At 41.4% G+C, this 126,974-nt stretch overlaps 3 protein-coding genes across 4 annotated transcripts in view; 1 reads left to right on the forward strand and 2 right to left on the reverse strand.

Moving 5' to 3' along the window:
• Positions 1 to 1,665, reverse strand: part of TMEM97 (transmembrane protein 97) — a 3,638-nt gene extending 1,973 nt beyond the window's left edge. The window contains exon 1 of the mRNA XM_075719890.1: positions 1,546 to 1,665. Coding sequence (XP_075576005.1) covers positions 1,546 to 1,665 — 120 coding nt within the window. The remainder of the gene's footprint in view (positions 1 to 1,545) is intronic.
• Positions 1,666 to 5,141: 3,476 nt separating this feature from the next.
• NLK (nemo like kinase) lies at positions 5,142 to 70,587 on the reverse strand. Of its 2 annotated transcripts, none has more exons than XM_075719886.1 (11): positions 69,588 to 70,587; positions 36,136 to 36,265; positions 34,491 to 34,546; positions 24,382 to 24,488; positions 22,441 to 22,526; positions 21,293 to 21,502; positions 16,442 to 16,543; positions 11,452 to 11,538; positions 9,482 to 9,680; positions 7,245 to 7,338; positions 5,142 to 6,707 (listed from the first exon to the last, which is right to left on the reverse strand). In XM_075719886.1, the coding sequence occupies exons 1-11, from the start codon at positions 70,043 to 70,045 to the stop codon at positions 6,653 to 6,655; spliced, it is 1,584 nt and encodes a 527-aa protein (XP_075576001.1). In that variant the 5' UTR covers positions 70,046 to 70,587; the 3' UTR covers positions 5,142 to 6,652. The 2 variants fall into 2 exon arrangements, with proteins under 2 accessions (XP_075576001.1, XP_075576002.1); XM_075719887.1 differs by having other exon boundaries at positions 6,683 to 6,707; positions 7,239 to 7,338.
• A 5,285-nt stretch (positions 70,588 to 75,872) lies between these two features.
• LYRM9 (LYR motif containing 9) lies at positions 75,873 to 114,201 on the forward strand. Its single transcript, XM_009488898.2, has 4 exons — positions 75,873 to 75,998; positions 110,993 to 111,133; positions 111,852 to 111,944; positions 113,142 to 114,201. Exons 1-4 carry the CDS (start codon positions 75,957 to 75,959, stop codon positions 113,196 to 113,198), a joined length of 333 nt encoding a protein of 110 aa, XP_009487173.2. The 5' UTR covers positions 75,873 to 75,956; the 3' UTR covers positions 113,199 to 114,201.
• The last annotated feature ends 12,773 nt before the right edge of the window (positions 114,202 to 126,974 follow it).

Genomic DNA, 126,974 nt, shown 5'->3' on the forward strand with positions numbered 1-126,974 from the left:
ATTACTACAGCATTAAGTGCAGCTGCTTTCCAAAAACTGTTTCCGAGATGTCATTTCTTACCAGAAGAAACCCAAACGACAGAAGATCTGCACCTTGACGTTAGTAGATATTGAGGAACTCTTGTATTTTCCTCTTTCTGACCCTCCTACTGCCAGCTGAGGCGGGCTCAAGCCTGCGAGAGCCTTTCGGCCCTTGCGGTGTCTGAGCAGGAGGCGCGACCCCGGCCAGGTCCCACCAAGGCTCGAGGAGTGCAGGAGCGCGCCCCGGGCTCCCCGGGGCCCTGGCTGGCTACTGCTGCGCCGGCAGCTTGACCCAGGAACTCTGGCTTAGCGAGCTGCAATTGGTTTCCGTGACAGAGATGTAAATTCCCGCACGGCTTTAAGGTGGACTTTGAACGGAGAGATAGGTATGAGATTTGCTAGTTAACTATTAATTAAAAATGGCTTCTATAATGGAGTAATTCTACAGGCAATTCTAATGGCAAAAATCAAATTCACTAATTGTCAAGCTCGGTGAGGAAGTTATGGCTGATCTCATCCCCCTGACAAGAACTGAATCGATTGTCTTCTCTCCAACTATTGTTTTAATTGACTTTGTTACGTTTATTTTCTTCTGTAAGTTTATTCAAAACCCAGCAAACCAGAGATTTTTACTAATAAACGTGGTCGCTAGTACGCCTGCATCCGCAGCGGTAACAAACTGCTTTGATGGTTTTGGCAGGAGTACGAGCGAAAAGCGGGATCACGGAGCAGCCAAGGCAGCACCAGCCCCAGCGGGGCTGCAGCGGCCGGCTCGGCACCGCCGTCGACTCGGGACGCGGCAGGCAGGGCAGCGGGCACGGCCCTGCGCAGGCTGCTTTTACAGAACCATCGAATCGGTGAGGTTGGAAAAGCCCTTTAAGATCACCCAGTCCAACCATTAACCTCACACCGCCAAGTCCACCACTAACAGGGGAGAGTCAATTAATTTCATGTTTCCTGGCTTGGTGGCTGGATTATTTTTTAATAAAAGTAAAACTAGGGAACTTTCGCTGCACGGGTTCGCTTTACCTGCGAAACACAGAGCGTGCCACCCCAGGGACATGGCCACCCGCGCCCCCAGCTCGGCGGGGACGCTTCTCGCGTGCCCCTGGCACCGTGGCTGGGAACCGAAGGCAGCAGCCCACCTGCGTCTGAGCTGCAGGTGTGAAAGAAGAAAAGCCAGCCCCAGCTGCTAACCGTGCTGAAACACAGTCGCAGTCGTTGTCCTTCGATATGAATGACTCGACTGAAAATGCAGGCCCTCGTGGGTAGCAAGCACCGAAATACTGTCAAATACTATTTCATTTCAGGAAATCTGCCGCGGTATTTTTTTTCTCCCCCCTTATGCCTCTACATACTAGGTTATCTAAAAAATGCCACAGGCTCCATTCGAGCAAGCGGAAGGCTCCGCACACATTCGCTTCTCGACAAAAGCCTCGCACGGCGGAAGGCCCCGGCCCCGCCATGGCCCCGGCCCCCCCCGGTCACGGCCCCCCCGCGGGTCCCGGCCCCCTGGGCACTCACGGCGGGCGGGTGGAGGCCGGCGGGCAGCAGCGGCTGCAGGTCGAGCAGCAGCGTCAGGGGAAGGTGCGAGAGGAAGTAGAGCGCGAAGAGCCGCTCCCGCCAGCGTGGGGCCGCCGCCATCGCCGCGCCGCGCCGCGCTGCGCCCACCGCCCCCGGGCCCGCCCCGGGCCCCGCCCACCGCCCCCGGACCGCCCCGTGCCCCGCCCACCGCCTCAGGCCCCGCCCACCGCCTCAGGCCTGCGCCGGACTCGCCCATCACCTCCAGGCCCCGCCCACCACCTCCCAGCCCCGCTCTGGGCCCCGCCTACCGCCCCGGGCCCCGCCCACTGCCCCGGCCCAGCCCCCAGCCCGCGGCACCGCCCCGGGCCCCTTCCATTACCTCCAGGCCCCGCCCACCGCCTCCCGGTCCCGCCCCAGGCCCCGCCCACCGCCCCAGGCCCCGCCCACTGCCTCAGGCCCCGCCCACCGCCCCGGGCCTGCCGCGGGCCCGCCCACCGTATCCAGGCCCCGCCCACCGCCTCCGAGCCTGCTCCGGGCCCGCCCATTACCTCCAGGCCCCGCCCACCATCTCCAGGCCCCGCCCAGCGTCTCTAGGCCCCGCCCAACGCCTCCCGGTCCCGCCCCAGGCCCCGCCCCAGGACCAGCCCACTGCCCAAGGCCCCGCCCACCGCCCCAGGCCTGCCCCGGGGCCCGCCCACCGTCTCCAGGCCCCGCCCACCGCCTCCCGGGGCCCGCCCACACCTCCAGAACCCACCCACCGCCTCCCGGGCCCGCCAGGGGCCCCGCCCGCCACCTCCTGGACCCGCCCATTTCCTCCAGACCCCGCCCATCGCCTCCCGGGCCCCGCCCACCGCCTCAGGCCCCGCCCACCGCCTCCTCGGCCTGCCCCGGGCCCGCCCACCACCTCAGGCCCCGCCCACCGCCCCCCCGGGTCCAGCCAGAGGCCACGCCCACGTCCTCCAGTCTCCGCCCACCGCCTCCAGACCCCGCCCACCGGGTCCCGCCAGAGCCCCGCCCACCGCCCCAGGCCCCGCCCCGGCGCCCCCGAGGAGGGGCGGGGGGGGGGGAACGGGCCGGGCCCCTCCCCAGCGGTGCCGGCCCCAGGCCCCCAGGGCCCCGCTCTGCGGCCCAGCCGCTGCCCGCCCGGGCTGCACCGAGCCTGCCCGGCGCTTCCCCCCTTGCACGGGGGATGCGCTGCGCATCGCCCAGCGGCTGCAAAGCTGCGAGATTCAAGGGCGTCTTCTCCTCTCAGTTTTGCATCTAGGATCGAGCCAGGGAAAACCCCATTTCCTCCCTCGCGCTACAGCGCCGTCCCTTGACCTCGCTCTTGAGCCGGAGAGCCGGACCAGTCACCGCAGCGCGTACAGCACGACCAAGCAACTCAGCGGGTCCGATTCCATCCTTTATTGAGCACAGAAGCTGTCCAAGGCGTACACGCAGATTATGTATCCATTATCTGCTTGGATTCCAGTTTCCCCCGTTTTTTGATGTCGCAAACAGTTGTAAAGTAACCATACCTGAGCAGGATTACAGAAGTACAGCGAACAGAATTTTCTCTCAAGTTATACTTGACAGAAGAATTTTAAAAAGTTACAAAGAACAAACAGTTCAAGGATCTCAAGATACTCCGTTACTAGAACAAACAGAGGGTAAAAAAGATGATTAGAAAAATTGCTACCCGGTAAATATTAAAACCATCTCTTGGGTCTGGTGAGCATTCATACACTCCCAGCAGGTCAAACAGCAGCGCCCCAAAGACGCCACCACTACGTTGGCTGAAGGAGAAAAGCACTTCGAAACTTTCAGAAATCAGTCGATTTGAATCAGTCAGCGGCATTTCACCATACGTCAGGAAACGCATTTTAGCAACTTACTTCTCCGTAGCTGATCTTGTTTAGCTCCTTTGCATCGCCTTCGAGATGCACACACAAGATTAGGCCTTCTGCTATCTGGATGTTCCTTTGACAATTTCTGAATAATTCTGAAGTTATTCTTTGTACTCACTACTTCTGTACTCTTCTCAAGGCACAATTAATAAAAGGAGATGCCAAAGCTATATTTAGAGAGCTTAAAACTTACGATTACAGTCTGTCATTCAATCGACATTGATAGCAACAAAGCTTAAAACTTTGCAAGTCTGAAAACTGCAAGACAGATGTTAACCTCGCTGGGAACGCGAGCAGCTCTCCCGCTGAGCTCGCCTGCAGGTCGCTGTGCACGCACGCCTGCTTTCACGGCAGAAACAGAGCTCTGTCAGCTCTTGAGAGGTCTCGCTCCCATCGTAATTGATTTACATTAAACATGTAAAATGCAGTTGAGGCTACAGAAAACATTACCGTAGTTGTTTCATATATATATATATCTGCACACACAATTGTAGTTACGCATTTGTGCCAATTCCAGTTCCTCATTCTGCACAGCGCCTTGCCCACATTCGTATGAAGACACGCCGAAAGGTCAATGTCCAAAAGCCATTTTATTCTTTTCACGTTTACGAACGAGATTAACCCGCGGACCTCGAGCGATAGGCTCCAAAAAAAAATACACCGATGCGCAAAGCGGTCTTTGCCAGTCGCGCCGTTACGTGCTCACACCCTGACAAAACCGCGCGCCAACACGAGAAGACCCGACACGCGACCTGCCCGTTTGTACTGCAGTCTCACGCTGAAGGAGAAGCTAATGAGCAGACTCAGTAAAAAAGGCGGTGAATTCATGGCAACTACTTCAGCAACAGCCAGCCATGAAGGCAGTGACGCCACTGCCAGTTCTGCAAGACGTTAAAGCTAGCTCAGAGCAGCACGGAGGCTTAGAGGAGGCGTGAAGAGGCACGCGCGAGTCGCAAACGGCATCTGCGCCAGCCCTGGGAGGAGAGCACGTGCTGCGGCGGCTTAGCAGCTTATTTCTTGTGAGGTCCGGAGGCTTGAACGATGTAGTTCAATCTGATCTTTGAAAAGGTCACACTCATAAAACACGAGCATTTTCAGTCACGTTCTGCAACACCACTGCACGCTGGAGTCTTTGCGTTAGGACCGTCGAAAACAATGAAAGCGTTTGTGCTGAAAAAAACGACGTGAGCTCCGCAAATTAGGTAAAACCCATCCTTGACTGGATGCCTTTCAACCTCCCAATAAAGTGCAAGTCAATTGCTCGTTTTGATTGCATCAGCAAGTTTTGCCTTTATCCAGGATCAAGCTTAAAGAGCAAATGAGTATTTTGTTTAAGAATTCATATATACGTGCATACATATGCATATATATATGGGTACAGGCGTGTGTGTATGCATGTGGGTGTGAAAGTCAAAACCACGCCCAAACCAGGGCGTTACAAGCTCTTTTTACCTGTGTTCTTTCAGACAGTATTGAACCAAGACTGTAACAACTTACTCTTAAATAAAGGTGGGAGATCAGACAGGAAATAAAGATTACACCGCTTCTTTTTCAAATGTCACATTTAATGTTTTCACCACTGTACTTCAAATCTACATTTTACAAAGTGACCAGCAAGTGTGCCACATTAACTGACCAACCTCTGAGATTTTACCTTTCATACCAGTGTCTTCTCGGGCTCTGTTAATTAAAACACGTTTCTCATTCAAGTGAGTTGAAATGCTTCAGTTGGTTTTATTCTCAGGAGCCTCATAAAAAACAAAGATATTGCACCATCTTTGTTCAGTTATTCAACGTTTGTCTCTTTCACAGCAAATAATTACTTCATTGAAGTTAAAACTTCCAAACATAACTTACTAATAGTCTCCAATTTCAGCTCAGATCACTCTTGTTGAAAATACTCTGCTAAATACAGATAACTTACAATAACTTTAACAGTTAATTGTCCATAACAAACACCACGGTTTTTCTCCAGACCAATGCTCAAATTTTAAGACCACCCTTTAGTATTTCTTTGTACAGGTGAAAAACAGTCTTCAATTTTCTAGTCTTGTTTTAAATATAAAAGTTGGAAGGGACATTCAAGTTTCAAGTCTCCACACTGAACTTAAAAAAAAAAAAAAAAAAAAAAAAATCATGTGGAGGTAAACAAACCAAGTTGTATACTCCAGGAGGTAGAGGCCTTCAATTTGTGTTCATATATACATATGCACAGAATTCAGTGTTCCAACAGAAAAAGAATTAGCCAAAAAGTAATAAAAGTTATTTACTACTGTGACATTTCAAGACTTCCACAGCTTTGCCTAAAGACACGAACACAATTAACATAATTCCCTATGTGCTTTTTTTTTTCCTTTTCTTTTTTTTTTTTTTTTTTTTCTCTCAACTGTCCAGTGCAGGAAAAAGTTCTCACAAAATTTCACAGACCTAAAATGTGCAAGCTAGTTTCTCTCTATACAGCAATGATGTCAGGGATCTCTGAAATTAGCCCATAAATGGAATTATTTACACACATAGAAGATGCATGCTGGGGGGTTTTATGTAAGAAAGAGCAGAAAAACTTCTAATAAAAATAGATTAAATATATATATATATTTATACTGGGTAAGGAAACAGAAATTTAGTCTCTCCTAGTCACAAACTCATTCTCTCTACTCACAACATTTGATTTTAGAACAGCACACATCACCATCACAGCTCTAGTGAGAAGCTATTTATAGGGTTTGATCATCAGGTGACGCGCCCGCTTGCCGTGGCCGCTGTCATCTGACATGACTTCATGATTGGTCGCAGTCAAGTTTTCTGTATTCCTTAGTTTTAGAAAACCCAAAATCTTCAGGAATGGCTCAATATCAAAATGTATGTCTATCTTTTTGTACAATCTCACTTCAATAAAAAAAAAAAAGGAAAAGAAAAAGAAAAAAACCTCCCCAAATTTGGTTCAATTCTGTTTGTTCTGAGCTGAGCCATCACAGCTGCACTAGAATTCATAAAACACGTGCAACTCTGGGTAAAATATTTTCTTCTAAAAGCACAACCACTTTACAAGATTAAAAGTCTAGTACATTTCTAAATATTATTCATATTGTACAAGTAGTGGTTGTTAATTTAAAACTTCATTAGTAAAATTACAGTACAAGCATGATTAAGCTCCAGAATTGCAAATCCCAGACTCCAGTGGAAAGCTACATTACATCTTCAGTAGTATATTATCTTCCACTTTACTCCCAAACCAGTGGAGATGGCGGCATCTCAGATGGCTGAGCAACCGTGGAACTAGAAGCAGGCGATACAGAAAATCAGTGTTCATTTGCAATAGCTAACAGACAAGACAGCTAATGCTCAACCGGCGAGCAAACATTCCAAGGAAAACAAAAAAACCCCGCCAAAACCAAGCCAAACCCACCCAAACACCCCAGGAGCAACAGGTAACACCACTGACAACAAATAATTCGCTATACTCTATCTGCTTGTCGGCTTAACTGTTCTTCATCTACCAGGCGCTAATTTTAATGTTTTCACAGTGCAGTTCTACAATCAGAAGTCAACTTGTCAATCTTTCGGTTCTAATTTTTAGTCTGACTTCTGTACTTTTACGCAAAAATATTACTTGAAACTTTTGCACATTTTACTTCAATTCCAGAAGTCATAAAAGTATTTTTAAAATGTAACCATACGTGCCCTTAAGGTATTTTTTTGCAGAAGTTATCTGTGGGCCTATTCTACTCTTAAACCATAAAAACGTTTTGGATGTGTGAATTCTGTACTACTAATAAATGCGAATGAGTATCAGATGTGATTACATACAGTTACCTAATAAAGCTCTTAAAAGCAGCAGACTGAGGGTTGATGCAGAGAGGCACTCTGTTTCCTTTCTGCTGTTCCAAAATGAACTGATGAATTATTTCTGCACATAGGAGAAAATAAAAAACACCACAGCATTACCACTTCTTGCTTCAGTAACACGCGATGGAGACTGGAGGAGAATACAGCTGCCTCTACTGAAAATAGATTTTAGTAAGGATAAAAGAACTCCAGCTTGCTTAAATCTAATCTGATGTCGGACCTCACAGCATACATTCACAAAGAACTCTTATATGCACGCTGAAATAAAGGGATATAAAATAAAACCCTAATCACCTCTATAATACTGAACCGATGGTAATCAGTTATAGATTAAACCCCAATTTTAGGGCGCGACTTTTTGAAAAACAAAGAATTCTCAACTTGAACCTGGTGTGCAAATACCAAGAACACCGTGCTATTACTCAGTCCAGTCTGATCCGTGAATTCCGTCACTCCCACCAAGCGCAAAACTGCCACTTGAGATGATCAAAACAAAAAAGTCAATTTTCATAAGGAAAGAGAAACTCTGTGCACAGTTGCCGGACAAAACGTCTTCTCGCACCCAGGTGTGCGCACCCCCCAAAAAACCAGAGCCTGGGAGGTTTGGCAAGGGGCTGCCCCTCCCTAAGCGGCGGCGGGGGCGGGGGCTGCCAGCACGGAGCTCCATACGCCCGGCCGGGACGTTAGCGGCCACGTGCTGGAATCCGCATCGCTGCCGGCAAACGCTAACGGCAGCTTTTCGAACAACAGATTTCAGAGAAGACAGCAGATCCATGTGCAGCTCTGAAAAGTGATGGCCAAAGAGGAGGGAGATGGAAAACCTGAAAGGAGGGGGCAGGGAGGGGGTGTTGGGCTCTTCTCCCAAGCAGTCAGCGATAGGACAAGAGGAAACGGGCTCAAGCTGCGCCAGGGGAGGTTTAGGTTGGAAATTAGGAAAAATTTCTTTACAGAAAGGGTGGTCAAGAATTGGAACAGGCTGCCCAGAGAGGTGGTGGAGTCACCATCCCTGGAAGCGTTCAAAAAACGGGCAGAGGTGGCACTGGGGGACATGGTTCAGTCTGGTCTACCCTTGACTGGCTTAGTGTGGACTTGGCAGTGTAGGTTAATGGTTGGACTGGATGATCTTGAAGGGCTTTTCCAACCTAAACGATTCGATGATTCTATGATTCTATGAAAGAGTAACAGGATAAAAAGAAAACAACGTTACGCGAACTTGTAGGAACTATACATGTGAGTTTCAGAATTACAAGATCAGGACATATCCGAAACAAGTGAAGTTACCGTGGCAAGATCATGAAGTATTTTTGTCCCAAATGACTGAATTGTTGGCTAGAAACTGCTGAGGTAACACATTTCTTCTCCCTCTCTTCCTTCAAGTTATTTGAGCTGCCACCAAAGAGAACCTGAATCCCTACTACTATTTCTCATACTGTGCTGCTCTCCTAAAAGGACAGCTTTCCTGACTGGATCCGATTTCAAGAGAAACAAAGCCTATTTTATGGCTTGTTTGCTATGGTGGCATCAGACCTCACATCTGGAGTGCCACAAAGCAACTGCTGGCATTTAGTAGCCACCAGCAGCAGTAGTCTCCTCTCCCAGGCATGGGGGTTGGTTTTCCTCGTGACTGCATGTCACGACCCAGAGCGCATCCTCTGCACGACTGCCAGAACCATGGCACGGCACCAGCGACGGAGCGTACGGCAGCAGCGGCTCTAACGGCACCTGACGTGGGCGTTTCGGCGCCAGCAGACCCGGACAGATCAGAAGAAACGGAGCGGGAGAACTATGAGACTACTCTGCGCCAGTTACCGATGACGCTGACCCTCTCCGCAGGACAGCTATCAAGATAACGCCTCGCGCCCCGAAAAGGCAGCAGCAGTGATTTTCCTTTCCCCCGGCGCAATCCTTCCACTGAAGAGTGGCGCGGGGAGCACTGGCATCAAAGAATGCTATTAAGGTTTGAGACCAATAGACTTCTGCGTGTCGACTAACACGTGCGATATTATAACATGTCACGACATTTACAAGCAATTCTGTTCTTTTAGTGAAAAGAAATTCCTTCCAGTACCTACTGTGGAAAATTATCTACAAGAAAAAAAACCACCTGGGTTATTATCTGCATCCAGATTGCACACCCCAACTACATACGACTAAAGGACGGGGCGGGAAGATAAATGCGGACGCAAAGGTTAATCACTACTCACCTTTAACCTGCCGAACAGAACTGAGGTTCTTTTCAAAAGTGTCATCAAATTTGGGATTAGTGATGGGTTCAAAATCACTAGTATAAACTCTTCCAGTAGATGTGGAAAAACAACATTTACACATACAAGTGTGGTATCGCAACCGCCCTTCATCAAGATACGGGTGAGCTAAGGCATCCTTAGCAGATATTCTCTTGGACTGAAATATTGCATTTAAAGAAAATAACACACACACACACACAAAAAAAAAAAAAAAAAAGAAAAGAGTTAGGATATTTTCAGAGTTATTGAAACAGTCTAAAGAATACTTAGGCATCAATTAGGTCTAAACTGTTTTATAAACGCCTATGTTAAGGATCCGGTCAGGTCAGAAAATGCTTCGGATCCGCGGATGCTGCCGCTAGGGGGAAGGTTTTACTTAAAAACGAGCGGCATTGCCGGGACGACATTGACCTTCCCGCACTACAGCTCATGACTGAACATGCTGCTAGTACGATTTTTAGAAATGTATTTTTTCAATAATTACTTTCTCCGGATAACCTTAAAATAATGGACTCCTCCAATAAATCAAAATAAGCCCGAAGAATTTAATGCGAGCAAATACGGCATTTTGTAGGTAAAACATTTTAACGTGTCCTTAAGTACATATTTAAGGTGAACCACAAACTTAAGCATCCCTGGTAAGAGAATAATTCAGGATATGGCATCTGGAGTTCTGAGAAATACTTTACACATCAAGTTTCGGAAAACAAGCGGTGAAGGAAGTGCAGGGAGGAAGGCGGTCAGAGCACTGCTTTAGGTTATGAAGTCTTACTTCCACATTACTAAGACTTTTTTTGTGCTTAGCTCGGGTAAAGCACTCAGTCTCTAGGTGTCCAACCCCATCCTGTCAAAAATGGAGAACACCAGCTGCTTCTAAAGAACTGCAGGCAGAAGTGCCACTGCAAATTCAAGGTGTAATGAAATCCATTGTTACAGGCGAATTAAAAAAATCAAAACAGAACACGAACAAACAGAACAAAAGTTACTTGCTCAAAGTTACAGAGCAAAAGCAGTGGCAAAGCCTGCAGTGCAACCAGAGGGTCCCAGTTCCAGGATGGTTTTTTGATTAAATCAGAATCACCTCTTCTAAAGGATTTTCCTGTTCTTTAAAAAAAACCAAACCCACATTTATTTACATGTGATTTGGGAATAATAGTATTCTGAGTGTTGAGGGAGTTAAAAAGGAAAAAAAAATTAAGTTTGTTTACGTGGAAGTTATGATTTAGCACTTCTATGTTTTTGTTTAGTAAAGCGATCTTAAGGTTTAAAAAAACAAAATCAAAAGGTACTGCCTACTGAATACTTTATCAATTACAAGCTTCCTCCTTTGCAGTTCAGTCAATTTGTCTATTTTTCGTTTGAAACGTTAGGGATTTTCCTGTAAAGATGAAGTAACTAAGATCATCGATTCGGGTACCAGATTTTCTAGTGACAGTTTTGTATAGTGAGCCCAAGGGCTGAAATCCAAAATCCACAGCAGCAAATTTTTATTAGAAAAACAGATGCTCAGTGGAAAAAAGATCCTGTTATGTGACTGTGTGGATGTAGAAGGAATTTTTTGTGTGTTGCAAGACCATGAACACCCACGTGTCTCTAATTAGAACTGCATCAAAGGATCTGATGCCCTGCTACCTACACCTAGCTAGGAAAAGACAGCGTGATTCATGAACGCCCTCATCTTTCTCACTCTATCGTGGCTTTCTTCAAAAGACCACTAGATTTTAAATCAGAACCCCTGTTCCAGAGGGAAGTTAATTGACCAATTAGAAGATGATACTTCTATGTCTTTTGCAGACCCAACAGTACGGAAATGCAATGCAGGAGAAAATCAGTTAAAGCAGTCCTGTACTTAAAATACTCATCTAAGTAGCAGACAACAGAAAGCGTTAAACCAAAAAGTATTAGAAATAATTTTAAATCATACTTACTGGATCAAAGACCAACATTCTGCAAAGGAGATGAACTGCTTCATGCGTAGCTTGACTGGAAAGCGTATACAGGACAGGAAGGGATGGCTGCAGGGGAAACGGGGAGAGAAGCACAGGCAGTTGTCCTGTCAGATCCATCAGCCAGAAAACACTCTTACAGCACGCGTTATTTTACAGTTACCAAGGACAAACTTCTTCTTAAAAAGGACACGCGCTACCTAACGCTTTCCAGCAAGGCAACAATCGCTATTACAAAACTCAGCAATTTGTAATAGAGATCTGATTTTTTTTTTTAATTCCTTAGTTTGGGTGCAAGCCCTGGCCAAACCTATATTTTATTTTTTTATTTTTCTATATAGACACCACTTTAAGCTGTAGCCACTCAGGGGTTCGATTAACCACGTCACTTCCAGTATTTCATTTTTCTGACCTCGATCGCTGCCAAGTAAGGGCTGATTTTGCTTTCCCTTGCCCAGATCCGTATGTGACCGGCAGTGACAGCGAGCACAACTGAAAGGACCTTCGGGCGCACAGCATTTTGCGTGGAGATAAACAGGCCGACCACCACGGCCGGGAGGAGGGAGGGGGCTCACTGAACTCCCCCGTTCCGTCGCGCGGCGCTACGTTCTAAAACCCCGGAGCAAGCCAGCGGCTGGCGGCAGCAGCGCGATTCTCGCTCTGGTCAGCCCCGCAAAAGCCGGCCCCGCCGATCGCCCTCCTCCCGCGTTTCCTCGCTTTGCTCGCGCTCGCGCCGCGCGCGGCGCCCTGCCGATCCCGAAAGCGTCCCGCTGTAGCCGAGGCACGAGCACCCTGCAGAGGCAGGCGGTGAGGAGCGAGGCCGTGCAGCCTGTGCTGGGGACGGGCGCAGGGAGCGTCCCTCGCAGCTACGGGCCCTGCCACTGCAGCAAGATCATTATTTTAACAAGATTTTACTCAACATAGAAAGTTGCCGCTTGGCAGCTTTTAACTGCACGTACTCGCTAGCCCGGAATTCTCCTTTGACTCCGGAATGAAATGTTAGCACTAAGGTAGCAAAATGCGAAGACAACCCCCGTCCCCACGCTCCTATCACGTGGTGAGAAGTACTGCCTGAAGTTGTCCAAAATGAAAAAAAACCCGTCAGCAATAACGTTAATGTTATACGCCGTTCATTTTAAAGCATTAGCCATATCCCCGACTCTCTGGAATGAGCTTCAAAGATTTTTTTTTTTTTTTTGAAGCCACAACAATGTCAGTTTCCCAAATCAAGTAAAATATTTTCCTGCTTAATTGACATTATTCCTATTTCTATTTAGCTTAAAGGATGGCAGTAGAGTGCACTACAGTTAGTCTTCCAAATAAATAAAGTGCTGCAAAACAAGTGAACAGTTACTCCTCTAAAGTGAAGGGGTGGAAAGAAAAAAAGAAAAGAAAAGAAAAAAAAAGAGTAAGATGGGGGAAAGGAAGTCTCCATTTTCACACTTGGAAGAAAGCAAAACCACAAACCTATTGAAAAAAGAAACCAAAACCCCCAACCAAAGAAAAAAAGAATCCCATGGATATTAGGCCAAGCACTGCTACAAAGAAAATTCCTACTATGGAGTGTTACTTCCAAGTCCGATACTCCTAAAATTTCTGATTTTTTTTTTTTATTAAAGGAAAGAAACCATCGCATACACGCACAGCCACACACACCCCCCTTTGTATGCTTCCCTTGAAAATTCAAATAGCATTCGTATTAGCTAGTGAATGCAGGTGTTGGGAAGAGCCATTAAGGCAGGAAGAATTATACAGGGTGCTTCACCAGCACGTGTGATTAAATACTACTGAGATGTGGGAAGAGCATACTAGCCGGTGACAGAAATTACTAAAACCTTCTGCCTAAAATACAACAAATCAATTGAAAGCTAGCTAGCGTATTTATGGGACAATAGTCACTGACAAACTTTGCATGGATCCACAGGATTTCCAGAACTGCGTTAACTCTACGCAGACTTTTAACGGGTACGCAATGCTAGTATTTGGCAGGCATCTGTTGCTTCTACCTGTTTAGCAAAGCAAATAAATATAAATTAGTTAGCTGCTGCAAATGTGTCAGTATATACAAAAACTACACCTCCACAGTGCCACCATTCCACGTTAAACCTGAACCAGCAAACAGAGCGCTAAGCGCTTCTCAGCCTTAGCTCCTAAGCGCAGAATATAATGCCATATTACCTGGTACCTTCGTATCGTTTTGCTGATTAGCAAGGACCGTCTACACAAAAAAGCACTGTCATCCAAGCACTGCCATCAAGCAGGTTTCACCCATATACTGGGGCAGCAAAATGCCATTACATTCCCTACTCAGGGAAGCTGCTGCATCCCATACAAATGAAAGATGCACTTTTTGCTACGCTTATGCCCCTCGTCTGCAGCTGCTCTGCCGCTCCGGGAGCACCTGGCTACACACAGCTTTTGGGGCCAGCATTTTCTCGGCACACTGCAATCAAGTCCGCAGCTAGAGGTCAGAAAACAGTTCTGACGAGTGCCAGCACGGGCGGAAGGAATTGGTAAAAGCTGGATTGCTGTGAGATTGGATTATTGTGGAATCTTTGAGCAAGTGAGGTGCACCACAGCAGATCTCCCGTCCGTAACCGAGAACGCAAGGACCACGACAGGGAGGGAATGAACTCCGACACGTTGCACCTTTGGGGGTGGGTCAGCACACGGCTGCCCGCGAAGCCCAAACCTCTCCTCGTACGCCGCGAATGCGGGAGGAGACGCTCTTCCGAGGGCCGCCAGTTAAACAACTTTATCAATTCACTTAAATTCAGTTTGAAGTAAAATTTTTAAATACAGAACTGACAGAGAAGTCTGCATAGTATGTAAATTTTCATTATGCCAACACACAGTGGGGTGGGGTTTTTTTTAATCAGAAACTGCATGCATTAATCTATTTTTACATAAAGCAGCAAAATGCTTTACCCCTTAACTCCTACTATGCTCACCTACATCGATTAAAAATAGTTTCTGTGACAAAGTAATCACCAGTTTCTAACTTGGTTTTCTCTCCCTATTAATCTAATTAAGAAACTGCTAACATTTAGCTATTTATAACCAGCAAAATCTCAATTTTAAAAGGTGAAAAGCCATGAATTTGCATTCAAACACAAAGTGTGCTTGAAGTCATAAACAGGGAAATATCATTAAAGGAATCAACTAGATGCAGGTAACCCCCCCTTTCCAAGTCGCAAACGAGCACGCCAACTCCCGAGACTGTTCCACTTCTGTGGCACTCCGTGAAAAATGATTGTTGTTCTCCTCAACAGACACAGGACTAACTGCTTAGAGTTTATTTCTTACGACTTAGGGGTTATAGGACGTTAAATCTGTATCGGAAACATTTTATGCCATTTCACCTCACTTGCTTTTTAGTACTGCCATCATTGAACGGGCCAAGAGGCTCGTACAAGAACAGCCCCAGCACTGGGATTAGAAAACCAGGAGACATTCTTGCACCCATTTCAGTTCTTGAGAAGCGTCCTGGTTTAACAAACCGAACAAGGCTAACAAATTTGCGAATTCTTGCTTGCTACTACCAAGAGCACAACTACTGCGCTTTGGAAACGCCAAGCGATTATCAAATTATCAGAATTTAAAGCCAATGTATTCTATAAAGTATCTGGATGTATTTGTATGCCGTTATATATTTTTATACATAAAGTATAGCGGATGTATTTCTCCCAGCTTCCATTGCTATAAAACTTTTTTTTTTTTTAAACATCTCAAACCTTGAAAGTGCAGGACTACGTGCTTAAAAGTTACAACTCTTCTAGCATGTGATAGCAAAACAAGAAAAAAGACCTGATTTGTTTTAAAACTGGTAGATAAAGTCTTAAGGAAACCCCCCTATTATTAATGTTAAAAGCAAAAAAAACCTGTCATAAAATGGAATAGAGACATCTTGATGTAGTGAATCAAAAGTGCCAAGGAGGCAGAACTCCCACATGTTAATCATATAGCGGAATATATATTCAGTGCTCATTTCTATGGTAACTACTATTGTGGTGAGTAGACGTTTGAGAAGTTACTTCAACATGCAGAAAAGAAAGATGCAAACTTAACTATTGGAAAGATTTCATGCATTAACTTGTACAGGTTACTAATTTTGTTAATTTTTACTATCTACCAATCATAAAAATGACCATATTGGATGGACATATTGCTTTTTTACTGCACTGTGGATTCCTGCATAAGCATTTCTTTGTATCTATTAATAGTACATTTCATTTGCCCTTTTTATTGTCCAGTCAGCATAATGACATCATCCTGCCTTTTTTTCTCTCCAGGTTTTTTTTGTTTTGTTTTGTTTTTTTTAAATTCAGTTTTACTTCAGTTATGCTGAATGCTGTATCCCAGTTTTCAGTATCTTGTTAAGCCGCTGTCGAGCAGCTCGGGTCACTGCACAGATGTGTGAGGGGACCCTTTGGTGATGGGTTGTGGGCTGTTCTGCTTACGGGCCTGGATAACGGGTGATTTCCACTTCTAACACTCTCGATCCTGTCAGTACAGGAGTCCCTCCGGGGCTTTCTCAACTATACTGTCAATTTTAATTTACGTCTCTTGCTAATATTATCACTTAAATAGCTATCAAAACACTGTCGCTTCAAAGCCTTTCACCTGTAGCATCAAGTCAAACAATAATAGAAGAGAGAAGCCAGAAACGCCCTTCACTAGTGACAAAGCACCTCGTCTCAAGAGCAGTCTGAATAACTACAGAATTAACCCACGCCGCTGCAACACCGCAACCACCCGTGGGAAACTTAACCTGGTGCACAGGCAGAGACAGCTCTGAGATTAAATGCCCAGAGTATTTATGGACAAAGGTGCCGTGAGAGTTCAGTCAGGATGTGAAACACTGCGATGATGCAGCCGTAGCACCCTGCAAGGAGGAAACCCTAACTCCTGGGGGCCGACTGAAGGGTTATCTGGACCGAGCGTAAAGGCGGCCAGCAGTCTGCAGCGGTACCTGTTTGTGGGGACCCCTGAGTATGTGTGCCTTGGCGCCTTCGCAAGCCGTCCTCATTGCTTCCAGCGACGGGGTTCCCAACAGGTCTGTGATCAGATCCAACTGCAGGTACAGAACATGAACATTTGAGATCTTAGACAGACGTTAATACATTGCAGCATGACAGCAGATCCTTAAGCTAACGGAAATTACATTTAAGGCATGAGTCGGTTCAAAACCGCTATTTTGTGGATAGCAAATTACAAATATCAATGTGTACATTTAGTAGACAGCAAACACAAACATTTGTAATTTTGCTGAAAAAGCCCTAAGAGATTTCACATTTGGGAGCTTTTTTTGTTTACAGGTTTAGTAAAGTATTTTATTGCCATTTAAAAGTCCATTTTACATCATTAAGAAAATTCTGAAGTACTGGCGTGTTAAGAACTGTTTAGCGGTGTGTTACTCATTCTAAAGCCCAAATATTCTCAATTGAATGCCAGCATTACGTACCAAGATACCACACAAAATTATCCCAAAAAACAGATCAACTACTACTTTACACAAAATATTTTGCCGCCGACAGGAATAAAACTGTAGAAAATGGGGAAAAAAAAAACCACCCTCAGAACTACACTACAAACATACTATATGAAAAATTCCAATATATGAGAAAAATAAGTTTTTAAAAAAAAAACAAAAAAGAACTGTCTAGCACCAGAGGAAGGAGAAGGAGTGGTGCTGGTTATAAGGAATACAAAAGCTACCTAAAAAAGAGCAAGGATGATGCTGCGTTTAGAACTGGTCTCAGCTTTAAATGAAGTGACGTTTCATTCACCTTTTTCATTTTGGCAATCAGCAGAGAAGCTTTCACTGTATTTCTACAAAAGTGTGTGCACATACTCCTTTAGTGAATAAAAACGAACAAGAAAAAGCCCTGTATGAGTCAAACAAAATAAAATTAAAGTCTTGTCAGCGGTGAGGTCAGCACCCTGGTCCCAAGTGCTCCCTTGTGACCAGCATCCACCCGCGCTAACGAGCAAGTGCAGAGCTCTCCCCTGAGAATAAACCCATTATCATCATTACACAGGCCTTGCGTGCATGCAAATCACCCGCTGACTGCTGGGATAGCACTGCGAAACGCGACTGCTGCTCCCACACCGAACTGTGACTCCAGTTGGTGTGCTCTCTCCATCTTTCCCCCGCTCTCCAGCGGCCGCACTGGTCTGTCCAGCGCCCCGAGGCACACGCGGCGTCGTAACTCGGTACCGAACGCGTGTCCTCCCACTTGCCGTGGCGCCCTGCAGCCAGGGCGAGCGTGACTTCAGTGAGCAGTGACAGCAAAGCACCTACGTTTGTAAGGAGATGGAAAACTGGACAGGAAAAAAAAATCCTGAACCTTGAGGCTTTTAGATGTGGAAAATATATAATTGAGAAATAGACACATGGAGCTGATATAAGGAGCTGAGATAATAAAAGATCAATGTCTTTACAAAATAGAAAAAGTAATATAATAAATTATACCAGCATATCAGGGAGTGTAGACTGCATAAACACCTGTATTTTTCAGCCAACCACTCCACAGCAATGATATGTTAATATATTTTTATATCTACATATCTATATATGGATATAGACACTTTATTCTAATGGTTACAAGAAAAAACACTGAAAACAATTTTCATAAAGATCTCCCGAAAGTTCGGGCTTAAGAACTCTCAAGATATAAATTCTCTTGTCTTAGCCTGTACATTTCCAATACACTCACAGAAGAGTTTTGTTAAGAGGTCTGATTTCATTTATCTAGATGCATGTCATCAGTCATTACACATATTTTTCTGAAGTATTACAAATCTATTTTGAAATTTTAGTGTAAAAATAGAAAAAAATATTACTAAACGTTAATTTTTAATTCAACTGACCTCAGTTGCACGTAGTTCAAGTCTTTCGGGTACATACAACGGATCTACATGATTACATGATTATTTTGGGTCAGAAGAAGGGCGCTTCCAAAGCTGCCGCTGCCTGCGCTCTGGTCTGCGGTGCGCGTGCTGGGGCGCAGGCGCCGGGCTCGCTTTTGGTGAGCCTAGCTGGGGGATGCATTTCGTGGAACGTCTAACGGGACTTCACGGGCCAGCTGGCATCCAGCCTGCGGCACCAGCCCGGGCGCACTCCAAAGCCCATCTCCGCTCCGAAGCGTGGGAAACGGGGGCGTCGGGTGCTCGGCACCGACCACCTCGCCCTACAGCCCCCCTCCTGCTGGAACGCACTAATTGCTCAAGTAAGCGTTGCTGAAGTCAGAGACACGCAAACGGCATCCAGCAACAAGGTAGCCTTGGCGTACCGGTGTGCGGAGCAGCAAGCCTCTCCCCTGCGCGCGCGCGTGCCGACGCGCCAAACGCTGGCTGCGCAACACGCCAGAAACGCAACTTCACGCACGCGCTGCAGCTGACGGGAACGGCTGCGCTAGGCTGGCAGCGCCGCCCGCCCGACTCTCCTTTCTTCCCGACGCTCCGATCCTACCAAATGGATCCTGCTCACTGCCTCAGGCATGTGACCCGTTAGCTTTAAGGAGGATTAAATGATAACCAGCAAAATCAGACTAGAGGAACCGGCTAACCTGGGAAGGTGGGCAAGCCTCAGCACTCTATCACCGGCCTTTTACAAGACAGCGTGCAGGCTAAGTCTTTAAAGCAAGCAGAGAAAGGCATTTGCTCCCACAGATAGTCAGAAAGCCAGAGATCACCCTTCCTGCACCGCGGATGCACTAAAAGATAAAATTAGATGTATTAAATGTTTCTGGACATAGAGGTAAAAAGGACTTGCATTTGCACCTTTAAAAATGCATTTTTAAACAAAAATAGAAAGACTGTATCATACAAAAATGCTAACTATTCTAAATGGTATCCGTAAAAACCAAAAAAAGGTGGTGTTAGGAAATACTATATTTGACAGTGTTTCCGATTATCTAAGTCGCAGAAAAGATTATCTCATTTCTTACTTTTGTAAGAAACCCCACAAAATCCTTATCAAAAGTTAGCTATTGTAATTTGAGTAAGCAACTTAGATATATTCATCGCTTCCAGCACGATACTATCCAAAGTTTAAAATACCAAAAGCACCAGTTCCAGTCTGGTTTAGAACATAAAGCTTAATTCATTTTCTTCATCATAGATTTGACTTAAAAACTCCAGTACAGTCAGTTTTAAAATTATTTCTTCCCTGTTTTTTCTACCAGGAAGACTTTAGCCTGACGACAGCTATCTTGGCATCAGAGAGTTTCTGCTGGTTTCCCCCGGTGAACTCCCCCGGGCGCCCGGGGCACGCGTTTTTAACGTGCAGTCCACACGAAGGGGCAGGGCACCGGCTCGAGGGACGAGCGCAACATGGGCTAGCCCACGGCGCTTCTACGGACCCTGTCCGCCTCCGAGTACCGCCGCATTTCTCTGAACAGAACTGCAACGCGTATGGCGTTAAACGGTTCTACTGCACAGGGACTGTAAGAGATATAGGAACTCCTATGTAACTTTATACAACTTTTCAATCAAATAAAGTGAACACCACCCAAAAAACCCCACCCCATAATGCTATTCTGGAGTCATCCGACGAACGTCTTTGCACCTGAAATTTCAAGGATAGCCAAGGCTATTAAATCACACTTATGTTTAGCTTCAGCATAGGAAAAGATCAAAGCTTAGAAAAACAGGAGATCTTAACTATTTTTGAGACTGCAACAGAATAGCTGTCAATTTAACTAGTAGTTTTGGGGGCTGCTTTTCTCCTCCGCAGTCTCTTCACAAGGGCAAGAGAGGGGTATTTTCGGAGGACGTCTACTTTTTGTGATCATCCAAGGCATCAGTGCTGTCTAGAATGACTGCCTCCTTGGGAGAGCTACTGCGGTGACAGGATAGGTACCACTAGACAGGACACAGCATTGAAAAAATATATACACAACAACATTTTAAATATACCAATGTTGAAAACAGCATGCTAACGTGAACGTCTCTCAAACGTGAAAATGCTATGTGCATAAAGAAACAAGAAAAGTATAGAGTTGGGAATGTCACCTTTAACAAAAGTTTGGAATGTGTTTTTACTTCTTCCCAATCAATATACATAATCTCACAATTTTAGTGCTACGTGGTTTCTAATCTATAGATGAGTACTAGCAGCACTGAAGACAAACATTTTTATGTTAGCACATCTTGTTCCTTCTCTTAGAAGCATAAATGTATCCATCTCTAATATCTTGCTGCAGACATTATTTTTTATCTACTGTAAAAATAGCACTTAGAGATTATTATTATAATTATTATAACATATTACATTAGCTTGCTTACTGTTGGAATGGTGATGAAGCATTCTGGTGCATCTCATGTTTTTATACCTAGCCACAGCTATACAACATAAAAAAATATTCAATACCTTCTTACACACTGGAGTGTTACTAAAATGAAGCAGTCTGAGCAATACTACCTATCGGCAGTTTAAATAGTTCAAGTGACAATACTGTATCGCCAGTTATATCTTGACAGAAAACTTGCTACTTTCTCATATTAGTTGTTACAAAAAGCTTGATCCCAGTTGTATCACCTTTACCTTATCAATAAAATGCTACAGCAGGCTTTGGTACTGCAGCAGATTACAGGGGATTAAAAAAAAAAAAATACACATTTCAAAAGCTAACGTTAATAATCACTACTTTTAATACTGTCTGGAAGCTATCATTTCAGTGTTTCAAAGCAGCTTGGTTTGTTGCCTGTGTGTAAACCAAGCAAAACAAAAGCAAGTTTGAGGTTCAAAATGCATCAGCATAACTGATTCCATGAAATTATGCAGTAGAAAAAATTTTAAAGGGAAATTTAATTATACCTGCTGTATGGGACTCTGTGCCTGAAACAATATTCTTCGCCCAAGTAATTCTGCAAAGATGCAGCCTACAGACCAGATGTCAATAGCATTGCTGTAGTGACGGCTGCCCATCAGGATTTCTGGAGCTCGATAATACTGAGTGACAACTTCCTGAGTCATGTGACGAGATTCATCTAATTCTTCCACCCTGGCCAATCCAAAATCACAAATCTAAATTGAGAAGGTAAATAAAAAAATTAAAATAACCAAAACACTTAATGCATTTCAAATAGGTAACCTTCCGGTAATGAAGCAGGAAATTCCAAACCAGCATTTAAATAAATCAGATAATCTGCTGTAACTGCATAAGCAAAGGGAAAGGGGAATAGGAAGAAATTATGCTACTTTATTCCACATCCATTTAAACTTTCTACAATTTTATCTGAAATCACAGTACATTTTTAGTTGGCATTACAATATTTATAATATAAAAGATTAAAAAACTTTACACTAAAAAAAATACATACTGCCAACCTCTGGGTACACAGTATTTCATCCCAAACCCGATTTCATTTGTTCATGACACGCCTCAAAATGTTACAGAAAGATTCAGCCTTCTACTCACTTTGATTTTGAGAATTTTGAAAAATGTCTTGAACCAGAAGGGTTAAGAAAACAGACCAAAAACTTTCACAGTCAGGATGCTTAGCAAATCAGTGTAAACAAAATTTAATTTTTTTCTATTTGGCATAGCTACACAACGTGCCTAAGCCCTCCAAAACATCGTACGCCCGAGACGTTAATGCAAGAGCCTTGGGCATTCTGTGTCGCCTTTGCTTTGACTGGCACACTGAACGCTAACATTGCGATACCTGAAGAAACTGCCTGCTCTCTCAGCTGCCGAGGGCACAAGAGATCCCACACAAGCAAACAAAAGAATCACGGCTCTCTTGCTTTTAGGCATTTGGGGAGAGGTAAGGAGAAAAGGGGAAAGGAAGATGTCTGTTTCATGTATAATTTTTAAAGAATCTGTGAAATTCTTTTTTTTCTTTTAAAATTACTTTCAGGAAAAGTGTTCATATTAAATTTTTTTTGGTTAAAAAAAATAACAACTGATTTATAATGAACAGCATACACATATGTACATTTTCAATAAATTTAAGTAGCACCTTAAGAACACAGTTGCTGTTCACAAGTAGGTTCCCTGGTTTAATGTCTCGATGTAAAATGCCAGCAGAATGTAGATATTTCAGACCTGAAATATTAAACGAAATTAAAATAAATACCTTTTTTCCTTTTAAAAGAAGTTTAAGGCTGACAACATTTTCCTGGAAGGTCTTGCAACTCCTGATCAGCAAAGACTTTGCCATTGGCTCATTTTTTACACGATTCTAACTTCTGGTCTCTAGTATGCTCTCAGTCACTCAATGAAAGGATAAATCTTTTGGAGTATACAAACCAGACAGAGCAAGTAATTTAAGTAGTCTTTTTTTTTTTTTTTTTAAATTTAAAAAACCCCACGAAAAACCAAAACATCATCTCCCTGGTTATGACATGGATACTCTGCTAACCACAGCACTGGAATACTGACATATGCTTCTTACCGCTCCGTTTCCCAGTAACAATTTTAACTTCTGCAGCACTAAAATTTGACTGACAATTTCCTAGGTAACAGCTGCACTGAAATAAACTCAGATTAAACCCAAGCTAATTTGCATTTTTTTTTTTGAAAATCACTTTTTTCAAACTAAAACCTCATAAGCCAGCAGCAGATAATGTAAAACAAGGCTAAGAGAACACAGGCCCAAAGTACAGTAAAGCCCAGGCCCATTTCTTAACTTTATTATTGCAAAAATTCAAAGCTAGAGCTAATGAACTTAGGACATCTGATCACAGCCACTGGCGATGTTTCGCACATTTAGGCGGTTAGGAAAGAAAGAAAACCCCTGCTTCCTGCGTGCTTTTGCTGTCCCTGACCCTGTAATTCTGATCTTTTTAAGAAAATGAAAGTAATGCAGAAAGCACCTCACTGAAAAGCACAGTGGAAGAAAGTATACCAACGTGGTTGTTTATGCACATGAACTGCAGTAGTAGGCAAAGCATGGAAAATGGAAAAATGGCCATAATTCAAGTAGGGTCAGATAGAGCAAAAATAAATATTAGCATTAAACTGGGGAACACTAGGCTCTTCTGTCAAACGCTTGGGCAAATGGCATGAGAATTCAAGTGACTCTTGAACAAACTTTAGCTGACAGTTTTGCATTGCCATTTGGATAGAAATTAAGAGTTTTGAGCGTTGCCCCGGTCATCAAACTCAGTAATCACAGAGGCACAAATGCCTTTTGTCCTTTAGGAGCATAAATATTTTCTCTAGCACAACGGGTACCTGGAATAGCCCATACTAATTCTGGGTACAATTTAGATTTCTTTGCTCTGCTCTTTATGAATACAATCTACTACTTATTTAATACCAGCTAAAATCGACTGTTTACTTTCAGCTTATTCCAGAGAAAAACCTCCAATAAAGCCAATGGAAAAGCACCTGGACTAACACTGATCGGATGTTTACAAGACAAGCACAGTAATCTCATTTCTTGGTTAAAGTTTCCAAATGGACTAAAAAAAAAAAGTTTAAAATTACTGTTATGGTAAATTGTTTTAGCTAAAAATCAGACTTTAGTGGACTGTTGCATACCAATTGAAACTCGACTCTTCTCCAGAATACCTTCAGTGGGTATGGTTACATACATTTATCAATTTGGCTCACTCTCGGTGTACTTTCTGTACCTTGACTCAAAAAGCATTGGAGGACTGTTAAAACACACACGCCCATCTTAAGACTCTCACAGGCCATTGAAAAAGCCTTTGCAGCTGAAGCATAAGTCTTGCCATCTTTACCCATGACTGTGATGGAAGGCAGCAGGGCTGCCATATTCTGCTAATTAGAATAATTAATGCTTGCTATTCATTCATAATATGAAATAAAAGAACAAGTTTCCACGGGAAACTTATTCAAGATGAGGATGTCTTAAGAATAAACATTAAGAAACAGGAAAAAAAAAATACTACTACTACATAATTTTCATTAAATTTAAAAGAAGAAAAATTACCTCTTAAAATCTGGTAAAGAAAAACTTTGACATGATCCGAGCTGAGTGGCTGAGGAGAGACGATAATCTTATGGAGGTCACTCTGCATCAATTCAGTGACAACATATCTTCAACATATTAGTTAAGGCAAAAGCAGGAAGTCCAGCACATAATCTCTTGAAACATTTACTCTAACTCCTAGGAATTTGAGCTCTTACAGGTCAGAGCTATAGAGTACAGAATAAAGCTTCTTCAGAGGTCAAGTCTCCAGACTCTTACAAGAATGAAAATAAAAAATGGGTTGTGAAAGAAAACAGATTACTCAATAAAGTAGCGTTTGCATTAAGGTAGTTGTTACAAAATCATTGCAAAGTCAAATTACGACTCAGAAAACAAAATTTTAATATGATTAACGGCATCTGCTATGATCTTGAAACCTTTAAGTTTCCCCTTAAGATCGGTAAGCCACAAAGTACAAACGACGAAAGTAGCGTCTTCATAGGGGACATACATCAACGTGGTTTAACCAGACAAACTGGAAGTGCAAGCCTGTGAAAATCGGTTATCAAAAGTACCTTGCAGGTCGCTACACAGTCAGTAATGCAGACTTTTAAAAATACATACGCTTCCCTAAATCTACCTAGTAGCCACTATTTTATCTTCTCAAGCATCATATACACATGGATACAAATCCCAGTCATAAAACATAAAACCTCCTCTGAGTTATAACAGCAGAAGGAAAAGAAAAAAAACCAAAGCAAACTTCTACCTGGAGGAAAAACTAAAAAAAAAAAAGAAGGCACCCAACAAACCCACCACCCCAGAAACCACGATTTCACGTACTCAGAGATGTGCTGAACGCAGCAAGAGTCATGCTCACTGATAATTTACACAAATACTTGAAGATGCAGAGTTGTATATGCTGTTGCTTAGAGTAAGGTAAGGTGTGGATTAAGAAGGGTATTGTGTTTATTCAGGAAGCGCTAAAAATACTAAAAATGCAACGTTTCAAAGGTGGAGGAATATAGAAGCCACAAGCAGCGTATCTGAACCCACCAAATCAGTATCACAGTGTCAACTGCCCGAGCGGCGACAGCAACAAAACACACGCAGAAATCACTACGACAAACACCCGTGGTACTGCAGACGCCCGCTGCCCGAGCTGCCCGGGGCGGCCGGCGCCAGCGTTGGCCGCGGCCGGCGCTGAGGAGCGTGCCGAGCTGCAGAGCAGCTGCCTCTGCTGTCCTGTGCCTCATTCACCACCAACGCGGGCAAATTAACTTTTGGTTCTGGAGCTGTGGTTCAGAACAGACTTGAAAGCAAAACCACAGCACGTCAACTTTCAAGAAGGACTGAACTTGCAGTACTGAGAATCTTCAACTTTTACAAAAAATAAGCTTGATAACTAAGAAACGTTACTGTTCTAAAAGCTACCTTTAGCAGTCGTGTCGAAACAAAAACCTCTGGTATTATTACATTTGTGGCTGGAGAAGGTAAAACACGATAGCCATATGTTAAGCGAACTGCTTTGCAGCAAGGTTTCAGATGTCTCACCGCGTCCCCTGCATTAGGCATTAAGCATTACAAGTCACACCAAGCCCTGCAGCATTCAAAGCAGACCAAAACGCGGCAGAGAGGTGGTGCGCGCTGCCAAGGTCACGCAAAAGATCAAGGAGAGAGTTAGAAAGAAAACTGCATCTCCCGGGCCCCAACCACTGCCTCCGCTGGTGCACCGGGTTCACGTGCAGTTCAAGGTAAAGCGGCAGTCAGCGCTCAGCCTGCCAAAAATACAAACTGATCGGCCGTCAGAATCGGCAACAGCTCAGCTGCCCTGCTCCGACCGGGCGCTGCCCGAACGCCGGAGCGCGCAGCTCTGCCGCGCACGCCGCGGGAAGAAGGGGGTTTCGCTGCGCGCGAGGAGGCTGCACGCTTCAGCTGGCCTTGTCCTCCGCGTCTGCCACGCACGAGCTCCGGTGACTCCGTGAACTCACCGACCTGATGGCGCTATGCTTACGAGCGTGCCGGCGCGAGCTTTTCTCTGAAAGCAAAGCCAACTAGGTCAACGTTGAGCGTTTTGGGTTGGTTTGAAATCTCCCCCTTATCCCGTAGGAGCCCGTCAGGCGGTTCAATGCTCTCTACAGCCAGCTCTGCTACGGATCAAGTGAAACACAACAGCAAACCCTGACTTCAGTTACGGTATTTACCTCTCAGTAACAACAGTCAGCAAGCCAGCTTCAGCAGAACCTTCTACTTGTCGTTACCATTATCGCCAATTAATTGGCACGGGTCAAGTTGCACTTACAGCAATCGAGAGAAAACTTAGATTTTTCTTTCATCTCCACCTAATCCACGTTCTCCTTCCATCTGTTGCTCTGCAAACCCTATCCGGCCATCCGGCCAAATCCCGATCAGCCAAATTGTTCACCTGCCTTCAGCACACCACAGAAAGATTAATTTTATAAATCAAATATTGCCAACTTTTTGACCAAAAAAAATGCCAAATTAAAATCGCATTCATAAAGAATTCATAAAGAAAAAACCCAACCCTGCAGCACCATAATTTCTAGTCCTCCAATTTTTCTTTTGCTCTTACAAAGACCCTCTTAAATATTTATACCGGCCTTTCAAAATTTGGTTTTTACCTTATGGCTGCAACAAATCCTTGCATTTCATTTTTAATGTAAAATATTAAAAAAAAAATCCAAAAGCATTACTCTGCACTTTGTCATAATAAGATTTTTGTTTTGCTACGCCACAAATCCTCCTAAATCTCAATCCCAAGCATAATGTCTCCCAGATGTCTCAACTAGTTGCCATGCCAACTAAAGCAGCTTAAATTAAATGAGGGCCTGAAATGGCACCTGCACCACTCCAGGTCTGTTGCGCATTAAATAAAGCTCTCTAGACAGGGGCTCAGAGGTGCCATTAACTTGAACAGCAGCTATCTGATTATTGTCTCTAGATAATTTAATGAGGTCTCTAAACAAGAGCAAAAGCAGCACTTGCTTGATGTTCCTGCCTTTTACAAATGTGGCAGCTTCTTAAACAGCTGGTACCCAAGTGGGTCAATGACTTTACTCCGGCCAGTACTATAAATGTTTAGCAAAAACAAAGTACAAAAACCCTATGGGATTTCAATCAACTATTCAAACAGGTACCTGCAGCTCGCTTTCTTAAGTCGAACCATAAAATATGCTGGCTATGAGGTGGTCACTGGAGCTGTAACGTGCAGCTAAGCAGAACATTACTACCAGATAAAAATTGCTGCTGACAGCAGTAATTAGTTAAGTAGCTGTATAAAATTAGAACTACAAATGTACCAATTTGCTTCAGAATAATTATTAAGGCAAAGGCACAGCACAAAAGAAGTTCACTTACTCTGCTGGCTGGGAGACCTGCTGAGTTGGTAAACTTTACAAAGTGACAGGCAAATTTGAAAAAGGAATAAAGTACCCTCTGTGATGTGGTATTCTCATAATGACTTGGGTCCTTCTTTATTAGGTCTCTGCATACCTCAGAACTCAATTCTATAGGCTGCTTTTCTGGGAAGAGGCCAGCACACTCTGAACAAGTTCTGGGGTAGGCGGATTAGCTGGATGCTAACAGTGGAGTGGAGGTGTCTATCTGGACGACACTGTAAGAAACACGCTTTTTTTAAAACAAAACTCTCATATACTTCATGGATTTTCTATAAAATGGGGACAAGGGGTTTTCTCCTATTTTAGTATACTTTAGTTATACTTGTTTTTACATTGGGATCATATCAAGCTTAGTTTGTGATGCCACCTCTGTTCTCTTCTAACTCTTTGCAGACTTTATAGCTTCCTAATAGAAATATTTCTGTAATGTCCTCACTTCGTATCAATACCCAAAACATGAAAAAAAAGACCCGATCCATGTAAAAACAGTGCAATAATTATTCAAAAAAATTAATTAATCTAATGCCTAAATTATTTTTTCTGTTTAAAATTTGCTGACTTTCCTGTTATAGGTAAAATTACTGATATAGGTATATCTGCCATCAAATCACCTCTAATTATGCAATGCAGGAATGGCAATCTATGGCACGTGTCAAAGACCACAGCCAAGCAATAGCAGAAGCTTTTTGGAGGGACACAGTTTTGGAGGCAGGGGGAAAAAAAAAAAAATAAAGACGGCAGTTTTTCATCCCAGGAAGAAAACATGGAAACTCCATCGGAATCTTGTTTCTGTGTAAGGTACGGGCTTCACAGCTCTTGATGAGTTCCTAACATGGAAAAATTTCAGCCTTTCAACCTCATTGAGCTGGGGCACAATGAGAGGAGTGCCTGGGCGAAGCAGCAGCTCTCACCTCGCACCTCTCCACTCCTGCTCAGTTTCCAAACGCGGCAGCAGCTGGAGTTCCCAGCCTTCCACAAAAGCACCACGTCACCAGCCAGCTCGGAGCTAACGGCATTGGTACTAATCACCTGCAGTTTAAAAGCACCATATTTTGTATTATGTACAATTAAATCACTGATTTTCATATCTAAATAATTGTATCTATGTATTTGTAAAACGAAGGTTGAATGCTGCGGAAGCTCTGTTTTGGAAAAGACAAATACATCTGGCATCTCACACCTGCAGGGCTGCGTATAGAGCTTGTTGTGACAAGTCTTCCTGGCTGCGTACTGCGGTTAGCAAGAGTAAGACATTCAGGTTTTCAGGTGTCAGTAAAAAAAAGGTGTCTGAAATGGAACGGTGAGCCATTGCCCAGAGGTATGGCAGGACGCAGTGTGCAGAATACAAAAATAAACTCCACTACTTCAGCATTAGTTTCAAAATTTCACTTAGTTACTTAATTATTTGGTCTTGAGGTTACCTGAATTTGGTATTCAAATGGGAAATGCGTTTGTGCTACAAAGCACTTCTTGCAGATCACTATTCTGATATTTTACAGTGCTTACGGACGCAGTAAAACGATCAAATACTTCCATGAGTAGAAAAAAAGCAAAACAGTGCAAGGGGGAATGTGGATTAATCAGTAGTAGATCTGTGGATAAATTACTAACTGCTGTTGATAATTTATTCTACAAATAGCTTTTAAAACAGATTTAAAAAAAAAATGCAATGCCAAATGTCAAACACACAGTGTGAAGAGTTCCTAGTCAAAGTTAACATTTTAAAACCTTCTCTCACAGTGTCACTTCAGGTTGTTCAAAAATCAAGTCATAATCCTTAAGTTAGGAATTAAGATAATTTATTGAGTATCTATAAAAGGTTTAAAATTAAAAAGACAAAAGGAAAAATTTCAGTCTGTCTTTACTGAGCCATTGACAGCAAGGCACATACTGCCAGCAGATTCTACTTGAAAGATCACTGCTAACAGTAGATGATATTCAACTTTAAAACCTCCCTGGTATTCTCCCATGTGTACACAATCTTCTCCATAGAAATAATTTCATATCAATGCATACTAGGGAAAATGTTTTCAGTTCCAGGCAGTATTATCCAACTAGATTTTGCTAATACTGGAATAAAGGTATTCCAACGTAACTGCTGAATAAAGCAAAATTTTAACCCAAGGCGGAAGAGCCTCACGTTAGAGAGAACAGAGCAATTTTGGCACACTGCTCATTCAAGCAGACATCTAGCATTCTCTCTCATCCCGTTTACTGGTTTGACAGTAACACCACCACGCTTTCATTACCTGTAGAAAGTCCATCGAGCTATTCTGTTCTCATGAATATCTAGTGAGAATCTAAGTCGCAATTCTGCCTGACCCAACGCTACAAACCGTTGCGTTACCAGCTGCAAATTGGCAACCCGTAGCCTTCTACGGAGCATGCTAATCCTCTTAATCCTTGAGGTCCCTGTTCAGTTTGTGCGTTGGCCCAGAGGAACTTGCCGCGATGACACTTCAGAAGGGTACTTAAACACGGAAACCCTTTCTAAGGATGCTGTGAAAGGACAGGACGCCTGAGCATACGCTGCTTGGTACCCCAGCAGTGTTGGCACTGTCCCTGTTACGCGCTGGAGGAACCACACCTTACCTTGTCCCTGTCTACCCTCCTCCACCCTCTGTATATGAGGGATTTACTCCGTAATCTGCCAGAAAACTGTTCTTTCACCTCTTAAGATCAGTGGGAAGGAATTGCTGCACACCTTTGGTTTTCCTAGTATTAAAATCTTTCCAAGTCAGGATAACAAGACTGACAGAAGTGATGTCTTTTCAGCTGCTTCTAACATTCACTTTAATGGAAAAAGTTTTCAAAAAGTTACTACAGAAACTTAGGATAGTTCTCAAAAGAGAACATCTGTGTATCTCCAGTTGCAGAATTCGCTATTACAATCAACTGCAGAAGATTTTGTAATTGGAAAAAAGAGAGCTATCATAGAATCCTTTAGGTTGGAAAAGACCTTTAAGATCATTGAGTCCAACTGTAAACCTAATACTGCCAAATCAGTTCAATCAAGAATTAACAGATATGTTAATTGTAATGAAATGCTTTTTAGATAGTCTAGTAAGACCTGTGAGTCACTATTTACCTGTGTAAGTGATATGCTTTAAAGCTAGGTCAGTCACCTAGGAACACAGGCGTACAACAGTACCAAAACATCACTCAAGCGTGGGTATCGGAGATTATACTTCTGCTCCACCAACGTAAGTTGATGATTGCAGGGATAAGCCTTGAACTTCAGCTTAATGATGAACTTAATGACGAACATACAAAACCTAAAATTCACTAACAACCTCTTTTTCATTTATTTTCTCAAGACAGACACCCAGAGTAATATATGCTCAATTATCTATTCATTTTTGCACTAGGTGATATTGGCAAAAATATCAATACCCGTATAAGATGTTAAATGCTTACAAAGATTTTCCAATCTAAAACCTCATTATACATTCAAATTGTATCTCAATCTAAGAGTTTGCCAAGAATTTGCATTCTAAAACAAAAATCTCACTAGATTAAAATTCCTTCATTCATCACCAGGTTCCTGAGGAATCGTTTAATTTATCATCCAAATTTTGTCAGTTTTATAATGAGTTCTCTTTACAAAATATACTTTGCAATTCTTGCTAGTACCTATGAGACACTGAATAATTGAAACTAACTCTACCAGTTCATTTGCAACACATCATTCATATCGTTTTAGTCATTCTTTACTACTTCTTTTTCTTTCCCCAAAAAAGGCAGTACAACTCCTTAGAAAGAATAAAGGAAATCAAGCAGTACCGACTCAGTGCCTTTACACTTTTATCACTGATCAATATACCTTATTATGGAAATGGAACGTCACTATGATATCCTTAGGAACTATACTAGTGGATCAACAAAAGAAGTTTTTACAACTGTGCCCCCCAAATATGGAATATAGTTACCTGATCTTCTTAAAATCAATCTGCAATAAGTTCTTCTTGTACTACAGTAAGCAGAAGCACATGCAATTAAAAAAGTGCATATAAATTGAAACACTTATTCATTCATCCTTCTAATGAATTTAAGGGTCATAAGTGCACTTACTGCAATTATTTCAACAGAAAGGAGAAAGAAGACTACAAAGCAAATAGTCTTCTATTACCGGTATTAGAATCAAGAAATTCAAACAAATGGAAAAAAAAAAAAAGAGACAGGCCTATAACATACTAGTCAGAATGACTTAAAATCAGTTAACCATGAAGGAAACTAACAATTCTGGTTTTATATACGAAACTTGGCACTAGCTAAGCTCATAAAAATAAGCTTATCCCATTTAAATATTCTTGATTGTACAATTACACAAAAGGAGTGATCGTTAACCTAGATCTGATTTATAACTCATATGACTTGTTATAAAATGAGGGCACTGAACTTCTACAAATAACCAAACTCCCACTTTAGAGGACTACTCATATGCTGTTCGCATGAAAGAAATATCAAAGCAAAATTTAAGAGCTTTATCTAACATTCATACGAAAAAGCCCTAGTACAGTATAGCAATGTTTTCAACCAGTCAGTAAATCACACTGTACTTTGGCAAAGAAAGTAGGTGTATTTTAAACTCAGTGATTTTAACCAATGAATTCAAGGTATTATAAATAGATCAAACCATATTTCACGAAGTTCAGTTTATCTAAAAATAAAGAATGACAATTTTCCACCCATTAATTGTCTTGTAAAGTGGGTCATACAAAAAAGCAGCTGAAACCTATCAGTAATTAAAAAATAACCTTCCAGAGTCTAACCATGCGAGTAAGCTGGTGCACTAAACCTTGAGCAGCTCCAGTGGAGACTGACACCAGCATAAGCAAGCTACCTGTAGGACAAGCAGAACACATCATGCGGATGTCTGTGGGACAGGGACTTTTTTTTTTTTTTAAAAAACCTAACTATTACTATGCATCCAGGTTAATGAAAAAGCTCTCAGGTCGCAATTACGACTGTATAAAAACTACACAATTTCAGAAAATAAACCCAAATCCTCAATCAGAAAATTTTCTATATGTTCCTGAATGTACAGGTGTACATTTTTAGATGAAAATTGATTGGCAGCTTACTAAAGCTTATAACAGACATTTCATTATGCCCTGCCTGATTTACAAAGAGATTTTTGGTAACAATTTTGGTTTTGGGAGGAAGTTTTTATTTCCACAATTTGGTTGCGAATTATAAACTTGAAAGGCAATGCAAGCAAAGCTGTAAAAGGAGCAGCGGCATAACGAGATGACACACAACTGAATATGCGATGATCCAAGTGTTTGCTTTCAACAATTCCGCACTGAGTTTTATTTTCAGTGTTTGCTTTTGGGGTTTTCCATAGAAAACACAGAAGTCTATTAGCTGACCTCAGCTGTATGGCAGGTCCCTGTACCGAAATGCTAATTTGATAACTGAAATGTCAATGTGTTGGGATATTTAATTATCTGCTCTCTAAAATATCACTTTTACTGAAGTCTACAGAGGATATTTTGTTACTAACAGCATGTTGTAAAAATATCTGAATAGTTCATAAAACTCTGCAAACAATCTCAGAACTGTTATGGGCACGAGTCTGGTGAAGAGCTTTTTTCCTACACACATAAAAAATAAAATATAAACAAATAATCTCATTCAGTGCTAATTAGCAAGTTCATTTTCTGTTAGCTAAACCCTTCTCTAAAATTTGATCTTAGCATGTTAAATTTTTAAAATAGTATAAAGAAGAGAGCAGACAGTGGGATTAATCTGGGCAGACAATCTTTATTTCCTGGTCTGTAGCTAGTAAAGTCTCTGCAGAGAATAGAACTACCCCTATTTAAAATAACTTTTTGTTCTAAATCTCACAATATTTCTAGATCCTTTCTGTACCTTGAAAATCTGTACTTAACTCATTACATTAGAATAATTTCTAGCAATTTAAAAACTAAAGTGCTAAACCAACCTGCTTTGAGTCACAGAACTTCTCTTCCAGCTAGAGTCAGTAAGAGCCTACCTGGGTCAATGACTTAGTTTTCAGTATTTAAGAATGCAGAAATTCCCAACCCCAAAAATAGAAGATAACCCAAACAAAGTTTGAAAAAAGAAAAACACAAAACAAAACATGACATTCTCATGTCAAGTTATGGACTAAAATTCAATTTTATAATATAGTTACCCATAGACAGCATGTACTTTTGCATCAGTGGCACATTAAGCAGCACATATATTGGTGTGAAATCTGTTTTCTTGATCAAGATAGAGGCTGAACAAGGAAAACCGCAACCCAACTAGTCTGCTGAAACATCCTCAAAAAGTCATGGTTTCAAAGCATGTGACAGTAGCACTCTCTGAAAACACCAGAAAGTATTTTAAGGTACTAATAACTGAGAGGAAGTCAATTACTGCACATAGTTGTCAAAAAAATATTTTGGGGGAATCATCATTAGCAGCAGCAGTATCTGTTGGTAAATACCACAACGCCCTGCATGTGCTGGCTCTTACATATTCAAAGCTTCATGTTCGGTCCTGCACCATTTCACCTCCAATGTTAACAATGACTAAGAGTTTTTGATAGTATAGATTCACTTCTGTAAATAAAAACGTTCAGATATAGGCTCAAGGTTTTTGTAGTTCTATTTCATAGATACCACCAACTACTTGCAGTTTCTAAGCTAATGAAAATTACACCTACCTCAATTAAGGTGCTCTATTTTATATTTAGGATACATTTCTTCAAAATAGTCAATGTGTGGAGGCTGGAGTATGTCGAGGGCAGAGAGTACCTAGGAAACACCACACAAGATCAAGACCTATCCCAGTCAAACAAAACCAAATCCCTTCCAAACAGACAGTCAGACTGCACCTTTCGTACAGAGCTTAGCTTTATTCTATCCCACACAGACAGACCAATATCCTGTCTCGCTAGATACGTGAATTTAATAGCCCACCAAGTCAGATTCTGTACATTCAGGGTGTTGCTTTTTTTTTTTTTTTTTAATTCAAGAAACTTTTTGCAGCTGTTGAAGTACTAGCTTAAAAGCATAAGTTTATCTACCCAATAAAAATTGGTTTATTTCAAAAATATATACAACCATAAAATATTTGAAAGAAGTCCTTCTAGCAGAGAAATGCAAAAGCAGAAGATATTACACTTTGTTCTGCCTTTCATCTTTAAGAGTTCTGTGATATACCGCTTCCACATGGGAATTACGAAAACCAAAGTTGTTCACGTTCTGAATCAGAAGCTCAGCTCTCCGTGCAAAGCAAAAAGGGAGAAAAGCAGTAGCACAGAATTTACATCCTCTCACAGGAAAAAATACTACCTTGGTGTAGCCTTTTAGATCCTGTCCTAGGAATATCTATGACATTTAGATGAAGCACAGAAACTCCAGTGGTTATCAGGCTCAACTGCTGACTGCTTACAGAGATGCTTTTATTTAATTTTATAGTCCTCAGTACAATCTTCTCCATAATGAAGACCCTGGTGAGGGGCAGTTCAAAAGAAATCTCGTCCCAGGATCCATATCCCAAGGACTGGTGACAGTGGTGGTGGTGGGACTCTGCAATCTGGTACAAGCTTGCAAGGCAGTCACCTCTTTTGCGTCCCACTAACAACACTCAACTGAATTCAGTGCTTAACCACAAATAAAATCTTTCCTGGAATACGACACCCTCAGATATAAAAAGGTAAACTTTCAAACAGGAGGAAAAGCAATGAAATAAGGTTCTGAAACAGATACCCGCTTCCTGATCCCATCCCACTAGGAGAAGGTAGCACTCCCAAGATGCTCGTTACTGCTCATCAGCGGGAGAGGTTAGCACATCCACAGCTGCACTTGTGGAACAGTTTCTGTAAGTACTTTTTTATTCACTTCATGCATAACCGTATGGGTCAATTCAAATAATTTTTTAAAATGTTTTAAGATTTCACCTAAAGCAGATTTGGGAGTGCTTGCACAACCACTCTGCTAGAAGAACTGAGAGCGCAATAAACTCCAACAAAGCGGAGAGGAAGGTGGAATAAGACATAGCTTGGAAGCGAAAGCATCTCCAGCCGGCATAGCTCTGTGCAGACTGACATTAATCTAAAGCCTAAAATAAGGTTAGGTAAAAGTGTATTGCCTGTCTATTTGCAAGCATTTTGGAAGGGAAATTATGAATATCCTTAGATTCTTGATAATTTCATTTTTTTATAGTATTTGCAACAGTAATATCTGAGTTTCCAGGAAATCTGATAACCATAAAATTAGAGAGTTTTTAAAGCATTTTAGATGTTCTATAACTTAAAAGAAAAAAATACTTCTGTTATAGATAGCTCCATTTTACAATTAGGCTTTATCAAAGACTTCAAAATTACTTTGAATTTACTTACATTGTCATGCTTAAAAAAACACAACATCTTCAACTCCCGGAAGACCCTTTTACAAGAGACCAAATTTTGGAAGACGTTGGGCATCTTTTTGAGTGCAACTCTCTTTCCATCTCGTGGATCTGTTACTGACCTACAGAATAAAAGATTTACAACATCACATACTACTGTTAAGACAATTTTTCTAAATCAGAAAAGAATATTTTAGAGTTCTTATCATTCTCAACTTAGACGGTGAGTCAAAACAATGTGAAGACACTTCTAGGGAAAAAAGTATTAAGCAAAGGGCGTTACGCACTGTACTACAGACTGTGTATTACATGTAGCGTGATCACTCTTCGGTTAGCGTACATCTACACACTCCCCGTCAAGCTTGGCAGCTGTAAAGCGGCCGGACGCAGGTACATCGGTGCGTATACTGTCTGCCGCAGGCACGCACTGCGGCTCAAAGCTAGACCAACACCTTGAGCAGAGGAGCAGACGTGATGACAAACATCTCCTTCACCTCCCAAAAAAGACCTTATAAGAGTAAAACATTTTCTCAGTTACACACATTTGATTTTGTGGGGTCTACTGCTTTCTTCTTCCTTTCCTAAGAGGGCAAAAAATTTAATAATCCCATTCTGACAGAACACTGGCAAGCGCAAGACTATTACTTGATCTATCACGAAATCATTTTAGATCTGGAGAAGCAACAGCACATGGTACCTAAGCTTCCACAAATGTAAAACAGGCATGATACCTGTCTTTCTCCCATAGAGCTCACGGGATGGAAGTACAGTAGTTCAGAAATTATAAGGTGCTTTGCACATGGCAAGTATTTTAATTTAAAGTAATTAGATTCTGAAAATAGCATTTTATAATGAGAACCATAGAACTAGAGCAAGGAGATTATGGTGCCTCAATTCCCAGTCATGGTTTTTAAGGTGAGGCTTCTCAAACCTCACTACAAAACAGGGTTTCTAGATCTTCAGTTGTTAGGAAACCTTCATTTTTTTCTGCATATTTTTATTGGGATGACCAAAATAACTTTCTTCTCAGTGCATTGCTGTAACCACGTAAGAATCTACATCCAGCCAGGTACCCTGATGACTACATTTGTCCTTAAAAAGTTGCTGGCTTTTCTATCACTCACGTGACTCTCCTACAGACGACACGGAAGGCTGCTGCTTTTGTCTCAGGTCCGTGTTGGTTTCAGTATCAAAATAAAAAATTAGAGCGGGGTAATCAAATATCTGCCTTATCTCCAAGCACCACATCTGACTTCAAAATACAAACCAACTCAATCAATCCAAAAAGTCAGAAGTGGCCACGGACAGGAGTGGCTGGGAGTCGGAGCAGAACTATCCCAACACCCTCAGCCAGAACACTCGCTAACAGCCACTGCATATTTGTCTTTTAAATAAGGGGCGGAAGGGGTCTCGGGAAAGTTGATACCAGACTATTCCTACGGTGGGAAACAGCTGAAAAGAGTCTGAAAAGGTCTTGTAATTCACAATATGTTTCCTATTTTCGCCAAGACCTTTGCCTCTTGCCTCTAGCCTAAACTGGAAAGAAAGGGAACGAAAACTGGAAGAGCTACAGAAAATCCACTGTTAATGCAACTCCGCACTCACCCAGGGCCAGACTGAAATATCCTCCCTCCCACTGTATAGTAACTTCATTCACAGATGACGCTTCACCTCCGCGAGTCTAGCTGCAGAACAAGGTACTATTCATCGGGAGCAGGCGACGCTTCAGGCTGGCCCGGAGCTTGGCGTTACAGCAGAGGCAGGTTCTGAGCGACACGCAGCAGGGCCAGTACCAGGCAGCGGCTCACAAATTCATATAAAGTTGATCCCAGCAGGAGCAGAGAGCTCCCGTTGCTCACAAGACCAAGCACCACTGATCAGCTAATTAGTGGTATTCTTCTCTCTTTATGAGACAGCATTTCTGCCCCCGCCCAAGTTTTTACCAGCTTTTAAAAAAAAAAAAAAAAAAAAAAAAAAAAAAGGCAAGCCACCAAACCTCTAACCTGTGAAAGAAAACTTAAAAGCTCCTGATTCCTGGGAACTGAATAGATATAGTCTTGCTACAAAAACAAAGTTGTAAAATGTCATTCATAAAAATCCTCACTGACTACACCGCAAATGCTACTGAATACTAATTTTTCCCTTTGGAGTTTTGACGCTATTGCTGACCATCGCACACACCCCCCAAAACACTGCTATCGAGAGGATATTCACAGCTATGGAAGAAATTCCTCTAGTGGATCGCAACGATGATGCACTAAAGTAGCATACAGATGCAAGACCCGAGACCTTTGACAACACGAAATTTCCTCACAAACGATCATTAACACCTAGGCAGACCGCAAACACCTTCCTCAGCTATGCTATATTCAACAGTACAGTTAGAACAAGAGTTAAATAGCTATCTTGGCTATGAAAAATATTCTATTTAAAACCTTCAAAATTTATTTTATGCTATATGATAGCGTATTTAGAGCATGGTCTACAATTCTTTTTGAGTAAGATGAAGAAAATTAAATATGTGGGTTTGTCTCATTATTTTTCCTTAGAAACATATCTAAAACCATAACAACAACAAAAGAATTTGCTTTAGACACAACTGCTGGTTTACACTCTAAACAAATTAATTCTCTAAAATTGTTTCAATTTCTTTAAGACAGGATAAAACAATGCTTAAGATCCAGGCAGCTTATTTGAGAGAGTTCACATCTATTATCCATTTCTATTATCTGTAATAAATTAGTGCAGTAAACATATATAACTTCCTCTAAAGACACACTAAAAAGTCTTCACTGATCACGTCCAGAGGTTGTGAGCGTACAGAAAAGAGCGTACAGCAAAAAGCAATGGCAATCTGTCTGTAGGTTTACTTCGTTGAAGAAATTAGCTGCAGCTTCACAGGTTTCATAGGGTTTTTGTTTGCCTTTTACTCAATTTACATAAGCTTAACAGAACCTGAAACGGACCGACCTAAACCAATGAGAAGGCACAAACAGCATTTTTGCAGACAGGCGTGCGAACAAGTAACGCAGCCTTCCACGATTGATAAAATCTGTCATCTGAAACTTGGGCATCACCCTGGCTGCTTGCAGCACGAGGAAGTCCGCTCCCGTAAAACCAGCTGCAGATCGCCCGTGGTTTTGTTCAGCGCCCTTCTCTGGTGCTGGGGACCCTAAGCTTAGACGCTTACAGGCTCCGGCAGCTCCTAGCTACATTATTTAGGCTGCACCTGTAGCAATCAGCTTCTGAATTTGAGTGCTCTCACAACAGAAAGACACCGTTCCAACCGCTCACAGGAGAATAACCCATTTTGCAAGTGTTAACAAGCAAGTAGCATATCAGAATCAGCTTTGAAATTTTAGGTATTTTTGACATATTAAAATTTCATAAACAGGTTAGACGTGCAGTACAATTCACGTACCTACGTGAAACAGATACCAGAAATCGATTAACTGCACGTTGTTCAAGCGCTTTTTCAATCATTAAAAACAGCATTATTTTAAAAAAGAGCAAGAATAGTTTGGCTTTGCTTTTGGGCTTAAAGACTGCCAAGAAGCGAAAGACCACAAGAAAACCCGGTGAGGAAAATTCTACGCTGCTGGACTGACAAAGCATGTATTAGGGGCCTCTGCTCTTCAGGTGTTTCCTTGTCATTAATGTCCTGAAGGCTTTTTAGACAAAATGCACCACGGATTTGAGTGCGTGGAGGTAAAAAGCGGGCCCACTACAACTGCACACACAGCGGATTTTTAGCCACGCTCCGGTCTCACTGCCGCAGCACCAACACGACAACGCCGAACTGAGGGCAGGCGACAGAGCTGTTCCTGAAATCCAACCTTTCAGTAGGCAGGATGAAACTGATCTGCTGGAAGAGGAATAAATACCAAAACAAGTTTCCACTTGCTGGCTTGCTCATTTCTAATTGGGCAAGGGGGAATCATCTCGTTGGTACCTGAGGATTTGGGTGCCGGTTCTCCTCCCCCGTGACGAACCTCCCCAAGGTAGCATGTTCCAGTAGCAGCAACACAGCTTTGGGAACGTACACTCAAGACCTTCTGGAGTTATTTTTAATAGCCACCTTTTAACCGTATTTCCATTCAGAAACTTCCTACCTGCCTTCTCCCAAATCTTACAACTATTATTGCAGCAACCGCCAGGAAAACTGCAATGATATATGTTATTAGATGGACCATAATACACACGGTTCCAAAGTTTGCGTTGTGGCTTGTTAATGTTTTAAGGTGAAACTCACAAAGTAGCATTTCTTCTTATTATTCATGCAAAGACCAGTCATGCTTGTAGCTGGTAACAATATAACTCTAATGAATGTGAATGGAAGTGCAGTAATTTCACGCCATGTTGAGTTTGTTCTCGCTTAACTCAGGGTAGCAGCTGCTTTGGTTCAGCACAAACAGTACCAGAGAACAGAGATAAGTGCTGAAGCCTGTTACAGAGGAATGCTTTTATTTCTTTGTTGCTGAAAGGCTTGCTGGGCTGAGCTCTTCTGGTTCTGCAACACGCGGGTTATCCCATCTGTATTAGCTAATGAATCTCGGCTGTACAGATAACGGACAGCTCTGAAGGCAGCTTGCACGATCTCCAGCGAAGATGACCCTGTTCAAAACATCTCTTTGTCTTAATGGCCAGTTACTTGTCAAACTAAACCTCACACAAATTATTTAAATAGCATGTACAGTGTGCTTTTAATGCATATACTAAACAAACATCTGATTTTTACAGTAACGTGTCTATTTACATAGTCCTAGCTAATAAAATGCAATTTAAAGTAAAAACTGCTAACATTTTATTAGTCTAACAGTCAAACTACTAAAAACTATAACCTACACTCACATATACTCTTCAGATAGTACCAGACCTCCACACAAAATTACCAGAAGACCTCAAAAGATGTCCTTTTAATTGAATTCTAGATTAAAATAGTCACTCCCAATTCTAATAAAATATTAAAATAGAATAACAGAATTCAGTTTTAGAATAGCAACCCAAAACATTTTCAGACAAAGTCTGAAATTCGATACATTCTTTTAAAAGAACAGAAGTACTCCTCTCACACTGTCCGAAACTACGGAAATGTTAAAATACAGAATAGCATTAAATATAAAGTTACTCGCATTCACTGATTTTCAATTACGCTGTCTCTGTAGTTGTGCCTGTGACAATTTTTAAAGTAAGCCACACAACTGTTTAAAGTGAGCAGTCTGACCTCATCTCCTAAATCAAATGGCATCTACATGTTGAAACAACAGCCAAACGCACACCTTCGACTTCTTCCAGGTGCCCACGAGCTGTGTTAGCAGCAGCAATGGTGGCGATACGGGTCAAGACTGTGAAAGTAATATATTCAAAGTTAAAAATCTGAATCCAAGACACAAATTCAGAGAAAGTCATCTCTGGAGTTCCAATAGACAAATGAAAACCAGAAAGTTTGAAGTGGAGGTCATTGTAAATCCTAAAATAGGATTTTTTATGGATTTGAAACACTCGCTTTCTTCAGCTGCACTGCTACAAAGTTATGCTGGTTGCATACAAACACAAAAATCCAACAGTCAGCTTTTACAAAAACTAGTTCAGACTGAAAATAGATTTTAGGATGTGAAAGTTGACCATCTACAGTTGAGCAAGTTTGTATCTGCTCTGCAGAAAGTCACGAGGCAGTTTATAGTTGCCTAAATTAAAGTTCTTGTAAATCAATCTTAATTACACATGAACAGTAACACAAACCGCAAAACTTTTTTTTTTTCCTATCGGTGTTTAGCCTGTACTTTGTCTAACCTCCTTCCTAATCTCTTTATTAAAAAAAGAAAAAATTATCTTAGACAGATTATATGGATATGAAAGTAATTGCTGAATGCCTAAAAATCCTTTCAACCACTACCCCCAAAAATATGACACGGATCTCCATCTTCTCTCCGACTGAAGGTGCATGCTTAAAACTTTTGAGTACTGATTCCCAAGCCGCTTCTGTTGCTGAGCCTCACTTGGGAAAACTGACGGTGCTTTGGACCTCAAAGTACCATGGCTCTTTAGTTCAGTAGCCACAGTGACACTCACCTGGGAATACTCAATTCTGTTAAGTCAGAACAGCCGCCAGCGAGTATCGGCGTCCTGTTAATTCTTACGCTTCTCCCATGGATGTAGCTGTCACGCAGCCTCATCAGGGAAAGGTTTGATAAAATCGTTGGTTGGTCTTCAATCAAATAATATTGTTATCAATGTATATTGATAGCTACCACCGATTTATCGATGCTCATTTTTACTAGTTGCGGGACCCATTTTAATAAACAAGAAGAGCAAAACGTATTGCAGAGCTGTTAAACTTCATCGCCGCTGTGTAAGCGAGGCCCGGTGTGTCTGCTCTCCTCCATTTTGTCAAACGCCTCCACAGAGCAAAAATCAGTTTAGGTGAATAGCCTTTTCCCGGTGCTCCTGTTGTAGTGCCTGATAAAGGAATGAGTTACATGGCGTTGCTGGGCATACGCATTTAAGGCCAGTCTCCTCCTTCTTTTAAATAACTCACTTCTACAAACAAGTAATGATCACCTGCAATATCCAGCCTGAAAGCAATTCCTCTACAATTCCTTTGTGGCTGGAAAGCTGCCAGGCAGAAGAGGACCTGGGGGTGTTGGTCAACAGCCGGCTGAACATGAGCCAGCAGTGTGCCCAGGTGGCCAAGAAGGCCAACAGCATCCTGGCTTGTGTCAGGAATAGCGTGGCCAGCGGGAGCAGGGAGGTGATTGTGCCCTGTGCTCGGCGCTGGCGAGGCCGCACCTGGAATGCTGTGTCCAGTTTTGGGCCCCTCAGCACAAGAAGGACATTGGGGTGCTGGAGCGTGTCCAGGGAAGGGCAGCGGAGCTGGGGCAGGGTCTGGAGCACAGGGCTGGTGGGGAGCGGCTGAGGGAGCTGGGGGTGTTCAGCCTGGAGAAGAGGAGGCTGAGGGGAGACCTCATCGCTCTGCAGCTCCTGGCAGGAGGGGGCAGGGAGGGGGTGTTGGGCTCTTCTCCCATGTAGTTAGCGATAGGATGAGAGGGAATGGGTTCAAGCTGCGCCAGGGGAGGTTTAGGTTGGATAATAGGAAAAATTTCTTCACGGAAAGGGTGGTCAAGCATTGGAACAGGCTGCCCAGAGAGGTGGGGGAGTCACCATCCTGGAAGTGTTCAAAAAACGGGCAGAGGTGGCACTTGGGGACATGGTTCAGTCTGGTCTACCCTTGACTGGCTTAGAGTAGACTTGGTAGTGTAGGTTAATGGTTGGACTGGATGATCTTAAAGGGCTTTTCCAACCTAAACGATTCTATTCTATTCTATTCTACTCTTTCCCCCAGAGCTGCAACAATTTCACAGTGCTCCTCGCCCCCCCTTGCCTTCGCCTGTGAGCTGCATACCACTCACTAGCAATTTCACTTGAAGGGGCAGCACAAAACTAACCAAGTTATGAAGATCAGAAATGGCAGGACTGTATTCCAAAGAAGAACAGAAAAAGGAAAGAAAGAAAAAAGCCCTGTCTGAAAAACTGGTATTTACAGCATCCAATAAAGATGCTGAAAATGTTGCTTTGTGTTTGTGTACAGTACCTACTTTGATACCAGTAAAATAATTATTTATAGCAATACGCTATCAGGTCACATATCCCCAAGAGAAACTAGAAAAGCACGAAAATCTCCTAGGAGCTAATTGAGAGAACAACTAGAAAGGCAGCTTTACTTACTGCTGTTCTCAGAACACATTTCAGTTCCCTCCTCCGCTTTGTTAGGATATTACACCCTAGGTGAATCTAGAAGTAAAGTGAGCAGCAGGCAGGGAATCTACCCATCGCTCAGCGCAGTCAATGGGGTGCTCTTTCAAGCTACTACTGAAGTTGGCAAAGGTTTCACTTATTAAGCATCAACTGTAGCTGGGGGTAAAGAGATAAGAGACCAAGACTTAAGCCAAAAATAACTTAGCAAAAAATTATATATAGGTAGGGAGCAAAACATAAGTTAATACATACAATTTGGAAGGGGGGAAATACAGAGGAATATCTGGCTTTCACGATGCCTCTAAGGATTATATGATTCCAGATGTTTCTGTGAGAACACCCAGTCATTTAGGATTCTTTATGACACTGTATAAACCACTGCAAAAAGCTACTTTTCATACTCTTAAACCAAGTCACACGCTTTGCTTTCACAGCAGTTACAAGTCTCTCAGGACAAGTAAGCGGCGCTCACAGCAGCAGTCTGGTCACCGTCAGAGGAATGTGAGAAAGTAAAGAAAACATTTATATTAATTTCCACTTAAACTAACTGACTTTGTGATTCAGCCACTGAAAAAATGGTGACCAGCTACAACAACCGTTTGTTGTGGCTGTATCACCTGCTGGTACAGGTAACACCAAGACTACTATAGCCAAAATATTACAGAAGGTTATTTCTCTATTCTTGATTTTCTTAACGTATTTGACAACATGCTGTTATTTTGGACAGTTTGTTTCCTCTGTAGCATCAGTTTGGTCAGTTCTGCCTTTTTATAAACATGACGAAAATGATCTCTCTAGTCAAAAAGGGGGAGAAGAAATACAAGCACGAAAGTGAAGAGATTAAGATACGGGTAAACAAGACTATTTGTCTTATTTCAGACTTTGGCTCTTGTAAAAAAAAAAATCAAATACACATATATTTGAATGCTTAACACGAGACTGAAATGTTCCTCTTGAAATACTGCCTGTCGTTTTCAGACACCAAAATTTTACAAAATCCTTCATCAAATCCGCAATCAAGTTGAAAGCTAAACTTCCGATACCTGACCAGAATGTGCGATACGTGTTCTGGACGGAAGGCTGCAAGGCATTTACAGTCCGTCTTGTTTAACTCTTCGGCACCTAGTCCTGTATTCGCTAGTAAACCTAAACCTGCCTATCATACAACCACCCTGTTTTTTGGTTTGGTTTATCTTTTCTGTCAAAGCCAGCCCAGTCTACCAGGACGGTTACACCTTCCCCCCAGCAGCAGGTCAGTGCCGTGTCGCTAATGACCACGCTGACTTCGCAGGCAGCGCTCTTCGCCAGAGCGACCGGTGCTCGTCTCCCCAGAGCAATCCAGCGCAAAGCAGCAGACCAAGCCTCCGGGCACATGAGCCCTCGCGCTGCCTGAGCCTCCAAACCACCACAGATACAGCCGTACCGTCCCAAGGAGAAGATTTCTACCCTTTCAACAGGCAAGCTGGATAAGGGCGCCCTTGTCCAAGTGATTTGCTGGCGGCGCGGCTTCCCGCAACGCTGTCTTGTACAAGCGCAGGCTGCCGCGGGAGGCGGGGGTCCTGCTCCCCCTGTTGCTGGCTCTCCCGTCCTGCCAGCGTTGGAGACAGTCAACAGCGGCCCGCGGGCGAGCCGGTCCAGCACCGCCGGCCCGGGCAGGCAGGCTCGGCGTTAAACACGCAGCAAGCGGGACGAGGTCATCCCAAAGCCGCACGATCCCTGGATGCAGCAGAGGGGAAGCTGGGCGAGCACGCGGCTGGGGCGAGGCGCAAGACGGGGCCGTTTGCTGGTCGCAGTTCGCAACGCCACCAGATCGGGTGCAGCAGGAAGCCAGGCCCACGGTCCCGCCGCGAGCTTACGACAGAGCCAGAAACGGGGACTGCACCTCCCAACGGCAGCAGAGGGCCCTGTGTAGAAGGGCCATTCCTCCAGCCACCAGAAAACTTCCCCCCCCCCCCCGAGTATACATAATATAAATATATGTCTTATTGTATTTAAGAACTACATTAGAAGTTTAAAAAACTGACATAAAACATAGAATCATAGAATCATCGAATCGTTTAGGTTGGAAAAGACCTTTAAGATCATCCAAGTCCAACCATTAACCTACACTACCAAGTCTACTCTTAGCCAATCAAGGGTACACTAGACTAAATCAAGGGTAGACTAGACTAAAATCAAGGGTAGACTAGACTAAAATCAAGAAATACCAAGAAAAAAGATACTTTACAGAAGCTGTAGCTTCTATTTACATTGCAGGCTAATCACTCCAGAAATAATAAAACCTTAAAGAGTAATAGGACTACAGAAAGGATTAATGACACAATCCAGACCTCTAGTTAAAATATTTTCAAAGACAATTCTTATCTCGAAGAATCCTTGCAGGCATTTAGCCTTTCCAATGACGCACCGCAAGTCTTTAGCAACTCTCTACCACGGTGATGGCGACTTTTCAAGGTGGAGACTATGCCAACAGCAACTTTTTCTCTCTCTGACTCCAGGTCAACGCATACGCATTGTTCTATAGTTTCAACTGGTAGAAAAACAATTATTACACAGAAACAAGATAATGAAAGAATGTTCTCGGGGGCAGTGTGGGAAACTGCTGATGGAGTCTGTTCTAAGAGGGAACTTTCCCTTATAGAGAATACCTATAAATCTACATCAGGACTTACCAGAAGCAGGGGGGGTACTTAATAGGATTACTTTCCAAGTTTTTCTTATTAGTCAGTGAACTTTTTTCCTCAGTTGCTTGACTCTTAATCATGCAGACTTTTTCCAGAAAGCCTTACTCTACGATAGGTAACAAACCTGGTCCCACAAGCATTTCAGCCGCTCACCCAAGCGTATTTGATATACCACTTCTAAACAAATAATGCAGCTCATATTCAAGGGCATGTGATACCCAATATACCACTTTTTCCATACACGGTACTGCAATCAATCACATCTTGGCACATCTCGGAATGTATTTGAGCATGGGACGACATAAAAATTCCTTCAGAAAAGTTCGCAAAACCAAAAGGTTCCCAAGACTGAAGCGAAAGGGCAGGGAGAGGGTGTGCAGTTACCAAATCACTTCTCTGGGAAGTTTGATTGGGTACATAAAGTTTACACACAGGAACAGGCCACCAGATCCAGTGTATCCATTCTCTGTGGAATTGCTGACAGGCAATGGGCCCTACCAAAACACGACAAAAACTCATCAACAACATTTAATGGACTATCGGTAGCTGGGGGGAGAGGTGAGGAAGGCATGCACATAACGTGTGAAATCATTAAGAAAATAAAACAATATGTGTATGCACATTTAACAATAGATTTCTTACTGAAGAATAAAAAGGGAATTTATACACATATACTGAGTTTTTAAGCAAAGTAAAGTAGCTGCTTTAACAATTCTACTATTATAAACACTCAAATACAAGTGAGACAGGACAAAAGTAATGTTCTAGATTCTCCAGTGGCCTTGCCTAATAAACTGAAGTATTTTCTCCAATCACAGACTGAAGAGTTCTTCTTCCAAAATGGTTCCTGACCGCCAGCAGTGGTATTCACCAACTCGTGTAAAATACATTTTAAAGCTTTGTGACAATTCTTAACAGAAGTTAAATTATTCAAATGCTAAAGCATTTTGTCTAACTTCAGTAGCCTAAAAGTCAGTTTTTCAATCTAAGGCTGTAAGTGTGGCATGCTTAACCTGGTTAAGGGCTGCTGCTGGGCTCCCGGATCTGGCTCGGCGTGCAGCCGTGCAAACAGCTGTGCTGGCACAGTGAAGCAGAAAGCAGGAAAATAAATAGCTGAGACAAAGCGGAGGACAGACAGACTGCTTTTGCAGTAACAATGACAGCTTACGCGTATGTCAAATATGATCTAAGTCAGTCACGCTGGCTGTGTCCAGCCACTACGGAGAGGGGTAGGTGGGATTAATCTCTTTTAGAGGGCTCTCAGAGAACACATGAACAGTTGCTCTAGAAATGCCTCGCCCTACCGGTTAACTGCACAGAACCATCTGAAAACGAAGCCTCGCTGGTAGATAACCAAAGCTTGCTGATCTGAGGACCCTAATTTTTTAATTTTACATGAGCCTTTTCTCGCCGCCTGCCAAGTCTGAATCAAGAGTCAGTGCTATATGTTACAAACCACATTAAATCCTGTCCTAGTGGTGGAGTGGCTTCGGCTTCCCTTGCAGCGAGAAACAGGAGAGTGGCTAATTGAGTGCTATCATTAGAAGGGAGCTAGGTTTTGTTTTTGTTGGATTTTTCACAAGAGAATTTTAGCATACGCACTCGCACAATTAGGATGGTATTATAATGCGGTTTACCCTCTGGCTGTACACGCATTGTTTAAGAGATGCAAAAGCTGATACAATCTCGTTTAAAGGAGATATTCATAATCATTTTTGCTACAATTTTTAAAGGAAAAGCCACACACAGATAAGTTACGAGAAGGAGGAAATTATTACAGCAGCGTCCAGGCTTCACTTTATTGCAACGACCAGAGCTCTCTGGAAGGCTGTTTTAAACTTACGGCATGAGGCCCGTCACCATACGGAGGAACAAACAAATGGAAGTCAGCAGATCAGACAGCCACAGCATCATCAGTGCTGAAGAAGCAGAAGCCAGAAAAGCACACCAAACCTGAGGATGACCCACTGGAGTGAGGAACGGCACTGACAAAAGGTGGATCCTGCACTCATGGAGCGGCCAGAGACACAAGTCTAGGGATAAAATGCATAATTTCTTATTATCCTACCTGCAAGCTATATTAAATATCTGCTCACCCTAAGTAGCTGATCAGGGCTCACAAGGCAGACGCACGTAACGCAAACATGGACGCTTATGAAGTGCGACCACGTATTTTCACCAGCAGTTCATGGACTTTAAAAGTTTCCACAAAATCTGTTTACAATCCTGCTGCAAATCTTTGCCTACAAAGAGCCCCCAGTAGCTGCAGCACAGATTACACTGTTTCTAAGAGAGTTTGAAAGAATACACTGAGTAAAAGTTGGTACCGATAGCAGAATTTTTAGCACACAAGCATGGAAAAGTAAGAAAAAGGTTTCATTGTTAAAAAGAAGAGCTGTTACTTTTAAAGATATTTAAGAAATGGGTGTGCCGTTAATGATTTTCAGGTCACTATTGCTCTGCAGCAGTCTCCAGCTGGCAATACTTCAAAGATGCTAAAATGAAATCTTAACAGTGGGGAAAAAAAGAAAAGAAATCTTTATTTTGAGAGATACAATATGAAAGCAAAGTGAAAAAGATAGCTGAGGGGCTACTCCTGAGCAAAACTTTGATTTCACTTAGATTTAACTTTGAGACACAGACATCCAAGACCAGTCAGTGTAAAAGTAATAAGGAACTACGCAGACAGTGCAACGACGGTCGGAGGTAAGAGCTCAGCAGATCTGCTGGAGGAGGTAACGGCGTCGCTACCACTGGAAGACACCATACCCACTGCCCTCTCTCAGATGTATGTTTTACTCTACAACTAAGTAACAGGAATTTAAACAGTTAACTGTACGATACGAAACCTGTTTTTCCTCAAAAACATGGATGTAGTGAAGTGGCATATCTAACAGCCACCTCTTTGGGGGTTTTTTGGGTTTGTTCGTTTGCTTTTTTGTTGGGTTTTTTTTTCCTCCTCTGATCTTAAGTGGCGCTGTAAAGACCCACTCAAAATTGGGCACAGACTGTGCTACACAGCTACAGATAAAATTAGTAATAGTATATATCTTGAAGGGACTGGTCTAATCTAAAACAAGCCAGGGTAAAAAGCAGAGGAAGAAGCAAAAGGATATGTTTACCCTATAGAGAGGTATTTACTATTAGTTATTCATTTACAGGTCAATGTTCACTTTACTAATTAAAATTTGAGAGTATGTCTGGCTAGTTATACCATTTTTAAGCAGTACAATATGTTACTGGAGGTGTTGAGAATGTCCGAGTTAACTTTCAGCTAACGAAATGAAGATATTGGAAGATTAAAGAAGCAAAGGGCAAGATGTGCAGCAGCCTTCACAGGTAAACATAAAAAAAAGTAGAAGAAAGAGGAAAGATATTTTGGAAGCTGTTATTTACTCAAGTTACTCAAGCAAAACAAAATGCATTGTGATTGATTTACGAATGGTGATAGCAAGCACTTTTCAAAAATCTATTTCCAACTCCCTTTTCGAGTAGATCAAAAAGTCCTGATTGTTTTAATAAATTTCAGTATTTCTCCTCTTCCTCAGCTCACCTCTTATCTGCTCCTTACCTACAGTTAAGGCTGGCCCATGCCTGGGGAAAACATCTCATTTCAAACTGCAGTGACACACTCTAACATAGGAAACATGAGCTGTGTCTCAGTATGGATTAAGCAAAACAAAAGCTAGCCAAAGCTCCAGAAAAATGAAAATCACACTAAGAACAACATCAGACTTAAAGCATCTCTCTGTGGCCATGCTCTAGTAAGGTCAGCGCACTGTGGAAATGCTTGGTTTCTCTCCCGAAACCGCTGCGAGTAGCACGTGAAGGTGCGACGCTGCAGTTCAAAGGCAGCCCGCTCCCCAGGAGGAAGCAGTGGTACACCGGCTGTTCGGTATCTGCGATTCTACGAGTTTTTGCTAAGAAGTCCTCACTAGCAGTTAGCATTTGCTCGGTTTATATAAACGGTAGAGGGATAAAAGAGGTCATTTACCTGTTTTGGGGGTATTTTTGGCCACGTTAAAACTAAATCTGTAGGGCTGGTTGGGAGCTCCCACAACTCCTTCAGCACCACTGGGGGCGGAAGGGGAGGTACTGAAAACTTCCCATCCACACGTCCACTTCGTTTCAAGTTTTGTCGCCTACCTAAAGTGTCCCATCAGCTTGCATTAAGACGGAAGAGTAGTATACTACCCAGAGCAACAGTTCGTCGACGAGCAGTTCTCCCGTTTTACCCATCTTTGGAGGTCAGCTTCAGGAGTTCTGCATCAGTTTCAGCGCTCATTCACACAACCACCACTTAATATCAAATAGACAAGAAGTCATTTGCAGACTAATATGGATTGATAAAAATTGGGTGAAGGTGTTCACAGACAAAAGTAAAAACTTCTTACACTTTTAGACAGGAGTTTGCATTTGAACAACGGTTTGTGTGTGTTTTAAAGACACTGAACAGAAAACAAGTTCCTTAAGAAGATCATCAAATAGACAATTGAATTAACTTACTACCAGCGTGCATTCTCAGCATTTCATTAAGTTTTCTCAACATGCTCCACAGAATACTGTAAGGTAATGAAAAAGTACTCGAAGGCACTTCAAAAACCCTGTACTGTACATTACTCCAAATGGCCAAGTCTTTCTAACACATATTCTTGACAGGCGGTCTTTTTAGAGGTACAGGATTCATTCTGGGAAAGAAAAGTCTGAATACAAGCTAACAGATTTAATGTATAACTTTCAGATGAGCCTGAAGAAAACACCTAGATTTAACTTTCACTAAAAGGTATTTTATGCGAAAGGGTTAAGCGACTTGTTCTTCACAGCACACTTCAAAGGTATGCTTTATTCACGTCTTGCTCAGCTGCCAAATGCAGACCTCTCCAGAGCTCCTTTTTCAACCATAGATGTCCTAAAAAGCCTTTTAATGTTGCGTTCTAATCACACCCTCAAGCATGTGCGCCATTATCACTTATTCTTTAAAAATCAGAGCTAAAAGCAAAACTGATTACTGCAAGAAATCTGTCTCCTTGAACACAAATTGATTCAGAGTATCTTACTTAAAAGAAAGGATAGAAAATTAAAGGGATACTGTTATGGTTAATATCTTTAAAAATGTTTAATTTGTCTTCCTTCACGGAAGCTTAAAACTGAAACTGCTTTCCAAATCAAATGTATTTCCCCATTTACACAAAATTTTCTGGCTATGCTTGAGACCTTTTTATTTAGTTCTCAGCTGCCTATATGAACCATGGCTAGAATAAGTTATTACACTATACAGGACATTTATTCAGATGTATTTTTTAATTCCATAAAAGTAATTTTTTTTTTTCAGTCAATGGCATAGCTCTGTAAGGTCTGTGATGTTCATAAATAAATAACACGCTCAATAAACTTAGAAATCTCCACGTATTTCTGTACTTCCTCATTTTTAAAGCATATACCACAGTTACATGAACTACTACATTCCTGGCCCAATTCACTGACCTCTATTCCCATTCCCACTAGCCAACCAAGGAAAAGCCGAACGAGAAGCCTTCCTCTCCATGTCCAACAAGCCTCCAGGCTTTGGCACAGTGCCTAGAGTATTTTTGCACCTCCATAGCAAAGTAGGTTAATAAAGCCTCTGGACATATCCTCTAGATAGATACCTCGTTTCCCGCAATAATCATCCCCAAAATCTTAAGTTTCACTATCAGCTTTCCCTTGCACCTCTCATCCTCCCTAGCACCCTCTCCCCGGGGCGGGAGGACAGGGACAAAACAAAACAACAAAAGATAGTGACTGAACTCCTCTTTGCCTCATGACTCCAACGAAGCTACGCAATAACCACCGTGAACCAGCACTGCACCTCATCTCAAGTTCGTATCTCAATACTTCACCTGCCAGGTCAATCCTACCGTCTTTCAGCCATTCATTTTTTTCACCACTATCGTGTCTGGCTGTTTGCCAGCACATGAAAAGAATCAGACGAGTGTTCAAACCAAAGCCTGCAACAAATATTCGAAACACAGTATTTCATTCCAAAGTAATTACACTCCAGTGTTCTCTGCTACCACCAAGGGAAATAGTTGTATCTGTTGGTTAAGTATTAAGCCTCAGGACTTTGATACATTTGTTTTATGAGGCTCACAGTACCACTGCTATTTACATTCATCTCCCCAAATTCTGTAGTAATGATAATCTATGAACATTCATCAAGGTTTCTACCTGGAAGAGGCAAATCTTATTTACTGGCCTTTCAAGCTGCAACTTATATCCTGCCCACTCCCTATTACAATACAAATATTTATTATTATAATACAAATATTTATTATAATACAAATATTTATTACTATAATACAGGATGCAGTATTGCAACTCAGAAAACTTCTCCGTTGCCACTCTCTCCTCCATTCCCTTTACCAGAAATTGTTTTAGACAACAGTATATTTATTTATCTGTCTGGCACAGGAATGGATATTAGAATCATAGAACTTTAAAATATTACTTAAACTATACATTAAGCTTATAAGGTACTGTAATTCCTAACACCAACATTTAACAATGGCCAAAGCAAACACTAACCAGAGACATCTCCATGCCTCCTCTACTGAATAAACCAAAACTAAAAGCTGAGAAACAAAACGAACAGCACATCTGACAGAAGTTCTTACAGTGCTACCTCTTTCAGAGACAATACAGCCTTTTCTCACAATGGCAACGCAAACTGAAGACAATCCTTTATGTATTTTGACAACAGTGGTAAAGAGCCCAACTACATTGCTGGCACCTCCTTGTCGCTGTACGCAAGGCAATGGGACATCAGCTTTTCCTGCTACTTCCTCTGTACATTTTACTTGTGCAAATTGTTGTAAACTGCTGCTATTTTTTTCTCCTGTGTAAAGATTTCTATGTGATCAACGCTGCACAGTCATTCCTTCTTTGAGTTACTGTAGGAACAGAAGGGACATGGCAAAACACAAACGTGAAATAAACTCATGACCTGTACAACCCAAAAGTCTAGAAGATGCTTTAGAGTTATGGGATATTTTTGGAATGTGAAAGAAGTGCTTTTTATTTTAGTAAATGTTAATGAAGATTTAAGAAAGACCCACAACCTTACACAGAAGAAAAAGAAAATTAAAAAAAAAAAAAAACAACAGGCTTATGTTTATTAACAGGGAGTTTATGGAGACATCAGCCTCCCATTACCATGGACCAGTGAAGTGAATGATCCTCTGTCACATACCATCAGTCTCATAGTGCTGTAAAAATTCCACCTATTGCCTTGACAGTCTCAATTACATTGGAGCCATAACCACTCCTTTTTATTAGATTCAAAAGGCAATTTCAGAAATATTAAGATATTAGAGTGACAAGACTAAAATAGACAGGTAAATAGTACCTTTGAATTAACAGCCTGCTGAGAGCGATACAAGACGTTTTACAATTCTTTCATGTCTGCGACAGGCAGAACGTGTAACCAATGCAATATCTCACCTTCTTGATAATTCTCTGAGAGATCGTTTGGCTTACTACTCAAATGACTGAAATACTGTAAAATTTGCAAAATCTAAATTTTCAGGTAGAAGCAAGTCCTTTTCTATGTATTTTTTTAAGTAACTTCTTGGTATTGAGTATTTGGAAGTCAGTATTGTTCTTGTCAAAGTTCAAGTCCTTTAACTTTCGACCTTCGTAACACTCCCAAGACTTAACGTGACTCCCTTTCCAACTGTGATAAAGTATATGACCATCACTCAAACAAATAATTAGGTTTTTTTGCAAGACAGGACAGCATCACTATGCCAGTATTACATCCAATGCTTATCTGAAGCTAAGCATACCTTTTCAGATGATTTGTTAAAGCCAGTGAATGAACACCTAGCTTCAGAACTGAGGAATTTTTCCATTGCAAGTCTATCTGAATGTTTAATAATTGCATAATAACGCAGGAACAAAATAAACGATCAATGTAAAAACAGTGGTGACTGATTTTTGTTGGTCTCTATTGCTGGCTTTAGTTTTGTTTCCTTTTCCAGGATAATATTTTCAGACCAAAGTAGAATCGAGTAATAAATTCATTATAATGATTGATAACTGAAACATTAATCAGTGATATCATCAACCATACCAAACCCTCAGAGATTAAAATATAAATGTACTTCAGGTCTCAAACGCAAGATGCGTTACTGCAGCTCTGCTGGCTGATGTGCAGTGTATTTTCTATCGTGAAACAGAACATCTCACGCATTTCTTTTGCCAGCATTCACAAATGAAGGAGAGATCACTCAGAATGGCTTTGCTCCTTTAATCGCATCCTTCCATACTATTTATTACATCAGCTTTATGTCTTCATTTACGACATTTGATCGGGGCCTGAAGGTGTGATGTGCTTACTGGCCAGCAATTAAAGTCGCTGGCCTAAGTTACAGAAGGCGTCGTAAGACAGAGGCAAAATTCCAAGGTTCATTGAAAGGCCTCGTCCCCTGTTCCTCTCCAAGTGCTGATGCTGGCAGGATGGTACTCTGTTGAAAAAGTTTTATTTTTTTGCATTAGTAAATGTCTACAAGACTTGTCAGCAGAACAAAAAAACCAACCAGACCTGTTAATCTGACGGTGCCGGCGCCCAAGTGAAGAGGTACAAGAAGCAGGCGCTGGAGGAGGCCGCACACTCCGGAAGGCAGCACAGCTTCACTCCTACTTGGCCTTTTTTCCCCACTTTTAAAACTTACCCACAATATGCAGTCTTAGATAACTGTTTGAAGTATTACAGGATCTTCAAGGAAAGTGTGTTTCTTCTTTCCCCCCACAAGAAACCAACCTGAATTGTTACAAACCAAACTGATTGACGTCCTTCACAGCAGCTGGTTTGGTTTCACTTCATCCAAAGAAACACAAAGTCAGACCTGCAGGGCTCTTGTCTAAACTCTTAGTTTCAAAGCTACATTTAGTTCTAAATGGTCTCCATGAACTGACCCGAAAATCCTAATACATGTTTCTCTACCCTGAGTCAGCCAAAAACCTTGCGATAATACAAATCACTACCATGGGTGTAATTCCAGTCCTGGGACACTCTAAAGTAATATACAGACTCTTGGAAGAAAACGCAGAAGTTCAAAGGGGAGTGAAGTTAATGGTTCTAAAACACTTTAAACCCAAAGTTTAAACAATAGTTCAGAAATAAAAATGATTACAGAAGGATTCCCTTTACTGGGTCATATGATAGGTGACAAAATCTTCTTGGGAACAACTGTGGGAGTGATGATATATACATTTAATATTCAAATTACCAAACACCTGTCAGTTCTCAACATTTTAGATGAGGCTTCAGATGAGTAAACAGTACCATAAAAATGATAAGGTGACATGCCCAGACAGAGATCAGAGAAAAAGCCACAAGTAGGTCAAGGCTGGTCCCAATTCTGTCAACATTCACCTACTTTCCTTCAACTGCTTCAGAAAACAATAAACAATCCAAACCTAAAGAACACAAATGCTTTTCTCCTTCAGCAGCGGCAAAAGGAAAGCCGCAATTCAAATTATGGGCTTGGGTAAGTGTGTCAATGCCCTGCCATCAAAAGCACAGCGGAAGACCTTAATCCTGACTTTTCAAACACAAGCAATGAGCAAATATGCTCAGAAGAACACTTTGATACCTTGAGCTATCTAGAATAACTTAAAAAACAAATAAAAGTTACTTGCCACTTCATAATTAAAAACTGCTTTTGGTTAAGATGTTAGGTGGAACTCTTAGTCATTTGAATTAGATCAGGTGACCTATGGTAAAACAGATTTTTTTTTTTTTTAGTATTTTTGCCCATCAGTATTGCTTTATGACATTCTCTGTTAGAATACTTATGCGTAAAGACTGAGAGCGTGCAGGATCTGCGCTAGCTGTTCTTTAGCCATTGACACAGAAGTATTCCACAGAACATGCACGGAGACTCTCCCTCTCGAGAAGCAGGCTGGATCTATATGGAGAAGATAAACGTCTTGCTCTACCAGATCAAAAATGGCAACTTTTAATGGTTTTAAGATTTAAACCTGAAGAGGATTCTAGCAGGTCTTAATTGCATATTCTATTGTTCCCATTCACGATCTGAATACTCACTTGTGACGCAGCACTCAGCAGAAGGCCAGCAATTCAGGACGCCGTCGCGTGAACGCTAGCTGGGGCGCAGTGGATGGGCTGCCGCGAACATGGCTGTGAAACTGCATCCCTAACCAAATGCAGCTGCTAAATTAAAACCCAGTCTTTCAAATCAGATATTTACTACACTCGTCAGCAAGGATGGGGCATATAAAAAAATCCGAAAACATCGCAGACAGCAACAGTGAATTCATTTGGTCAATTCAAAACAGTGAAAGGAGTAAGGGATGAGCAAAAGCAGAGTTTCCCCTATTTAAATTAACAACAATGATTATGTGAGAGCTCCTCTCCCCAGCAGTTTGAAATTAGACATAAAAATGAGGTAGATGCTAGTTATTACTCATTCTGCTTATTTCACTTTAAGAGCTGGGTGGTTTTTTTTGATCCAAACCCTCAGCTGTTTTTGTGGGGGGTTTTTTTGTTTCCATTTACACATGCTGAACTACAAGAAAACATAAACCATTAAACTCCATTGTCCTTTAACTGTACCTCACGTTAACAAGATCAGTTTCCAGAATGATGACTTAGGGGACGTGTGCCCTTAACAAAACTATTGGCAGATCTTCATTTTCCAAGACGTCACTTTCAGCCTGTGCCTATTCTTGTTTGTTCTGGATATGTCCTTGCAATTGAAATAGGAATCGTGACTTGAAAAATGCTAATTGAATGGAAGACTCTTCACTTTTGTTAAGAAAAAAACACAAAAAAGAGCATCTCAATTTTCCTTGTATTGTTTTGACTGTCTTTATTCTTTTTTTTTTTAAATGTACACGAAGAGTAAGAGCTAGTTTGCAGATGTACCTTTCGAAACTGTCAGCCACGGCTCAAGCCAGATGCAGTAACTGTTGAAGTTACGGCACGCTCGGAGGCTAAGTACTCTATACAGTCTACATTTGTAACCTTGTGCAGTATTACATCATGCATATTAATTTTATGTATATCATGTCCTTCCATGACCTACTTGATCCATGTCCCTTCAGTCAGTCAGAACAATAACAAAAAGAATAATTCTGCTTCAGCAACATACCCACAAGCTACAAATCAATATCAAGGAGGTCTGGTTCGCAGGATTTCAAAAGCACTTGGGGAGGTCACAGGAGAGTCAGCAAGCAGTAAGAGATTCAGAAAATTCTCTCCCTCATTTTACCTAAAAATGCTAGCCTAGGAATTGATAAAATTAAGAAAGATGGATTGCAAGCAGTCTGGGAATAACTGATATATTCTCTTCCTTCTTCCGTAAAGCCTACCTGCAAGATATTCTCCCTCCAAATAAGAGATCTGAAGTAAAAGAGCCAACAAGAATTTACAGGAACATCCAAAGAAATGTCATATTGCTATATGAGAACAGCCTTTTTAAACAATGCTTTTGTTCTGCTTACTACGTAATCTCTGGGGGGAAAAAAGCTCTTATTTAGGGCTTTCAAATAGTTTTGTATCGGTTGTCAAGGGCCTTTGAAAAGGAAGGCAGGAGGAAGCCAGAAAGGTACACTGCCAAAAGACAGCAAGACACGCGCTTCTATTCAGAAGTCAGCGCACTGCGAGCTTCCACTCCGGAGGAAGCGCCATACATTAACGAAAAGGGTTCCAAATGGACTGTGATACAACTTCTCCTCTATCTCCTGTAAAAAACCTCAGCCTATTAATTAGAAACCAAAACAGTTAAAAGAAAAGTAAAATGGTTTTCAGTGAAACAAAGTCCAGTGACCCAGACCACGTGCCGGACTCTCTCCTTCCTAATCTCCAACCAGACTGGCCTTCAAGTCTCTTTTGCAGAGCTCAGCAAGTGCTAGCACAGATCTTAGCAACTCCTTCAAGTGAAGAAGATTGCTCATTTCTGAAAATTGCTACTACCCTTTTGGAATAAGTTTTGCTCTTCGTAGACAAATATTCTTCAATAGTTACAAGAATGTATATTAAATAAAATAATAAAATGCATTATCTGAAACGAAAAACCCTATGCACGCTTTCAAGAGAGAAAGGAAAGTCAGTAGCTTTTCAGAAAAAAAGTAATAATGTAGATGAAAGCCAGAATAACTGCTTGACCAGCAGTTCCATACCATCCTCAGCTTCATTGCTGCCATTAAGCCAAGGCTCTACTCTGACACCACATTCAGCTTACGAAATGAAGAAAACTCTAAGAGCACCGCCTGGTGGTACCAGAATAATGAAGAAAAATACTGCCATGAAACCAGGAGCAGATTTAGGATTAAAATCTGGAATAGGACCATTCCAAAATGACAAGGAACCCAAACACCAGTTTCTCTGGTGAGCAATTTTTTTGCACCTATTAAAATGTATTTGCCTATGAAAGAGAATGGGGGCAAGAAAATCCTTCTCTAGAGCCCAAGGATTCCTACATTTCCCAGTATATTTTACTTTTCCGCAAAATTTCCTGCAAGAGTTCTCGAATGGAAAGCTCTGAATTTATTTTTTTCAAATTACACATAAATTACCATCATACCATGCTCTAAGAAAATTAAAGAAATAACAGAAGATAATTTGTCAAAGTACATATTCTAGAAAATGATTCTGCTATAACCATTCCGGTGTTATATGCAAATTCATAAGCAGCATAAAAATTCCACTCACACACATATGCTTCCAAGCCTCTATAGAAAAATACCACATCAGGAAATTAAAGAATGATACTGCCAGGACACACTGATTCTGCTGCAGTCCTCATGATTAAAGCTCCAATTCTTACTGAGCACTTTTAAACACTGTACACGGCCGTGTTCCAAAGTCAGCCGCAGCTGTGGAAGTTATTTAATATCAAGGCTGATACAAGTCTACCTTCATTTCTCATCACTCTCACATCACACAAGCTGATGCAGCTGTAAGTATGAAAATGAAGTCCAGATTGTTGTGGTGTTTTGGCGGACTGACGAGCCATGCGTTTTGGTAAAAGGCCGCATCCACCTCACGCGGTTTGTCCAGCCTCCTGTTCCCTCTTCCGCGGAGCTGTGCGCGCTCGTGTGCTCCAGCGCTGAGCTTGCACCATGCTGCATGCACTCACACGTTACACACCTGAGTTCAGCTGAACACAACTTACTGAAACTCCCAGCAGGCAATTTGTAGCAAAATTATGGAACACCGAAGCCTGGAAAACCTGCTGACCATTTCATTGATCAAGGCTCTCAACGTACTCCACAAGTTAGTACCAGTACCTGCAGGATTTTAACATACTACATTTTGGCCAAGTTAGGGCATTTCTGACCATGGGCAAGCTGGGGATTTCCCTAACAGATACTCAGTTCGGCGACCTGCACGCTTCCATCACAAGTATTTGCACACGCTCTACACCCACAGGCAAGTCTGTAGCCCATTCGTAAGGCATACATGACATACTATGGACTGCCAAATGTTTCCGTAGAGCAGATGACCTTGCTCTTTTCCCGGTTACTCCTACAATGCACTATGGATGGAGCTCTAGTGATTTCCACAGAGAGGCGGTATTTATTTTCTACAGTTCAGCCCTCGTATCTAAGCACTATTGTCTTCATTTAAACATGCTGTTGATAAGCTGCACTTCATACAAAGTGCCACAGATAATGCTGGAAAATAAGAAAAAGGGGTGGAAGTGATGAAAAGGGCAGTCAAAACACAGTGGGGAGGAAAAAAAGTAAGAAAATATGTTACCTATGTTACTTTTTTAAAAAGCATGGCTTACTGCTACAACATTAATTTTTATAACCTCTCTGTGGTTAGATAGCAGATAATTGCTATGGTTTGTACCACCTTTAGCTACCACCCCACTCACCACCCATCCCATCCGCTACCACTCGCATTCACTTTTTCCTTGTTACTGCTTATTATGGTCAAATACTATTATCAATAAATAAATGCATTAACCACATAAGCCTCTACCCTTTACATACATATTTGTACTGCCTGTTATAAGCCACTTTCATTTAAGCATCTACTACCTCACTCAGGGGCCCACTTTTACAAAATTGAGCGTAATAGTTAGTTTGACTCACAATAAAGCAAAACTTACAGCATCTACTACGTGATGTATTTTCAAATTATAACACCGGGGCTTTGTCCATTCCGACTGCACTTAACGGTTTGCAGAACAGCCGAATGCACCCACGTTAGACAACTTCAAGGGCTATAAAGCTTCTTCCTGTGTTTGAAAACCAACCTGCACCATCCCAACCCAGACAAGATAACCGTCTTGATGAGAAACGTCATCAGCGACCGACGCAAGACGCCGCGCTGGCCCCGGCCAGCGGGATATCTCACACGCAGCAGGGATTCTCCCGCTTCCTCCACCCCACATCTCCACTTGCCCCATCCTCATCCCAAGTGTCTCCTCCTAGAAGCTCCGGCTCTTCAGCTCCGCAGGCTTCCGCTCCCATCCACCTCCAGCGCGCACTTCACCGCACACCGTCGTTTCCATAACTGCTAGCACCGGAGGGGACCTATACAGCTCCCACCCCAACAGTTCACACCAGCGCTAACCAGTCCGTTTGCTAGTGTCATCAACACTAAAGCTGCGTTACCTAAAAACATTATTTAATACTTCAAGAATTTCCCAACTTCACGGGTAATTTAGGACAGACTCAAACTGGCATAAATCCAAGCTACAGCTTGGAAACTGAGACTGGATTTTGTTTACAGAAAGCGATTATATCATTGTAAAGACCTGGTACCAAGCAATAGAGAACACCGTCATTGATCACAGCCATTAAATAATCTATTACACAAATTTAAAAAGGACATCAGCTATTAAGTAAGTACCAGGCATACTGCATACTTGGATTTCAGAAACAAAATCCAAACATATTCAGACAGATTACTCTCGTAATAATATTTATAACTTAATCTTTAATCAAGTACTTACTCTTAGATTCTAAAGGTTACAGAGGAAATTGCAGTAACCGAGCCAGGCTTCTTTTTATTGAATTCTTCTGACCGGAAATAAATGGGTTTTCAGTAAACTCTAGAAGCTGTTCTGAGTACAGATCCTACTTTTTACATTACTTCTCAGATTCCAGAAGGATTTTAAAATCTAAATTGCCCCTGCGTCATTCTTACTCTCCGTTCCAAGGACTTTTGTTTTTCAACAAATTCAACAAGGTAGCCAGTTCTATTCTCAGGAAATCTCCAGAGCTAGGAAACAAGCACAGGAATCAGACTAACAGAAATCTGAACACAGCGAAGGTATAACAAACGAAGGAAGAAAAAATGATTCTTTGTCTCGGCTGAAATTCTACTTGGACCAGTAAGAACCGTCCTATAACATATTCTTGCTACTAGCAAGTGATTAACATTGCTTCAGCATTCCTTACACCGAGCACCGTATGAGGACGCCGGTGCGGCCAAGCGACTGTGCACACCCCAGCGGGTACGGGGTGGCCACCACGCAGCCAGCATGGAGAACCTTCGTCAGTCCAAGCAGCGTACAGACCTAAACTGATGAAATGTTGCAACCCAGCTGCACATTCCACCCAACTAAATTCTCCCTGGATCATGCAAGAAGACTGTAGCATTCCCTACATGCCATTTCAGTCTTTCAAAAATAGAGAGGGGAAAAAATTTCACGTTCTGCGTAAAAAGAGGACTCGACTGCTCCACTGCAACTTTTCTTACTGAGAAAGCAAAGGCACGCTGAGCTCAAGAAACCAAAACTTCCATATAAAAAAATACCTGGGAGCTAGATCTCGTTGGTACACAAAATCTAGTAGTAAAGCTACCGCTGAGTATTTGCTTACAAACAACTCAGACAAACAGGACTTCAAAAGCTAGCCCTCAAACACAGAACAGACGGGTCTACTTACACAGAGGAGCCTACAAAAATAGTTTAACCTAAAATACAGTATTAATCCCCCAAACATCTCCCTCCATCATAAAACTCATTCATCTATGCTCAGTTTTGCAGACTAAGCCAGCTTCTCAATTCTCTTATTTTCTAAGACTGAAATTACAGTTCTTTGTGGATTTTTTTTTTAATATGCCATTTTAAAAAGCATTACCAATCATACTAACAAATTATTGTTCATTTTAATAAACACAAATTCAGTTTAAGCAAGCTCTATATGACTTTGAGCTAGCTTTTTTCATATGAAAAACTGAAGGTTACGTATTCCGGACTAGAAGGCAGAACTTTCCAGAGGATTAAAGATACATGAGACCCAGATACAACCATTACAAGTCATCAAAAAACACTTCAAACACATCCCAAAGGCTTCCTTCTACTTTACCTGCCCAAAGCTATTTTCACTCTCAATCCCATTGTTCCCCCAAGAAATCAAGCAGTCTAGCAACATCAAGCAGCCTCACGCAACACAGCACTTGCTACTTGCCTTTATTTACTACTCTAGTTGATCATACACAATTGGTGTGAACGCTTACACCTTCACCCATTTATGAACACGAAAGGCATTTGTGTTTTTGGATTAGTGAAATCGAGAATTTAAACACTCTCTTAAAAAAAGGTGAAAGAGTATGTGGGGAGGAGAGGGGAAAAGAACATCTGAAATATGTCTTCTGAAAAATCAATATTAGACTGTAGATCCAGTCACAAGCTGTTCCACTGTAACATTTGCAGAATTCAGAAGAAAGAGAAAATACTGAATGCTACCATGATCTAACTGTATGATCAGCACACAGTTGTATGGGGATGCAAACAACGTCAAGGTTTGCAGGTGCTGCAAAACAACATGCATTTCAAGTGACCTGTGAAATGCTGACCTTGGCATAATTTACAGTCAACTAATTTATCCAAAATGGTCCTCGCCCAACTTTGAGGGAAAAAAAAAAAGTTATACACATTCCTTCCTTCTTGCATCATCTTATAAGACAATAACGAACAATCTAGTATATTACTTAGATAGAATTTCACCTAATTCCCAGCATCTAATTTAAATGCAAGGAGTTATTATATCCATTTCATTTAATTCAGCACACTTGGGCAATAGTCATTTAAATGTTAACAGAATTTTTCTTTTAATGAAATTTAAAAAAAAAAAAACAAACAACAAAGCCCAACTTAAGCATATTAGCTTTGCAAAATTTCCCATGTAAAAAACCTGAATAAGGTCATTGTTCTACTATATTTCTTCACAAATAGAGTCAGAATCCAATTTGGATAAAGCAACCCTTTAAAAAAAAACCTGACATAATGATTAAAGATAATCACCTGCAGATCCTTAAATTGTGATGGTAAGCGTGGAACACAACACACTCTGCTCTGCAATGCGCCCGCTGCCAGCATTGCCTCCTTGCCTTAGGCATCCTCACGGTTTCCTCCAAGAAATAACGGGATAAAAGCGACTTAGCCTCTTTCTTAGGAAATCGCTGCCTATCTGCATCAGACGCCCCAGACAAGAGAAAAACTCACTGAAGTATGGCACAAAAAGCGCAAAACCAAAAAAGCCAGCGTTCAGTGCAGCGCTCCTCTCCGGGACGGTTGTGTCGGTACCCCCAGCCCGCTCAAGACAGGCTACAGCACCGGAGAGGCTCTACCCCGCCGAACGACGACAGGCGCTGCCATCTCAAAAGCATCATCCCTAACAAGTCAGGCAATTACAGTGACGTTTAGATCACAGCTTCTAATGGAAAGTGTGTGCATACTGGAACTAGAAGGAAGTAAACAGTGGTAATCTTTTCTAACCGGAAAATTCTGTTCACATTTTTCTGTTACGGTCAACGTAGACAACGCAGATGCATCACTGGAACGGAAAAGCTTCCGATTTACCTAGATGAGCGAAGATCACCAGCCATGCTAAACACAACAGCCAACACCGCCAGCCAGGTCCTCCAAATATCCTCCTGGAAAGACTTTTTTTTAAAAAAACCCACTATTTCTCACCATTTTATTAATTTTAAACATTTTTGTTGCCCATTACTAAACGCTATTTCACTACACCAAAAATCAACATATCGCATTGTAGGTGTTTTCCACTCAAGAAAAACCCTGAGTTATATTCTTGATTAGTACTGTTGTTGCCTCTTAGCCAGCTGTAATATCAGTACTTTAAAGGCTCTTTGGATTTGTCTTGGATCTGCTTAGTTTGAATGTTTTGTAGGGATCTTCTCTCCCGATAACATTATTGGTGTGGATTACTCCTTCCAGAGCCTCTTTATCCAATTCTGGTGGATATTCTGTTCCATCTACCGGAGATATCACTTCCTGCTCACAGTTCTCCATTTATGCTCAGTCTCATTCACAATGAGAGCTCCAGGATAAACTTTAGAGTCCTTCTTTATTTTTTTTTTGATCAATAATAAAAAAGTCTTTTTAGACTAATACAAAATGTCAGATGAAATAGTCTAAAGCAAAGCAAAGCAACAATTGTCCATCTAAACGCTATTTAACGTGGGGCATTTTCCTAATGGTCAAGTACTGTCTTCCACTAACAGGTGAGTTTTGAGGGAGTGGAAAAAGATCATGATACAAACAACTTTAGCTTAGGAAAAAAATCTCTCGTGCCAAAAGTCTTAAAGGGTTTCATGAAACAAATTTTTGTAATTCAGCTTTTTCTAAACTTTTCATGCTTACCAGACCAGACTTTTGCATTAGTATTTGCATTAACTATGCAAAACATCATCGTCATTTGCAGCAATATCAGGCGTCAGGAGGGGAGCTTATCCTGACATTATTCATACTTTTTTCAAGCTGTAACATCTTTTTTTTTCCCCCCTAATACACATTCTAGCAATTTTGTTCAAAACAAATTATCAATATTGCATACTTGCTCAGCGTGACACGTTCCGTTAAAGTAACAGTTAGGAGATTATCGGTTTATCCTGGGAACGCCTTTCCTACTGCTGTGCTTAGTATCAGTACGGCGATAAAACCCTCTTAAAATAGTTCTAGGGTCCAGGCAGCAATCAATTGTGTGCAATATTCTTTCGATTTTTGTTTAGCAATGACTTTTAGTGATTTCAGGAATTTGAAGGCCAGGAATGAACAGCAGATTTAGGCTAAATTATTTCTGCCTTTAAAAGTTATGGCAGCCTGTACATAATGTCCCAGCTCAACATCAATAGCCGAACTATTTGGAATGTTATACTGTTGTTTGACTTGCTGAATAAAAACTATTAGAAGCAAATACATGAAAAACCATGCTGCAATTTAAAATTGTGTCAATCAAGACTTTAAAAAAAAATTTCCTATACTTTTTTCTATTGTCATTTGTAACAGATTTCCCACAGAGATGCCTTTTAACATAGTTTTGCTAATAATAAAACAGATTGCTGGATTTCACAGTCTTTGATGAATGACAATAACTTTTCAAAATTAGAGACACATATAAGACAAACACAATCCCCACACACCTGACAGAGTCACAGTTTCTTATCCCGTGGGAATGGATATATCCCAACCAACAAGACATTTTCATAAAATTTCAGCAGCAATGTTATTCAGCAGCTTGAACCAGCAACAAAAGTAATTATTCCCTGTCTGCCTCCACAGAAGTTGCAGTTCCTCTTCACCGGTCTAGGAATCCTGCATGAAAACAGCACGAGCGCCTCTTGCAGAGCCATTAAGGCTTTACCCCTCACTCCAAAACCTATGGGCCTCGGCAGGTTCAACAGATATATTTTTATATATTATTATTATTATTATTAAGAATCCCACCAGATGGCAGTAGCATAACTCCCCAGCAAAGCAGGGAGCACTTCTGCAAAGGACAGCTCCTTATTCTAAGAATATACACAAGACTTCGGAAAATCAGATAGACCATTTGAGACATGGGGCACAGACAGGAGTTTGTCGCTGAAACTAAAATCCATTCCCCCCCCCCCCCCCCCCCAACGCTTTAAGAACGCGTTAACAGCGAATACTTAACGAGCAAATTGCTCCGCTTTCAGCAAATTAGGTACGCGACTCGGTTGGTGGCAATTCGCCAAACTAGAGCGCAGTTAAGCAAATCTGCAGAACCGGGGGGAAGGTACCTACACATCTTTTCCTGCCTCAGCAACTTCCCCCCACCCCCCCCCCTTCTTTTGTCACAGTTCAGAAACGCTTCGGTATTGCATTAATATGCACATCTTTATGTTAAAGCACAAGGAAAACGGATAAATATAGCCATTTAATGCCGACTGTTCAAGAGATTCTTTCCTACTTTGCCAGCCTGGGTTAAGTTCACTCCAAAATCCACGTGGTCGAAGGAGATGCGGTGCCACGGACAGCCGATTTAAAAGGGAACGGCGACTGGATGAGCAAGGATGCAGCTTGCGTACGCGAATACCAGCGGCAGCAACGCAAGCGTGCACGAGTTAATAATGAAAATGCTGAAGCGCGATGCTTTGGCTCTTCATGAGTGAAAAACTCCTGCAGCACATTAACTACCCCGAAACATCATACACCAACAGACAAATGAACTAATGACAAATGCTAATTCAACTGCCAAGTCAAAATCTCTCTCCGTAGGCTAGTGGGAAACTTGGTACCACACGCCACCCCTTACTTATTTGACGAGCTAAACTTAACTGCAGAACAGTTTCTAGACAACGCAGTGACACATCTGAGTAGCAAGATGAAAGACTACTTCTTCAAATACTCAAACTGCCTGTAGAATAACATCCATTCCCCTCAGAAGTAGATACGAACTTTTCAGTTATCTATTAGTGCCAACACATGCTCAGAAGGAGACACAGATAAGCAACAGAATCCTTACTCAAAATTAGCTTAGGCCTTATGTTACTGAAAATTCTGCGTTACGCCTGTACCAAAGCATACATTTTTTCACGTCTAAGTCAACTTAAACTATAAATATCCAAATCGATGTTTATGTTCAGTTGCACTATCTCTTATGGCTAAAATTAAATTACACAGGCACTCTTTCACGTTTTGAATGAAATCTAAAATTGGGTTTAATTATTGCTTACAGACTCTTAAATTCAGTCTGCACTCACTTGTAGAAGTTAATATGAAATGCCAAGAGCCTAACAGTGACCACTGAATTCAAATATATGTGAGCCAAGAGGAACTGAATTTCAGCCAATTATTCTCTGTCTGCCTAGCCTCACAGCTTTACCAAAGGAAATCTGACCTCCAAGCTTCTGCTTTTATTTTTTTCCAACCACCTCCCTCTTTTTTTTTTTTTTTTTTTGAAGCTGCTGTTATCTCGAAGTAAAAGCTATAGTTAAACTTTGCACGCACAGTCCCGCTAGCGGCAATTCCTGCTCGTGCGGATGCAGCTGCGCGGTCAGGGGTCTCGGGACGGGCGGACACTCGGCACCGTCCTACCTGGTGCCAGTCAAGGGCAGACCCTGCTTCTTTCCACGCTTCTTTTTTCCCCCCCTCAGCATTCTTAATGACGTTATATTTAAATATGCAAGCTTGACCTTTTATTCTACTGAATATCATGAAAGCAGATCGCTCTCTGCGCCTATTTTTTGGCAAATAAAACTGAGACAATAAAGACCTAGGAAATACATACAGGCAAACGAAACGCTTGCAGAAACGATAACGAGGTCTGATCTTACGCAACAATCTACATTTAAGCAAGCCTGCAACAATAAAGTTAAAAAAACTCCACACTTTATCAAAAAACATACGAACGGATGAAAATAATCTTCAGATAGTTTTTCCCAGCGGAACTCTTGTCGGTTTTCTTTCTTCGACACCGACTTTTTTGTCCTGTGCCACAGCGAGATCGCAGCAGCGCGAACTGCACAGCAGCACCCCTCTGACTTTGAAAACTCGGCGTTTAAATCGGCTCCCTAGGCCTTCTGCATTAAGGGCCGCAAGATCAGCTGTAACGTTAACCTACGCCCGGTTTGCGCAGCTTGTTCAGCCTTCTTAGGAAACGTCAGCTTATTACAAACGCAGGTGCGGTTACGAGTGAGCGACGCGGAGGGCTGGGGCGAAGGACTAACGTGTCCTGCTCTCCCGAGGCCTCTCCTGCAGAGCACTTTGCCACCACGCGCTGGTGCAGACCGCAACCCCAGGCACATCGTCCTTCTATCCCGGTAAAATCGCAGTACGGACAGTACCTACAGCACCATTCCCTAAGCACCGCAGAAAGCCTTGTCGGCCGAACGCCGCGGCAAGTTCTGCAGGGACACTTCAAACTTTGCGTCTGTGACACAGGAAGCGTGCTGCAACACGCTTGCTCTCAAAAACCACCAGGCATCTTCCGTGTCTCTAATGGACATTTCAGAATACAGTAAACTGATGACCATTTAGGGGGGAGGAGAAAAAAAAAAAAAAAAAAAAAATCACGCCAGGTTTGCTTCAGTGATCCTGAAGGGCAATAATTACGTACATGATATTAAGGTGGTCACAAAATATATTAGGAGAGATTGCGCTCCACTGACAGAATACTCTGAAATAGCAGCTGGGGGAATAAAAGGACCGCGGGCAGTACTAGAGCGAGACAGAAAACCCCATTTACATTTATGAGAGGAGAGCAAAGTTCAGATATTCTCTTTCAGGTAGCACACAGCACGCTACCACAGGTCAAAGAGCCTCCTAGACAAAGATCTTGACAGGTGACTGAAGAAGGAAGACATTTTCATACGCTTGTAATTTCTAACTCTTAAGTCAGGTCAAAACATATATTCTAATGCTCATTTGTTAACCTGAAACTTTAGGAAGCACGGCTTAGCTACGCAACATGCATATTCTAATAAAATGCACAGAAGGTATGTAAACATGTGGCGTTTCTCTCAAAAGAGACTGACGGGGCGGCCTGTTAGTCAGAGGTTGCTCTTCACCACTCTAAACCTCGTTCTGCCAACAAAAACACGTGAAGCCAACTTTCTAAGAACAGAGAAGAACCGGTAAAAAAAAATCGCTAGTAAGCAGCTTTCTCGTATTCTGATTCAAATGACAAAAACAAGAATGAATTATGATCTGGTAAGAAATGAAAAGGAAAAATCGGTTCAGGTTTGTTTTTTTTTTTTTTCTTTACTCACCAGACAACACCAAAGGCTCCATATCCAATAGGTCTGTCCGGCTCAATATCCAGTTGCTGTTGTGGATGTTGTGAGTGCTGATGATGGTGCGCTTTAACTGCAGCAGCTGCTGCAGCTTGTACCTGAGCTGGGGCTGCTGCAGCTGGTCCAGGGGCCTGACCCGGTGCCGGTGATGGGAAATATGGCTGCTGCTGCCCTGGGTTTAACATTGCCGCCGCCGCGGCCGCAGCTGCCGCGGCCGCAGCTGCCGAGGAGGCATGCTGCTGTACGGGATGCACGGCAGCCGCGGAGCCTGGATGCAAGTGATGTTGAGGGTGGTGGTGGTGATGGAGGTGAGGAGGAGGGAGGTGAGGAAGGTGGTGGTGATGGTGGTGGTGGTGACCTGCTGCTGCCGCAGACGTACCGCCATTGTAAGCCGCCATCATTTTTGCGTTGGCTGTCGTGCCACAAAGAGACATTCAAAAAAATGCCCTTTGATTGGATAACAACTGGGTCAAGCTGTCATTTGGCCATAAAAATGAAATCTGCTACACTTTAAAAGAAGTTGGGTTTCATCATACACGGCCCACCTTTAAAAACATTGAGCTCAGCTGGCCTTATCTCTTCACGAAGCCAAACAATTTGGAGAACCTCTTCATGTGTGCGTGAGCCAGAGTGCACGAACCCTCTTCCCCCAAGAGTCCAGCTGTGGTTGGCTACTGAAACTCCATCCTTGGGCAACCGCGTTGGGGTTTGTTTGGGTTTTTTTTTTTTTTTTCCTTCACTTTTTTTTTTTGTTGTTGTCGGTGGTGGTGGTGGTTTGGTTTGTTAATAAAAAAGAAATACAGCGCTCAATCCCCCTTCCCTCCGGGAGGAGGATTTGGAGTCTCTCCCCTGGAACACCCCGAGAGGACTGAGCAGCCTACCCCCTCCATTCCCACATCCTCTCCATTTATCTCCTGGAAACCTCCCCGAGCGCCCAGGCACCTCCTACATAGCTTCCTCCTTCCAGGCACCTGCGCCCTCAAATATAGAGGGGGGGGAAAAAAAAAAAAAAAAGAAAAAAAAGAAAACCAAAACCAAAAAAAGAAACCCAAAAACTTGGGAGTTTGCAACTTTTCCTTGCAGGCCCGAGCCACACGCGAGCACCCAGGAGGAGTGAGGGGGGCCGGCGGGAGCGAGGGGAGGGCGAGGGAGGGCAGCAGGGGGCGAGGGGAGGGCGAGGGAGGGCAGCAGGGGGCGAGGGGAGGGCGAGGGAGGGCAGCAGGGGGCGAGGGAGGCGGAGGCGGGCGGGGAAGAGCGAGGGACGGGGCAGCGGAGAAGCGGAGGGAGGCGGGGGGCGAGGAGGAAGCGATGGGAGCCGGGCAAGTGACAAATGAATGACAGGGGCGAGCGCGGGGCAAAGGGGGGCGAGGGCAGGATGCGGTGGGGGCGGCGGCGGCGCCCTGACAGCCCGGCCCAGCGCCGGCGGCGGGCAGCGCCTCTGCGGGGGGGCGCCGGCGGCCGCAGCCCCCCCCGGCGGGGCGGGGAGGGACGGGGCCGGTGGGGGGGGGGGGGAGGGGGCCTCCGCTGCGTGCGTGCGGCAGGCAGGGGTGGGGGGGGGGCGGCGGGCCCTCAGGCCCCCGCCGCGCAGCGCCGCTCCGCCCCGCCGCGGCCCCCGCCGCCGCCGCCGCCTCGGCCGCCCGCCCCGCCGCCGCCGCCGGCACTCACCTCCTCACGGAGCCCCAGCGCGGAGCGCACAGCGGGCACGCGCAGCCGGCCTGCCCTCCCCCCGCCGGCCCCCCCCCCGCCCCCATGCGGGGCGCGCGCCCGACAACCCGCCCGCAGCCAATCGGACCCGGCCCACCAGGCTCCGCGAGAGCCGCCCCCACCCAATCACCGAGCGGGACCCAGCCCGGCCGGCCCATAGGACTCGGCCGCTGCAGAGACTCCCTGACTCAGTCCCGCCCCCTTGACCCCCGCCGCCCAATCACCGCGCGCCTCCGCGCCCAGCGCTGGCGAGACCCCGCGAGATTCCCTCACCTCACACAACCCTCACCTCGGGTGGCCCCGCCTTCTTCACCTTTCCTGCCAATCACGCGGTGCCGCTCCGGTCCGCCGGCCAATTGGCTCTCCCTCTCGGCCGAGTCCCGCCCCCGAGACCCGCTTTTTGCCCAACCGCGGCCCCCTAGCCGACCCAATTAGCCAATGAGGAGAAACGAAAGCCCGAAAAGGGGTTACTGGGCCAATGGTACTCGGAGGCGAGGCGGCGGCGTGATTGACAGCTCCGCTCGCGAGTGACGAGCGGCGATGGGCGGTAAAGCGCCCGTCGTTCCGCCAATGGCAGCGCGAGGCGCCGGGTGACGGACGAGGAAGTCTCCGGCGCGCCCGCCTGCGGGTGGGCAGCCGGCCAATGGGAGGCGGGGAGCCGGCTGATGAGCGGCGGGAGGGGCCAATGGCGCTCCCGGGGCGGGGTGAGGTAAGGACGCGGCGGGGCGCGGAGGTCACTGTGGGCGCTGAGGGGTGGCGGCGGGAAGCGGAGCGGGAGCCGGGGCGAGGGCTGGGGCGGGAGCGCCGCTGCGCTCGGGGGGGGGCCTGTGCCCGCTGTCGGGGCTCCCCGGGGCCCTCTGGCCGGCCGACCCCTCCCCGGGGCGGTGGCGGGGCCCTGGGGGCTGAGCCGGCTCCGCTCCCCGCCCAGGGCCGAGCACGGCAAGAGGAGCTCGGTTTCCTGAGGTAGATGTTTCTGCCTCAGCCCCGCTCTCCAGAGGAAGGTGATTACAAAAGCTGTCTTTCACAAAAGAAGCTTGCCTAACTGGGCTAACGGAAAGGCGAATGTGCTTTAAAGACGGGAGCTGGCCTCGAAATGTGTGGGGTTTTTTTGGGGGGGGGGGGGGGGGGGGAGAAAGCGTGTGGTGATTTTAAAGGGTTTTTTTTGTTGTTGGTTTTTTCCCTTGGATTTGAAGACCAGAAGGTAAAGCTCGAAGGCTTTACCGTAAAGGCTTGAAGCAAGTGAGACTGGGGAAAGCGCAGAGAGCTGGCGCTGAGGGGCCTGAGCCCTGCCTGTAGGCTCCAGAGGCAGGTGGGAAGCACAGTGTCACACTACAGGATGAGCTTGCCTTAGATCAGGAGGAAAAAAAGAAAAAATCGAGGGCTTTAGATATTTTCAGCAGATTGCTGGTAGCAGGTACTACAGACAATTCTCCTCTAAGTCTGTTTTTCTGAGGCTTGCTGCAGCATGCTTGTTAGCCTGCTCAGAAGCTGTGTGTCAAATGTGAAGTAGGTGTTGACGTAGGACCAAAATATTTCTTGTTGTTTGTTGTTTTACTTCACTTATGCCATTAATCTGCATGCTTGGGGAATGCAGTGTGGTTCCTTAAAGCTTAAGTGTTCCTTGAAACAGAGAGATGAATAAAAATTTGACAGTTTTAACACTTTCCACTTTCTTGTCTGAATATTAATCATATCTGATTAATAGTTTTACTGCAGAAAAAGTTATCAGAGCCTTACCCATGATGGTAGTAGAGTTAAATGAACTGTGATAGTGATAAAGAGGTTCCTTCATATGATTAAACTGGGTGAGCAGTTCCAAAGGAAATAAAGAACTGACAGTGAATTTGTACGTGCCCCTGTTACGGGTGAGCTGACAGCCTTGCCTTCTCTGCATCTGGTTCCTGTCGGAACAGAGGGAAAAAGCCTAGCAGAACTGTAATAACTGCACTGCTGAAGTTTTACCAACAAATCCCTGCCAGTACAGTATCAAGTACTGTGATCTCTCTTTTCTGTATGTCTCTCTAAGAACTGAGCAACGTCATTGGACTTCTATACAGCATGGGGGAAAGGAGACTATAGGTGTGAAAGCCTGTTGCAGTTCCTAAAACTTGAGTGCAAAATCTTTTTAAGAATGGGTTTTGGATACTTTTTGTCTGCTCTTTGAGAATGCAAACAAGAAAAGTCTTGCAGGAATTAAGTCAAGGTGCTTCGTTAAAACTGTTTCTGTTGCATTTTGAAGTGTTGTTAGCTAATATTCCAGCCTGGAATTATAGTAGAGTTTTGCTATCATGTCACAGTTTTTAAAACGGAGACTTCACTTTAAAAAAAAAAAAAAAAAAAAAGCATAGGTTTGGTTTACAGCCATTTTATAACACTATGTATTGGAAGAAGAGACAGAGTACTTATTTAGAACTTGTATTTCTAGCTGTCTGTTTGAAGTTTTTATTGAAGTTGATAACAAACTGCTAATGTGAATATGGGATGCCCCAAGGATTCTTTTAGTCTCTGCTTCCCCTCAAGCTCTGGAGAGGTATGGTGTGGGGCGTGGGACAATGGAAGGAAGTGGATGCGAACTCAGCTGGGTGGGCCTGGGCATAGGGAAGTGCTGTGAGGAGTGGAAGGCTCGTAAAACTCTCCCACACATTTTCATTATGGACTTTTTTCTTTCTGTTTTTGCAAAAACTTTCCAAGTAGTAAAATAGAGCAATTGCCTAATAATTGTTGCATGGAAACTTGGGTTCTAAGTGTATTTGCAGATTTATGTCTCAGTGGCATTATTCAAGTCCAAATATAGAGTGTCATCTTAATTTTTTTTTTCAGTTAGGTGCATTACTGAGTTAATTGGATTGTGTGTCTTTAAACAATTCATTTTCAGTAGAGTTTAATTTTTACTGATGTACTCGCTGAAAGTCGTCTTCAGCTGCATGTTGGGAAGAAAAGGGAAGGAAGAAATTATCTTGTTCTTGCTGCTGGACTATAGTTGAATTTACGGTCGTAAACAAAGTGTTCAGTGATATGGAAAAAGCCTTTTTCTGCTATAAACTGCAAGTCTTGTAATGACTGCTTATTGAGAAGTGTTCACAGACGTGCAGTTTTGGTGCTAATTTAGGAGCCTAATCTCTGTAGGCTCCTTATCATTGAAGGGTAGAGAGGTGCACCGCATTGCTGTCTGGAGGAGTCTGATTCAGCTGTGTCTGGACATCACCTTAACATTTCTTTCCCCATTGACTATATGGAGCCTTTAGAGAGAAGCTTCTGAACAGCAATGTTTAATATCAAGCAGAGTGTTTTTACCTACTCATTTTTGCCATGGATATGGAATAAATCAGGCCTAGATCCCTGGTAGTGTATTTTACAGCTTTGTGTAGCCATCTCCCCTGGAGCAGCTTGTGTCCCTGAGAACCTGTTCTTTCAAGTATTGTTCTCATGAAAAGATGGGAATTGGATCCACTTCTCATCAGTGTTTAAAGCATCTGTTTACACTTCCTCATGAGCAAACCGGTTGCCAATTAACCTGAGGGAAGTACCAGCGGAAGCTTGTGCTGTTTCTTTATCCTTATTGCTTTAAGGAAGGATCAGCACAATGGGCATTGTTCCTAGCATCTTTGCCATACCTGAGGATGTTACATAGGTGCAGCTTTCCATTGCAAGTATCACATGATGCGTTACAGTGTCATGAACGTTGCCTGTATTTTTAGGAAAAACAGACTTCTTTAATACCACAAAAAAAAGTTTTGTATTGTTTATTGAAGCCCCATTTCTTTGTGGTTATCATCAAACTCCAACCATCTCAAGTTTTTGGATAGAGGTTATCTTCAGTAAGTCTCAAAGAAAAAAAAAAAAATAACCAGTTCCAGTGCTCAGACTGAAGGCTGAGTTATTACTTTTGTATTGGCTGAGCTATTACTTATGTATTGCCACCAGCTGGGGGGGGCAACTCCTTTGTCCACTATTGGGTGAATAGGGTTAGTTGCCTGAACCAGGACGCTATATCCAGCATAAAGTGTCTCCCCACACACCTTTGTCTAAACTTACTGACTTCCTATTGATTTGTCATACAACCTTTTTCTATTAGCTTTAGCGAATCGAATCCACGGTGACTTTGTTTTTGGCTGCACATTAATAAATAAATGTCTTGTCTTAGAAATACTCTAAAAGTGTCATTAGACACTGTCATGTAGATGAATTTTCAGCAGTGAGAGCAAAAGAAGTGAACTGGGTTGCAGTCCTGGCACTGTAACCAGTTTTCCTGCCAGCTCTTGACTGGACTACTACAAAACATGCTTTCCAATTTCCACGGCTGTAAAGTATAAGTAAAACCTGGGAGCTACTTTATTTTTTTAATTTCTTTTAGTTTAACTAAATGCTACAACCATATTATCCATCTTTTATTTGTCCTTTGAAGTTGAACCAGCTGTTTTCAATGAGGCGAGAGACTGGTGAGATGGCAGCTGAAGGGATGCGCTTATCTTACGCGTCCATATGGAGTTATGGCAGATGCCAGTGTTGAACGGCCCACCCTAACAAGTATATCTTCCTTCCACACTGGGTTTATAAACACTTCTAATTGGTGTCCCTGGCCTCTGTCGTGCTGTGAAGCTGAAGACTGTCAGTTCAACTGCTTTTTAGGCACTTTGTGCTATGAAAGTTAAGGGGGACAAGATCCAATTGATTCCTACGGAGGTATGTTTAAGGAAAAAAAAACTTTTTAAAAGAGTATTAAGGAAACATGAAACTTGCAGACAAAGTGCTTGACTTCTAATAGACCCTTTGTTTCCTCAATACAGGTCTGTTACTTGAAGGTGTTACCTATTAGTTCTATGAATCACTCCTACTTAGAACAGGGCTGCAGAATGAATTAATCGTGTACTACCATAAGTCAGTGCTTCCTTGGTTCTTGATGCCTCTGTATAAGAAGCATAAGTCTGCTGAGGGGGAGCTCGTTACAGAGCTGGCTCATATAACTTTGAGCAAGAGTGTTTTGTGAGTAGTTCAATGAGTTTGAGCCGCTCGATGAGCGAGTTGGCAAAGTCTAACCATAGTAATTTGAACTGGGCAGGTAGAGACGCTGCTCTGGATCCTGCCAAAGCCCAGTTTGATTGCAACTAATTTGTCATCCCCAGTGATGCATGGAGATATGTGATTGGTGACTAGTGCTGATGAAACAGGACAGATCAATTCTAATCTCTTACTGCTGAAGACAGTTATTCATGGGGACATGCATCTGTCTCTTAGTATTTTATTCACAGTGAGAGTGCTGTAAAGCAGTAGCAAGTCTGCTGTTTGAGTATCAAACACTGAATGCTGGTATATCTAGATTTGTCAGGCGCTCTTTGCTAAACTCATTTAAAAACTGCATATAAAAGTAAAGACTGTGCATTAGAAACACAGGGCACAGACTTGTCCCCTTTTGAAAATCTACTGTATCAAGTTTAGTCTTTTCTGACTCATGAGAGATTTATTTTCCCCTTGGATTTGCCACTTGCTTTGCAAGGGTATAATCTTTTTGACAGCACTCTGCATAAGGACAAGGGATGGAAGACAATTTGTAATCAGCCAGTTCTATTTCTTTGATGCTCCTCAGCAGTGTTTTAACCTTAAAATTCTCCACAAAACATTGTATCATATCGCACAGTATAAAATGTTATGGTCCAGTTCCAGACATAGGCTTTGTGGCCTTTTTTTCTTGTACGACAAGAACTAGCTGTGAAAACAGGACTCTGAATATGAGAAGTCTTTTGATTTCAGGGCTGAGTATTGTGCATAAATGTCCTTCAGCGTTTATGCATGTAGGGTTTTTTGTGACCCTTTAATGCAGAAAAAGTAACATGAAGTGAAACAAAGCATAATAAGATGCTTGCACAGATTTGTCTCTGATCCACAAAGCGGGTACTCTGAGCTGCACTAATGATAATTTATCATGTGGGTGTTTGACAAGCCCACACATACCTTGATATACAACTCTGCACATACAGTCCTCAGTATTCTGTAACACCCCGCTAATATTTTATTCATAAACCCTAATGCTGAAGCCCTTAAGGTGTCATAAACATGGTGCTAATGCCTGTGAATTTGAGGGGGTTTGGTTAGTCAGATAAATATCATGCTCTAAATAAACTGTGGTCCTAACATACAACAGAATAAAAATTGATATACACAAAGTATCATAGGATTAAAATTCACGTTGGTGTATATTAGTCCTTTTCTTTGCAAAGAATAATTTTCCAGAGTTTTCATCTTTAGAACCTTTTCTCTACAAAACTGGAAAAGAATAAATTAATCTATTAATAAAATACAGTGAGGATCAGGGGAAAGAATATTTTGTTTTAACTTTGATTATGTACAAAGGTTTGTGTCTTAAAAGTTTGCAAGGATGGCAATGTGCCTTCATCTAAGAGGAGGGCAGGGTTCTGCTCATCTTGTTGAATGAGGGACAAATCCCTGTCCTGCTCTGGGCAATGTATTAATGAGGAGACAGGGGGAAAAAATCAAGTAGTCAAACCAAGAGGATGACCTAGCATAAGCTTGTCAGTCTATCAAAAAAGCGTGTTGACCAAGCTGAGCCTCATCTTTGTCTTTAAAGCAGCAGTGTAGAAACTTGGGCGCTGCTTTGAAAAGCGATTCAAACGGCGGAGTGGTGCTTTCTTCAGCAGAGCTGCGGAGATACGACCGAGATACGGGGTAGGGGGCAACGGGTGTAAATGACAGCTGGTGTCGTCTAGGATACTGCAGATCTCTGGTGTTGGAGACCAAGCTCTACAGGCACTTAGGTTGCGTCACCAGCCTGTCAGCCCTGCTTGCGGCTCTTGCGGTGTAGTTCTTGTGGTGGTCATGTTGCAGTTGACAGCTTTGCCCCAGGTTTGTTCAGTGTACTGTATATACAGATATGAAGGGCGCGATTAGCGCTTGAATTCATCCCAAAGACTACACCTCCAAAACGCTGAACTCCATACCCTGTAGTGCTTTCTAGCCAAAAGTGTTTTCTTTTGAATTTTCTGAAGGAGTTACTGAATTCTTTGCTCGCTGCAGAGCTTAAGCATGAGCTTGGCTTTAACTGGCAGTGCTCAGGTGCTTAAAGTTGGTTTAATAATAATTTGCCATTTAAAGACTTCAGCCTGATTGTTTAGTTCTTTCTGTCCCATTTTCCTTCTTGCTGCTAAACACCAGTCGCAGGAGGTAGAGGGGAGCTCTTTATTCCCTGCGGCTTTTTGGAGAAAGTGACAGTTCTGCAGTTCTCTCTGTTCTACATTTCTTTGCACCAGAAATGACCCTGCTGCTCTTTGTCAGTAGTGTTTCCTTTTATCCCTCTCCTGGCAGCTGCTCTTGCTCCATTTTGATGTTGGAACAGCAAATGAACTCCCTCTGAAGCAAATGTCATGCCAGTAAAGATGTTGAAGCAGCACGAAAATCATCTCTGTCTCTGAAGACTGAATTGGAGACCTTTGTGAATGAGATGTTCTTAAAATAGCTCCACAGCATGTTAGCTTCCCTAGAAGGTGGAGAATTGAAAACGCCACCATAAGCCACTTGTTTTTGTGTGAGCAGGATCCCCAAATAATGTTTTTTGGCATGGGGAGAGAAGCAGGTTGTTTACTTTTCCTCCAAATTAAAATAGGTACAATAATATCCAAGCACTTTGTTTCTGCTACACCTTTTGGGGGGGGGGGGGGGCGGGGACGAAGGAGGCTAAGGCGCCACTACTTAAGATATGTTGAATTTTCTGGATTGTAGATTTAATCAGACCAGAAAATACTGTTGTTGTGGTGGTATTTTTGGAAACGCCATCTTTCAGAGCCTTGACTTCCTGCTCTGGTTGTCCCACAGTTAGCTTTTTGTTCTGTCACTGATGCCAGTGACAAATTGAACAAAGCAATCGAGTTGGTCTGAATTGATTGTATGCTTCTCTGATTATGTGCCTCTTGCTAAGAGTTCTGTTTGCAACATCATGGCTAACGGTCACGATTATTTCTTGTCCTGTATTCAGTCACACTGAAACAAAGTGCTTGTAACAATTTGCTATGTCAGATTAGCTGTGTTTTGACCCAATATTCTATAGGTATGATTCAATGAAGTCCTGGGTAGGAGATTAAACCTTTAGGTTGTTAAGTTCTTGCAGGTGATGATGTATCTGTGAATAACAGTTAGTTTTGTTTGCTCTAGCTTTATGATGATAACACAAAGTCCAACCTGGTTCCGATTCCTCTTCTCCCCTGCTCCTTATTTCCAGTTTGGATAGCTGCTTTGTGCTTTTTCATGTAATGACAAATTTTGTCTAGCATAATAGCTCGTAAATCCTTCACCATGTCAGAGTTTCCTTGAGTCTTGTAATAGACCATATGCATTCGGTATCAAAAAAAGAACAACACGTTATGAAAACGCTTAAACGCTAATTTTTAAATTGCGGTCTTTGCAGCAGCACACCTATCCAGTACAGCAGGGCAATTTTGAGAATGCAACTTAAACAGTTTTTCTCTGAGGTACAGAGTAGTGATTATTCTCTGTGGTCTTGCTGATATGACTATATTTCTTTGTCATACACAAATAGTAAAGATGGGAATGCATGCAGGACCAAGACGTCTGGAAACTAATAGGAGACAACAGACTTGCAGCCTGGTTCATGGCAATGTTTCACTCCAGCATTGTCTTCAGAGTGTGATCCGGGTAAAGTGGGATAATGTAATGCTAATTAAACTTAAGCTTACATAGAAGGTTTGTTAGAATTAGTGCAACTCGAAGCCTGGGCTTTATTAGGTCATCACGGATGTGAAAAACAAATTTCATACTGACTCCAGAGTTATATCCATGTATCTGATAGCAGATTTGGTAATGTTTATTTGAAATGGACTGCGTGAGGCCAAGTCCTCGCTTAGCTCGTGTAAGTTGGCACGGCTTCTTTCAAACTGACCTCCATGCTGTTTTTTGTTTTGGATCTTTTTTAGAAGCAAGGCTCTTTAACTGTGTTATGATGGAAATAGTTTGAAGATCAGCTTTTTGTGCAGTGTGTTGTGTGGAGCCATTCAGTGCTTTGCTCTCCGTGTGCTTTATTTAACTTCTGTTAGTTGTTCAATGGGTGTTTGGTACTAATGCTACCTGTCCGAGCCTGTTGTGTTGTGTCGGAGCTGGTGAACCACCCGCTCAAATTACTAACTAACTTGGGTAATTTTTACCATAGGTTTACATATCTTTTGATGCTTTGGGCTCATATCTGTTGCTGGAAAGTATTTCATATGTAGAAATACTAAGTTACATTAAATATTATTGTGTTATTAAAGGATCTGTTCAGTGGAATTTCAAATAACTAATCTCAGGTAATCAACAATAAATATAGAGCAAAAAACTTTTTACCTCTGCTCTTTTTTTTTCTGCAGTGTTGTTAATGTAGTAACAGAAACCAGTTTCTCCAGGCAAAAACCGCTGTGTGATTTTAATCTGTGTGACAGTATGTGTGTATATTTTCCGAGAGTTGCATCACCATTTGCTGCTTATTTAAACATGTCACATGTTTAGTGACCTTGTTCTTCTATGTGATCCACTGTTTCTGGAGTAAAAACTACCTAAAAGTAATATCAAGCCAGAAGTTGAGTAGAGTTGCTCTAAATTACCCTAACTGAGGATCTGGGCAACCATGGCCTCTATGGATAGCAGAGATTCTCAGCTAGTGTAATGTAAAATACTTTGTATAGGCAAAACCCTTAAGGAAACTGATTAATGTGTGATAATAAAACCTATGTGGTTCTAGCGCTGTGCAGTCTGTTACAGTTTGGAGAGATTCTGCTTTTGCTGCTAGGTACTTTTGATTCACTTGTTTCCTGCAGCATACCTCTAATATTAGTGGATTATTTAATTTGCACAGTGTGACCATGGGCACAATTATTTGCTTATGATGTTCTTAAATATGGTGAGTGTAATGTCAGGCATAGAGGTAAGGGTCAGGAGGTTTATCAGTCAGGGCAAATCTCTGAGAGCAATCACATAACTTACACCTCTCAGTTTTATGGTGGGTAAGCACATTTGCTTAATTCCACATCAAGTTTGTATGTCATGCGATTCAGCTGCTGTCTTGATTCAAACCTGCTAGCTAAGAAAGATGAAGGGTTAGGAAATAATCTTCATTTACATGTAACTTGGGAATTACTGGTTCGGGTGACTGGAAGGTCTGTTTCTTTGGTTAGACAGACAACAATCATCATGTTGTACATGGAGAATTTTGTTAGTTTAAGAGCTCTTGCTGATATTTTTCCAGCCGAATGATCAGCTAGCTTCAGGTGCTTGATTTCCTGATAGCCTCCGGAGAGCCCCTGTCAATGTTCAGTCTTGGCAGCAGAACGCAGTAGCAGGGGTAGCATGGGCTGTTCTGGCTGTAAGATCTCCCGTCTTTTCTCTCTGTATACTGCAGTGGTCTCTTTCTGAAGTCCAAGAAACTCTGACGTGTTTTACACAACTCATGCAGATGAAGCAATACTCCATGTGAGGTACGCTGAGAATTTGTTACTTATGCTGTTGCTTCACATAATCCTGTACTTGAAATTGGGTGTTTTTGAAGAAAATAAATCTCGTATTATGTGGAGCAAAAAATGCACGCCTCGCATACAACATACATATTAAGCGTTGTTATTTTGTTTATCAAAAATTGATTGTAATGAATGGAGTGCCTGTCTTGCGTATGGAATTGAGTAATCTGTATAGGAGTGAGCAGTAAAATTAATCAGGAAAAGTCTGATACAACATTTTGCCAGAAACTTGAAGAGAATCTTCTACAGGTCTGGGAATATCTGAATGCTCTTATTTTTCTTGGACTTAGTGGAAGGGGAATTGATAAGTAAAAGTACTAGGTGCAAAAATGAAGTCACTAATTGAAGAACATGGACTTTTTGTAGCAAACAGTTTTGTAATTAGATTCATATCATAAGTTTAAATAGGAGAAATATTAAAAAATTGACACCTTCAATTTTTCACCTTTTGTGTGCAGGTGGAAATACTTGATGGAAGTAAGTAGCATTACTGATACAAACACAAAGTTTTCTAAGTTCTCTCGGTTGTTTTAAGGCTACTAATGTTTTTCGTAATCCTGCTTTTTGACAGGATAATATCCCTTTAAGGGCTGTTTTTTACCAGATCAACTCCTTTCCTACTAGGAGAACTAAAGCTTTTCAGCTGTCCATCCAATTTATCCTTCTGGACTAAATTTCTCCTATCAAGATAACCAGCAGCAATATTCCCCTCAGGAGATTTGTATCAATTAGTTACGCATCACTAATTTCTGTGGTATTGGTGGACCAGTCAGTTGCAAGAAAGCTCTTTTGTAAACAGTTATGGCTGCTGGGGGTTCGTCTTTACTTTTTTTGTTGAGGATTTTTATTTGGTTTGAAATTCATCTTTTACGTGGCAGCTGTTGAAAACCTGCAGATTTACACGTGTGCGTGAAAAAATATGGGGTAGCTTTAGACAGCTCCTTTTGGGATGTGAATTGCCTATGGATTTCACATTGTACTAATGAGGGGCCATGTTATACACAGCTAAGCAAATTTATTCTGAAAATACTTATGATGGAGAATGTGACCCAAGAGATACAGGGCTCTCAAAGTGCAACAGTCATTTGTAGCTGTTGCATAAGTCCCTTGTGTCTGTCGGTGTACGTGTGCCTGCTACCACTGTGATGGCACTCTCTCTTAAATATATCAGTCTGAATTCCAAGCTTCCTAAAGGCTGCTGCTAACTCTTCTTTTGCCCTGTGGTCTTAATGATATTCAATTTAATTCACTGTAAAGGAAAGTGGGATGTAAATATTCTGTAGATGAGACTCTGGGGTGACATAGTAGCAGTCTAGCATTGAGAAGAAGGGGGTGCAGCCTAAACAGAAGCTGTGTCTAGATGGCAGTCGCAATTCGGAAGCCACTGTTGCGGCCCTATGTACCAACGTATATGATGAAGAGGAGATGTCTCTCTTGTTCCAACATGCACTAAGCCTTATTTTTGCAGTGTGATGCTATGCTGCTCAGCAGATCGTAGAGGATCTATACAGCATCAATATTTTCACATCTATCACATGTAAAATTTTCTGAATTGCTTCTGATAAGTAGTTGGACGTTATTTGGGTTCCTGTTGTTTAGTAGAGAACTTGGATGTTATCAGTGAAGTGCTTGCTTAGCCTTCACATACTGTGCTTCTGCTGCCCTTGCCTGGAAGCCTTGGCAATGTATTTCACTACATAGGTTTATGCGGGTATTTATTTCTGGTTTTGGGTTTTTTTTTTTTGTGCTGTATGTGAAGAGACAGTCTTGGTGAGAGCTAAGCATGTATTGATTGCATTTTATACTCTGTAGCCACAGCACCAGCACTGCTTACATCCCTGGTGTCTCTCCAGCTCTTCAGCGTCACTGACCAAGTTTAAGAAAGCGGAAAGAAACTATGGCGCTATATTGATAATGTGCGTGGCAAATCGAATCTAGCAGGAAAGCGGGTTACTCCCCAGCTGGAATGCAGACCAGGCTTCAGTTAATCCCTCCCTTAGCCAAAGAAAGGTGGGCTTGATCTGTTTATTATGCATTTGGTTGTTTTTTCCAGCACTGTTATATCTGCAAATGCCATAGCACTGTTACAGTCTTTTACTATCCATTTGCCGTATCAGCAGATGTATCGGAACATGAAGCTGCTTTCAGTCGCTCGAGTCTAATCCCAAGTAGCACCGTAGGATCTTGTGACTTGCTCTAGGTTTATACAGAAGTAAATGACAGTATAACATGGCATTTTTAAGAACCTGCTACCAGCCATCTTAGGATTTTTTTTTTTGACAGCTGAATTTCTTTTCACTGATGTTTAAGACACAACTAATTTGATAGGATTATTAGCGAAGGAAAAATAAAAGGACAGAATCATACAGGAAGCTCATTAAAATGGAAACACTGAAATAACTGGGTAATTGGGCATTGATTTTTGTCCTTACCCCTCACTCGCTTTATGAGCAGTTTTGTATTAAAAGTAACATGTCTGCAGGGTGACTCTCTAACATCTGTTATTGCTGAAACAAAATTATTTGCTTGTTTCTTTTTCTTCTCTCCACATTCTTCCAAGGTCTGCACGTGTAGATCTGTCCTGTATATTAATCATATCTAACACTGCTCCTTTCCAGGGAAAATTCATCAAAGAGTATAGGAATCTACCTTCAGTTAGGAGTGGAATGTTTTGGTGTGGGATTTTGTATTGCCATTCACTTGATTAGATACTAGGTGACGGGCTGTGAAATGGAATAATGTGAATGAGAGCTGCTAGCAGGAAGCCCATGCACACCTATGTTGCTCTCAAGTGCGTCTGTGTGAAGCACAAGTTCACGGGCTCTGGCCTGTCTGTCTTCTGACAGGTTAGTGTCACCTTATGTGACTAAACCTGTGCAATAATTTTCCTTATTTTCTTTGCTCAGAATGTTTGCAGGCAAATCGCCATTTTTTAGACGTATTCCATGTTGAAAATGCTCAATAATTGAGAGTTTGATTTTTTTTTTTTACCTCATCGGTTGATCCAATAAATTTCTTATAAATCTATCTTGCTGAATGTATGTTATTTCAATCACTCTGGCTGTGATTATCCTGATAGGAAGCAATGTATTTTCTTTATTTTATGTTTTGGATGATTGCAAAAATAGGTATGGTTCCATGTGCCAACTTTAAGATTCTGTTTATGAATGTGACTTTATTGCTTCTCCTCAGTATTTATACTATAAAAATACAACTGCATAAGGGTTCATAGCAAGAAAATAGAAAAAGCTGAACAATAGATTTGAAATAATATGTGGAAATTTTTTCTGATCTCTAATTATCATGATGTTAATTGTGTCTTCCAGTCTTCAAACTATGCTCTAGTTGGGAAAGCACATGCTTAAATCCATTCCTATCCAGGAAAATTCTTGGGCTTAATTTTAAGTGCATAAGATATATTAGTTAAATGACTTGTAACTATTTGCTTAAATCCTATCCAGTGTTAGACTGACTAAATATATTAGAATTGCAATGTAAATACTGCAGTAAATAAGATAAATATGGGTGTCGGTTTCTCTATGAACTTACCACTGACTTTGACTTCTACAGTCTTTTTTTATGGTATAGAGTTGAAAATGGAAAAGAATGGAAATTTCAACTAATTTTTTAATATGCTGAAATGTATTAAGTTACACAAAAGAATCCATATTATAGTAATCCTGCATATATACAGGAAAAGAGTACCCAGCGTGCATGGCAGATGGTTTCAAAGGAAATCCTCGAGAGCTAGGATTAAAAAGCAATTTTCAGCAAGTTTGAAATGGGTCTCCATATTTGGGTCACAGATATTAAGTCTTTCATTGCAAACAAATGCGGGAGAAGTCTTGTCGGATTATTATGGAAATGTTTCTCAATAAAAGCTGACCGGTGCGCACTGTGGAAGAAAGAAATGAGAATAGCGGTTGATTCTGCTTCTCATCCTGTTCTCACAACAGTGGGAAGTAGAGCTGTGGTATACAGAGACAGTGGTATGTTGCAAGTAAACGGGATTCATCGTTCAGCTAACACACATTACTTTTAAAAGGGTTGCCAATGTTTATATGGCTTCAGTGTTTGTCTGCCCACTGAAGCAAATTTGCATAAAGACAAACACAAAAAATCGAGGAACAAAATATAAAGAATGATCTTGATCTTGTTGTGTTTACCTCTGTGCTCCTTTATACACTTCTGGCAGCGTAGAGGAGCCTCAAGTTTGACATGAGCTAGGTTTTCTTTAGACTCTTCTATTTCCAAAGTAGAAACTCAAATTAGACCTTAAGCAATGTTTAGCACTAAACAATGAAATATAGCAACTGATTCTATTTTAGTGTGTTCTCAAAGCTCAACTGGGTGTATTTGGCATAGATTTGGAAAGCTTTCTGAGCAAAGGTGCCTGATGCTCTGCTAAGTGAATTATAGGAGTAATTGCTGGTTTAAATTTCAGCCTACGGAGAAGTTAATTGCATTGCTCTTCGGCTATTATATTGGCTGCATGTTAACAGCAAAGGACAATGTACTTCTGAAAGGGCATCATAAATGTCCTAGTGGGATAACTCACTGCAGGTATAGCTACAAAATGTTAGTTAACAATGCTAAATAATAGGCGTTTTCTGCAGGACTGATCTAAGGTAGATATTGGAGGTTCTATCTGCTATTCAGGAAAAAAAAAAAATTCAGATGATGGATGAAAATAATGTTATAAGGCAGCTTATAGTGTTCAGTTTTTGTACCAAAGTTAGAAAGCTTCAGTGGACTCAGGATTGGCTTTTAGCTAAAGTTGAATCTGTTGTTCTAGGTCCTTGTTTTACATCACCTCCTATTTGAAGTTTACCTGTGTGCATCCTGGTATGACAAGATCTAGCTTCATGAAATCTTACCAGGTGTCTCTTATCTTGGCATAGTCTGTGTTTCAGATGGTTATTCCAGAAAAAGGGAAACATTTAGTCTTTTTAATTGTAACAGTTGGCTCTGAAAATTCTTGAGGCATCAGGACAAGGAATAAGCTTAAGGAAGTGTTTGAAGTAGAACACGGAAGTGGGTTAGTGGATGTTTGCAGAGCATTCCTCCATAGCATGGAAGAGAGCTTTGAGATAGTTGTTGTATTAAAAATATTACAAGTAAATGGTGGAAGTTAGTATTATAGGCTAATTAGAGGCAAAATTCCCTGTCTCAGTGTTAGAGATGAGTAAGGAGAGAATACGCTTTCAAGAACTTGGAAATGAAAGTAAGCAACTTCTGTTTATGTAATAAGAGGGAGAAGCAGTAAGGGAATGCAAAGACTAACATAGATGAAGCAATGGATTAGGAAAACATCTTGTAGCATAGGTGAACAATAGTAGGACAACAGTGAATCCAAAGGAAAGGGCACTGGATGCTCGCGATGCAGACTGAGAATCTGGATGGCAGTGTTAATTGTGTGCATGGATGACAAAGGCTTTGCCTCGGCTGTTTTGCAAGAAAAGGATACGTAGGCCTTAGCTGCAAACAAAGCATCTCCTATGAACATAGCCAAAGTGTGACTTTTTGAATGCTTAATTCTTGGAACCTGTGTTCCCAATGTAATCATGTGCCTTCAGAGGGCAATTATGAGTGCCTAAATTAGGTATCAAAAATTGAACATCCCAAGCTGTTGTCATCCATCACGTGTTGCCAAGTTATGGTACTATTAATACTTGGGGAAAAAAAATTCACCCATGACAACAGTTATCTTTGATCTGCATGTTTGTAAACGTAGTTCAGAATTTTGCCTTAGATTTTTCAAAGACTTGCATCTTTCAAAGGGAGGCATAATAGATCAGTTCAGATTCTTCTGTCATTGTTATCTTCCAGGACTTTTGTTTCAAGTGGTTTTTGGAAGTTTCTGTGAAGTACCAGATCATCTGAGATAAGACCTGATCCAGCTGTCTTTGGATAGTCAGGGCAATCCATTCTCTTGACTTAAACAAACTTATGGTCAAGATCTAAATAAAGGAATTAGTGTTGACTCCAGAGAATTAGTTGATTTCCTTTACTCACTGTACAATTAAGTATTTGATAAAGCAGGATTTTCTTGTATGGAGTCAATTGTCTCATGGGTCAAAAGCAGTTTGTCAGGGCAGAAAACAATGGAAGGGGAGTAAGCTCATGCAGATCACCAAAAGATTAGACAGACAGGTAGAAAACAGAAGCCTGAATTCTCCCGTTAAGGGCTAAATGAGAGTCATCCAGAAACTACACCAAGGCGCAACTCTGAAGGAATGTGTGACATGCTGTTAAAATGTGCTAAAAAGAATACTGTAAAAGGGAAGAGTCTCAGATGTTGTTTGTATGCTAGAGCTGAAAAAATGTTGTACTTTGTGTTGGTTGTGCGTTGTTTGTTTTCAGTTAAAATAATAAGTCTTGGGGAAGTAATTCCTGGTTTTCTGCAGCCTTCTTGGAGATGATTTTTGAAAGTGAAGGTCAGTACTGCAAGTAGGGTATTGTTCAAGAAGTTATTCCCTTTGCTGCTTCCCGCAGAAGCGTACTTGAGCATTTTGAGATGAGATTGCACCGCTATGGCAATGGGAAGAGAAAGCCAAATTTTACTGAGGAGCTACCAGGCTGTACTAATGTTGATAAATGCTTTTTCCAAAGCAATGTTCTGCTCTCTGACAAATATGTCTATCTCTGAAATTGTTATGTCACTGTACAGAGTTCTGAATACTAGAAACTATGGCTCTTCAAAGTAGTTAAATGCTTTCTTACCTGCAGAAACTCCTAACAGCAAATACTGAAGTTCCACTGAGTGCTTTGGAATTTCTCTCTACTTATATCTTTTTATAGTGCGTATTTATTAAAAAGTGTTTTCTGAGTAGATTACTGAAAACAATAACCTATTCATATCAAGGCCATGAATTCATGTTTAATGTAACTAGTTAGACAAAAGCGAAAGCTTACATACTGATAAATTGTGCTATAGAGGGACTTCTCTGCACGTCTTTATTGATGGTACTTTAGCGAGTTGAGGAGAAACAGATAATGAAAATTGATTCTTCCCTGCAGGTCTCTCTTGCTTACTGTTGGACTTAGACGGACCTAATCTGTGAAGATAATTAAAGTTCCTTTGCTCTGAATGCTGTAAGTGATTTTTTTTGTTTGTTTGTTTCTTTTATGGAAATTGTTAGGAGCCTATTTGCCTCACGTAGGGGAAAAAGGTGAAAATGCCAAATCACAAACAAATGGTAGAAATGAAGGTGGTGCAAATTTGTTATATGACCATACGTGTTTGCAGGAGATATTTCTGAACAGCATTTTGTATTCAGCAACACCCCTGTCTCCGTTCCAGCCATGCTGATAAATGCAGTAGCAGAACCCTAATTGCAAATTGCTGGTAATGATACCAAAGGAAACAATATTTTCATACTTCTGTCAGGACTACAACTAGATTAGTAATCTCAGCATGGTGGAGGGAATCTGCTGTTGCTGTGTGTATTGTATTTGGTTGAGAATAAACACCTGAAGTATCAGTATAGTATCTTAACCAGAATATCACGTAGAGAAGACAGAGGGGTGGTAAAACTTGTGGATGAAAGATTTTTCCCATTGGTAATGACACAGGGTGGTGGCCCTGGCTGTTATTTAGCATAACAGTAGTTTGAATTTCAGGTGCCACGATAACATCGCAGGAGACTTAAAATACGTCGTTACTGTTTAATAGACTTCTCATAGGAGCAGGCTTGCCTGCTTTAAACCCTGTCAGTGTAGAAGCATGGCTTCTGAGCATCTGGGGTAATACCTCCCATAGTACATGGAATCCAGCAGTTGTATCCGGGAGGCAGAACGTGGGTAGGAGGCTGGAAACAGAATGCCATGGTTTTGACCTTGCTTCAGCATCCCTTTAGTATCCGTAGGACACAGCTGTCTGCTGATTCTATAATTAATAGTTATGCATGTTGCTAATGACGCATTTCCTATGTCTACAGGAGTGTCCTTAAAACAGTTGATATTCTTGCACCAATGAAAACATGCAAAGAGCTCTTCATGCCCCCATTTTTTCCCCAAAGCTGTGGGAACAATTTTCTGGCTTGTAGAACAAAGAAGTTAGAACAAATTGCATAGCCAACATCTGCACCTGGCTCACTTATTAAGCAAATTTGGCACAGATGCTAAACTACCTTCTGCCAAGAGAGCCTTGCCGATACAGTTGTTCAGGGATGAAGATGTGATAATGTCTTTTCCTTTTTGGTTCACCAAAACTATTTTCTTGATTTGTCAAAGTCAAAATTTTGTTGGAAAGGAAAATATCTTTCTACTTTTAAATATCAGAGGTTAATGGTTAATCAAACTTTTTCTAACCAACCATGTTAAGATTATGATGGTGTATCACTTTAGTTCCAATGGCAGACACATCACATATGGGTTGCCATTTTGATGACTTTGAATGGTAATCTGACCCACAAAAACTGAAGCATAATATGCAAACTGATTTTTTTCTGGCCAGCCCTATTCTGGATGCCATCTGTGTTAGGATGGAAATGAGCCTGCTCAAAATGTGGTCTGCCAGTTTTAAGCAGAGTGGTAGTGCCAATCACAGATGGATTTAATAGATTTGCCTCATGTGAACAAGAAGAGAAGGAAGATTCTCCTGAGAGCAGGAAGCTTCACTTGAAAGCATATTTTGTTGGTTAAATGCTATGGCCTGTGGAACATCCATCACACCTTTCCATGAATTCTTCACACGGGCTAAGTAAACTAAACGTACTTTCTAAAAATCAAGAAAAAACCCTCAGCTTCCAAACGTTGCTCTCCTTCCCACCACTGCCTTCTACTGCTGTCATCCATAATGGAATACAGTCCAGGAAGCTGACGGTATCTGATCCTGTCAAGTATTTGCAGTGTATCCATTCAGCAAAACCAATCACAGTAAATTACTTTATAAGTTTTGTAGGTATGTGTTTTTTAATCTGCCATTTGAATCCTGCTGAAGTCATAGCATTCAGAGCCCTGGGCTGCCATTTCTGAATTCCTTGTCTTTGACAATTAACAAAAATCTATATTGTAGGTGAAGGTCAGTACCTATCTGCTGCTGATGTATCTCAGCTCAAAAATTAAGACATTTAAGCACCTAATTTTCACCATAGCCAGTGAGATCTCAGTTCTCTTCTACTCAATTTGAGAGAGCGGGTGCTCTGAAGTTAGAGATTCGATGACCTTGTCTTACATGTAACCACAAGTGTCTTGGTACTATTTATAACCCACAGAAACACATTAAATGATTTTCACTGGATAGGAATATGGTCTACAGAAATCTCTGATTATTTTTTTTTTATATCTTTAAATCGATTACATTGTTTGAATGACCATTTGCTTTTGCAGTAAGGAAGCATGAAAAAGGAGGCACTCATCGATGAATTTCATGTTCGTGACACACTTGAACAGCCCTCTCAGTCCTCTTTAAGCCTTTTATTTCCAGGCTAAATAAACACAAATTTCTGCAATGTCTCATCTATTCCCTTTAATTACTGCTGTTGAGAGAAAGTTTCTGCCGATGCAAATGTGCTATTTTGTCATGTCACATCAAATTGCATCAGCCTTATATTTAGGAACAAAAAGAGGGGGAGGCTGAGACAGGATGTGGCTACAAATGGAACCAAAGGGTTTTCTTAAATATAGGCTGAAAATAGACAACTGAGGCAGTGATGCTTTTTCAAGCAAAAATCCATGAAAGGGAAAATCAAGTCTGTGACGACAAAAATGAAAAGCAGGGCTGGGGGTGTGAGAATTGGGAGTTCTAGATGGAGGCGTGGGCTGGTGTCAGGGAAAAGCTGATGAACTTCTCATTTACGCAAACACCCTTTGCGTTGCCAGATTGATGTGAAGTGGTTTTAGAATATGTTAGACCACATACATCTCCTCTTGTTCCTTCTGTGCTGGCTAAAAAAGTTACTAGCCATGCTTCCCTCCAGCTTGTTGCGGGGCATGCCACTTGCCCTTTCCTTTGTGATTATCTCCCCCTCAGGTCTCAAAGCTGAATGCGTTGATTGCTTCCCAACTTGATTTATTTTGATCAAAAAAAATTTTAATGACTGGTCTTTGCTAATTTGGATGTCTCTGCTTAACCCAGTCCCTTGGAGGAATTGTCCTAAATGCCACACAGCTTTATTCTCATTGACTTATCTGCTACTATATGCTGCTTTGTAGGGATTGTTTGGTAGCTTTTTTCCTTCTCAAAACATTAGCAAATTCCCGAGCCTAAAATCAGTATGGTGCAAAATGGCTCAGCTTTATTCAATTCTTTGTGCCTGTTTACATGATGGTTGAATTTGCTAATGTTGGAAGTATTTCTTCTGGCTCCTGGGTCAACCTGCAGAATTCTAAGTGTTTTCTGTGTAAGCTCCATAAGCAGAAATCAAGTGGTTTGGTCTGTTGTTTTTTGTATGGATTTTGTAGGGTTGTACCTTACTAGATTAGATTTTGGGTTCGGTTGTTTGTTTTTTTTCTAGTGGGGTAAGCAAACAAATAGTAGTAAAGTTAAAGGAAGAGCATACCTAATTAAGCAGGAAGAAGTTAAAGGAATTAAAACTGGGAGGAGGCATATAAAATTTGTGAATCGCATCTAGCAAAATTTGCTTAAACCACAGTGGAAATAGATGAAAAAATTATTATTTTTTAAGTGCTTATATAGTATATTAAATTCTAGTAGCCTTGTACGCCTTCATAGTGCTAATATACAGTACTTATATACTCAAAATGTCTTTAAACGTGAACGAAGCCTTAAAAGGCTCTTGCATTGCAGGAGTGTTGTTGTCCATCTCTAACAGAGAGGTGCCTTGAACAACTTGGTTACTCCTACGTAACTTTGGAGAAACTCTTCTACAATCATAAAACTCAAGCCCAGTCATTCAGGTTGCCAGCAAACATATGTTTTTGTGGTTCAGTAGAAATTAATAGAAGTATGCTGATTTACACCAGCCAAGAGTTTGGACTAGTGACTTTAATGTTGCCTTCAGTGCCATTTGCCCAGAGAAACTGTGGTAGAAAAATGAATCTCCAAATCGATTGTGGTAAATAGGTATAGAGAAAATTGGCAGTAGCTGTCCAAATAAATGTAGGAGACTTCAAACAGTCCATCACACTAAATTTACTTTAAAATGTAGCGTCTCTTAACAAATAATGTTTTTAAAAATTGTTCTTGAGGAAAGTCAGTTTGGTTCTTCAGAAAATGTTAGCAGCTTCCCCATGGAAAATAGTCTTTGCCCTCTCAGAACTGGGCAGAAAATGATCTACTGAAATCAAATGTGTAAATTATGCATGTAATTCAACTTGCTTTGAAATTATGAGTCTGATCAGAACCGGATGGCAATTAAACTGAGTTCTGAAAGATCAGCTGTGTTTGAGAATCATCAGAAATCTTGATGTGGATGTGATCTGTAGGCGTGCTAGCAGCACCTACTTATCAAATTAGAAAAATACTATTCATTTCTTACAGCTAAGCACTTGGATTCTCTCCTCAGAAGTAATTGGTGATGTTAGAGGTAATATTCTTATTCTTGTCACCGAGGATAATAAAAATGCAGTAGAAGCTTAGAAGCTTGTATATTTATTTACAGCATGATGACAAATGTATATTTACAGCATGATGACAAATGTATATTTACAGCATGATGACAAATGCAAGTCAAGTAGTATTTCAGACTGAAGCTAGACAGATAAAGGCACCCAGCTCTTCATGGTTAGATATTACCAGTTCTCCAGGACTGTAAAAAGATTAAATTTAGCGATGCTGTAATCAAAACACTTAATTTTTAAAGTCTTTACAACAGGAAAATAACAAGCCATGGTGCTAAATCCATATACACAATGAAGCTTGATGGAAACAAGGCAATGAAAGATTTACCTCAGGCTTTGTACACAGAAGTGCGGTGTGCGTGGTAGTCGGTGCACAGGGGTGCACAGGCCCGCACAGGGGACGAGAGGCATGCCACTGACAGCTTCTAGCCCGAGTAGCGAGCGGCTTGTGTCTCTGACGTGGCTGCATGCTTGGTATTCTGTCTTCTGTGCTTTTTGTTTGGTAAATGCACCCCTGGTCTGTGGCATCTGCCTAGACTGTCAATGGGAGCGTAACAGCGTCTGGGTGTGCTTCCTCCAGGAGGGGAGGGAGGAGGTGAGAGTCCTGCAGACATTCTGGTGATACTTAAAGCATTCGTTTGCATAGAACTTCCTATTTTTCATTTTCAGTTTAATCCAATTCCCAAGACTTAAGACAATCACATCTGGTTTTTTCTTCCAATTACTTTTTTTTAGTACATGAGAATTAAAAAATGCCTCCATAAAATATGTGTATTTGCATAGGAAAGGATGCATTTCTGTTACACTTTTTCAAAGCAAATCATAGAAATATTAAATGGGGAAGGAGAGAAAGATAGATGTTTGTTTTTATACTTGGGGTTTGTTTGTTTTGAACTGAATAAGTCTAAAAATACTAGATAAAAACTGCAGATCAAATGAAAAGACTCCATAAGCATTCTCCAGACTTCATCAAAAAAACACCCAACTGACAACACTACAAGAAGAACATGTTCTTAATTAATGTCTTCAGTTAAAGGAAAAGCATTGTGGATCTCTTAAATATATTATTAAATCTGTATTGTTTAGATAATAGGATGGGGAAAGACACGTGCTGAGTGCTGTGTCAAATTTGTCAGGGCGTGTTTTAATTCTAGTTCGCTTGCTGGATTTCACAGCTATTTGTCTGGGTATTGGGGTAATTTGGAGGGTTGAGTGAAGCCAGATGACTGTAATGAACTCATTTTGTGTCTTTGACTCATTTTGGCAAAAAAAGATCCTATTTATGGGGTATTTTGTATTGTTAAGACTTCTGTTCCTCCTGTCTCTCAAACTTTCTTTGGGCCACTGTCTTTGCGCTATCACCAATAATTACATCAAATTAATTCAGCATAATTGAGTTAATTATTAGCACTGGAGGTTAACAACATGACTTCAATTGAACCAAAGCTTTTATTCCCCTTTTCCTGAGGTTTCACAAAATGTAAACAAATCTGAATAATGGATGAAACCTAAGGCAGCTCCGTTTCCATCAAGTGCTTTTGCCAGTCAGAAGAACTATCCTGCCACATTCATTCACTCAGATGGGTGTTGATAAATGTGCTGTCTGCTGCAAAGAGAAGAGAATACTGTGGCGTTCTGTATCAACATCCAAGTACTTTAGAAAAAAAGGAAATATTTTAATCACCTCAGAGCCATTCAGTCAAAACCAGAAAGATAAAATAATCATTAATAAAAATTCAGATATATAGAGGACATCGAGCCTGGTTTAGCTGACATATATCAAAAAGAATTAAGACATAGGTTCCAAAGATTCAGAGGATAGCTTTTTGAATTAGGGATGCTATTGTGAATCACTGTGTAAGATGCAATCAATAGCACGATTCCTTGTATAAGGTGGTAGTTTGAGAATCAGAAGATACGGTTTCGATTCCCAGCTCTGCTATTGACTCATTGTGTAAATTTGCACAAGCTGCTTAATTTCCTGGAGCATGGTTTCTTTTCTCAGATATTTTTCCCTCTTAAAGATCCAAGAGGCTAGGGTTGTCTCTTTCTGCTTGTGCACCCATGGTCTAGGCATAGTGCAGTGGGATATTTGAATCGCTGGTGTCCTGATGTACTGCAGTGGATCTCTGCGCTGGGGCGCTAAGACGACACCTTTGCCAAGGATAAAAGCGAGCTTCTACCTTCAGTGCCAAGGGCTAAAATTGATATCCAGCTCCTGCTTTCCACAAAGTGCAGCATGTTTGTTTTAATCTATTATAGCAAGAGCCCTGAGCTGGACGCTCAGATCAAGAGTTTTGGCTTGAACTTAACTCTATAGACAATAAAACATAAGCTTTTTTCCCCCTAACTTAATCTCAGCCGGAACTATAAATTAGTTACTCAATATAATTGGTGCATTGTGTGTAATCAATTAAAAGCAAGCTCTGTACCAATGAAAACAAATGCCCTGCAGAGTTCTATAGAGTGTTTTTCTTGTATATCATTCTGGCTCAATGGCAAAAATATCCAAAAGGCGGGGGGGGAGGTGAAAATTTGAAGAAGTCATGTCCCACTTGTAAGACTTTTTTACCTGGCCAACAGGATATCCAGGATCTATTTTTGGTTCTGCTGTTGATGTATTATGTGGAAGATTAAAAATATTATTTAATTTCTTCCTTCATGTCTTTTCGGGAAAAGTAGGGCTAAAGATACTTGGTTTGTATTTATACTTGATTTGAGCTCTGTATGTGGTAAGGATTATTTAACAATGGATGAATTTTCTGGGACAGACTGCAGAAGATGGATAAAACTGTCTTGCTTGAAAACTGCTTACAAGATTCTGGGACAAAGTGAAAGTGAGTCTGCTGCTGACGTTCTGATCCTAGGTTCAGATGGCATCAGGTTGGAAAGAAAGAAATTTACCTTTTGTTTTGAAAAGGTGCGATACATATTGCTAATAATGTATAACAACACCATAACAGTGTTACTAATCATGAGATGTTATCTGTTCTAAGCAATAGACAACAGTGGCTTTAAATTGTAGCTACCTCTGTAGTTCTCAAATTTGTAAGAATTTTTTCAAAAATACTTGGTTTTTCATCTTGCTACTTTAACTGGTGTTAATTTAAATCTAGGTGTTGATGGGGGAGGAGAAGGGAAGTCGTATTACTTACATGGAAATTCTCAACATATGCTTTCTGTTCTCATCTAAATCATGTCTGTGACTTTGCCATGAGAATGGTGACAAGCAGCCTTCTTCCACGCAGGGCGTGCTGAGGTGCGCAGGTGCCCTGCAGTGCTGCAGGGAGAATTACGCTCCCAGGAGGTCCGATCCTGTGCTATAAATGACTGCGGGTTTGCTAAAGTCAACGGAGCGGTGCTAGCCTGTTGATGTTGTTAGAAGTCTGACCTGTGGGTAGACTTTCAAAGACTGTTTAGAACTTACAAAGCTCTGTCCTCCTGCAGCATACAGCTTCTGTTTTCCTTTCGGAAGGAAAATATTAAATCAGAACAGGAGAGAAACAACAAGGGCTGAGCTAATGTAAGCAACAACACGTTTAGTCCTGCGCTCAAGCAATGTGTAGGCCTGCAATTTAAATATGTTACAGTAGGCAACATCTGCCATCACTATGTCAGCTGTAGTTTTAATTACTTCCCTCTTTAAATTGGGTCAAATCATGAAGCACTGGAATCAGTTGTTAAGTAGCCCTTTCTGGAGCCAGGAACTGATTTCCTGGATGATGGAGTTCCTTGAACTTTTTTTTAATCTTAAAAGAGTATCTTATAATGCTCTAAAATAACGGTACCTTATAATATGTAGAGGAGAATGGTCACTGAAGGAATGGTGGGGGTGTGTGTAGCTCTTTCACCATCCAAAGCACGGAGAATGTGCAAGTCCCATACCGCAGCTGGCTCTCTGAGCTCACTCTCGTGGCATCCTGCTGCAGCCAGCAGAGGTTTTTCAGGGTTAAAGGTTCTTTCTCAAAAACCAGTTGCTGGACTGGGAACTCTGCTTGTTGTTAGCCAGACTTTTCCTTTGTTTTTCTTATGTAACAGATTCTCTTTGAGCTAGGCTAGGCCATAGAGACAGTAAAGTTTTGGGGACAACTTGAGAAATGGCTTTAAGACCTCAGAAATGTTCCTAAGATATGGCGGGCATCTGCCCACATGATTAGCTGTTGGTATGGTAACAATCCCTGATTAGTGAACTGTACAAGTTCAAATCCCCCTTAAGAAGCTAAAGACTCCTAGACTTAAATGTTCTGTAATACTGCTGCTTATAAACATTTCTTCCATGAACAGGCATGTATTTTGCTCCAGATGTGGGCCAAATTCATCCGTGGTATAATTCCACCATGGGCAGGGTGTATGCCAGGGAAGGTTTTGGCTGAGATAATTACTTGGATTGAGAGCAAAGGATTAGAAGATGCTAAATTTCAGCAGGTGTGGATTTGAAATAATGAGATGGCAAGCTGTGCTTGATGCTGCTGTAAAGGATAATGTAAATTGGGAAGGACGGTTACGGGGTGAACTGTAGATACCAGGGCATTGTACAAGTACCATCGTCATTAGTCTAGGGATTACGTGTGTATAGTTAGGACTGGAAAGGATGTGCTGTGGTAGATCAGTAAAATGAGGGGTCATACTGGGAAGCCTTGTTACACTGCAGGTTTTATTCCCTTGTAGGCTGGATGTGGTGTTTGTGCTAAAGGAATGTTAAAAGGTACACATTAGGCATTCTTGGTTTACATTTTTTGATTAATCTTTAGCCAATAGTGTGGATCGCAGTGACTTCTTTTGCTTTTTTTAAAATTCTGACTCCTATCTTCCCATGATTTTGTCCTTCTGTTGAACTTTTGTACTTCTACTTTCCTAAGCAGAGCCCTTTCTGCACTGAGATAGCTGCTTGTTTGAATTACGTGCTTTTACCTTCTCTCCCTTTTTTAAAAAAAAGATAAAGTTGGATTGCATGAGCAAAATGAGCCTATCTTAAAGGAGAAAGGTAAAATAAACTTTAACCAGTTTCAGTCCTTCCTGAATCAAGTTAGGAACCATGACAAAACTTTATGTAAGACTGACTGTTCTTCCCCTGCTTGCATGACCCATAGTTCACAGAACTAATGCTTTCAGTAATCAAAGACAGCATGTTTGTGCCCTTCAAAAGAACTTTCATACCTTATGCTACCAACTGGGTATCCGTCCTTTAACAAAATTTGTGGTAGCTTGTATTGTGCCCAATTGGAAGGTTTTCAAAAATTTGAAGATTCAAGAAGTATTAGAAGATGATATAAGCCCAGCTGGAAAGTTGTTATACTAACTGTCATGAATTAGTAGGGAGAACTATGATTGCTAAACTGGAACTAAGTACTGGAACACTTCAAAATACAATATTTACAAGAAAGGAAGGAATGAACAGGCAGTTTTGTTTTAAAGCTGGCACCAAAATATAACTCAATTCGTATTCAGGCATGATCTCAAAGGTAAATACTTACAGATTTGGCCACTGAGAACAAAATTCATGTTGACAGCAGTTGAACTGAGCAGTTGACAGCTGGGAAGATAAAGTTCTTTTGACTGCACCTTTCAGAATTTTCTTTGAGCCAGGAGAAGTCATTGTCAGAAGAGAGTAAGTGGAGAAGTTTGAATTGTACCTAAACCGGGCGGATTGCTATCCTCCCATTGCTGCCTGAACTTGACAGTTAGTGAGCATGCTCCAAAGAATATTACTCTAATTAGTCTGAGCATGCTTATTAATTATCCAGAACAGGGTAATCTGGCCTCAGTGTGAGCAGCATGTTCCCTCACTGGTGTTGTTGGTGAAAGTCCCAATGTTTTATTTGCTGTGTGCGATGTGTTGTGTGTGTCTGCTTCGTGGTACCAAACAAGAGTGTAAGGTAAAACATTTGCCCTGGGGCTCTGGTTAATTTATGTAAGTGGTCTTCGTCATGACAAGAATTTGATGTCTTTTTATGGCCAAACCCCAGAGCTTTTGTGCCTTTTTATAATCATGTTGATTTACATCTATATTGAGTTTTCCTTCACCATACAGATCTTTTAAGCTTTTACTCAGATCCTAAGAAAAACACATTATAGGTCTGATTCCCAATTGCCTTGAAGTTGCTTTACACAATATCATCAGTAAAGGGATCATAAAGTGAGTGCAAATACAAAATATAATCTACATTTCATCTGTAAAACTGTGCTTCTCAGAGCCTGAAAATATGGATCTCTTATGTGCTGAGCATGCTAGGCTACCGGGTATGCTCAGATCTTTGTTCAGCACCTTCCTATATTTTCAGGGTGTGAGACCAGAAGGACAACTAGATTATACAGTTTGACTCTGTGTAATGTGGTATTAAAACTTGACCCAGGAAACTCTGCATTAAGTCAGACAGCTCGTGTTGGGCTAGCACATCTGTGCCTTACAGGTCCTAGGCTGCATGCTGACTGCCAGGGCAGTTCAACAGGGGAAGCTCTTTCCTTTTGTCCTTTACAATGGACTTTCAGGAGCAGGCTGAAGGCTGGGTGAATCACTATGATAGTGGCAGCCTGTGGTTTGGTGGATTTTTTTTTTTATGTGTGGATGTACAAAATAAAATGGAGCTCTATTCTACTTTCAGAGGTAAAGTTATTTTTTGCCTTTTATTCATGGTTTCCTGGTTTATACACTTAGGGATCACTCTATCAATGTTTTTTTGCACAGCAGCTCGCTGGGAGCTGACGTTCAGTTGCTTGTTCAGTAGGACTATCTAGTTCTTCTTTCAGAACTATTCCCTCTAGGTTATGGTTCCCTACTGTGTAGGTATAACCTGCACTCCAAGTTGTTTGTATAATGTTCAGGTGTGTTAAAGCATGACTTTGGATCCAGCTTATCCAGAAACTTACCACGTTCTCTCCGATTGCCCTGTTGTCATTATGTACAGCTCTAGCAATCTTTGTCATCCTCAAGTTTTACCAATTATAACTTTATATTTGGAGGGAGGCAACTGCTGATAGTGTTGAATAGCATTAGGCCTAATACTGATGCTGTAGAACCGCATGAAGGATGTCCAATCGATGGTGATTCCCTGTCAGCAAGCAGATCTTTGAGACCTGTCATTTAGCCAGTTCTTAATCCCCCATATGCTCTACTAATACTGTGTAAAGCTAACCTGCCACTGCAGGGCTGTGCCCCCCAAATGTGCTGCTGTTGCACTGTCATTTGACACTGCTGCTCTGCCTCGTGCATCAAGCAAAGCATAAAGCAGAGAAGAACAGAAATAGAAGTGAACAGAACAAGACTGGCTATCGTCATTCATGCAACAGGACTTTACGGATCACATTTAGAAAGGACAAAATCCACAACAATGACAGGCCGCAGCTCGTCAGAAGTGATCACATCAAACCAGCAGATCTTAATAAAAGCCCAGCATGCTGGAGAGATGTGTTTATTAGAAAGTGACTTCAGCATTGTAGATGCTCACCCGTACATGAGAAGGGGTATATCTACGGGGCAGGCCGCTGCCCAGGGCTGCAAAACGTTCGGTAGCTCTGTGAGTGAATGTGACTTGGTAGGGACGTGCGGACATTTGCTGGTTTGCCTAGGGCAGCAGAGCCCATAGAGCTGGCCTTGGACACAGCGCACTAGTCAGTCTCTGTGACCTACTAGGGAATAAAGAAAATACATTGCAGTGTAATAACCAGGGAAGGCATAGTTCACTGAAAGCGGTAAGGTCTGCCACTCTGCCGCAATAAGTTCTAAGTGTATTGAAGAAGTTAGAGCCCAGAGTCTTGGGCCTTCCCTGTATTTACCAGCTAGGAACCTGTGAAACCTGGAAGGGAGGATTGATGTAGCCAAATACTAAGACAAAAGAGTAGGAATCCTTCGGAGCAGCAGCAGTCCGCTCGGGTGTATTCCTGGACTGATGTCAAAACATGGACCAAGATGTTTTGTGGTTAAAGAGGTTTCAAGAGGCTTGCAATTTCATTCTTATTTTGGCAGTTTGATTATTACTTTCCTGTGCAGAAAAATCTTACCATCTCATTTTGCACAAATACCATTTTTGGAATCTGTATTCATACTAATAAAAGCGGGTCCAGTGAAGGCATGATGAGTCAGGTTACAGAACTTGGCTATGAGTTTTTAATAATAATTTCACTTGTGATTTCTTTTTTCTGGCAGAGTCTGTTACTGAACACTTAGACTTAGATTTTCAAGGAGGACAAATAATTTTGGCACCTTAGGATAACTGTATAAGGTGTTCCACATTCAACATCAAATTCCCAAGATGCCTAAAATCAGACAAACGGTTGGGGAAAAAAAAAAGTCCATTTCTCTGCTGTTTTATAACTACTTATACTGCTGGAAATATTCTGAGGCATCTTCGTAATTAAAACTAAACTAATGCTACTCAATAGGTGCTTTGCATTTGTTTTTCTTAGATTAATTTTTTTTTACAGGGTTTATTTGCTTAATCCTAATTTGCCAAATTCACTCTCTACTCCTCAGCAATTGTTATGATTGAGTCCAAACACAGCCTGCTAACACCCAGGGAGATGGTATGGGATTTGTTTTGTTTTTTTAATTGAGGAATTTATTCTTGAACATGCAGTTGATCAACTTGCATAACACAGTCTGGAGCAAGAGCCTGGAGCCAGCTGCAAACTCTGGTACCAGCTTTTGGATCCCACAGGTACCTTCGGTAACACAGAGTGAACAGTAAAAAATAGTATCAAACAGTTCTCTCCATTTCTAGCTGCTTTTCCCTCCATCTTCTGTTTTGTGTGCTTGGAGAACCCAATTATAAAGGTAGGTTTATCAAGGTGTGTGGTTCAGTGGTCAGAAAGCTGAGGCAGTCTGTGGGAACCAGCTCCATTCTGCTGAATACTCTTCCGTGGTTGGCGTTCAACACCTTGGGGTCTCTGCCCTGTGGAAGTGAGCGTGTGTCTCGCCTGACTACGGTGAGCTGCTGGGGCAGTGTTCCAGGCTAGCTTTGTATCCGTGAAGTGACCAAACTGAGGGAAATCCAGGCCTTTCTTGGCTCCCCGTTGTTAAAAATGGGCATAATACTACTGTGCTACTTTACTAGATACTGTAAAATCAGTACTTTAAAGGTCATGAGGTTTGACTAGGATAGGGGGTCATAAATTCCAAACTAGACTTTAAAGATGTAGTACTTTGAGATAATAAAACCCCTCACCTCCACCCTGTAAATGGGGGGCAGAGAGGGAAGGGGGAGCCAACCTGTGAACAGCAACAGCTCAGGTAACTCTTGCAGTCCTTTCCTTAACACCTCCACTCTCTGAAGCCCAGCTTTGGTGGCTCTTTAACTCCAGTGCAGAGGGATTGAGATTCTAACTGTTGAACCGTAGGGATTTGCTTGAAAAACAGTCACAATAGCAGGAAAAAACCCCATCTGAGAGCAGTGGCATAGTGTCATATCAGTATCATCATGGGTTCAGCTATACACTGGGTCAATTGACAAGCTTGCTAATGCAGAGTGCAAGATTAATTGGCTTTGGTCAGCCTTTGCTTCACTATCTGAATATCATTATCAGGAATGTAAATGATTATGCAGTGCAGAGAAATGCCACAATAGTCTCAGTGTCTCCTTTTACACTTGCCTCTTTTTAAACAGGGCTTTATCTAAATGCAAATGTGATTTCAGCTTTCTGATTAGGACATTATACAGTCATCCATTCCAGAAAAGCACAATTAATGGATTATTTTATTTCTGACTCAACAGTTCTTGGTTTAGATAGTTTGTTTGTTGTGCTATGCATGATATCTAAGTTATCAGAAGGAGATTTACATTATTAGTCAGGATTACAGCCAGATTTTGTGAGGTCGAGTGTTTTTTCTTGGCAGATAAAAATGGTAACATTTGTGGGATTCGAGGGGGGATGCCTTTAGAACAAAAGGCAATAGTGCAGATTCTTACTGTGCTTCATTGTCCTTTTTGTGCAAAGTAAGGGGCAAATTACAGTAGTACCTATGCAAATTCTCCAATGTCATGGGGTGTGCAAGTGCAGAGTTTAGCCTTACCTGTTTTCAGGATCTATTTGCTGTTGAGCCGTACTCATACAGTGCCCCAGTATCTTAGAACTTAATAGTGGGTCAGATCATAAGATTATTTCTCATTAAACAGCCATTTTAGCAAAATAGCCATCAAGTTTTCCATGTGCTGTGGTAGATTTCCGGTAAAGTTTTCACTGGAAATGGTATTGTAAACACTGAAGTTACATGCTCAGAAAAATACAGATCTTTGGTGCTAATCTTTCCTGTGAAGCCTACCCATGTCACAAAATTTGTAGCATTTTTGCAGCTATGAATCTGTCAGAACTCAGGACAGTTGGAGGGCGGGGGGGTCTTTCAATATGGGAGCCTCATACAGTATATGTTTGATAACTAGACCTGGCGAAAACTTCAGTCTTCAAATCTATCAGGAAATCCAGTATTTGTGGGAAGGTGAAGGATTTTTTTCTGAAATTCATCAGTGTAAATGTATTTGTCACATGATTTGGATTCAACAGCTCATCATTTTCCTATGAAAAATTACTGCAGTGGAAAATTCCTAATTATCTATAGTGAAACAACATTTTCAATTCCATTGATCAGTTTAATCCTTCCATATTCATATGTATACGTGACTGGCTTCTTGCTCTCTCCCATAGCTTATTTTTTCTGTGCTGAAGCAAGCTGTCCTATACATTCCCAACACATGAGGGATCTTTGCTTTTGTGACAGGAAATCTATTGCACCACTTAGGTTTAATTAGAGCACAATGACATATGATGAGTTTACACATCAAAGTCTAGAAACAACTCAACAAATTGGCTCTAGTCCCAAAGTATATTTTGGGATCTGTGCTGAACTGGGATGTTTCACTGTATTTAGTGGGGAATATGTGAAATACAGGGTCAGGTTCTTAGGTCAGTGGAACTATACCAATTTTTACCAGCTAAGAATCTAGCCCCAAAAAAACTGTGTGTGAAGTTAAATTTAGGTTCAGATCAACTTGAATCCAACTGCATATTCTAGATTTTTGTACTGGATGATAAAAAACCATATTCGCATAGGTTCTGCATAAGTAACGAGTTGAACCCTATGCCCGGTTTTAAGTTGCACCAAGTTCAGGGTTGAGTACAGACCCAGGACATCTTTTAATTTACCACATAGTGGAGTGAGGGGTTAGCTTACATCTAGGTGCACAGATGGTCTTCATATTCTGCTCGCTTGCAGCACTACTTATGTGTTGGTAAGTCACAGTCAGCGATTACAGTGCCCTGTCACTTAGGTAAATGACATTCTTCCTATCTTTAACATGTATGTGGGTTTATTATTTCAAGAAGTAGGACTTATTACTGTAGCGATTTTTTTCTTCCATAAATGCTTTTCATTAAATAAGGGAATTTTGATGTTTTACAGACACTTTTTATTATTATTATTATTTTATTTCAGGAAAGCTTAATTTGAGATATAATATCCAGATCCCAACTTTGTCTACACTCAGGGTTATGGAATGGGTCCATTTTTGTCTTATTGTTATTAATCTGCATTTGTGCATATTACATGAAAGATTAAAGTATGGAGAATGCAAAAATGACGATAATGGCAAAAGCAATTTAAGCTGGGGTTTTTATAGAGTTCATCCCTTATTTTCAGATATCCACTTTTCCTGTGGTTATTGGGCTGCTTTTTTAGTATTTCGAGACACTGTACTCACAGGAGACTAGACTATTTTAAGAACAAAAATGCCGTGTGTTCAAAAGGTGGCATTTAGTTCAGCGGTACGGTAATGATGAATGCCCAGCCTTTGCATTGGTGCAGGGAGGCAGCATGGCTCAAGCACTCGCCTTCAAGGCACAGTTGTTTCCCTGCGGACCCTTTCCGTGGCATGTGGAAGGCCTTTGTCCTCTGCTGACCGTGTTGGCATTGCTCCCCGTGTCACATCATGGGCTGTGGGGCACAGCAAAGAAGTCGGGTGGCTTCAGATTCTTGATGTGAATTGCCCAACTCAACGTGCGGCCATTAAAACCTAACTGTATTAAAGCTTGAATTTCAGAGTTGGAGAATATGTACAATTGCCGCTGAAGGAAGGAGAAAAGGAAAACATTGGTTGGAGCCAAAGATATCCCACGTGAAGCTGGTCTAGTCGGTTAATTTCTGTGCCTCGTTTCCTATTGATGAGAGCAGTCTGCAGTCTCAGAGCAGTGTTCTTGCGTCTGTATCGGACACTGGGAGACACTCGGATTCAGAAATACATTATAAAAGCTAGATAGATGTTTGTGGGTGCAACACCTCTAAATAGAAATCCTTAAGTTTCAGTAATTTTTTTGTAAAAGACTCTAAAAGGTGCTTTATTCTTTAGAAAAGTGACTTGATTAATCAAGTTTTAAATGACTGACAGATAAAACACCTTGAGAAATGCTGGGCCATTAACGTGGCATATTTTTTTGATTTCTGGCATGCCTTGTAGCTGTTTTCTGGTTTTCATTTTCCTTCTTTTTATAACTGTATCTGGGCAGTTCTTGTTCAAATGTATTGGTAAAACAGAGAAATACGGAGATACACAGACACATCCAAATTTATTGAAAAGGTCTTGCTTCCGCTGTGACTTCATATGGTAAAAAATTCAAGGCTACCAAAGACAGGCAGGCAACATGTATGTTACTGTATTCTTTAACTTCTTGTTATGAAAGTAAAGTAAATCTAGATATCGATCAAAAAATAAAATCCTTAGGTCCCAGTTCCTCTGAAAAAGACAAACATTGCAAACATGACATCTATAAATTGAATGTTTTTGTGACAGAATCCCTTGAACTATCAGTATGCATCAGGAATATTACTCGGTCTACATACATTGTTCTCAGTTTTGTCACCTGCAGTACTAAATGCCAGGAGAAAACTGAAGGAGGGGATTTAGCATGATGTTGGTATAGTAAATGTTTCTTACAACTTACGGTGTAAATTGGCAACCCCAAAATACTTTAATTAAAAAGGTAATACCAGTTGAACACTGAAAGTGCAATTTAAATAGTAGGGGAGAAAGAGCCAGGTGTCAGATGAAACTAAATATGTGAAGCAGGAAAGGAAAGCAAAGGTATTTGCATAACAAAACAAGATGACTTTCAAAGTTTCATTTGTGTTCACTGACACGTAGTAGGGGTATACAGGGATATCGCTGAACTGAGTGCTAGGAAGAAACTGAAGGAGGGTACCAAATCTATCTTGAAAGTCTCTTTGTATTGGAAGGGTTCCCAAGAACTAACTTTAGAAAAGAAGTCAAGGAAGCTAGTGCTGAGAGTGATAGCAAGGGTGGAGTGCAAGGTGTATGCTGGAAATACGGCCTCGGTGTGCTCGGCTGGAAGAGAAGCCCGAGGATCAAACCCCACGTTGCAGTTAGAAAAATAACGACATGTACCTATACCTGCCTGAGGTACCTGTTGAGACCTTCAACACTTGGAAAGTAAGTCAGATGGGGTGTTATACCATGAGGTTTGCAGTATGCCAAAACGAACCTGAGAGCCACTCTGAAACAAACTCTTTTATTTTATTTGATATTATATACTATTGCCCCATCATTGGAAGTGTTCAAAGCCCCATCAGGTCAGATGGGGCTTTGAGGAACCTGACCTATTGAAAGATGTCCCTGCCCCTGGCAAGGGGGTTGCACTAGATTGTCTTTAAAGGTCTCTCCCAACCCAACCCATTCTGTGATTATATTTCTATTTTCAAAATAGGACACAGACTTGGAATCACCCTACCTAATTTAGGCTTGTAACTGCAGGATCTATGTTATAATTCTTGTTTTGCTATTCCTTTTGTGTTCAATGGAGAGAAGGGCAGGGACTAATTCAGTCTATATATTATTTGAGTCACATTTTGGAGTTGCTTATCTTTCTACTGGTTGGAGGGGGAACGCAGGGATCTCTCTACTGATTACTGAGAGTATAATCATCTCCTGTACTCAAATGCCAAAGGGAAATGAATCCAAACCAAAAAACACGTGGAGCTGATGCCCAGCATAGGTTTCATTGCAAAGAGAAAATTATATTTTTAGAGAAAAAAGATTGGAAGAAAACAAGAGATGAACATTTTGAAGCCTGGGGGTATTCTGATCCATATTTTAAGCTGAACTTTTTAGGTAAAGCCATAATTAGCATATCTTGTATGCTTGGAAAGTGAGCTAGCAATTGGACTAGTCAGACTGAAGCCATTTTGAAAAGTCAGCTCTTGGTCTATATTTCTGAATTTTTGTGACATCTTTCTGCCCTGTATATGGGGTTTTTTTGACGGTATCCAGTTCCTGTAGTGTGTGAGGCCGAATGGCTTTTATTAAACAAATACGAAAAAACAGAACTAGAATCAAACAAGCAGAGTGAAAAGATTGCAGCAGCAGTATAGAGCCAACTTAGTGCCCTCATGATGGAAGAATGATTTTCTAATTGTTTGTGAAAGCTAATGGAAACCGTATTTTGGCTGTGAATAATTCTCAGGAGGGATCATTGTGAAGTCTTACCTCATGTCTCATCCTTTAGCAATAGAACATGCCAAGTGTTCAAAAGCGGACACACCCCGTGAAGCTCGACGTGCAGCAAACCCCTGGTCAGCTTTAGATACTAGAGAAGGATGGGACTCTTCGGGGGGGAGTGAGCTTCACTGGCACATTGCTGACCTGGCAGAGGCCGGGCAGATTTATCTTCGTTATCAGCATGTCACTTGTGGGGAGGAGCGGATAACTGGCAGAGGGTAAAGGTTATGATGACAGAATCCAGGAGCCAACTAATTCAGATTTGCTTGCCCACAAGACATCATGATATTGTGCTATCTTGATAACTGTGTTGAGAGAAGGGGGCGTTTGAAGATTTACTGGGAGAAAAATCAGAAATGCCACTTTTTGCATTTAGTCCATGGAATCTCTCCTAAAAGTTATACCATTTCAGTCCCTAACATCTCTATTCCACACTTTAGTAATAACAACCAAATCAAAGTTATATCTTAAATGTTAAATTTGATCCATCTTTTGTCTTTGTGATGTGTATTAGTCCTCCGTGCACTGGATGGGGCACTACCAGCACAATACAAAACAGGATTTCCAGTTGCCATATTTGACATTGGCATCACCCATTTGTCCATCTTGGGATTGGCCTTTGTCTGCTTTTTTTTTTTCTCCAAAATCTCCTGAATAGGTAGTCCTATGATTAATTAAGGAAGTGACCAAGCTGAGTCTTGTGCAGGTAGTTGACTTGCTCCAACAGAAAGTCATCGCAGCCATTACAGTGGTGTTTACGGAGCTTGGGGTCCAACAGCCTTTTTTTGGCTGGTTAGGCTTTTTTATAATGTTAATAACAGAATCAGGGTAAACAGCACCATACAGGGATCCTTCAGCTCATTGCAATCACAAAAAATGTGGCATACTGGTAACAAATGTCAAATTGGGATTTTTGTAGCTTTTATGGGTATCTTTCACTAGGGAGTTAGTCCCTGTGATCAGCATTTGTTCTGGAGTACTGTTTGTCATAAATCTATATACTCTAATACTTTGGGGAAAGGGTTTTGCTTGTTCAAAGTGTTGCTGAAGAGATTTTGCCTAAAGTCACAAATGAACTACACAGAACCTGTTTCAGATGTAAGGAAAAATGTCAGTATAAATAAGCAGGAAAGGGATCCTGACATAGGCTCTTCAAAGGTTTATGCCTATTAAGCCTATTTGTATATCTTAGAATTAATTTTAATAACTTCCATTATCAGCTCATGAGATAGTAACCTGGTTAAGTACTTCCTTAAGACAGTCTTCTTTTTCCCGTGGAGGCTAGAAAGGCTTTTTCTAAAGTGTCATCAGAGCGTTTCTTAGGGGCTCCCATAGCACCCATCAGCCGTGACTCACTGTGTTTCTGCAGGTCCTTAAAAAAATAGTGTTATAAAACTTGCCTGTTGATAACAGCTAAGCAGGTGGTGAGCTATATTGTGTGCTCTATTAGTCCACACAAAAACAGGCTCATATTACCGTCACCTCCTCCCGCTCCATCCCACCTGTTTGGCTCATCTGCCTCGCTCTGCCTCATCCTATGACTTGTCATTACTCTGCCTTGCGAATTCTTTGTGGCAGAAACTTTTTCATTAGGTAGGTATGTATGTTATATATAGTACCTACCGTGATAGAGCCTGAATCCTTGACTGAAGAGTACGGGCACGCTCCCAGCACAATGATAATGCTAATATTGCAAGGTTCTTTCTCACACATTTCCTGCAGACAAGCTCTGCCACAGGAACAGCTCCCTCTCGTTTTACAAGATGTTACTTTTGACAGCAGATAGTTAGATTCAAGAAATCAACATAGCATAGATTTCACCCAATCTTTCAGTAATGAACAGAAAAAAACCCCAGTACCGTGAGGTGCTCAGATATGACTTTGTACTGTGGTTTTGTGCCATGAGTAAAGCAATGTTGTAGAGGCCCATCCCTCAAGAATAAGGCACATTCTGCATTTTTATTGTAGAATTCTTTCGTTTTCTTCACAGAGAAGAATCATACTTTTTGTGCCTAAAAATATTAAAGATTTTCAGTGACTTCTGCTGCTGCAAATCAGCATAGCTCTTGTTACTGCTATAGAGGTATGCTAATTTATATCTATTTAGTTATAGACTGAGATAGAATTTTGTTTTACTGAAAGTACAGATTACAATAGTACATATCCCATTATGATGGGCATTTTATAGGTATGTAGTGAGGAGATTTTTCCCCACTGCAAGAAGAGCTAGTCTATGCAAATATACAGCCCAGGCATGCGATAGCTGTGGTGTTCTGTTCTGAAATAAATTTGGCCGAAGGACTTAAATTACTTAAGAAAAAGGAAAAAAATATTCCAAATGATGAGTAAGTATCATAACGGGTGCTAAAATAATGCCATACACCTACTTCATTATTCAGCTTACTTATTTATTGTCTTTATTCTTAAGAGTAATGATGTGAAAGTTCTTTTTTTCCTAATGTTAATTTAGTTCCCTGCAGATGGTAACCATCTGTTAAATGACAAGTCATTTACAGTATTTGATTAACACTTTATATAGCTTGGTTGGACTTATTGTAACAATATGTAAGTATAGTTATGGAGGTGAAACCGCTTAGATTTGTTCTTTTCCTGTTGTTGTTACCAAAAAAAATTTGAAAACTTACCAATATTTTTCCTGTCTTCTCCTATATTTATACTTGTTATTTCACATTAAAGTCTGACATTCATAGGCCAGTTCACAAGATATTCTTGAGAGAATGACAATACTAGGAAATACTGTTAAATTCCAACACTACTTGTAGCAACTATGAGCGTCCTCATTCTACAATGTCACTATGTGGATGGACTCATGGATGCTCAAGGAAAGCACTGGAAGCTTGAATGAATCCAAGAATCATGGATTATCAAGTAGTAAACTCCCTTTGGGGCTGCAATATTGCTTTCTAACTAAAAAAACTAAGCGTAAACTGTCCATAAACTAAGCAAGTTCTGATTCATTTCATTTTGTTTTCTTCTAAAGTTTCTTCCAGTTATGCTGCTAAACCTTAATTTGCTGGCCCTGTTTTCATTGTTGTAAAATTACTTTACACTTTTATTTCTGTGTTTGTAATGAAATTCATTGGGTATTTTGACTTGTGGGTTTTGGTTTGTTTTTTTTAAACAGGTAAAAAGCTTGGTGATGGCCCCACTACCGAATGCTGAATTAGTTCAGAACTCTTTGCAGTTGTATCGTTACCTGCTTCGATGCTGTAAGCAACTTCCTGAAGAGAACATTCGTCAGCATTACAGACATGCGGTCAGGCAGGTGAGAAACAGATTTCTGTTGGTGGAATTCAGTGTTGGGGGGTGGGGATGGGTGGTTTTGCTTTTTCTCCTTCTACAGTTTGGACCAGCTTCTTATAACTCCTGGCACTTAAAAAATTATTCTTCTGTAAGCTTGAAACATTAGTGGATATGAAGGATTATACTGGGAGTATGTGAAGGAGCATTTCCTTTTGTTTGCTTTGAATCTGAAACCTTCTATTTTCCTTGGCTTTAATCTCTAATTCTTCTGTTAGTCAAGAGAGTGAACAATCATTCCTTACTCACCTAAATACATCTTTTGTGGTAAAACGTACTGGTTCCTTGTCGGTCATTTTTTAATATATATATCCCACCCCCAATCCCCCCCAGCTGGGTAAATCTCATCTAATTGTTCATATGGAAGTCATTTCATGCCTTTGATCATGCCTGTTGTCCTGTGTCTTTCTAATTGTAACATACCAGACAATTTCAGTTGTTATTCTGAATTGAAGTTCTCTGGGGTTTTTTGCTGATGATGTATGAAAGGAGTAAAATACTTGATATGAAATTACACTTGACAAGACTTGTTATGGGTTTCCAGGTGCTACAATGTATATTTTTACCTTTTTAGATCAACGGTTTGTTTGCATTAAATGTTTTCTTTGACATTTAAAAGTGATCCTTATTTGACAACTGTTGTGTTAAGTTGGCTAGTCAGTGTAACGCTTTGAATGTTGCAGAGTTTCAAAGTTCATGCTGATGAAGACAATCCTGAGCGAATCCAGCAGATTATTAAGAGAGCCATTGAAGATGCTGACTGGGTCATGAATAAAGTAAGTGTGTCAGATTGTCTAAGTTTTGCTCTCTCTTAGTTCAGATCAAAGAAGAAAACACTGGAAAGCAAGCTAGGAACAGCAATCTGCTCCATTGTCCTGGATGTTGAAGCGTCTGGGTGAAAGAAAATACCTAGCTACTAGGGATTTATGATTGTGATAGTTCATGTTTAAAAATTCTTCTTTGTTGATATCAACATAAGTGTATGTTTTAGAACTGATGATGCTTTAAGCTGATCTCTGTATAAATCTTCGTTTCTATGACGAATTATATTAAACTTCAGCAGTGGTGGCTAGTATAAGTCTATTATAGAGGGGAAAAATGACAATACTTTACAAGCCACAGTTTGTTGATATGCATCAGCTGCTTTCCTAATAGGAATCTGTCCTCTCTTAGTCAGTTTACATAAACTCCCAGAAGGAGATGGTTTTTTTCCCCCCTCAGATCTTGCCTGTGGCTGTGCAAATCGGGGTTAGACAACATAGTGGCAAAATTGTGGTAACTTGTGCTGTAGTTATCACCCAGTGGCTATGCCTCTACTATCACAGCACTGAAAGATACCACTCAGACTGGTTTCTTAGATAAAAGAATGAAGATTGCTTACCGTTAGACAGCTGAGAGTCACCTGGACTTCCTTGGATTTAAATCTGGTTGGGGAGCATGATATGTTAACATGGAATGCTTAGAGTGTAATGAAACAAGTCAAAAGTTCAGCTTGCTCTAAATATCTGTGATTTAATTTACTAAATGCCTGTTAAGTCCTTCTCTCTGCCAGCCCATGAAATCCAAATGAGAATTGTTACAGGAGCAAGCACAGCTTAGTCATAGATTATAAAATTATAGCAGTAGCCAAATCCCAGTAGTTACAGCCTAGTAAATAATTGTCTGTGCCTGAATCTGATTTTATTCTCCCTACAATTATGAAAAGCCTCATTCTGATTCTGCTACAGAGATGGTAGTCTGCTTCATTGCAAAACTGGTAATTGAACTGCGTGAGAGGAGGATCAGATTCACAGTGCCTGCCAAGAAGCATTATTTTATACTGTAGAGGGAAAGCCAATCAAATTTCAATCTAACTTGAAGGAAACTGAAATAATTTTATGTAGATCATGAAGAGCGTTGTAAATCCTTGTCAGTATGAACTGTTACTTTATGTGCTCTTTCCCATCAATAATTGTTTCTTTTTTCTTTTTTAGTATAAAAAACAGAAGAGGAATGATGAAGACAAGAATGTCATTGGTAAACATCCTTAGAGGACTTGCAGTCAAGCCCAGTACTATATTATAGTTATCGCCTGGAGTTTTCTCTTAGATAATACAAAGACAATAAGTTATATCTCATTGGGATGTCATGAAGCTAAATTAATATTTCTGAAGCTATCTGAGTCTGTAGATTAAAAGGCACAGTCTAGGTTCAAAGTATTAGCTTGTAAAATCACAAACTTTAGCTTAAAGCCCAAAGTTGTCGAAGACTTGAGTAATGCAGCTTCTCAGGAAAACTTACTGGGAATAAAAATGTAATGAAGTACAAGTCATTAACAAATAATAAATAGTGCCCTGCCTGTCGTCCACATCTGATGAATTACAGCGTCTCATCTGGAAGAACTTAGCTAGTATCTGAGCATAGAGGTCTATACTGGGAGCGTGCAAACCTAAGAAATGCTCACTGAGGATCAGAACAAATTTGTCTTACTTGATTGTGGACTAGATTATGCTGTTAGGTCTAGATCCACCATAGCACAGCCCTGTTTGATACACTTCTTGTGTAGGTTATTTGGTCGCAAAGTTTTCTGCATAAGTAACAGTGGATTTAAGTTTGTGTAATGTTCTGAATTAGGGTGGTCAGGCTGATACATCAGATCATCCTCTGTCAGGACCATAGATATGTTTTCAGAGTGAACCAGAGCACAGGTCTGGTTTTAGTCTAGTAGCAGAGACAAAAGCATAGGCTTTTGTGTGGAGAACATTACCCACAAGAACTTTAAGCCCACCTGAAACTTAAACCATAGTATTTTTCCCTTGCCTTGGGCATATCTTCATTCTACTCTGTAGGTTAGCACTTGAACGAATGGTTGTCTTTTCTCATTTAAAGATAGAGATTAGGGTGACAGACACCTGAACTTGCATGAAAACGGACACCGTTCAGACGGGTTTTGTGCGCCGAATGGTATAATCACTGAAATGTGCAATGTTGTACAGATACAAAGGCCTTTACAACTTTTTGCAACATGTAATAAATGTCCTTTAAAAATGGGAATCCATGTCCTCTTTACAAAGACCGTCTTTTCACTGCACTAATAGATGTTCGTCAGGGAAAACTCAATAGAAATACTAGCCATCTTAAATAAAATTATTAGGGATAAAAGAGTTACCTTTTGAAACATGACCTTTGCTTTTACCTGTACTTGGAACTTTGTGCCTCCAGGTGGCAGTGCATGCCGCGATGCGTAGCCGAAGTCTTAAGTATTTGGGGGTTGGGTTTGTTTTCGCTCTTTCAAAATTGTTGAGCTTTCTTACCTGCCTAAATAGAACCCAGGTGCTAAGGCAGATCTCTCTTAGGCTCCGGACTTTCTTTTGTTTTTTTTTTTTTTTTTTATTCAGCCATGAAAGAAACAAAAAGAAAATCCTAGCTCAAGCTAGTCAAAGAATTTGACAAGTGCTATAAAAGAAATGGGGGCCGTGAGTGAACGTTTATACCATAAAGTATTGTATCAAAAGATTTCCTTCATCTCTGCTAACCCTAAACCCTCCACTTCAACAATTCCTTCCCTCTGCTATTCTTTCCTCCGCTATCGCCACTGTTGTGCCTCTCTCTAGTCCTACATCTTTCACATCAGTTTATACACCCTCAACTTTTGTTCTTGTTCTACATATTCCTTAATTCTGTTCTCCCCCATCTTCTTTCTCTTCCTCAAATCCTTTTCTGACAAGGTGCATCAGAAGATACTCAGGTATTGTACTGGAGTCACCCTTCTGCTTAATTTCAGATAATAAAGCATGAAGGTGATAGTTTCTCAACAAAGTAGGTGTCATGTGAGGAAAAGCATTTGTCTTTCTACTTAAATACATTTTTGGTAAGTGCAGCCGTTCTGGTTTAAACTTTCGGAATAGTTTGATGCGAGGTAGAGATAGAAAACGTCAACCTTGGCAGCTGACAAGGAATATCCAGTATGAAACTGAACACTGTAATAAAAGCTCAAGTAGATTTGATAGAAGATATCTGAATGTGCTACTTTTAATCAAGAACAGCAAACAGATGACCCATGCTGTACTCCAATTCTATTGTGTATATTTGGTATGGAGATGCACTGAGCTTTGTATCAGTGCAATAGTGAAAACTATAAGACTCAGTAGGATTAACAGTGTATGGAAGCATACTAGTTTCCTGAACTTTGTGTAGTGTGCTCAACAACCTTCCATTGCTCTAATTGTCTTGCTTGATGTAGTGTGAGACATAATACTTTCTTCAGTCACTAAATAGGATAATTGCACATGTCTAAATCATTCTTATATGCCTCTTATTTAATTTATGGATAGTTCAAGAGAGAAAGCACCAAGGAGCTGGAAGGTGCAACCGTGGCATATCTGCAGCTCCAAATGTCTGAGGTGCCAGCTGAGATATGGAAACACGAGACCAAAGGTATGATAGATGTAAGTGATACAGTAGGACCAGGATCTGTGAAATGCAGTCTTTGGAAACTGGTAGAGCATGCAGTTCTTAGTAGGGTGCCAAGGAGGAATATGGTTGCTGAGGCAGGAGGCGCCATAAGTAAGTATTTTGACAGTAGTGATTCAGTTGTAGGGCATGATGAGATATCAGAGTAAATTTTTTTTCATACAAACGTAACCTGGTTTTCAAAATAGCAAGCCTTTTAATAGAATGGAAATAAAATGTGAAGGTAACTTTATTTACTGTGTTACGGAACAAGTAATTTTCTTGGTGGTGGGGAGACACAATGCAAATAACTATTTACTTCCTTGTAATAGTGAAAGTAACCCCAGTGTTTGACAGACATATTCCTCTAATGGATGGGGCCAAAGACTCATTCAGCTGTATAGCTGAGGCTTTTATGTTTTCAAGACACTATACAAATTGTGTTCTTCAGCAGCGTAATTTGAGACCACAAGTGTTATATTAGCCTAGACGTAGATGAGAACCTGAACTCTGAAAAGGGATTTAGGTGGAGCTTCAATATTTTTGACCAAAATTATTGTCCAGAAAACATCTACTGAGAAGTAATTTAATCCTGGAGTTGCCCTAATTTACCACTCACTAAACTGTTTAACCTGAGAGTTTATACAATAAATTGAGTTCTCTTTAGTATCCAGGATCACCTTTGTTTGAACAACTCTGCCACCCAACCTTGCTGAGACTGAAGAACGGTTCTCTGTTCCACCAATGTCTTCATTTAGGGTTAATGCCACTGCTCTAATGATTAGCCGCCAGCGGATCTAACAGGGCCCGCTGCAGGAAAGACTTACACAGTTGCAGGCATAACATTATTGCTGCTGCTCATAGGGGAACACTTCGTTAGTCAGTCTCCTCCATGGTTCTCTGATGGCAGTTGCAAAGAAAATAGCAACACCAAATAGATTGGTGCATCTGTGTTTCCATATTCGGTCATCCAGAATCTCTGAAAATAGAGATGTTGGGTGCAAATTAAGTAATAGGGGATAAAAGAGACTGGTGTATACTGTAATAACTATTGCAAAGTTTAAAAGAAAAAAGCTCACAGTGCTCATCATCCTTTGTTGCATCAGCAGTTTAGTGTCATTGAAAAGGGCCAAGCCTATTCCCTTCATAGGGTTTAGTTTCTTTTTACTGAAATGAGGAACCCATTTCTGTACTTGTATATCACGCCAGTTCTGGTAAGTAATGGACTGTTGATAGGTATATGCAATAATTGAATGACTAAGGAAGGATCCATTAATAGATCAGGTCATGTTCAAAGCCCCAGGCTTTGTTGGCCCCACTCATAAGCACTCCTATAGTAACCATTCAGTTACCAGCATCACTTTCAGTGTGGAATGGCATGACCTGGTCATTCAGGAGCCTGAGGGTTTTCATTCTGTTTACACAAGCATAACAACTACTTTCTGGAAGCAACAATTTTGCAGCTGGTTACTGTAAGACCTTGGATCAATAAATTCTCTGAAGTACTCCTCTACAATTAGAGGAGTTAACCTTTGAATGGTTAATTCTACTCATGTACAGATAACTCTGTCAGTTAAGTTAGAGAGAGGTTTTCACGGAAGGCTTGTTATGCATGACAAACATTAGAACAAGGAGAAGACAGTTGTGAGACTTCTGTTTGATAGGGTGAGATTGTGATTTTAATTCTTGGAAGTATGGAGAAACGGATGATTTAGATCACATTTTAGCTCAGGAAAATGAGAAACAAGTTCTTATTAGGTCCAGGTTATAGACTTATCAACGTTCAGTCTAAGGAGAGAACGAAATTTGGTGTTATACTTTCTTTTCTAGAGAGAGAGAGAGAGAGAACATTAGGAACCTAAAGCTGAAATTGTGTGGAAATAATCTGTACATTACAAATATGGAAGTGACATGTCTAGAAGGACTGGAACAATGGCAATTTACTGCTGGGTAGTTGATGTGGTTTTCTTTAGTGTATAAGTTCTTGCTCTTAAGCCCACAGACAAATGTTAACGGGCCCACTTTTGTAATTACCAGCCTTGGAGCCTCATGTAGAAGCTTTCTGTGTAGTGAAAATATTTCTTTTTCTTTTTTTAATTTGTTGATGTCAGGTTTTGATATGGAAAAGACTGTAAATTTGTGGTTTATCTAAACTGTAGGATAGTATTCTGCACTTCGCATGGTTAAAGAGATCTATATATTTCTGATCACATTCTTATGTCAGAGGTGTTACTGATTTCAATTCACTCTTGCCACTGAAAGTCATTTGAGCCTTGTTGGTACTGAGTAGAATCATCAAATCGTTTAGGTTGGAAAAGACCTTTAAGATCATCCAGTCCAACCATTAACCTAACACTACCAAGTCCACCACTAAGCCAGTTAAGGGTAGAGTGATAATTAATTTCATGTTTCCTGGCTTGGTGGCTGGATTATTTTTTTAATGAAAATAGAACTAGGAATCAAATACTTCCATCCCAACCTAGACTTTGCTTAGCACCATTTGTCAATAATCGAATATTCTTTAAATAATTCTTTAGCTTTAGCACTCTGTAAACTCTTTTTCACTTGGTTCATTATGTCACAGGCATTACTTTTTGTTTAGGGACACGTGAGCTTCAGAATCTGATGCTAAACAAAAACATCTCTTCTGTGGTGTTTGGCTCACTTTCAAATGTCATAAGGAAGTAATCTTTACTGTGATACTATAAAGAACCAAGTATACACACTATGTCTGAGAGAAACAAATAATGTTTGCTGTGATCTTTTCTTAAGGGAAACAGGTTCTTATTTGTGAATAGTTTTTAACTCGGCATTACAAATTGTGCCTTCATATAAAGCTCTGAGAAGATGCAAACCAAACGGGCAGCACAGCGGCTGCGAGTCTTAGACATTCAATATCATACTATGCATTCATAATGAGAGTCCTTGGCCTTAAACTGTACGAATGGATCTTTAGAGCTTCATGCTCCACAATGCAGTGTCCCTCCGTGTCATGCAAGATAGCGTATATTTGTCTGAAGTGTCAGGAGTCTCTCTGTCAAGAGCTGCGTTCTGCAGCAGGCCAGTAACACGTGAAGAGGGCTGCACTCCGTGCTGCACTGCCCGCTTGGGCAGTTGTTTTACTGCAGGCTTTTCCTGCCGTTCAGAGGCGGTGTATTTCTTCTTGAGCACCAGCCAGCTGACGCATCTTTCGGCTGTTGTATTATTTGATTAACTTATCTTAGACTTCTGTCAAGCCAGGTTTTATGAAATAGTGTTAACTGAAGTATACGCTAGTCATCAAGTACTCCTTTCAGCTTGTGATTAATCAGGGCAGAGGCATTAACTTTTAAAAAAAAACCTGTTCTTTGAAGAATATTTTCTGTTTTCCTCATAATTGTGTTTGATATTTAAAATAGTTTTTAAAAGTTTAGAAGCAGATGGAGGCATCTGTCACTTGCAGCTAAGAGCTTAACAATGTTTGTATTTATCATTGGTCAGAGATGTCGCTGGCATTGCACATTTAAGGGAGTAATCCTGCACACTTAAGTAAGCTGGTAAATTATGAAGAGGATACTTCTGGAACTGCTGTTTATTGTCCCTACCTATGAACCAAGAGCCCTAAGAATTTAACTTCTCTATAACTATCCACCTGGGTACCTTTTCCCCCAGAAGAATCTGCCTTCATATTCTGCATTAATCCATTTTGAAAAGGATTAACCTGATTTTTTTTTTTTAAATCAATAACTTCTGAGACAGCTTTGGGTGCTTCACTACCTCATAAAAAATATTCCCTTTCAGCTGCTGCCCCAGAACATTAGATAGAACTGCCTCGTTACCTGTGTGCTTCCTTCTGCTGGGGTTCAGCTTCATCTGTTTAAAACCTAGCACACTTTGTGTCATAGAATCATAGAATGCTTTGGGTTGGAAGGGACCTTGAGAGATCATCGAGCCCAACCCCCCTGCTGTCCTTTTATTATTACAGCTTATTTTTTGCACAGTCTTTGGTATCCTTCTTGAAAGGAAGATTTTAAAAGGTAGAAAATTGACAATAAATTCTTGCAGCTGATTAGGTTGACTCCTGTTCTATATTAGGTAATACCACACAGGATCTGGGATTTTTTTAGTGTTACTTTCATTTTCTCAGTAGTTATTTCATCCACAGAAAGTCAGCTGTATTTCAGATGGTATGGAACAAGGAACAAGGAAAACTGTGTTTCAAAACAAACGTCAAACAGAAGTTACTAGTCTGGAAAATACTACATCATGGTGGACACAGCCAAAGGCTGTATTTGCTGGAGACACCTCCCTGACACTCACCAGTCTGACGACTGACTTTTTTTCTTGCTTGAAAGTATTTCATTTTCCAGAATTGTGCAACTGCAAGGGCTGTGTTCCCTTTTATTTTTCTGTTTTTTCCTCCTCTTTTCAGAGGTCACAAAATGGTGTGTTTAACTGCAGTTTACAGTACAGAATGCAGATACCTATTGAGGCTTGGAGACTTCTCTCCCCGAATAGCCCTGTAGAGTTTGTCCTCTCTTAGCTGGAAGTATCTCACAAAGTAGGCTGCAGCTTTATGGCCAAGATTTTCAAAAGTAATTCGCAGATTGCTTTTTAGGTGTTTAACTTGGGAGACCTTAAAAATGGTGATAGTCTTGCCTTTTTCACTGTATTGCTGTATAACCTCAGGAAAAGATGATCACTTCTCTGGACTGTCTGTCTGTTTGGATTACATGGAGAGGTCTGTGGTTCATGATCTACGCAGTGATGCATACGTGTAACTGCAATTAACAGTTGGGTTGTCATGGGCGAGACAAGAGTAAACAACAACTTACAGTGGATCTCAATACTGGTTTGTTTGGGGGTTTTTTTAAGAACCAATGAGAACTCTTAACATACTCATTCGCTCCCACTCCCAGTGCTGTGTTCACCATCTTCCTCTAGCCTGATGATTTCAGGGCACAGAGCACCTCTCTGACTGGTTGGGACTCTGTTGGCAAGTAGCAATGAAATGGTTATTCCCCTACTAGCATGACTCTGAATTAGGAAGGTACTAAAGTAGTAATGATCATTTTACAATTATTTCAGAAGCACAGTTTAAAAATACAGAGATCTCCAAACTCTGCTCCCAGCTGACATAATACAGCCTATAGGATTTCACAGTTACACTATACCAAGTCTGGTAATTTCTAATCGATTAAATGCGGTGAAAAGGCATCTAGTGTGTATTATGAAGCTTAAGAGACGGAGGGCCAGTCCCTGCCCTCTAACTTGTTTGTTATCCTCAAAGTTAATTCATAAGCAAAGGTGCAGGTTTTACAGCTAATGTAGTAATACAAAGAAGGTATACAATATGAGTGGTATTTAGCGTAAAAAGTAACTAGAATGAAATCCGTGTCTGGCTGAGAGAGGAATGAACCATAAACTCTTTCATCGAACAAAGACACTTTGCAAGGAACAGATTGGGTACCATACTGAACCTGTAATCAGCTGACTTTATTGTACTGTATGTATGGGGGATTTTTTTATTTACTCTTTAGAATGTGTTTTCAGTTTTAAAGTATCTGAAAGAAATCACAGATCATAATTACGTACCTTTGCTCTGTAGAACACATTCCCTTTTTCTCATTTTCAACTTTATCAATATTAAAACCTGCAGTCTGCTTAAAAATTAGTTGATGGATTTCTGATCCAGAGTTTATACTGTGCTCATTTGTGTGTATCAGCACTGACCTGGAATACCTCTCTGATGAAAATGATCAGTCATTCTCCATGGTGCATTCACTTCTGCTAATTAATCAGAGATGGGGTGGTGTGTTTTTTGCAAAATGATCATCTAACTTGGTAGCAACTGATCTGAGATGAGGAACTTATTACAAAAACCTACCAAAAGCATTCATGAGCTATCATTTCTTAGTTCCTTATCCAGAACTATCAGACATTGTGTGGGCAGAAACCATGGGTATATCATTATGTACTTGAGAAGTCATCTTGCTTAATATGGTCATTCTACCAAATCAAGACATTGTTAACTGTGAGGATTTCTCTCTTACTGCTGGGAAGTCATTTTGGGATGCCAGTCATCTGTCTTCTGTACATGCAGATTTACCCTTCCATTGAAAAGAAATGGGATTTCAAAAGCAAAAACATGGGAGGAAATCAGGATCAGAGCTGTTTATGTTGGAGAGTTTATGTTTATGAGAGTTTTGACATTTCATGGAAATACAGGAAATATTGATCCCCGAAAGCCCTACTAGGAAGATGAACAACATGTTCTTTTGGACAGTTCTCGGATTGTAATTAAGTCTTAGAAGCTAGTATATGAGAAGAGAGAAGGAAATAATAGTGGTTTTCAGCTTGTGCTGGTCAGAGAGCTATCTTGAGCTGCTTTAACCTTACAGACAGTGTTGTAAAGTCACAGAAAATTCCCACTTACATTCCTTTCTGCCAGGTCTCGGATGACTAAGCCAAAGCTACTAATCATAAACCCAAGATGAGTCAAGAACATGCTTTTTACTAAAAATCTTACTATTTCTGTCACTTAACAGTGAAGTAAAGAGTCTACATCAGCTCCTTTTGGTGGCTGTGGTCCAAATAATCCCTTACTGCAATAGTTAGATGAAGCATTTAGACTGCATGAAGTGATTATTTTGCATCTTATCCTATTGGGAGGAGAGACAAAAATTGTTATGGATAATAATAGCACTTGCTAATGAATCTGTAACAATCCTTTGATGTTGGTACTAGGGCTGCTTATTATAGATTAAACCCTATGACTTAATCCACTTCATGAAGCCATCCATCACTTTGTAGAATCTGATCTTACTATGTATCAAGACACATTCTTCCACATCTCTTAATTTTTTATTTTTAATAAGTGACTTTTCAAACTCCCAAGTGATGTTCCCCCTTCCAAATGCAGCTTCAAAGGCTCTCCTCTCTGTCAGGGCGATCAAGAGTTGTGTAAATAAGCAGTATGTTTGCTTGCCAAATGAAAAACAAGTTAAATAGTGTATCCCTAGCCTGGCATTCCTATAGAAAGAGAGTGAGTTAGGAAAAGCAGCACGATTAGAATATCTGCATCTTTATTATGGTTTAACCTGGCAGGCAGCTAAAGACCACACAGCCGTTCGCTCGCTTCCCCCCCCCAGTGGAATGGGAGAGAGAATTAGGAAAAAAAAGTAAAATTCATGGATTGAGATAATGACAGTTTAATAGGACAGAAAAGGAAGGGAAAATAATAATAATGATGATAAAAATATACAAAACAAGTGATGCACAATGCAGTTGCTCGCCACCTGCTGACTGATGCCCAGCCCGTCCCTGAGTAGCGATTGCAGCCCCCCCCAGCCAACCCCGCCCAGTTTCTGTACTGAGCACGATGTGGTATGGTATGGAATGGCCCTTGGGCCGGTTTGGGTCAGCTGGCCTGGCTGACAGGACGGCTGGCTGTAACATCCTCCTTGAAGGGATACCTTTCCTTCATGCCTGACAAGAGTCGTCTCCAGAGGCTGAGGGCTTGTGCCCATTTTCCAATCACTTTGTCAATGCCCCCTTCCCTGGAAAGGGATCCCAGCTGCTTGGCTTCCCTGCCCTCTGATTCCAGGCTGCTGGCCCCGTTCTCCCAGCATCGGAGCAGCCAGGTGATGATGTGCTCGCCTGGACGATGACTGAAATCTTTTCGCATATCTCACAGCTCACCCAGGGATAGGGATCGGGTGGTTACCATCTCATTTATGGGTTCTTCCTCTTCCTCCTCCTCTTGTGATGGCCCTGGTTCATCTTCATCCCTTACTAAACGAGCCAATCTTTGTGTCTTGTGTATAGGGGCAACCGATACCAGCATGGGTTGGTTCTCTAGTTCGGCCACAGTGCCTGTCGCTGGAGTTTGAGCAGCTGCGGTGTTTGTCACTGCAGCACCTGTCGCTGAGGTTTGAGTAGCTGCATTGCGTATCACAGTGGTTGGAGTAGCTGCAGTGCCTGTCGCCGGGGTTCGAGTAGCCGTAGCGCATGTCACGGGGGTTGGAGTGGCCGCAGTGCCCATCGCAGGGGTTGATCTATGGATAATGTTCTTAGGTGGTTGTCTAACCCTAAACAAGACCTGAACTGTGTTCAGGAGACATAGCAGTAGGAGGATGCTGGTTTGAATATCCCAAGGGTATTGAAAATTCTCAAGATTTGTTGTAACTAGCGTGAAGGAGAAAGGGATGGTGAAGGAGCCGGGGAAAGTGTTGCCCTCTGTCTCCCCAATAGATTGGCTCTCTGAGGAGAGGTAAAAAGTGCAATTATTAATAGTTTCCAAGAAACAGCTTCCAAAGCTCCCAAAGTACAGGAATGTCAGCAGTGCTGAGTACAATCTCATGACTGATAATTTTATCATACCATAAACCAGTGTTATCCCAGCACTATTCAGTGTACCGTATTTCAGCAACTGCCTAAAGTTCACTGACATGTTGGTTTTGCTTGCTAGGCAGTTCTAAATGAGGAAACAGTTGTTTTATTCGATGGTGGAGAATTAGTCGGAATGTGTGTGAACATATTCCTGAAACATACCTTTTGTATGTACAAGGACAAAGCGTCAAGGACACAAGTAAGCATCACATTTTAACAGCACTGCCTGAATAGGAGTTTGCAAGTTAAAGACTGCTTGCTTCCTGCTGACTCACAATTTCGGATGAATGTTTCTTCAATTCATGTAATCATTGGATGATCAACAAACAAATGAAAAAAAATACAGAAGATGTAGTGAGAAGATACGTTCAGGCTAAAGTCTTTATTTAGATTTGTGTTATGAGACAAAATTTCCTAAATTAGCTGTTGTAGTTTAACCCGTCAGGCAGCTAAAAACCACACAGCCGTTCGCTCACTCTCCCCCTCCCCAGTGGGATGAGGGAGAGAATCGGGGAAAAAAAAGTAAAATTAATGGATTGAGATAAAGACAGTTTAATAAGACGGAAAAGGAAGGGAAAATAATAATATACAAAATGAGTGATGCACGATGCTATTACTCACCACCCACTGACCGATACCCAGCCCGTCCCCAAGCAGCGATCGCTGCTCCCCAGCCAACCCCCCCAGTTTCTATACTGCCCATGACGCCGTATGGTATGGAGTGGCCCTTGGGGCAGTTTGGGTCAACTCTCCTGGCTGTGCCCCCTCCCAGCTTCTTGTGCCCTGGCGGAGCAGGGGAAGCTGAAAAGTCCTTGACTGGCATAAGCAGCACTGAGCAACAACTAAACCATCAGTGCGTTATCAGCGTTATCAGCGTTATTCTCATGCTAAATCCAAAACAGCACTGTGCCAGCTACTCGGAAGAAAATTAACTCTATCCCAGCCGAAACCAGGACATTAGCCCAAAGATTTACTCCATGAATTGGAACTGTCAGCAGACCAGCAGAAGCTTGCTCTCTGGTATACTCAACAGAGACTAACAGGGTAAATTGTCTGTATTTCAGTGTACAAGTATTGAGCTGGACTTGCATCTCAATCAATGAAAACCAACTAAAACTACTCTGAAAAATGTGTCTTGGAAATTGGCGTTTTTGGTAGGGGAAGGTAGATAGATGCTAGTAAAGGAGTTGTAAGCTCATTACTACAAACTGTCTAGCACTAGCTTTTTTTCCTAACACTAACGGAAGGAAGGTAATTTCACTCTCGCTGAAAGCTTTAAAAATCTGATGTAACTTTCGCAGACGTTGAAAGTTGTGCAGGCTTAGGCAAGACTAACAACATAAGCAGTAAAAAGGCTTGTAAGGATAAAGCAGAGCCATAAAATTGCCTGAGAAAACCACTGTCTCCGTCCAGGAAACAATGGAAAGCAGCTGAATGTACCATGATTTTGTGTAGGCTAAGCTATGCTGACCAGAGTTTGATGATTGAGCGTGCAGAAAAAAAACTTGAGTAGGTAAAAGCTGGTATAAAGGAAAAGTTACAGACTTATGGGTCCGCAATAAAGGTAAGCACAAGTGTTACCAAAACTGTTCAACAGTGCTGTACGCTTCAATAAAAAACAAAGGAATGGACAGAGAAATCTTGTAGTTAGGGTTTGCAAATTATTTTCCCTTTCTGGCAGAGACATCTCATGTACTGCATTTAGCAGGTGAGAGACTGATGTGAAGGGGAAGTGAACACGTTAACTAGGTGTACTTCTGGTGCAGGTAGTAGTGGGGGGGATGCTTTTTATTTACTGAGGGACTGAGGCGGGAAGTCTTCACTATCTAATTCTAATTAGGAAAAAAAGGGCGGATTCCACATGGACTAAAAAACTTAAATTTAGAAGCAGTATACAACACCCCCATCTCCTTTTCCAAACCCAAATATACCAGTTTCTATCAAGTTTTTCACATTGGCTCCTAGTAGTAGTAAATATTGGTAAGTATATCTGGACCCAGAGAATCAAAGAAAAAATGTCCATTCTAGAAAGTGGTAGAACAGATGCGGTTTTTTATTATCTTTTTTTTTTTTGGTGTTGTACAACTGACGTATTTGAGATGTTTGTATAATGAATACCTCTCTCTGCCAGGCTTTATATGGCGGTTCTATCATGCTTCATGGTAGACTGGCACAAAAACTAAGAATTTTTTAAAATGCTTCTGATAAATTTAAGTCTGTCAAACCAGGTTAACCCAAAGAAACATGCATAGTTACAAAAAGGAGTGCTTTGCATTGCACAAGAAATCTGTGAGGATGGATTGTCGACTACTAAAAAATGAGGCTGTGCAGAGCTGGTCGCAGACATTATTTCCAGATCTGATATTTTCCAGCATATTGCTCCATTAGAGAAGGCTTATTTGTGGGCTTAGCGATAGTGCAAAATCACAGTCAGGGTGGGCACAAACGGTTGGTCAGTAATGTGGTCAGCAGAACGAGATTTAGCATCTCTAGATGTGGGAAATGTTCCTGTGGCTGTTTCCTTCTTGATCTGTCCATGTATTTAATCCCTTTTCTTACCAAGTAGATAAGCAGGCTGGGACAGTATTGACAAAGAAATGATGGTCAGTGTCTTTTCAAAATGTGCACTGCAGCATTAACATGCCAGTCAGGAAGGCACTCAAGTATGGAGATAAGTAGGGTGAGAGAAATTGAGAAGAATGAGAAGCATAGTCTCTGGGTCTAGTACAGCAGGACAAGGAAAATTTTACAATTGTACACATCAGAGGTATTGTGGGAAAGGCTGACAGGAGGATTAGTGATGCTTTAGCAGAGGAAACATGCTTTCCAGTTGGTCAGAGCTCCAGAGGTAAAGACCTCAGCATGGTCCCCAAAGGAAAAAGAAATTACTGTGAACATTGTCATTGCCTATGCTCACAGTAAGTCTACAGTAACCAAGGGAATGATAATGAAAACGTTATGCTGTGACCAAAAAAAAGGGGACTTGAAAGCATGTTTTCTGATTA

This window comes from Pelecanus crispus, chromosome 12 (assembly GCF_030463565.1).
Source record: "Pelecanus crispus isolate bPelCri1 chromosome 12, bPelCri1.pri, whole genome shotgun sequence".
Taxonomy (NCBI): Eukaryota; Metazoa; Chordata; class Aves; order Pelecaniformes; family Pelecanidae; genus Pelecanus; species Pelecanus crispus.

Excerpts from the sequence above, each read along its gene's own strand:
- NLK (XM_075719886.1), bottom strand. The coding sequence starts at position 70,045 with ATGTCTCTTTGTGGCACGACAGCCAACGCAAAAATGATGGCGGCTTAC. Across the intron at positions 11,539-16,441 it reads TCAGGGGTCCCCACAAACAG|CCATCCCTTCCTGTCCTGTA; the intron begins GTACCGCTGCAG and ends TTTCCCCTGCAG. Across the intron at positions 7,339-9,481 it reads TTCTGTTCGGCAGGTTAAAG|AAATAATTCATCAGTTCATT; the intron begins GTGAGTAGTGAT and ends TCCTATGTGCAG.
- LYRM9 (XM_009488898.2), top strand. The coding sequence starts at position 75,957 with ATGAAAGTTAAGGGGGACAAGATCCAATTGATTCCTACGGAG. Across the intron at positions 111,134-111,851 it reads ACAGACATGCGGTCAGGCAG|AGTTTCAAAGTTCATGCTGA; the intron begins GTGAGAAACAGA and ends TGAATGTTGCAG. Across the intron at positions 111,945-113,141 it reads CTGACTGGGTCATGAATAAA|TATAAAAAACAGAAGAGGAA; the intron begins GTAAGTGTGTCA and ends TTTCTTTTTTAG.